General features: G+C 39.8%; 1 protein-coding gene across 4 annotated transcripts; it reads right to left on the bottom strand.

Moving 5' to 3' along the window:
* Positions 1-3,818: 3,818 nt before the first annotated feature.
* Positions 3,819-114,965, bottom strand: LOC126213024 (uncharacterized). Of its 4 annotated transcripts, none has more exons than XM_049940591.1 (8): positions 114,953-114,965; positions 105,418-105,479; positions 86,995-88,679; positions 85,197-85,325; positions 69,797-69,940; positions 20,816-21,064; positions 15,170-15,251; positions 3,819-4,065 (listed from the first exon to the last, which is right to left on the bottom strand). In XM_049940591.1, the coding sequence occupies exons 2-8, from the start codon at positions 105,469-105,471 to the stop codon at positions 3,949-3,951; spliced, it is 2,460 nt and encodes an 819-aa protein (XP_049796548.1). In that variant the 5' UTR covers positions 105,472-105,479; positions 114,953-114,965; the 3' UTR covers positions 3,819-3,948. The 4 variants fall into 4 exon arrangements, with proteins under 4 accessions (XP_049796548.1, XP_049796545.1, XP_049796547.1 ...); XM_049940588.1 differs by lacking the exon at positions 114,953-114,965 and adding an exon at positions 114,409-114,529; XM_049940590.1 differs by lacking the exon at positions 114,953-114,965 and adding an exon at positions 114,386-114,410.
* Positions 114,966-125,499: the final 10,534 nt, after the last annotated feature.

The raw sequence follows: 125,499 nt of genomic DNA, 5'->3' as shown, positions 1-125,499 counted from the left end.
GTGGTGTTAACCAGACTTTTGCAAGGAGTAGCTGGTAGTGTGTGGGATGTACAAGGAGTAATAACGAATCTGCAAGAAGTGCTGCATCATGCATTGCAAGGCCAGATAAGTACCGATTTGTTACCGTCGGACCAATATTTACGCAGGTTGCGCAAGGTGCAAAAGGAACTACTGTCGGGGTTATATATAATAATGGAGCCCAGTGAGCAAAATTTGCCATTTTTCTACCATTTCACAACAGTAAGGGAACAACTGGTCAGCATGAGCGTATATTTTGGTCCAATTCCAGGTTATGGGGAAGAATGCAAGGTTTCAGTGTTACATGGTCCACCCATATCCAGTAAAGTGGGGAGCGTTGAGCAAGTTTGTGAAAGTGAAAACTAAAGAGTTATTGCTGATCTCGGCAACTAGAAACCGGTATGCCAAGATGGCAAGGGAGGAATTACGAAGCTGCCATAGAGGGAACGTAACAGTACGTCCAGTCAGAGTGGTAAGTACCAATCCGGACACATGCATGGTGCAGTTATTTTTAGCTAGGGGAAAGGAATAGACTGTCCAAGGGACATCGTGGAGCCAAAATTGAGCTTGCAACGGGTTGGGATGCATTGGATCTTCTCCACCTATGAGAATTTGGTAGTAGTAGCAAGTTGTTTTGAGCGGGGAGTATTTGCAGAAGAGAAACGTATAGAGCTCGAGGGGAGCGGAATTTTAATCACTGGAACTAAGTGTAGCACAACAGGACCAACCATCCACCTGCCAGCGTCAATTTGAAGAGTCATGCAATTGAATGTTACGCAGCCACAGTTGTACTGGCCAGAAGCCTCTTTAGAGTTTTGCCAACGCAGAATTTGACCTTGTTAAATCAAACTCTGGAGCCACGTCTGTTGAGATACATAAACCAGTTCATTTTAGAGCAAGAGGGGTGCATATCAGCTGAACAGCTTGTGCAACATGTCGCTCAGTATAGGGAAAGGCAATGACAAATAACAATCATTTTGAGCACCTCTGTGCCAAGTGTCATCGCAGCCTTAACTTTGTATTGTGTTTTTTCTTTCTGATCTGGAGGATAATGAATTCCAATAGGGAACCAAAGGTAGTCCAAGCCCCAGTGGATTGGATACCGCGGGCGTGAGATGAGTAGGTAAGGGGTTGATCAAGCAGTGGTTGTCCAGTAAGGAATTTTTATGTTTTGTTTCATGCCATAGTTTTAAGGGGTACTAGATCACATTTAAGGTTTCTAATAGTAAGGAAATATGCCATAGGTGCCAACCCAAACAAGTTAACGAGCTAGTTAAAGGTCGAACCGGGGACCGGGTCTTTCCGAAGAGGGGAATAATGTAGCAGAACCACCGTTTAGGATAGGGAAAGTTAGTTTTGTGCAATATTCTGAGCACAAGTTACAGTCAGGTGAGGGCCGGATTGCAGTGAGTTACGCATACCAACCATTGTGAAGTAGAATAGAGGCCACAGGGCCGTCAAATTGCTGAAAGAGTATACATAGCGGTTTTGCATGTCGCAAATCACAGGCAGAAGGGGCCCACTGGCCAACCTAGCGTGTTATGAGTACGTGTCGAGAAGCGACGTGTATGGCAAAATACAGGCACACAACCGTGTATAAATAGGTGCGGGTTTCTAACGAGATTCATTCAAGTGTGGCAACTCTCCTGGACAGCGGGGCATGTCACACCAGCACAGCACCTCATAGCAACAGATGGAGTGCCAGCGTTCCAGTCCACAGCAGGTCACTGGTTCGACCCTCCGAGGCCGACGCAGGGTCCGTAGCCAGTCAGCGGCAGGCCACGCCACGGCTCACTACCACGGGCAGTCGTCCTGGCTTCCAACACACGCCGGAGTCATCCCGAGGCGAGGGTCGCAGATTCGGACGCCGGATTGCATGCGCTGCTTGTCACCACGATCTCAGCCACGCCAGCGAGAAGCGTGCAGCTGGCCGCCTGTGGCTCACACAGAATTGCGCTGAGTCGGCAGGGACGCCGACCGCTGAGTCAACTGCCGGCATCCTGACGACACCGTAACTCCACTGACATACAAGGCCGACACACAGTGCGTGTGCAGGTTGCTGAGGCAACCCTTCCGCGCCAATCCGTTTCGCAGACAGCGAAGTGGTGTCCTCAGCATTGCAGGACCCCGTGATACAGGGGAACACGGCACTGTAGTTGGAAACAATAAATCATTTGAAAAGCTCGGACGAGTCTTAATACGGTGCCTTCTACCTCTTCCCGCTACATTTCGTCAACCTGATACATTCGGTGGCAGAATTCCCACTACACACTCCTAGGCATATCTTCCACACTCTTTTTCCACATTTCAAGTCGGACACCCAGTTTTTCACTGTTGCATAAGACAGAGCACTGTTCTAAAGTGTATTCAACATGTCCTCCGCAATTTCCTTCTGCGTCATTCCCTTCAAATTAAGATATTCAATCACAGTACAGTTCTTGTTTCTTTAATAGTCACCATTTTGCTTAAACTATGGTATAAAATGCATCCTAGTGCCAAAACTAACGAAGCTGGAGCTGCTAAATTTAACTTGCATACCCACAATAAAAGCAGGTGGTGTTTGTGTGAGACATTACGGTAACTATCTCAGGCTAGAAACTTTTTGACCACCCCTTGTATATATATTTCACATTTCAATAATTGTACTTTAGTGACATTATCATCCTTACATGTACCTTAATGAAATCTGTGCTTTACATATATCACTGCAAACATCAGGAACTATTTAAGGCACAAGGTTTTTGTAAATTTCTCCATTTGCAGTGTGTAAATGCTATCTATTCTTTAGACTATGTCACTTGTCAGTAATTAACATTCAAAAAATGGAAACTCCAGGCAGGAATATCATCTATGTAAGAAAAGACAGATTGCTACTTACCACAAACAAGACACATCAAGTTGCAGACAGGCACAATCAAAAGACACTAATATAAAGCTTCAGCCCACATCCTTAATCAGTAAAAGAGAAACATACAACACACAAACACACACAAGCAAACACACCTCATGCACACGACTGCAAACTTCAGCATCTCGGACTGAAATTCAGTCCGGCGTGAGATGCTGGGGTTGGCAGTCGTGTGTGCATGACGTGTGCCTGCTTGTGTGTGAAAATGGTGCATGTCTCTTTTACTGATGAAGACTGTGGCCAAAAGCTTTATGTAAGTGTCTTAATTGTGCATGTCAGTAATTAATGTTCTACTTTTAAATTTTCTCCTCAGCTCTAACAAGAAGCCAGCTTGAAGTGTCAACTAAAGTACTTGCAAGATAATGGAATAATTCTAAGGAAGGACGGAGCTGCAGTTCAGTGAAGCGCTGCACACCTGCATAGAAATTTGGACATCTATTAATACATTTTTCTATTCTTATTACATTTTGCTTGCTGAATCAAGAACAACACACCCACCATGCAAAATAGTCCTATGTGAATCTCAGAGTTTTATACCAGAACTGTAACCAGAATTCTATTGAGTCACACCTGTATGGCACTCAGTGAAAAAACATATAAGCTTACTTTACTGTGTTCTCTCCTGGTCCCTTCAGTGTATACAACTAGTCACAGATACAAGCAAACAACGGTGAATTGTCAGCACATGCTCATACATCCATATTTGCTTTCATACAATCTGGGATAAATGACACTTAAGAAGATCCATCTGACAGAGTCGACAGAGAGCAATGTTGTAATTAACAACAGATGCAGTGGGCATCAGAATGACTCGATGGCTCCATTCTGGAATTGACTGGAATGGATGGGATGACTAATGGGAACGTAATGAGTACCCCCGACACACTGGTACACAGTTAATAGCACTCTATTATTATGTTCTATTATTTACATTTTTAATACCATCAAACATTTTACCTTTTAAGTCAGATAACCTAACTCTGTCTACATCCATCTTTAGCATCACCATATGGAAATTAATGCTATCTGTTCTTCGTTCTTCCATTTTCTGCTTCAGATGTTGAGGGTTTCTTCCCAGAACTGTCTCTCCTGCCCTCTGAAGCTGTTTTACTATGGTCCAATATCTCCTGCACTTTGCTCTGAAAACAATAAAACCATAAAAAAGTAGAGGCTTTCTGGCAGCAATCAGTCATTTATTATTATGCTTTAGTACCAAAATGATGTGAAGGGGTGCCTTTCAAGTTTTTTCAAAAACAACTGAAGAAAAACACAGTTTTGTAAAAATCATTTTACTGTCTCTCAAAACAGTTGCCTTTAAATTTATTCACTTCTGCAAGTATTTGAACCAATTCTGGAAAAAAAAAAAAAATCCACTCCAGTATTGGCACAAAATTGCTGTCCAAGTATTTTTTGTTTCACACAAGGGAACAAAATGGAATTATTTGGCAATAAATCAGGTGAATGTGGACAATGAGCCATTAATTTGATGGATTTTGCTCCAGTAAATAACTTATGTGATGTGCAAGAACTGACATTGAGTGATGAAGAATGATGTGATGTTTTCAGTTGTTTTTTACCCGATTCCATCAATGATTTGTGCCAAAGAAATTGTTGTGTACCATTCGGCATTAGCTGTTCTTCAATCCTTTTATAGCAAAGGTTACAATGTGCTGAGTGTAACCAAAATTGAAAGCAAAATGCTTCCAGGACCCTCTTTTGGTTTTGGTTCACCTGAGGACACCCAAACAGATGACCACTTCTTTGTTTCAGATTCTTACAAATACAACCAGTTTTCGTCTCCTGCTATAATGTTATAAACAGATTTTGTTTTCCTCAGTTGAATTTCCTAAAGCATTTCTCACACAAAGTGACACAAGCTTGTTTTCAGACTTTGGCCAAATTGTGTGAAAGCCAGTGGGAACAGATCTTATTCACAGCTACTAAATGTTGACGCAAAATCAAATGTGCTACAGTCTCTAATATGCCTAAGGATGGCTCTACCTCATGGAAAGCCAATGCAGACTGCCTTCAATCGTGTTGTATACAGCACACATGTTTTTTGAAACAACTGATTTTGGTCAGCCACATCCAGATTCTGCAAAGCAGTTGTGAGTAGTCTTTTCTGGAAGTGTCTCATTAGCAAAGGTGAACAAATCTATTTAAGGTACTGTTATCGAGTTAGCCTTTCACAAAAATCTTAAGTCATTCGACGAAACCACTCAGATATAATCCATTTCCTGAGCACTGTTTCTTTAAGCACTCCCTGTAGACAATATAGTTGGCCAGTTTCTGAACTGCAAATGTTTTAACTACACCAAAATGTTAATTTTCGAACAGTAGTAATGTTAAATCTCAATAGCACCATTCAGTGGCCATTTGCAGAAACTTAAACGGGTACGGAGACCCGGCAGGGTGCCATTGGATTCTTGACATTTTCGACCTATGAGAGACCTTACAGTTCCTGTTGTCCAGAGACCAGACAGCCTGGATGTATTTAGCATCTAATGAGAACAAAGAAGAGCTGACCTCTCTGAGGACATCCACACTTAAGCAGGTATCAGTGACAATGAGGCAGTTGTAGAGGCAATACTTACAGAAGTAGAAAGGGCAACTCAAACAGATAGAAACATTTACATGCTCAGAAAAATTGTATTAAAAAAAGAAGACATTGTATTAGTACCTCTCTCTCTCTCTCTCTCTCTCTCTCTCTCTCTCTCTCTCACACACACACACACACACACACACTGTTCTAACACTTAGGCAACAAAACACATTTTCAAACATTAAAACAAATGAAGAAAATAGGATATTGGTCTCCCAATAAAATCGAGCCTATTTTGCATTTGGCTGGATAACCAAACATCTCACAGAACCTTCAAGGGCCTAGAGATTTTTACACTTCCACGCCAACACATATATTCTTTAATTATATCTCTCACTATTAACAAGACTGAATTTAGGATGAACTGTGCTATTCACCACCTTAATGACAGGCTACAACAATGCTTTCATGGCACTATACAGCATAATTATATCTACATACACACACTAATTACCAGTGCCCCTGCAGAATATGAACTAAATGCTTAGTGAGAGGAAGTCTTCCTCAAAAGCAATCCTTTTGAGATGGAGTGCTGCGGAGACACATTAGACATTTGAAATGCTGGCAATGACAATACAGACAACACACTCTTGTCAGTATATGCAAGGAAGTGTGCACACCGTAACTGTCCATCCCATCTTGCTGATATTTCAGTGAACATTAACATTCACAAATTTAATTGAAAGCAACTGGAAAATGTTTAGTTGGGAGTGCAGAACCTGCATACAGGTAAATGATGGCAGGTTAAGCACTTCAGTCGTGTGCCTAGCAGTAATCCCATCTCCCATTTCCAATCTACCACTTAGCAGATAAATGAAAGTGAGCGTCTTAAATTCTATAATTAAGGACGACTACAATTTCAACCCTATCGAGCTTCAGCCCAGACTTGCACTTACCGTTACCTTATGAAACTAATCCACACAGGTTAGTGCAACTCACACTCGAATGTTTGAAAAAGAACTATTACGTGAAACTTCTTGGGAGATTCAAACTGTGTTTTAAAAACCAACATAAGCAGTTTCAACTGGGAAAAAAAAAAAACAACGTTTATTTTGTGCAGCTGACATTTGTGGAGTTACAATGCCCACTCCAGTCAAAAAGTGAATGAAACCCGTTACCACAAACCTTTTTTTTTTTTTGCAGTTGATATGTTTCTGTACATTTTTAAAGTACCTTTTGCCAGACTAATGTTCTCCGTGGGACACATTCTCAAAAATTATTAAAGCTATGTGCCGAACTAGGACTCAAACCACGGACCTTTGCTTTTTGTGGACAAGTGCTCTACCGACTGAGTTATCAGAGAATGACACACAACCAGTCACCAGAGACTTATTTTCGCCAGTACATCTTCTACCTTTAAAACTTCACAGACATCCTCCTGTGAAACTTGTAGCACTAGCACTCCTGAAAAAACTGATATTGCGGAGACACAGCTCGGTCAAGGACAGAGGGATCATTCCGAAAACAAATTTGAGGTGTGTGCTGCTAGTTTGAAAAGCAGGATGCAAGCTACTGGCCAAAGTAAGGCAGTGAGGATAGGTCACAAGTCATGGTCGGGTAGCTCAGTTTGTAGAGCACTTGCCTGCGACAGACAATGGTCCCGAATTTGCGTCACAGCTTGCACATAGTTTTAATCTGACACAAATTTACATATCAGTGCACACTCCACTGCTTCATGAAAACTTCATTCTAAGAACTACAAGCAACAGAATCCATTACACAGTAACTTGTCACAGACTAGCTGATCAGGCCAGGAGAGCCACTCAGTGTAAACATGTCTGCTCTCTGACTGTTATAACTGAAGACTACAGTTCACAATGTGATACTAAAAATTGTAAATATAAGAAAAAATAATTGGAAAACAAAACTGATTGAATTATGTGCCCTTCCCAAAACAAAAATGAGTAAAATAGTGGTGTAACTTCTCAGCATGCTGCACAGTGCACATATGTGTGGGTTTAATAATGCCCAACTAGAAATGTGATCCACAAGTGGCAAACTGGTAGCCAGTGGCTGCAATGTACACCACAGAACTCATCAATCTAGCTACAATTAGACATGTGCGAGCTGGCGGAAGTCAGTAAAATAACAATTTGCATATTTTCACTCACTGACATCCTATGGGATAATTTCTGGGGCAACTTCTCACTTAATCAAAAAGTATTCATCGCATTAAGAAAGTAATTAGAATTATGTTCGCCCATGTACATCTTGCAGGCATCTCATTAAGAAGCTGGGAATATTAATCAGTGCCTCATATTACATCTGTTCCCCTGTAAAAAATTTTGTCAACAATACAGCTGTGTTTGAGAGTAACACAGAGATTCACAAGTACAATGGTGGAAGGGAAAATGATCTGCATTACCCTTTAATGAAAAGGATTTTGGCACAGAAAGGAGTAGAAATCTGTGGAAATTGTACATGCCCCACAGACAATAGCAGTATTTTTCAAATGCAGATTGAAGATATTCCTCCTTAATAACTCCGCCTACACCACGGGCAAATTCTTGAATATAAATCATGTCAATTTCACAGAAAAACCTGCTGATGGCCAGAATACAGCCATTTATTTTTTTGTGTCCTTTGTTTGTCCTGTTAATACATTCCACATCTCTATGTTTATTGTTGAGAGGGTACCGAATGCAGCTGCATTAATTCCAGGAAGTGTCTCATAGGCATTAGACAAGCAAAATTTTCTGTACCCTCATTGTCTATACATGAGCAAGCATATGTACACCAAATTTTATTATAATTTTAATAATAATTAAATGAGAGGTGAGTAATCAAGAAAAGTATTTTTTATAGGTAGATAATAACCTGTATAAGTTAAGATATTTGTTTTGTATTTTTATTATTTTCTGAGATATTTTTCAGGTGACATGTGTTGCACAGAGCTACCGACATCACAGTGTGTCAAGCAGGATCTCAAGAGTACTCCATTCCTACATAATTCCATGTATGTGCTAGACAACAATGCTAATGAACAAAAAATAATAAACTTTTAATGTGAGCAACTGATTGAACACAATGTTTGTACTCACACATGTGTCACAAAAGTTCATCAACATTCAGAAACAGAAGAAATACTTCATTCCTTGGACTATTATACCCATGGATTTCACTACTGAAAATGTTGAAACGCACAAAGCTGCATCAACCAGAGGACTAAAATAAGAGGAGTTGTCGTTCAACTTTGGTAGACATTACCAAGTTGCTGGTTTTGAAAATTATGAAACAAGAACAGGAATATTGAAAATCAAATACTCATCGTTCTTCTTTTGACTCTTATGTTCAGAACTGCCTCCATTGTGAGTATAATCTAACCAACCAACCAACTGTACTTTCATGAGTCTGCATGAAATGTATTCAAAGTGCATGTAGTTGGGTTAGAAGATACAGTGAAACCCCTGCTTTTACACTTTTCAAGGAACTTCAAAAAAATGGTGTAAACCACTGGAAAAAGTAAAATGTGGGAAATAACATTTTAAGCTGTAAAAGTTATGTATAGGATACCCACTTGCATTTTATGTATGATATATGTACATAACAGGCATCAAAAGACTTGTCAGGGACTTTTTCACTATCTAATGAAAGTTTATTACCTAATAAAAACCACTGATGTAACTGAAACTGATAACTGTCTGGGAAGTAAGAACATTTGACTCAATTTCATGTCATAATCAATGTTTTCGAAGGCCTGTACATGTCATTCTTTATTTAAATAATGAAATACTGCACTAGTTACATATTTTTTCATGCTTAGCATGACGCGTTTCGAGAATTATTTCTCGTTGTCAAGTGCAAATATGCATTTTTTATGGTGTTTGAATGTGTGTTATTCTGTGTCTCTTGCACTGCAGTTGTCGTTTTGAGGTTATGAGGTACTGTGCCTCATCAGTTATGTAGGAAACCAAACACACGAAAAACTACCACTCTCATTGTTTGTTTGTGTAACATCACAAAAAAAAATACGTACATAAATACTGCTCTTGACAACGAGAATAAATTCTCAATACACGTTTTGCTCAGCATGAATACAATACATAACCGTCGCTGTGTATACATTAAAAACATTTGAGCAACGCCAAGTGAATGACTGCGTCAACTAGCGCTCCAAGTGGCCATAAGCCAAAACACGCTAAATATGGTTCGAAAAAGCTGTCCCAATGATCACAACAATCGCAAAGCTGCATTTGCGCAGTAGAAACAGTTTGAGAATGGTTGCGATTGGTCACGATATCTTCATTCGAATAAACCCAGTTACTCCATCAGCCACCACAATATTAGAGCTTGGCAACGGCGGGAGATACGGCACGAATTGAGACAACTTTTACGCATTTACCAGTTCAAATCCGCTAAGTAGAAGAGTGCCCTGGTGTCAAGAAACTTAACCACTTAATATTTGTAAACACTACTGGACAGCCAACATCATGCCAGCATCATATTTTGTCCACAAACATGTTTTCATATGGCGTAAATCGCTGGAAAGTTAAAAATATGTTGACGCAAAATCAGGTGCAAATTAACATTGTGGGCATAGGAAATTTGATGGGACCAATAAGAAACGTCGTAAACGGCGGTAAAACGTTAATTCCGGAAACGTAAAAGCAGGGTTATACTGTATTAAGATTATAATTTAGTTTGCTGGTATAGAACTACCACCATTTTCTTTCCTTTTAAATGGACAACCTGATGACTTGCTGGAAATCAGAATCAGAAACGACACCTCAAAGTGTGACCAGAGGACGAAAGGTACAACAAGAGAACTCTATAATCATGTGTGTACTGAAGACGCCAAAACCTGGGGGGGGGGGCATGTTTAATACAACCACTTAACGTGCTCCAGGACTATCACAAATACAGAATCATGACTACCCCACAAGTGTACACAAATTTACCAACTTTCACATTTGGTGAAGTATCTCTCATTCTTATTATTATCACATAAATATTCTATCTAATTAGACTGTGGTCTAATTGTTTCCACTTTTCTTTTAATCATCAGTCTTCTGATTAATTCAATGGCGGGCTGCATTCCTCTCCTACATACTCAATTATGTGCTGGACGTATTCCAAATTCAGTCTTCCTCTACAGTTCTTTTCAGCTCCCTCTAGTACCGAATTCCTCTCCTACATACTCAATTATGCGCTGGATGTATTCCAAATTCAGTCTTCCTCTACAGTTTTTATCCTTTACAGCTCCCTCTAGTACAGAAGTGATTCCCTAACGTCTTAACAGATGTCCTATCATCCTGTCCTTTCTCCTTGTCAGTGTTTTCCATATTTCCCTTTCCTCTCCAATTCTGCACAGAATATCCTCATTCTTCACCTTATCAACATTCATCTGTAGCATGACATCTCAAATGCTTCAATTCTCTTCTTTTCTGGTTTTACAGCAGTCCGTGTTTCATTACCATACAGCACTGCACTCCAAATGTACAATCTCAGAAATTTCATCCTCAAATTAAGGCCTATGTTTGATACTAGTAGACTTTTCTTGGCCAGGAACACCCTTATACCAGTGCTACTCTGCTTTTGATCTCCTCCTTGCTCCATCCATCATTGGTTATTTTGCTGCCTAAGTAGCAGAATTCCTTAACTTCATCTACTTCATGACCGTCAATCCTGATATTCTCATATCTGCTACTTCTCATTACTTTCATTTTTCTTCGATTTACTCTCAATCCACATTCTGCATTCATTAAACTGTTCATTCCATTCAGCAGATCATGTAATTCTTCTTGAAACTTCTTGACTTTCGCTCAGGGTAGCAATGTCATCAGTGAATTGTTTCCTCTCACCTTGAATTTTAATCCACCCCTGAACCTTTCTTTTATCTCATCATTGCTTCTTCAATGTACAGATTGAACAGTAAGGGAAGACTACATCCCTGTCTTACACCCTTTTCCATCTGAGCACTTCGTTCTTGATCTTCCACTCTTATTGTTCCCTTTTGTGTGTATTGTGTATTACAGTCTTTCCTTACAAGTTCCGCCTATTTTTCTCAGAATTTCGAACAGCTTATACCATTTTACATTGTCAAACACTTTTTCCAGGCTGAAAAATCCTATGAATGTGTCTTGATTTTCCTTTAGTCTTGCTTCCATTATCAAGCACAATGCCAGAATTGCCCCTCTAGTGCCTTTACCTTTCTTAAAGCCAACCTGGTCATCTCAACACGTCCTCAATTTTCTTTTCCATTCTTCGTACATTATTATTGTCAGTTGCTTGAACACATGAGCTGTTAGGCTGCTTGTGCAATAATTCTCCCACTTTTCAGCACTTGCAGTCTTTGGAATAGGTGAATGATATTTTTCCAAAAGTCCCATGGTATGTTGCCGGACTCATACATTCTACACAACATGAATAGTCATTTTGTTGAAACTTCCCCCAATGATTTTAGAAATTTTGATGAAATGTTGTCTATCCCTTCTGCCTTATTTGGTCTTAAGTCCTACAAAACTCTACTAAATTTTGAGTCTAATCCTGGATGCCTATCTCTTATAAATCTTCTTCTTCTAACATATCAGACAAATCTTCCCCCTCATATAGGTTTCAGTGTACTCTTTCCACCTCTCTGTTCTCTCCTCTGCATTTTACAGTGGAACTCCCATTGCACCCTCAATGTTACCACCCTTGCATTTAATTTCACTGAAGGTTGTTTTGACTTTCCTATATGCTGAGTCAGTCCTTCCAACAATAATTTCTCTTTCAATTTCTTCACATTTTTCATGCAGCCATTTCTACTTAGCTTTCCTGCATTTCCTATTTATTTCATTCCTCAGCTACTTTTATTTCTGTATTCCTGAATTTCCCTGAAGATTTTTGTACTTTCCTCCTTCATCGAACAACTGAACTATACCTTCTGTTGCCCACAGTTTCTTCACAGTTAACTTCTTTGTACCTATGTTTTTCCTTCCAACTTCTGTGACTGCCCCTTTTAGCATTGTCCATTCCTTTTCAACAGTATTGCCTACTGTGCTATTGCTTATTGCTATGTCTATTGCCTTAGTGAACTTCAAACTCATCTCATCATTCCTTAGTACTTCTGTATCTCATCTTTTTGCATATTGATTCTTTATGACTAATCATTCAAACTTCAGCCTACTCTTCATCCCTACTACATTGTGATCTGAATCTGTATCTACTCCTTGGTACGCATTACAAACCAGTATCTGATTTCGGAAAGTCTGTCTGACCATGATGTAATCTAACTGAATTCTTTCTGTATCACCTGGCCTTTTCCAAGTATACTTCCTTGTGATGATGATTGTTCCGTGGGGTTGAGCACACCACAAAACAATCATCGTCATCCTGCGTGATCATCAGCACTTGTACAAAGTCCCAATTTCTACACAGTCCATTCTTTCCCACAATCCAATCTAGTCACTCTCACAAATGATGATGATGATGACAACACAAACACCCAGTCCCGAGGCAGAGAAAATCCCGAACCCGGCCAGGAATTAAACCCGGGACTCCATGATCCAGAGGCAGCAACGCTAGCCCCTAGGCCACAAGCTGTGCACTATACTTCCTCTTCTAGTGATTCTTGAACAGAGTATTCGCTATTACTAGCCGAAATTTATTACAGAACTCAATCAGCCTTTCTCCTCTCTCATTCCTTGTCCCAAGCCCAACTCCCCAATAATCGTTTCTTCTACTCTTTCCCCTAGCATTCCAGTCCCCCAATGACTATTAGATTTTCATCTCCCTTTACATACTGTATTACCCTTCCAATATTCTCATATACTTTCCCTTATCTCTTCAGCTTGTGACGTCGGCTTGTATACCTGAACTATTGTTGTCGGTGTTGGTTTGCTGTCAATTCTGACAAGAACAATCCTATCACTGAACTGTTCAGAGTAAAACACTCTCTGCCCCACTTTCCTATTCATAACAAATTCTACCGCAGTTATACAATTTTCTGCTACTGCTGATATTGCACTATACTCATCTGACTATCCTTGTCTCCATTCCATTTTACTTCACTGCCCCCTACTCTATCTAGATTGAGCCTTTTCATTTCTCTTTTCAGGTTTTCTAGCTTCCCTAACACATTCAAGCTTCTAACATTCCACACTCCGACTTGTAGAACGTCATCCTTTCATTGGTTATTCAATGTTTTTCTCATGGTCACCCCCTAGGCAGTCTCTTCTGGGAGGCTATTTCGGAATCTTTTGTCAATGGAGAGATCATCATGACACTTTTTTCAATTACAGGCCACATGTCCTGTGGATACATGTTGTGTGTTTCTAATGAAGTGGTTTCCATTGCCTTCTGCATCCCCATACCATTGATCATTGCTGTTTCTTCCACCTTTAGAGGCAGTTTCCCACTCCAAGGACAAGAGAGTGCCCTGAACCTCTGCCTGCCCCTCTGCCCTCCTTGTCAAGGCTTGGCAGAATGAGGGTGACTTCTGTCTGAAATCTCCGGCCACCAATGCCGATTATTAATCAAAATTTAAATGGTGACAGGTTTCAAACCTGTGACAAAAGATGTTTTGATTACAAGTAAGACGTTTTGATTACAAGTCACAGACACTATCCCTAGACCACTTAAAATTTGTTAATTCGGGAGACAACAGGATCTGAAGACATTATAAAGACGGTACCATACAAAAATGTGCACTTCAAAATTGAAACCTAAAGACAAAAAAAAAAAAAAAAAAGTTAACACTGTAGACCCATTTTTCACAATCTCAAAAAGTGATTAGTTTAGCTTAAATGCCTGTAATTGAAAATCTATTAGTTAATTACAATACAATTTCAAGCAAATGACCACTGTTGCGCCTTGTAATATTTCAAAATTCTGTTGTGATAATACTGAAGTCCAAACCTTACCAAAGACAGTGATGTTCTTAGACTTCCCATACTTCGATTTTTAAAGGAAGTATCCAAAGCTTAAACTTTTGTTAAATAAACTATAAATGGCAACTCTCTTAGAAGATGGAGAATTTTATTGAATATGAAGGCTGGATAGTATGATGACATCAAAAAGTAGTGCCTTTTATCAATGGGTAAGTGAAGTAAATGATCCTCAACATCAGGGCTGGTTACTTCTTTACTATATTTATTTTGTATCCTTAATTATTACAGCATTCTGTGCATGAATGTGTAACAGAACACTGAATTACTATTACAGTTCACGTATTTCGAAACTGTGTTAGTGTTAAGTATATAAGATTTATAAAGCCATGTGTCCATGTCTCTCTCTCTCTCTCTCTCTCTCTCTCTCTCTCTCTCCTCTCTCTCTCTCTCTCCCTCCAATTAACACTCTCTACAATTTCAAACCCAAATGCACTTTCACTTGTGGTGTCTGGAATTTCCACACAGGAAATCTCCAGTTAGTTTTTGTAAAACTCTCCTGTGTTCCAGCACTGCCACAATACATAATGTACCCTGATGAATGCCACTTGGAGAGGTTGCCAAAATGTTGGTTCAACATTTTCCAACATTTTGTAGTCTACAGATCGACACAATTTTATGGAAAGTGATTACAGCCAGAAAATATTATAAATATAAAGCCCCTAATAATGCCAAATACTTGCAGAATAAGTGGAGCACAACACTTAACATTGGTCCCTTCTACAAAAGAAAAGATGCTTGAAACAGTCACTTACATAAAATATAGGTACTTACAAAAATATTTCTGTACAGGTATACGGCCGTTGTGCCAGTGTTTTCGGAACGGCCTTCTTTCATTGTAGAAGAGTGGGCTGACCTGCACATAGAACAAGAAAGCCAAATGACTAAGTTTCACTGAAACTGAAGTTCTATTTCTTCTTAAATTAAGGTGTAATGTATGCTGTGGACAGAGATGTAAAGAAATGTAACTAGTCGTTATTCTGGTATTTTGGTAGATTGGTTCACAAGAAGTATACGAAAACAACAATAAAGTTGGCCCAGATGGATCACTACGTTGGTTCACTATATAAATGATACACTAGTAACGGCTGGCAAATTATGTACATATCAATTCAATAAGCTATAATAATCTAAGGATATGGAAGGGGAGCAGTAGTTAAGAAGGGAATGAGATAGGGTACAGCCCTGCCTCTGATGCTATTCCACCTCTACACTGAAGGAGGTCTGAAGGAAAGCAAGAAGAATTTAGTAAAAAGATTTATAGTTCAGACAAATTGTTATATTAAGAAATGAGACAAACTCATAGATAAATTTTGTATTTCGTTAACATTGAAGATAAATATGTTAGGAAATCTTTTCCGCGGGTATTTGTCTGGAATGCAACCTTGTACAGAAGTGAAAAGTCGACAATAAACAGTTCTGACAAGTGACTACAAGTTTTTGAAATGGAGTGCTGCAGAAGAATGCGCAAGATCAGATGTGTAGATCGAGTAACCAATGAGGTGGTACTGGATCAAATTCAGGAAAAAAGGAATTTACGGCACAACTTTATTAAAAGAAGGGATTGGTTGATATTACACATCCGGGCGTGTAAAGGAGGAAACCGTGGAGGGAGGGGGGTAAAAATTGTAGGGGGAGAGACGATTACACCACCACCACCACCACCACCGACAAACTACATACTACTCAATCATATCATTGCAATTCACCATTATTTTGGAACTACATGGTGATATTACAGTAAACAAATACAATGCTGACTAAGGAAAACACATCGCACTGTCAATGCTTTAAAGTCAATTGTACACATACTACCAATGCCAATTACGCACTGACTCAAGATAAGCTCCCGCTCCCAGGTGCAATAATATTGTGGACAATTAATAACAAAAATATTGAAAAATCTTGGGTAGTGTACAAACAATACTATAGCAAAGATTTAGTACTTTGTGTAACAGGATGTGTGCTTTTTGCAGCAGTGGCATAGTTTCTGAAAAATAAACACAACTTTTGGATATTGCGGAGATTGTACTGCAGGCAAATGAGTCAAATGCAGTTAAAGTTTAAACAAACGTTCTTCAAAGGACAAGATAGTGATTATGACTTGTCACTAGTTTTTCTTCTACCACAGTGACGTTTGCCAAAACTCAAACAATGCCACAGCGTAGAATTTATACCAGATATGTTTTATTTTCTCAGAAAACTAAAGATTTGTGTTTTTCAAATCTGTTTGGATTTACACAAATAATGAGTAGCAAACAGCACTTTTAAGTGAATAATAATAATAATAATAATAATAAAAAATCAAACATTGTAGTTTGCAAGAGTAGAACTTACACTACGCGATCAAAAGTATCCAGACACCTAGCTGAAAATGACTTACAAGTTCATGGCGGCCTCCATCAGTAATGCTGGAATTCAATATGGTGTTGGCCCACCGTTAGCCTTGATGACAGCTTCCGTTCTCAGAGGCATATGTTCAATCAGGTGCTGGATGGTTTCTTGGGCAATGGCAGCCCATTCTTCATGGAGTGCTGCACTGAGGAGAGGCCTGGTACGAAGTCGGCATTCCAAAACATCCCAAAGGTGTTCTACAGGATTCACGTCAGGACTCTGTCCAGGCCAGTCCATTACAGGGATGTTATTGATGCATAACCACTACACCACAGGCTGTGTATTATGAACATGTGCTCGATCACGTTGAAAGATGCAATCGCCATCCTTGAATTGCTCTTCAGCAGTGGGAAGCGAGAAGGTGCTTAAAACATCAATGTAGGCCTGTGCTGTGATAGTGCCAAGCAAAACAACAAAGGGTGCAAGCTCCCTCATGAAAAACATGACCACACCATAACATCATCGCCTCCGACTTTTACTGTTGGCACTACACACGCTGGCAGATGACGTTCACGTTCACCGGGCATTCGCCATACCCACATCCTGCCATCACATCGCCACATTGTGTACCATGATTCGTCACTCCACACCAAGATCTCCACTGTTCAACTGTCAAATGTTTATGCTCCTCAGACCAAGCGAGGCGTCGTTTGGCATGTACTGGTGTGATGTGTGGCTTATGAGCAGCCACTCGACCGTGAAATCCAAGTTTTCTCACCTCCCGCCTAACTGTCATAGTACTTGCAGTGGATCCTGATGCAGTTTGTAATTTCTGTGTGATGGTCTGACAGATGTCTGGCTATTTCACATTACGACCGACTTCAACTGTCGGCAGTCTCTGTCAGTCAACAGACGAGATCGGCCTGTATGTTTCTGTGCTGTACGTGTCCCTTCACGTTTCCACTTCACTATCACATCGGAAACAATGGACATAGGGATGTTTAGGAGTGTGGAAATTTTGCATACAGATGTGTGACACAAGTGACACCCTATCACCTGACCACGTTTGAAGTCTGTGAGTTCTGCAGAGTGCCCCATTCTGCTCTCTCACGACTACCAAGGTCACTGATATGCAGTACCTGGCAGTAGGCGGCAGCACAATTCACCTAATATGAAAAACGTATGTTTTTGGTGGTGCCCGAATACTTTTGATCAAATGGTGTAGATTCTGAGTGCTACACACTCAATCGTTTTCTTTTAGAAGTTTTTCTGATTTTGCCCTACAATGATTAAACTTATATGTATGGGGTGTTCAAAAAGTCTCTCTGCAGTGCCATATGATTGTTAGCCGCAGTGAATATACCGAAATGAAACTCAGTGAAATACAAATTATTAATTTATTGAATATTCATTTTTACTTACAAATTTTCACATTAAATGTTGAAAGTGTCCCCCTGTTGTTGAATACAAAACTCTATTCGTCTAATCATGTTCTCAAACACAAGCTTTAACAATTCTTCTGTAACAGAAGCAGTGAAAGTGGATATTGCAGTTTTAAATTCATCGATGGATTTTGACGGTTTTTATAGTCGGTTGCTTTCGCTGACGAAAAAGTCGGGTGGTGTTAGGTCAGGCGATCGTGGAGGCAGAAATCCCTGTGAAATTATGTGATCACCAGAAACATCAGTAAGCAGTGACATTGAAACACAAGCAGTATGTGTGGTTGCAACAAAAACAAAACAAACGAACAAAGGAACAAAACTTAAACGTTCACGTCAACACTAACAACACACACCAACGACACTACTGATGCCGGCTGAGATAAATGGAACAGTGGAATGTTGGGGGAGTCCACTTGAAGGGAAGTAACCCAGGCGCACGAACAATCATATGGTACTGCGGAGAGACTTTTTGAACACCCTGTACAAAGCTTTACATATCGTTTTTATTTAAACAGCAAAATACAATCTGAGGAAAAAAGGGCACTATGAAGAAATTATCCAAATGGGACAGAAATCGATAGATGTGATTTACATGTACATACAAACACACGATTATGATTTCAGAAAATTTTATGATTTATTCAAGAGAAAGAGCTTCAAAAACTGAGAAAGTCAATACTGCACTGGCACATCTTTGGCCCTTATGAAAGCAGCTATTCTGCTTGGCAATGATTGATAGACTTGCTGTATGTCGTTCCTGAGGGATATTGTGCCAAATTCTGTCCAAGTGGCATGTTAGATAGTCAAAATCCTGTGCCAGTTGGAGGGACCTGTCCATATTGCTCCAAATGATCTCAATTGGGGAGAGCGACCTTGTTGGTCAAGGTATGGTTTGGCAGTTTCTAGAATAAGTTAAAGATACAGATTACTTCGACCAACACATTTCTTATTCTTCATACTAGGCATTTTGTAGAATTACACCCCTTTCCCCTCAGGTGGATTTATGTCATTTAATAAGGCCTGTAGGATTTGTATGTAAGATTGATTGTACTGAATTTGTGGCACTATCTTTCAGTGTTGTATCTCACATAAACAGGACTGGGAAAAAAGAATCCCGAGACCACAGATTTCTCAGAAGTCATCTTATTAATTGACATAAATTCAGTTGATGAGAGGGTATAGTTATCCGAAACAAATGTGTAGTGGGCAAAACAAGAAATGCGACTGCTTACAGTAATTTGTACTTTCAATTTCTAATCATATGGAGGCCACAGCATACCGTATTTACTCGAATCTAAGCCACACTTTTTTTCCGATTTTTGTATTCCAAAAACCGCCTGCGGCTTAGAATCGAGTGCAAAGTAAGCGGAAGTTCTGAAAAATGTTGGTAGGTGCCGCCACAATTAACTTCTGCCGTCGAATATATGTAGCGCTACACAGGCACGCTTTGCAGGCACAAAGATAAATACTGGCGTCAAAACCTCTGCATCAGTAAATAAATTTTAAAAAAAGTGTAAGAAGAGCTTTTTTCTCCGCCCCGAGTTTCGACCATTGCATTTTCATACATTATCCAACGAAGTAAATACAAATTCCGTGTTGTTCATCTTCGAATGTAGCAGCATTTCAATGTACTACGAAAATCCGACTGGCAAGACTATTTGGGATGTTTGTCAATATGGCCAACTCTACGTTCTGAATTTTTTCCTACCTGTGAGAAGAGATGGTTGCTAATAGGAACTTTTATGAATTGCAAATCACATGCAGTATTCTCTTCAACATAAGAATAATACGAATATAAACATTCTGCCATGTATTCTTTCGTGTTTGCTGCTATCTCATTTAAATCCTGTCTGCCTAATAACCTACAAAACTAGTGTGAGACAGCAGCAAATGCGGAAGAATATACATATCATGTCATGTTTATATTCGTATTATTCTTATGCCTACTTGTGATACAATCAGAAATGAAGCACGGCAATTGACTAGATTTTTAAATCTAAGATGACTCTAATTTCTGTGCAGAGTGTAATGTACAAAAGAGGCGTGTGCAAAGATTTTCAAAAGCAAGCGCGCACAAAAGCAAGCCATGCCGCGAGCGGCGACAGGTCGTAAACACTTATTATTAGAATGCGACAAACAAAGCATGACACAGTACAATAATGCATTTTCAGCCAAGAGTGACCTAAACACCTATAACAAAGAGAACGGCACTTATCAGATCAAAGAAAAATAAGCGACCGATTCAAACCAGACGAAGCACACCTGACGCATAGCAATGGCTACCTGGTAAAGCTTAACTGCTAAGCTTACGACTCGAACCAAACTACTGTAGCTGTATCGTCATATATTCTGCCTAAATTGTGTCTCATATTACAATAGACCAACTTTGTTTCGATTTGGAGGTGCGGCCTAAAACTTTTCTCCCCCCTTGAATTTCGAGTCTCAAATTTCAGGTGTGGTTTAGATTCGGGAACATTTTTTTCCTTGATTTCGAGTCTCATTTTTCAGGTGCGGCTTAGATTCGAGTGCGGTTTAGAGTCGAGTAAATACGGTAGCCTTATCATATTTGCTTTCTAGAATCAAAAAGAAAAGAAATGTAAAAAAAAAAAACAAGGAATCAGAATACAGTTTGTTACACACTCACACTTCGGTCTCACTATCATCACTCCCAGTAGCGAGTGCATCCGAAGAGATTTCCAAGCCCCCCGGGTCAATCCGGAGCGACGGGTCTGGCGACAGCGACACGTTCTGAGGGACGAGGCTAAGGTCGCCAATTGTCAATGACTCATCGCCCACCTCAGATGCCTCACCGTCTTCCGAGTCTGAAGAGTTCTCCGATACTTCGGCTACATCCTCCAACTTGGGCGCTTTTATGAACTCATTGTTCTCATACCTGTGGACAACAGTGGCATCACACAACAAAGGCATGCAGTACACGCCAAAAATTTGGCAATTAGATGACAAATATGAAACATAATCTGGTAAACATAGAACTAATTCATACAGGGTGAGCTATAGAGGAAATGTGAACAGTAGCATGTCAATCTACGTGGTCACTCTCAAAAAAATTATGTTATCCTAGTGGTATCCATTTTCTTGCATTTTCAACACTGCTGGAAGTTAGTCATATCTAGGGCAAACAGGTATTGGTCAATCAAACCCACCTCTTCTTTAACATCAACTTTTTACTCTGTTAAGCTTTGGGGTTTGTTGTATAGGAACACTCTTAGCAAATACCCAAGCAGTGCACAAGTTTGGTGACATTTGTGGCCACAGCATATGACTGAAATAAGAAATGAGGTGACCAGCAACTGAACAGGACACATTCACTGTGATGAGATGTCACACCGTCATGCTGAAAATACAAACTCCTTGCGTTTCTCTGTCCTCTACACAATTCTGACAAGGAGAATGTATTCAGCATGCATGCAAAATGTTTGGACTCGAGAAAATAAGGCCCAAGTACACTGACAGCAGCTAGGGCACACCACACCTGGCACACCTGGGGAGTGGTGATGTGTTTCAAGTACTCCACAAAGCTGTTCAGGGGCCTAAAAACAGTAGTTCTGTCTGTTAAATAACCCAAACATGCATCTGATTGGTTATCTACACTATTAAACAGCTAACTCACTTCATGGTGTATGGCCCCAGTTTCAGGTTGCTTATCTAATGGATTCCAGGGTCAGCAAAAATTTGATTTCCCGTATTGTACGTAATTATAACCCAAATTTAGAACTTTAAATGGTGTTACATTCCACTCATTAAGAGCTATATTCTTATATTAAAAAAGTTTAAGAGGAAGACACATATTACAGTAAGAAACTGTGTGTGTGTGTGTGTGTGTGTGTGTGTTGAGGTACTGTGACTCAAGGTGCGAAAACTATCCACTATATTCATTCAGTATTTGAGAATAACTTCCAACGAAGTTTAACATGTTTTCAAACCTTTATGAAACTTTTTTTGGCTGACACCCCCACCCATCTCAAAAAAAAAAAAAAAAAAAGAAATTGACTATAGGATAAAATTTCAACATTTATTACATTTTCAATTTTGCGACTGTTAAACTTCTGCATGAGGCATAACATTGTAATTTATTACGAACTCTATTCATACCACACTTTGTAGACAGTATGCACAATACCACTGAAAGTGCCTGCAAAATTACATCACTGTATGACTCTTAGTTCACAAGATATGACCTTACAATTATTGAGATGTGTATTGCTTCTGTCCACAGAATTCAAAAAAAAAATTTTTCCTTTCAAGCAACATACACAATACCCATTGCAAAACAAACAAAACAAAATGCATTGCACATGAGAACCAATACAATTAAAGGAAACATTAGCTTCTAAGGACACTTTTCTTTTCTGAAAAAGTATATAATGAAAGTGTCAGCAATTTTTTTTTTCACACTCTATTCAAATGGCAAGAGGAACAAGAGGAACTAATTTGCAGAATGCCTGTGATAGGGAAAGCAAAATGATATTTGTTACTGTTGTATAAGAACAGTCTTTACAGAAGACTACCACTCAAATAAACATACAAGTCACTAATGGTTGGTTGGTTGTTTTGGGGAAGGAGACCAGACAGCGAGGTCATCGGTCTCATCGGATTAGGGAAGGACGGGGAAGGAAGTTGGCCGTGCCCTTTGATAGGAACCATCCCGGCATTTGCCTGGAGTGATTTAGGCAGATTGGCCGGACGCGGGATTGAACCGTCGTCCTCCCGAATGTGAGTCCAGCGTCTAACCACTGCGCCACCTCATTAATGATTAAGGAACACAGGCTCAAAGATTACAAAAATCATAACAGTATCAGCTCGTACATGTCTCACAATTCATTTTCCAATACTACTGCAATTTCAGTTACAAATCATCGAGTGGCATACTGGAATATCAAAGGTGCACATCATATGAACTGTATTAACTACGAAATAGATTTTCAAAACTGAGTGCACGAGACACTGTTTTTGCATTCTACATCCACATCTGCTGTAGTCTGCACACCACTGTGAGATGCATGGCAGAGGATATTTCAGATTGTAGCAGATATTATGGTTTTATCCCATTCCACTCACTTGTGGAGTGCAGGAGGAATGACTCCATAAATGCCTCTGTCCGTGTATTGTGTTTAGTCTCGTCTTGTCTTATTGCACCTGTAGCATTAACTGTATGGGGCTGTAGTATATTCCGAGATTCACCACTTAGTACTGTTTGCAAGCAGGCTTCACAGGATAGTTTGTCTGTCTTCAGGCATCGGCCAGTTCTTGTTTTTCACTAGTCCTGTGAGACATTTCAACTGGTCAAACAAAACTATGATGATAATGTTTGGTTTTTGGAGCGCTCAACTGCACAGTTATCAGTGCCCGTACAAATTCCCAATCTTGACTCAATCCAATCTAGTCACTTTCATGAATGATGATGAAATGATGAGGATAACACAAACACTCAGTCCCCGGATGGAGAAAATCCCCAAACCTGCCTGGAATCGAACCAGGGACCTGTGATCCAGAGGCGGCAATGCTAGCCACTAGACCACAAGCTGCGGACTCAAACAAACCTGTGCCCGTTAGCATTGCCCTTCTTTGTAAACTGCAACACTCCCTGTCAGAGCTATTTGCTCTGCGTCCTGCACACTTTAGCAATATTCCAGGAACGGTCACACAAGTGTTTTGTAAACTGTTCCTTTGCAGACTGACTGCATTTCCCTTGTATTCTACCAATGAATCACTATCTGCCACCTGATTTACTTACGAATGTGCCTATTTTATCATTCCATTTCATACCCCTACAAATTACACCTAATATAGTTGCAAAGGTGACCACTTCCAACTGTGACTCACTGATATTGCAGTCATGGGTTATTACATTTTATGAAGTGCACAAATTTACATTTCTACTTATCAAAGGAAACTGCCATTCTTTGCACCACTTTAAAGTCTTATTTAGATATGACTGAATACTCGTGAAGATTTTTTCACACAGTACTGCATTACACGTAACTACTCGCTTTCGTAGTGTGAGCAGCTCATTAGCTTGCGAAGGCAGGGAATGGACCAGATCCAGGCCAAATTCACACGGTGGACTGGTTCACTGGCTGGCCTGCATATGGTCTTTAAGGAGGTTCCCATAATTACTTAGGCAAATTCTGGGCTGGTCCAAAACTACCATCCCAAAGAGTACAATACAAAAATGGCTGAATATGATAACACACAGAACAAAGATTACACAATTCATGCTCAGATGGCACATAAGACTTCTCTTGCTCAGGTTACCTGGAGGACTGTGGCATCAGAAGGGCATCTGGCTATAGGATTAAATATTGTAATAAAAACTCACCAAATCCCATGATAGATGGGACAAACACTAGAAGGAGGAGGAGGAGGAGGAGGAGGAGGAGGAAGAAGAAGAAGAAGAAGAAGAAGAATGCGGTGTAGCTAACTGCACTGTCTGCAAAAAGTCTTTGGTGGCCAGTAACATAGTTTGTCAGGTTGTTATTACACAACAGTCCCAACACACATGCCTGGGGTGCACCTGAAGTTACTTCTATTTCTGCCGCTGATGCTCCATCTCGGATAACTTGCTGTGTCCTCCCGGCCACAAAATCCTCAATCCAGTCATAAAGTTTGTTTTATACCCATATGATCCTACTGTTGTTTATAAATGCTGGCTTGGTACCACATCAAATGATTTTGGGAAGACAATAATTATTGCACAACCCACCTGTCTAATATTAGTGGCTTTCAGGATGTCATAAGAGAAAAACACAAGTTGGATTTGGACAATCAACATTTTTGGACTAAATATCAGTTGGCTTGGAGGGGTCTTTCTGTTCAAAACACCTCACTATCATTGAGCAATTGATTGTGATTTATACTTTTGTTTTCACAGTATTACATTTCATAATAATTACTGCTGAAATTGCAATAGTGGTGGAAAATAAACTGTAATACAAATCTACATGTCATCAATTATAAAATTCTGTGACATTCCAAAATCCAACTGCACACATATAACAACAAAATGGGAGAGAAGTTTAACTATTTCACAGAAATTGTTCAGATAGCTCAGATGGAAAGCACTGACATCATAGCCTGAACCCTTAACACTATGTCGGGAAGTCTAAACTAAACTATAGTGTCTGTGCGTCTGTAATATTGTATCACCGGGTACATCAAACACAAGTAGCAGCAACTAAGTTACATTATTTGTGTTTCTTTCTGGTGCATGTATTTTTGCATGTAACACGTGTTATGTTAATACAGCTGAGCAGGTGCAATATTTGAGGGGGAATTTTTTAAAATTTGATTACCAACAAATAGAAGGGCTGCAAAGGGTGTGGTAAAATACTACAGGAACTACCAACAAAAAATATGCTATAAACTAGCCACCTGGAACCACGCGACCGCTATGGTCGCAGGTTCGAATCCTGCCTCGGGAATGGATGTGTTTGCTGTCCTTAGGTTAGTTAGGTTTAAGTAGTTCCAAGTTCTAGGGAACTGATGACCTCAGATGTTAAGTCCCATAGTGTTCAGAGTCATTTGAACCATATAAACTAGCCGTACCTGTTACTAATTCGACAATTTATTTTCCGATAACTAGTTTTCGTCCTAGCTCCATCTTCGCATGATTGAATAACTTTCTTCTGAAAATTGTTTGTTTCTATCTTAAAGAGAAAGTGGTTCCCATACAAAACTGCACAGAGCACAAATTGCGAGATGTCTGCCATTTTGAAGTATAAGGCAGGCACATAGTTTCTACTTTGTGCTGTTTTACACAGAGATTCCTTCTGTCTTCAAGAGAGAATTGTAAAATTGGCATAAGTATTCGGCAGTCTGAAGGTAAACTTGTACACGAAACTGTGGGCTTTACAGGCCACCTTGGATAAAATAAATTATGATTTTCCTTCGTGTCATATACAGGGTCTAGTAACAACCAGTAGCCCCACTCTTTCAGGAATTAAACTCTCACTTATAAAACAGCTTCAAACATCCCATTACTTTACAAATAGTTAATGTGTTAAACATCTGACGTTAAGCATATAAGTGGGGAAACATTTAGCAAATGTTTCAAATTATACTTACAGTTTTTTGGAAGTCGCTAGGTGCTCTCACATAAAATACAGTTTCTAACTGTAATATAGTCAATACTGTTTACAGTGTTTAATGCCCCTCACGTTGTCACCAGTGGAGAGTGAAATGAGATGTCACGAAGACAATAGATTTGATAAATTGATTACTTTATTCCAGCCCTCGGCCATAATACATCAGGAAAAACTTAGTGAGGCATCCAGCCACCTCTCATGCTGACGCCCAACATTGCTCAAAGTGCAAGGAGTGGGGCCGAGTGTGGCGCCACTCGAATGCCACTGTCAACAAAATCTTTGGCCACGACCGCGATGACAGTGCGGCAGCACAGCTGACAATGGCCGTGAACTTCCTCCGGCGAGCGGTCAGCTCCCTCGTTACAGGTTGCCCTGTCTCATGCTCAAACAGCAGACCTGAACTGCATTCTGGGATGTCTCCCCGGGTGTCGCAGGATTGTAGTGTAGGCTGTGATACTGAGACGATAATCATTTAGTACAAGAACTGCTGAGTCTTATATGCTCGAGACTATGTTCATTTAGGGCTTAAGGCACGTACTCTAAACACTTCCGTGGTGGCAAATGAGGAAATAAACACTTCCGTGGTGGCAAATGAGGAAATAAACACTTCCGTGGTGGCAAATGAGGAAATAAACACTTCCGTGGTGGCAAATGAGGAAATAAACACTTCCGTGGTGGCAAATGAGGAAATAAACACTTCCGTGGTGGCAAATGAGGAAATAAACACTTCCGTGGTGGCAAATGAGGAAATAAACACTTCCGTGGTGGCAAATGAGGAAATAAACACTTCCGTGGTGGCAAATGAGGAAATAAACACTTCCTTGGTGGCAAATGAGGAAACGCTTCCGTTAGCATATTGCAGTGTTGGCTGTCCTTATACCATGCCAAACTGGATCTGCTTCGCAGCACCAGTCGGCCATGTTTTGCTTTGCAATGCATAACACTCCCGCACATCTGTGGCTGGCTCTGTTGCAACTCACTTCCGCTCTGGCATATTATTTGACCAAATATGGTCAATATGCTACAACGGCAACATCACTTTTAATGACCTATTGGTTATAACAGCTGAATCTACTAGTCTTGTCTAAATCCTATGAAAATGATACACTGTAAGCTCTCAATCTGCTTTGCAGATTATCTGCTTTGGTGATTAAGTTGCTGAAAATTTTCCTTTTACCTGGAAGTGGACGTCGGTGGAACGCCGGTGTCATATTACGACATGACTGTAGTACACAATGTGTTGCTCAAGCACGTCAAGTGCCAAATTATATTGTTGCGATCGATACTGTAGTCATTCCCCCCCCCCCCCCCCCCCCCCTTCTTTTAGGGCTGAACATGGTCTGATGAGCAAAAACGTTTTGCGCTGACAATACAGCTGAAACTGGAAATAATACACAAACTCTAAGAATGCAGTATTGATTCGCGGAATCTGGCACTGATTTACTACACGTATGAACCAATAATCCGTGATATTTGGAAAAATAAAGACAAAATAATTCAATTTTCTAACAGATCTGACTCATCTATAGGTTTGCCAAAGTGGAAGACTATGAAAGCGTCAATGTATGCAGAACTGGATAAAGCTGTGTTGGAATGGTTTCAGCAGAAAAGAGCAGAGGGCACACAAGAATCTGGATCAATATGTGCCAAATAGGCTCAGTTTTTCTTCGAAACCTTGGGGATTGAAGGAGATTTTAATGCATCTTCCGGCTGGCTAACAAGATTTCAACAGCATTACAGTATACGTGAAAGTGTCTTCCAAGGAGAAAGGTTAAGAGCAGATAATAAAGCTCCTTCTGAATTTTGTAGATTTCCAGGAATTTATTGCACCAGAAAATTTAGAGCTAGAGCCAATAAACAACACAGACGAAACTGGGCCATTTTGGAAATGTCTACCGACAAAGACTTTAGCTCGAGACAGAGTGTAGTCCACACGGTTATAAACTGAGTACTGTAAGGGCAAGATAACTGGGTTGTGTTGTGCTAAGGTTACAGGATCATACTCGTATAAAGTTGTGTGTGTTGAAATAGTTAAAGCTAAAAAATGACATTGTTTCAGAGCAAAAGAAATGCACAATTTACCTGCCCATTATTTTCACCAGAAAGGAGCCTGGATGGACCACACAATATTTCAGACATGGCTCCATAACTGCTTTGTGCCATGGAGCATTTAACACTGGAGGGTCTACCTGCAAGGACACTGCGCTACTGGACAGTGCAGCAGTGCATCTGAATGAAGAGGAAATCTGCTACGAAAGCTTACTGATGAGATCAACAATCTTCAAACATTCTGGAAACAATTGACTGTGCTAGATGCAATTTATGAAGTGTCTCAGACAAAGCAATCAACCAGGATTGAACAATCAACCACGAACAAGTCATAGAAAAACACTAATCTCAAACTTGATAGAATAAGTTATTCTGGCGACAAATAAGACAGCTCATTAGCAACATTAGCTGTTGTTTTGGAAAGTATTCCAGGGTGCTCAACTTTTAATAAAGAGAATATTTCTGAATGGTTTGATATGGCATGCACTGAGCCGGGTCATCGGAGCTCAAGTGTTGGCGCCATTGCTCAGAGAATACAAGGGAAATCCAAGAAGGTGAATGAGAGTGGAAGATAACAACATTCCTTTAATTCCAAAAATAATAATCGGTCATGCATCAGCATTTCAATGGGCCAAAGAGTTTCTGGACTACTTGGAACAGCAAGAAGATGCTTCCCTTTCTGACAAGTTGGTGTTGTGTAAAATTCCTAGTGCAATAAGTAAAAGACAAGCTACCTCTCTTGCACAGAAATCAATGTGAAATTGACTTGCACTTTATTCTTTGTAAGTAATGTTTAATGTCTAATGTTCTTAGTGTTCTCTCTCATGCATGTGCATTTACTCCATAATATTGTGTTAAGCGATTTAAAAATCTTGCAAGTGACTCACCTTGAGAATGGCTGAAATGTTGGCAGGCAAAATTTTGGAACAAGAACCCAAAATTTTGAAACAAGAACTACTATTATCCCAGATGCTAATCAAAAAATTGCAGAACATGTAGGAATGTCTGAAAGTGGCGAAATTGTATTTATGGGATTCTGAAGGGAAACTTTGTCAGTTGGATACCAACTGCCAATGTAATGTGGGCACAGAACAGAGAACATACAGAAAGGAAAGCTGAGGGCAGCCCCTTTGATTTGTATGAAGACAAGCAATGCATATCAAGTCATACTGAAACCAAGTAAATGCAAAACAATAGCTGCTTACTACTATGGCTCGAAACGGACGTCCTTAAGAAAAGAACTAATCCAACAGACTAAATGAAAACTTTTATGGAAGGAAACACTAAAGAGACAAGGTGTGACACACCTTTAGTTAAATATTTATCACATGAATTTTTAAATTAATTTATGTTCACATATAAAAGCTGTGGACTGCCACTGCTTTTAGCTTCAGATAGCAATGTAGCTACATTTTTTGCAAATATCGGTTCTCACCTTACAGCAATTTTATTTTACTCCATAACTTTTCATTTCTGGGACTGTGAACTAATAAATCAAATTCACTTCCAACAGAAACAGCTGTTATTGAACACTCTGCAGGAGTTTCAGGGTATGCATCAGTCCTGGAATTTTCATTCATGTTTTCAATCAGAAACTGATGCATGGGCATTACTTTAAATGAAGGTGACTGAAATTTAATTTACACAAATGTTTTGAATTAGGCCCAGATCATTAAGTTCACTAACATTTTACATAATATGAAGCATATTCGTTTAATAAATGATGACAGATAAAGGTCATAAAGAAACTTATGTCCAACTTTGTCCTAAATATGAGATGTGTTCAGCTTTTCTATTATGTAAGTGTTGGTGTAGAACGTCGTCGTCTTCATCGTTTTCTTCCAGCAATAAGTAGTACAATAAATCATTATCACCAGTTTGAGAAACATGCTTCTACTTCCAGGAACTGGTCCATGACTTCCAGTAAATATGACCCAAGTAAGTGCAAGTCGTCAACTGTAAAATAATGAAAGCATATAATTTTATATGAGATGTTCTTGTGGACAGCATACAATCGCTTCTTGGAAAGAAACTTCCTGGCAGCTTAAAACTGTGTGCCGGACCGAGATTCAAACTCGGGACCCGAGTTCAAGTCTCGGTCCGGCACACAGTTTTAACCTACCAGGAAGTTTCGTATCAGCGCACACTCCGCTGCAGAGTGAAAATCTCATTCTGGCTTCCTGGAAAGTTATATGCAAACGCAAATTTTTGTTTGCCTTTCCTTTTCATACCCGTTATTAACATATTAATGAATAGAATGCATTAAACATTATTTCTATTTATTCTGTAGTGTAAGGTAAGTAAAAACTGAAAATAGGAAAGATAAAATAGTGTTCACCATTGGACTCAAAGCCAAAACCCAAACCCTCGATTTATTATACCACACTCTTCCCATATGCCACACAAAGGTTACAAGTTGTACTACCATACATGCCTCATCCGTTACCTCAGCTGTGTCAGAAATGCTATTTTCTTTTAAGTGCCCAGCCATATGGAGTTCCCATTTCTTTCCCTTTTATTTCTTGCCAAGCCTTGCATATAACATAAATTTGAACAAAATCAATGATGACGAGTAAGTGTGGTTCCCCTGTGTGCTAAAGGCTACTTGTGTGTGGTGCACTCAGGCAGCCCACTCAAATAAAATACTTTTAACTTCTCTTTTCTCCACAATGACTCAGGTTGGCTTTCCTTCCAGCTATAAAAACAGTTACAATATGTTACCTACATTTAGTATACAGCAATGTGCAGCTAAAATGAACCAAACATAAAGCAGCCAGCAACTGCAGTTTTCACTGCAAACCCTTCAAATTTCGTGCTACAGAGTACTTGGATATTAAGTATTACAGTAACTATGATCCATAATGAAAGAATAGACACTTCTCATCAAGTTATGACATGAAACTACAAGACATAAAAGAAAGCAGTTTTATGTGCCAATTATTTTCTTCAAGATCAAATGACAGGTATATACAGTAGTCAAGAAGACAAGCAAATGTGAATGACATAGTTTTTATTTTTTTAAAAGCAAAGGAGAACCTCTACAGGAGTTTATGTAGCTTCGTTTACACAGTGTTTTCTACAGTTTAATGAGGTTCTACTATTCACAGCAAGAAATCGGAGAACTCATTTTTCTCACGTACTGCTATCAGCCACTTTGGGGAATCGCTCATTACTCTCCTGTCTAGTCCTTTCTCTTACTACCACTCATTACAAGTTTTTAACTATTACAGTACGTCAAACAAATGTTCACATGTCAATACGCTAACAGCTAACATATCAATTAAGAAAACAAACAAAATGTATCAATTTGCTTTTGGCTTTAAACACGGCTGTTTACACAGTTTCGATGTGGCAGACTTCATGGATGCACACTAAATTTTGTTGCATGAATTTCACTCGAGTTTCTATTCTGTATACTCTATTCTGTGATCTAGGTCTGTCACTAGAAACCACAGCAGCAATGCACTGTCTGAAAAGAGCTAGAAAAGGCTGAGAGTGTTGGTCAGAGACAAGGGCATCATCAGGAGTGTCCTACACATACAAATGATTTGAAAGGTGCGGTGAGCAGCAATCTGTGGCTGTTTCCTGATGCTGTAATGCACGGGAAGGTATCATTGTTGAGGGACTGCAGGGGGGATACAAGATGACTTACACTCCACTCACCAAAACAAGAGATGGCCCGTATACACACAAAGGTGTGAGACTATAGTGGGGAGGTGAACAACACAACAGGTGTTCGTCATTGTGACCACGCCTGTTGCAGGTGTAAGCTCATTAGTGTATGTTGACACAAAATGGTGATTTTAGAATCTGATTGTAATATTCATCTTTTAAGATGTTCGAAAAACCAGTTGTTGATTATTAACATAAGTATCAGTGTGATCACACACAGCATTCACTGTTTCTGTGCCCATCCAATAGCAGCACATACAGGTAAGCCATTACGTCATCCACAGGAGAGTGAGCGAGGTCAACATGTCAGCTTTGAGTCCACTCAGGAAGTGATCAGAAAAGAAATAATTAAGTTATTCAGAGAAACACGTCGTTCTTAGCTTGTATAAACTGGAGCTATTGCACGCAAAGTAGTCAATGACTGATATACACTCCTGGAAATTGAAATAAGAACACCGTGAATTCATTGTCCCAGGAAGGGGAAACTTTATTGACACATTCCTGGGGTCAGATACATCACATGATCACACTGACAGAACCACAGGCACATAGACACAGGCAACAGAGCATGCACAATGTCGGCATTAGTACAGTGTATACCCACCATTCGCAGCAATGCAGGCTGCTATTCTCCCATGGAGACGATCGTAGAGATGCTGGATGTAGTCCTGTGGAACGGCTTGCCATGCCATTTCCACCTGGCGCCTCAGTTGGACCAGCGTTCGTGCTGGACGTGCAGACCGCGTGAGACAACGCTTCATCCAGTCCCAAACATGCTCAATGGGGGACAGATCCGGAGATCTTGCTGGCCAGGGTAGTTGACTTACACCTTCTAGAGCACGTTGGGTGGCACGGGATACATGCGGACGTGCATTGTCCTGTTGGAACAGCAAGTTCCCTTGCCGGTCTAGGAATGGTAGAACGATGGGTTCGAGGACGGTTTGGATGTACCGTGCACTATTCAGTGTCCCCTCGACGATCACCAGTGGTGTACGGCCAGTGTAGGAGATCGCTCCCCACACCATGATGCCGGGTGTTGGCCCTGTGTGCCTCGGTCGTATGCAGTCCTGATTGTGGCGCTCACCTGCACGGCGCCAAACACGCATACGACCATCATTGGCACCAAGGCAGAAGCGACTCTCATCGCTGAAGACGACACGTCTCCATTCGTCCCTCCATTCACGCCTGTCGCGACACCACTGGAGGCGGGCTGCACGATGTTGGGGCGTGAGCGGAAGACGGCCTAACGGTGTGCGGGACCGTAGCCCAGCTTCATGGAGACGGTTGCGAATGGTCCTCGCCGATACCCCAGGAGCAACAGTGTCCCTAATTTGCTGGGAAGTGGCGGTGGGTGCGGTCCCCTACGGCACTGCGTAGGATCCTACGGTCTTGGCGTGCATCCGTGCGTCGCTGCGGTCCGGTCCCAGGTCGACGGGCACGTGCACCTTCCGCCGACCACTGGCGACAACATTGATGTACTGTGGAGACCTCACGCCCCACGTGTTGAGCAATTCAGCGGTACGTCCACCCGGCCTCCCGCATGCCCACTATACGCCCTCGCTCAAAGTCCGTCAACTGCACATACGGTTCACGTCCACGCTGTCGCGGCATGCTACCAGTGTTAAAGACTGCGATGGAGCTCCGTATGCCACGGCAAACTGGCTGACACTGACGGCGGCGGTGCACAAATGCTGCGCAGCTAGCGCCATTCGACGGCCAACACCGCGGTTCCTGGTGTGTCCGCTGTGCCGTGCGGGTGATCATTGCTTGTACAGCCCTCTCGCAGTGTCCGGAGCAAGTATGGTGGGTCTGACACACCGGTGTCAATGTGTTCTTTTTTCCATTTCCAGGAGTGTAGTTCTGAGAACAGCTGCATCTACAGGTGTTGGTCGTTCTTCGCTGTATCGTGTGGTGAGTGAGTTCTAGGCTATGCACTCTCTGAACTCTCCTAAGAAAGAAAAACCGTGACAGAAGCTTTCAGAAAGCGTTGATAACTTTCAACAGAAATACGCTCATTCAATGAATTTATTTCACATCTAAAAATATTACTTCTGAAGATGGTATGTTGTTGAAAGAACTATTACATATCATTAAAAAGCACAGAGTAGTGATCAATGAACATGTAATGGGTAAAAAGGCTAAGAATGAAGCGAAAGCTGTTCTTCAAATTCCTCCACACCACTGCGAATCGAATGCTAACGAAGTAGTTAGGCCCATAATCAAAGGCTATGTTGCAGAAAAAAAGAGAGAAAAAAAACATACAAAATATAATACAGGCTTTCTCACAAGCTACACACATTTCACTGTGATGTCAGTCTGGTGGCCAAGTGCATAGCGTGCAAGGATGCAAGGATTTCCGACACAGCTAGGTACCATGTGAAAACTGAATGCTTTCACTGGAACAGGTACTGGTCAGTCACATGAAAGTGTTTTTGCTTCATCCCAGCTCTCAGATAATCGGCTGTAGAGCAAATTTCTAGTAGTTACGATGAATGACAGCTTGACCTAAATGTATTAGTAGTGTGCTGCTAGATGCAGTCACGTCACTTAAATACGAGGGTTGGAGCTTTAGTAGTGGCAATTATTTATTTACAGCTCGTACAAAATAGATACGTGATTCAAAGTTTTGCTGACCTTCAAAGTTGTCACCAGCATTGTGTATAACCCGTTGCCAGCGATGTGGAAGTCATAGGATACTCTTAGCAGTGCCAGGTGTGTTGACAGTTCGAGTGGTGCGGTCTAAAGCCCGACAAATTTGTAGCAGTTCTGAAGCGAATGCTGTGAAATGTTTCCTTCAGTTTAGAAATAGAGTTGAACTCACAAGGGCTTAAGTCAAGGGAGTGCAGTAGGTGGTATAGCACTTAGCAGCCCCATCAGCCAAACAAATTAGTAAAAGCTTGCACTGTACGTACCTAAGCACTGTCATGCAAAATTATGGTCACGTCCTGCAGAAAGTGTCATCACTTCTGTCTATAAGCTGGTCATAGGTTGTGTTTCAGAAATGAACAGCATAGAGACAAAAAGATAACACTCTCTGCAGGACGTGACCATAATTTTGCAGGACAATGCTCAAGCACATACAGTGCAAGCTGTTACTGATTTGTTTGACTGATGGGGCTGCTGAGTGCTATACCACCTACTGCACTCCCCTGACTTAAGCCCTCGTGAGTTCAATTTGATTTCTAAACTGAAGCAAACACTTCACGGCATTCGCTTCAGAATTGCTACAAACTCGTTGGGCATTAGACCGCACCGCTAGAACTGTCAACACAACTGGCACTGCTAAGAGCATCCTACGACTTCCACATTGCTGGCAACGGGTTATACACAATGCTGGTGACTACTTTGAAGGTCAGTAAAACTTTGAAACACATATCTATTTTGTATGAGCTGTAAATAAATAGTTGCCACTATTAGAGTTCCAACCCTCGTATCTAGGTGTAATGTTGCAAAGCAGTATGAAATGGAACAAACTCGTAAGGACAGCAGTAGGGAAGGTAACTGGCAGATTTCGGTTTACTGGGCGAATTTTAAGAAAGTGTAGCTAATCTATAAAGGAGACCACATATAGGACATTAGCACAACCCAATCTTGAGTACTGCTTAAGTATTTGGGATCCCCTCCAGGTTGAATTAAAGGAAGACATCAAAGCAATTCGCAGGTGGGTTGATAAACTTGTTCCTGGTATGTCAATCCAGGAGTGAGTATTATGGACATACTTCCCGAATTCAAATGAGAATCCCTGAAGGGATTTTCACGAAACACTATCGAGAAAATTCAGAGAATCGACATTTGAGGCTGACTGCAGAATGATTTTACTGCCACCAATATATATTTGGCATAAAGACCATGAAGGTAGAAGAAATTAGGGCTCATGCAGAGGCATATAGACAGTTGTTTGTCCCTTGCTCTCTAAGCAACTGGAACAAGAAAGGAAATGGCTAGTAATGGTACATGGTACACTACCCCGTGCACCTCAAGTGGATTGTGGAGTACGAGTGTAGACGTGGAAGCAGCCAAGAGCCAAGCTCCTGCAGGAAATTTGATTACTGTTTTGTGATATAAAAGTACCACTGCTGATTCATTCCACTCCTTAAGGTCAAACAGAACATAGTGACAGATACTATGAAATCTGAAACCTAAAATCAAAATGAAGAGCAGAGGCAAATTTTTCAAATATGTCATTTTGCTTTATGATAATGACCACCCTCATACTGCTGAGAAAGGAACAAACTACACCTTCTGGAGCGCCCAGCATACAGCCCCGGCCTAGCTCCAAGTGAGTGTCACCATTCCAGTCTGACAAAGGAGCAACTGCATGAATCCGAGCTTCAGTCAGATGACGAGATTGTGGTGCAAAGTTTCTGCTGGGTCAGCATTCAGAAGCTCGTCAGATGGAATGAGACGTAATGGAACAGACCGAGATTTGCCACTCTAACACCACCACACACATAACCAATACACTTCAGGATACACAATTTCTTTACATAAACATATATGCACGATCATGATGTAGTCACCACTATTTAAGGCAAGTAACATATTACTTGTTTTTTTTATAACGAAATCTTACATACTGTAGTATTAACTGTTAAAAATATTCATCTTACAAAATTTGACATAAGGAAGTTCTGCCTTAATGAAACAATTTGTTTAAAAGATGTCTTTGTTCTCTGCTAAACTGAATGTTACATGTGAAATTATTTATATTCATCAACAATGAATATGTGTGTGTGTGCGCGAGTGTATACCCGTCCTTTTTTCCCCCTAAGGTAAGTCTTTCCGCTCCCGGGATTGGAATGACTCCTTACCCTTTCCCTTAAAACCCACATCCTTTTGTCTTTCCCTCTCCTTCCCTCTTTCCTGATGAGGCAACAGTTTGTTGCGAAAGCTTGAATTTTGTGTGTATGTTTGTGTTTGTTTGTGTGTTTGTCGACCTGCCAGCTCTTTCATTTGGTAAGTCACATCATCTTTATATTTAGATATATTTATATTCATCTGTTTTTATGTGAATTTACATATATTATTAATTGTAATAACACCTAAAATTTACTGCACTGTCAAGATGATATATAAATGACTGTGGCTGTGACCACACAGGCAGACTCAGTTTAATTGGAACAGTACTGCACAAATGCTGAAAGGGCACTTAGAAAAACATCATCAAATTGTTAATGAATGACTTTTCATATTGTGCGTTTCGGGATACCCCTTCATCAGTATCAGATACACCAAGTTGTACAGATGACCAGAACTTTTATGTTACATACATAGCTGCCAGAGGCATTTGTGCAGTACTGTTCCAATTATATAATCTGATCACACTTTTCCTGTACAGCTTCTAGTCACATCACCTGTCTCACTTTTGTTGTGTCTCAGTTTTTGTCTCTCTCAATTGTCATATTTTGTATTGCATTGTGATGTCAAAGACTGTATGTAGATTTATCAGCAAAATGGAACCCACGACTGTAAAAAATTCTGAATTCATCAGTTACACTGGGAAGGAATAAATTAGAGGGTATATACCACCACTGGGCCTGCTTATTCAGCATGGAAGATAAGTATTTTTGTTTTGATGGTATCCAATTAATTTGGGGTGTATAGTGATGTGTATTGGGTTCATGTACAGTGAAATCACCTGCCAAATGGCACTAAAATTTATATTTTTGCAAAAGTCTGTTAATTATAAGATAAAAAAAAATGGGTATTTATGTTAGAGTGCTCACAGAGTACAAGGGAGATTAAGTAGAGAAATTATGTTACTGGCAAGGTTGTTTTTCGAAATAACTAATACTTTCTAGAGAATAGTGTTCATTAATTTTGACTTGCCCTCTTATACGCGCAAGGATCGAGAGAAGTTCTGTTTCCAAGTTACAGACGTTTAATGTACAATACACAAGTTACAGAAGCTGTTCAAAACAAGTCACTTGCTGCATTTAACGAACGATTTACACACAACCCCTGACACAAAGTGCTCACCGTTTTCCCAAAGCACAAACTTCAGATTTTTTTGAGACACAATTCTGAGACATTAATAACAAACCAGCAAATGAAAGATGAAAAGAGCTAAGCATTCCAAACAGCTCGGGGCTCAGTAGATGGACTACCATGAGTGGAGTCCGCATTTACTACCGTTCCAAAATAAGATAACTCCAGTGGCCCAGGATCACACATCAACCTGCCTCTGCCAGTGAGGGAAGGAACCATCATAAACATGGGGAAAGAATTCAGAGTTTTCACGAAACCAACACCATTAAAGCTGTACAGTTGTCAGACCCAATGGCATCTTATCCGACACGCAGCATCTGACTGACACAGACGTCTTTTGTGCAGTGAAGCTTCCTCCACCATATCCAGGTGCCACTTTCTTGCAAACTGCAATTCCCATTGTGACACCTCGTATTCTCAACATTGTTCTTGTTACAGATGATGTACAATTCAGTGTCTAGAGTATATGTTCAATTAAACTTTCACAAACGTTCAATTATTTATGCTCTATGACCTATATAAACTACCATCTATGTTCAGTGAGGCAAGATCTATAAAACTTATCAATAACAAATAATCTGTGCTGTACGACTGATAATTGTCATCTATGAGCTCCATAATATGAATTTGTTGTTTGTTGTGGTCTTCAGTCCAAAGACTGATTTGATGCAGCTCTCCATGCCACTCTATCCTGTGCAAGCCTCTTCATCTGCAAATAACTGCAGCAACCTCCATTCTTCTGAATCTGCTTACTGTATTCATCTCCTGATCTCCCTCTACAATTTTCACCCCACACACTTCCCTCCAATACCAAATTGGTGATCCCTCGATGGCTCAGAATGTGTTCCATCAACCGATCCCTTCTTTTGGTCAAGTTGTGCCACAAATTTCTTGTTTCCCCAATTCTATTCAGTACATCCTCATTAGTTACATAATCGGCCCATCTAATCTTCAGCGTGTTTCTGTAGTACCACACTTCAAAAGCTTCTATTCTCTATTTATCTAAACTGTTTATTGCCCACGTTTCAGTCCCATACATGGCTACCTTCTAGACAGACACCATCAGGAAAGACTTCCTAACACTCAAATCTATACTCGCTGTTAACACATTCCTCTTCTTAAGAAATGCTTTTCTTGTTATTACCATTTATATCTTCCCTACTTCCCCCCATGAACCATGGACCTTGCCGTTGGAGGGGAAGCTTGCGTGCCTCAGCGATACAGATAGCCGTACCGTAGGTGCAACCACAACGGAGGGGTATCTGTTGAGAGGCCAGACAAACATGTGGTTCCTGAAGAGGGGCAGCAGCCTTTCCAGTAGTTGCAGGGGCAACAGTCTGGATGATTGACTGATCTGGCCTTGTTACACTAACCAAAACGGCCTTGCTGTGCTGGTACTCCGAACGGCTGCAAGGGGAAACTACAGCCGTAATTTTTCCCGAGGGTATGCAGCATTACTGTATGGTGAAATGATGATGGCTTCCTCTTGGGTAAAATATTCCGGAGGTAAAATAGTCCCCCATTCGGATCTCCGGGCGGAGACCAATCAAGAGGACTTCGTTACCAGGAGAAAGAAAACTAGCGTTCTACGGATTGGAGCGTGGAATGTCAGATCCCTTAATCGGGCAGGTAGGTTAGAAAATTTAAAAAGGGAAATGGATAGGTTAAAGTTAGATATAGTGGGAATTAGTGAAGTTGGGTGGCAGGAGGAACAAGACTTTTGGTCAGGTGAATACAGGGTTATAAATACAAAATCAAAAGGGGGTAATGCAGGAGTAGGTTTAATAATGAATAAAAAAAATTAGAATGCGGGTAAGCTACTACAAACAGCATAGTGAACGCATTATTATGGCCAAGATAGACACGAAGCCCATGCCTGCTACAGTAGTACAATTTTATATGCCAACTAGCTCTGCAGATGATGCAAGAAATTGATGAAATGTATGATGAGATAAAAGAAATTATTCAAGTAGTGAAGGGAGACGAAAATTTAATAGTCATGGGTGACTGGAATTCAAGAGTAGGAAATGGGAGAGAAGGAAACATAGTAGGTGAATAGGGATTGGGGGTAAGAAATGAAAGAGGAAGCCGTCTGGTAGAATTTTGTACAGGGCATAACTTAATCATAGCTAACACTTGGTTCAAGAATCATGAGAGAAGGTTGTATACATGGAAGAACCCTGGAGATACTAGAAGGTATCAGATAGATTATATAATGGTAAGAATGAGATCTAGGAACCAGGTTTTAAATTATAAGACATTTCCAGGGGCAGATGTGAACTCTGACCACAATCTATTGGTTATGAACTATAGATTAAAACTGAAGAAACTGCAAAAAGGTGGAATGGGACCTGGATAAACTGACTAAACCAGAGGTTGTACAGAGTTTCAGGGAGAGCATAAGAGAACAATTGACAGGAATGGGGGAAAGAAATACAGTAGAAGAAGAATGGGTAGCTCTGAGGGATGAAGTAGTGAAGGCAGCAGAGGATCAAGTAGGTAAAAAGACAAGGGCTAGTAGAAATCCTTGGGTAACAGAAGAAATATTGAATTTAATTGATGAAAGGAGAAAATATAAAAATGCAGTAAATGAAGCAGGCAAAAAGGAATACAAACGTCTCAAAAATGAGATCGACAGGTAGTGCAAAATGGATGAGCAAGGATGGCTAGAGAACAAATGTAAGGATGTAGAGGCTTATCTCACAAGGGCAAGATAGATACTGCTTACAGGAAAATTAAAGAGACCTTTGGAGAAAAGAGAGCCACTTGCATGAATATCAAGAGCTCAGATGGAAACCCAGTTCTAAACAAAGAAGGGCAAGCAGAAAGGTGGAAGGAGTATATAGAGAGTCTATATAAGGGTGATGTACTTGAGGACAATATTATGGAAATGGAAGAGGATGTAGATGAAGATGAAATGTGAGATACGATACTGTGTGAAGAGTTTTACAGAGCACTGAAAGACCTGAGTCGAAACAAGGCCCCGGGAGTAGACAACATTCCATTAGAACTACTGACGGCCTTGGGAGAGCCACTCCTGACGAAACTCTTCCTTCTGGTGAGCAAGAGATATGAGACAGGTTACATACCCTCAGACTTAAAGAAGAATATAATAATTCCAATCATAAAGAAAGCAGGTGTTGACAGATGTGAAAATTACCGAACTATCAGTTTAATAATCACAGCTGCAAAATACTAACGCGAATTCTTTACAGACAAATGGAAAAACTGGTAAAAGCTGACCTCAGGGAAGATCAGTTTGGATTCCGAAGAAATGTTGAAACACGTGAGGCAATACTGACCTTACGACTTATCTTAGAAGAAAGATTAAGGAAAGGCAAACCTACATTTCTAGCGTTTGTAGACTTTGAGAAAGCTTCTGACAATGTTGACTGGAATACTCTCTTTCAAATTCTGAAGGTGGCAGGGGTAAAATACAGGGAGCGAAAGGCTATTTACATTTGACCAGAAAGCAGATGGCAGTTATAAGAGTCGAGGGACACGAAAGGGAAGCAGTGGTTGGGAAGGGAGTGAGACGGGGTTGTAGGCTCTCCCCGATGCTATTCAATCTGTATATTGAGCAAGCAGTAAAGAAAACAAAAGAAAAATTTGGAGTAGGTATTAAAATCCATGGAGAAGAAATAAAAACGTTGAGGTTCGCCGATGACATTGTAATTCTGTCAGAGACAGCAAAGGACTTGGAAGAGCAGTTGACCGGAATGGACAGTGTCTTGAAAGGAGGGTATAAGATGAACATCAACAAAAGCAAAATGAGGATAATGGAATATAGTCGAATTAAGTCGGGTGATGCTGCGGGAATTAGATTAGGAAATGAGACACTTAAAGTAGTAAAGGAGTTTTGCTATTTGGGGAGCAAAATAACTGATGAGGGTCGAAGTAGAGAGGATATAAAATGTAGACTGGCAATGGCAAGTAAAGCATTTCTGAAGAAGAGAAATTTGTTAACGTCGAGTATAGATTAAAGTGTCAGGAAGTCGTTTCTGAAAGTATTTGTATGGAGTGTAGATGTATGGAAGTGAAACATGGACGATAAATAGTTTGGACAAGAAGAGAATAGAAGCTTTCGAAATGTGGTGCTACAGAAGAATGCTGAAGATTAGATGGGTAGATCACGTAACTAATGAGGAGGTATTGAATAGGATTGGGGAGAAGAGAAGTTTGTGGCACAACTTGACAAGAAGAAGGGACCGGTTGGTAGGACATGTTCTGAGGCATCAAGGGATCACAAATTTAGCATTGGAGGGCAGCGTGGAGGGTAAAAATCGTAGAGGAAGAGCAAGAGATGAATACACAAAGCAGATTCAGAAGGATGTAGGCTGCAGTAGGTACTGGGAGATGAAGAAGCTTGCACAGCATAGAGTAGCATGGAGAGCTGCATCAAACCAGTCTCAGGACTGAAGACCACAACAACAACAACAACAACAACAACTTCAAACATCATCAGTTATTTTGCTGCTCAAATAGCAAAGCTCATGTACTACATGAAGAATCTCATATCCTAATCTGAGTACCTTAGCACCACTTTATTTAATTTAACGACATTCTATTATCCTTGTTTTGTGTTTGTGTTCACCTTACATCCCCCTTTCAAGAAACTGTCCATTCCAATCAACTGCTCTTCCAAATCCTTTGCTGTCTCTGGCAGAATTACAATGCCATCAACAAACCTCCGAGTTTTTACTTCATCTCCATGAACTTCAATTCGTGTTCCAAATTTTTATTTGGTTTCCTTACTGCTCGTTCAACGTACATATTGAACAACATTGAAGATCGGCTACAACCCTGTCTCACTCTTCTCAACCACTACTTCTCTTTCATGGCCCTCAACTCTTGTAAGTACAAGTTATAAATAATCTTTCGCTTCCTGTATTTTACCCCTGCTGCCTTCCGAATTTCAAAGAGAATATTCCAGTCAACACTGTCGAAAGCTTTCTCTAAGTCTACAAATGCTATATATGTATGTTTGCCTTTCCTTAATATATCTTCTTAGATAAGTCATTGGGGTCAGTAGTGCCTCGCATGTTCCGACATTTCTCTGGAATCTGAACTGATCTTCCCTGAGGTCTGCTTCTATCAGTTTTTCCAATCCTCTTTAAAGAATTCGTGTTAGTATTTTGCAACCATGACTAATTAAACTGATAATTTAGTAATTTTCACTCCTGTCAGCAACTGCTTTCTTTGGAATTGGAATTACTACATTCTTATTGAAGTCTGCTGATATTTCCCTCGTCTCATATGTCTTGCACACCACATGGAAGAGTTTTGTCATTGCTGGCTCTCCCAAGGCTATCAGTAGTTCTGACGGAATACTGTCTGCTCCTGGGGCCTTGTTTTGACTTACATCTTTTAGAGCTTTTTCAAATTCTTCTCGTGGCATCATATCTCCCCTCTCATCTTCTCAACATCCACTTCCCTTTTTATAATACTGCTTTCAAGGTAATCTCCCTTTACAGACCTCTATACAATCCATCCACTTTTCAGCTTTTCCTTCTTTGCTTAGGACTGGTTTACCATCTAAACTCTTGATATTGCTACAGCTGCTTCTCTTTTTCCCAAAGGCCTCCTAATTTTCCTGTAGGCTGTATTTGTCTTTCCCCTACTGAAATATGCTTCTAAATCCTTAAATTTCTCCTCTAACCATTCCTACTTAGCAGTTTTGCTCTTCCTGTAAACTTAATCTTTTAAACGTTTGTATTCCCTTTTGCCTGCTTCATTTGCTGCACTTTTAAATTTTCCCCTTTCAACAATTAAATTCAATATCTTTTGTTATCCCAGGGTTTCTGCTGGGTCTTGTCATTTTATCTACATGACCCTCTGGTGGCTATACTACTCCATCTCTTAAAGCTTCACTTTCATCTTCTGTTCTAGTCAACTTTTGCCCAATGCTCCCTATGAATCTCTCAACAACCTCTGGTTGTTTCAACTTTTCCAGGTCCCATAATCAATAAATTTTGGTTGAGTCCACCTCTGCCCTGGAAATGTATTAGAATTTAACACTTGGTTCCTAAATCTCTGTCTAACCATTATATAACCAATCTGAAACCTTCCAGTGTCTCCAGGTCTCTTCCATGTATACAACCTCCTTTTATGATTATTAAACAAAGTGTTAAGAGATGATTACACTGTGCTCTGTGCAAAATTCTACCTGGCAGCTTCCTCTTTCATTCCTTCCTCCCACCCCCCATTCACCTATTTCTCCTACTTTTCCTTTTCCAACGATTAGATTACAGTCCCCCCCCCAATAAAAATTTTCATCTGCTTTAACTATCTGAATAAGTTCTTTTATCTCATCATTCATTTCTGCAATCTCTCCATCATCTGCGGAGCTAGTTGGCATGTAAACTTTTACTATTGTGGTAGAGTTGCCTTCATGTCTATCTTGGCTACGATAATGTGCCCATGCTCACTATGCTGTTCACAGTAGCTTACCCACCACATTCCTATTTTCATATTTATTATCAAACCCACTTCTCCATTACCCATATACCCATATTTGATTTATTATTTACAAACCTGTATTCACATGACCAGAAGTCCTGTTCTTCCTGTCTCCAAACTTCACTAGTTCTCTTCTCACCATACCTAATTTCAACCTTCCAGTTTCCTTTTCAAATTTTCTAACCTACCTACCCGATTAAGGGAGCTAACATTCCAAGCTCTGATCCAAAGAACGCCAGTTTTGTTTTCCTGATGAAGGCATCCTCCTGAGTAGTCCCTGCTCACCCGGAGATCCAAATGGAGGACTCTTTTACCTCTGGAATATTTCACCCAAGACAATGCCATCATCATATAACCATATGGTAGAGCTGCATGTCCTTGGGAAAAATTACGGCTGTAGTTTACTCTTGCTTTCAGTCATTCACAGTATCAGCACAGCAAGGCCATTTTGGCTGATGCTACAAGGCCAGATCAATCATCCAGACTCTTGATCCTGAAACTACTGAAAAGGCTTCTGCTCCTCAGCAGGAACCACGTTTTTCTGGTATTTCAACAGATACCCCTCCATTATGGTTGTACCTATAGTGTGGCTGTCTGTATCACTGAGGAACACAAGCCACCCCACCAAGGGTTCATGGGGTGGGTACAATCATTACAATACAAGATCTATCATCTATATTGTGCTATTATATATCATTCCAGTAGAATCAAGTGTAACTCCAGCTGACAAATGGTGACTGATCATTCAAGTGTACAGCAATTTAATATCAAGCTTTATGGACGGTTTATTGTTTTACAAAGACATACTCTCCTGAGGGGCGGGGGCAGCAAGAGGGGGGGGGGTCTCTGTGTAGCTTTCTACAGTCGTAATCTCATTTGAGAGTATTGTGGCATGCCAGCGAATAAATACACACTACTAAGAGAGTTCTTCAACAAGAGAAACCCAATATTTGAAAGCTAAAAGCTATCTACACTTCACAATAGCTGGACAAAGGAGTATACACTGAGCATCAATAAGAAATGAATAGATAAGAAATGTTTTTTTAACCATTCAGTGGTAGTGCCATTCAAAGTTTCACGAGCACGTGCCTTGCGGCTTTTACACAGCAATTAGTAATACATTTTTAACCTTAGGAAAAATAAACTTTTTATAATCACTAGTTGCATTTGAATGGAGAAAACATAACTTCACATGGCTCTATAAAAACAATATTTTATTTATTTCTTGCCTTCATAATTGTCTATTGCTGTCACAGTAATTAATAAGGTGCTAATATTCTTTGTTCCCTTCACTTTTTTAAAGTTGTATCACTTGACTGCACTGATTGGTGTGAAAAGAAAGTAACACGAGAACACATTATGAAATGGAGCACTCGTCAACTCCCACTCCTCTTTGTGACTGAATAAGTTAGTCAACTTCCATCTGCAGCTCCTTTCACAATGCACACACTTGGTGCCTGTGGCACTATGTTTCTTGCATACATTTTTCTTACATTTAACACATTCTGTTTTTGTTCTGTTGTTTTTATGCCTGCCACATATGTAACAAATTCCAGATTTTGCTGGTTCCTTGGTCTGCTTTTCTTCATGGCTGTACTTGGCCAAGAAGATGTGCACATCCTTGGAAAGTGTTTGATGGTTCAAATGGCTCTGAGCACTACGGGACTTAACATCTGAGGTCATCAGTCCCCTAGAACTTAGAACTACTTAAACCTAACTAACCTAAGGACATCACACACATCCATGCCCAAGGCAGGATTCGAACCTGCGACCGTAGCGGTCTCGCGGTTCCAGACTGTAGCGCCCAGAACCGCACGGCCACTCCGGCCGGCGGGAAGTGTTTGATGTAACATTTCTTGATTTGAATGTTCTTCCATCAGGCTAACAGCAAGATGTAAAAAAAAAAAAAATCCATATTCTCTTATTATCAGGACTGTTGAATTTGAAAATAATGTCTTCATTTATCCCAGCAGTATCTAGATGTCCGTAGAAGAGAGTGCCATTGGCCATTGTCGCATAATTCTGGAAATGCTGTAGGATGAGAACATCTGATCTACAGCACCTACTACTCCTTTGGTAGCATTGTACTCCACTCTCGATTTCGTAGTCTCTTGATCTATTATATTTGTGCTGTGCATTGCCGATAAAAAAAAATCACAGCTTTGTTCTTTTTAGAAATAATCCAGGCAAAAAAAAAAAAAAAAAAAAAAAAACTCTGGAGGAATTTCCTTCTCCCCCCCCCCCCTCTCTCCATGGTTTCCAAGAAAGTCAATTCTTTGCGGAGGAGATTTTCAGCCAGAGGGTAGCTATTGCAGTAATTGCCAGTCGAAAGATATCTGTTTGTTTTCTCAACTAGTGTCACTAATCTTCGTACAATGTTATCAGACTTGTTAGAGTCCTGGCATCTGCTTGCCACAGCAAATTTCAAAGTTCATGGTAAAAAATGTTTTGGCATCATACCAGGCACGAACCTTGATCCCATATTTTGCAGCCTTGTTATGGATATACTATACGAATCTGCAGCATCCTCTGAAATGATGCAACATCTTGTCAACAGTTACAAACTCGCTAACATTGTACTGAACAAGACAATTTACAAATTCTTGATGGAAGTCCCAAATAGGTGCTAGTTTCTCTCTTTGTTTTCTCTCATTCCAGGTACCCAAGTCGTCAAGCCTATGAGCTCAAAGCAGAAACCTAAAGTGTTTATAGCTGAAGAGAGCTTGTAAAATACTTGTTCTTGTGGCATCTGAATCCCACAGTTTACAGCAATTTGTGTCTCCTGTCTTTATACCTATTAGATATAATGCACCTAAAAGAGCCTGTATCTCTGGTTTTGTGGTGTCTGTAGTCTCGTTCTCTTGAATATTGAACCTCAGCTCTTTTACTATACTGGATGCATTATTTTGTATTTTCCACAATGTTGACAATCATCCCATAGTAATAAATAAATAAAACGTGTCAATTTCTTTTTCCATAATTATACCACTTGTTTTGACCTGGCAAAACCTTTAGTATGTTCTTGGCCTTGGCTTTAGAAGAAGAAGAAGGAACTGGTTCACTTATCCAAATAGTTTCTTCATCTTTTCTTATTTAAAAAATGGTCATCATATGTTTATTGTCTCCCCTCTTCAATTATGTGGTCATATTTTGTGTGTGTGTGTGTGTGTGTGTGTGTGTGTGTGTGTGTGTGTGTGTGTGTGTGTGGCTTGCAGGTCCCCTTACACACATTAGAAGAAACAAATATGCAAAAAATTATGGAAATGTGATCATACATGCTAAGACAACAGGAAAGAATGAAAGATGCTATAAAGAAGACTAAAACACAAGTAAAATGACAAAGGAGGAAGGCACAGGAAAATGTCACAGGCTGACCACTTACATAAAATATGGGCAAGCCAGTCACTCTGAACATACTAAAACCATCTCCCCCAAATCTTGGTAAAAACATTAGACAATTCACAAAACTTTAAACCTCTAACCACATTCATTTGTTCATTACCTAAAATAGACTGCATATCTGTCGGCAAATCAGCTGCACTCCGCTGATTGGAAAATAAAACACAGTCCAATAAAATGTGGTGCACAGTGACCTGCATGCCACAAGCACCACACATTTGAGGGTCCTCTCGCCGGAGCAGAAAGCCACGCTTCATACGGCTGTGGCCTATGCGAAGACAAGTGAGGAGGACCTCATCTCATCGACGTGTCTGGAAGGAGGTACGCCACAGCTGAGTTGTGGGTTTTACTGCACGGAGATTATTGCCAGTCACTTCCAGCCATCCATCCTCCCACTGACACAAGACTCGGGACTTCAACAGCAAGGTCATAGCATGGAGGGGGCTGGCACACTGAAATACCTTAGGATCAACTCACACCACCTTGGCTGCTAGAACCGTCCTTCTGTTCCCCACAATTTCCATATGTCCTCGTACCCAGCAGAAAAACATCTCTGTCCCCAGTCATTGTGTTTGGAGGAGGGCACCCTGGATAGTCTGGACTATGTTATCTGCTGGGTACAAACATTGGAGAGAGTGAAGGGCACTCAAAGAATCAGAACAACAAGAAATTTAGCACTGGAAGAACATCTTGTTTTTCCGAAGCCCCAAAGATCAAATATAATTCTGCCAGGAGGACATTAAAGGCTTCAGGCATTCGGAACTTGAGAACAGGACCTGGGGAAACAACAGAGCTACTAACAGAATCTCCCAGTTTCGACCCATCTGTAAAAACAGCTACATAGTTGTGGTACTTTTTCAAGTAAGACAGTTTCATTCTGTGTAAAGGTAATTATTTAAAATACTTTTTTAAAATACGTAACTGCTTTTCTTGAAAGTACTTTGAGAATATTTTTCAGCAGGAAACAGACAAAAAAAGTTTACTAAGCTTCTTTTCGAGCTTATGAAATATGCCTTGTTTACAAATTTTCTAAATGTTTGTTAATCTGTAATTAAAAATTGTCAACGTTAAAATTATAATTAATATGGAAGACATTTGTGAGCTCTTAATATAGATAATTTGCCTTTTCATTAAGACCACCTTTTTAGCATATCTATCTATATCCGAATCCCGCTCCAGCTACTGCCGGGTCTGGGTGCTGACGAGTCCTCTCCATTTGGCTCGGTCCTCCCACCACTTTTCTTCCTCCACTTGCTGCCAGGTCACACCTCTCCTTTCAACAGATATTCTCACTCCCATTTTCCACCGTGTTCTTGGGCGCCCTCTAGGTCATTTCCCATCCATCTTTAGTTCTTCCATAACTTTGGGGAGTCTCTGCCCATGCATCCTCTTAAACATGCCCATACCATCTTAATCTCTTTCTTTCAATTTCTTCTCTCATACTTTCTTGTTTGAGGTCCTTTAGCATATAGCTTTTTAATATGAGCAGAAATGGCATTTTTAACTACAGGTTTGAAAAACTTTGGGTCTTTCTTACAATTCGCGAAATTAATATAGGCTTTCATATAATTAGGGAACAGGCCACTTTTTTCACATTGCTTATTAAAGTGAACAGCCATACTTGTACGTAGCAGTTTCATCTTTATATCCTAATTTTTAGAGGCTGCCTTGGATGCTTGGGCAGGCAGAAATCTTAAAGCTTTAAACATGGCTGTGAGGTCAGCCACCATTTACAAAGTAAAATTAAGTCTTTTGATCTGGTTTTGGCACAACTATAAGTGCCTTCATCAGAAGTGAAACATTCAAACTGGTCTATAAGGTAAGTACTAAAATTATGGGAAACATTTTTTATATAAGAGTAGTACTAACTAACAGTATAAGAAAGAAACAGTACTTACAGGTGACACATAAAGTAAATATCAAGCGATAAAGCTTCAGTCACAAAATTTGTTAAAAAAGAATACATGGGAGGTAAGCCACTATGGGCTGCTCACGCGTCAAGCCACAGGTAGCAACAGACTGACGCGCCCGCGTTAGCAACTCTCTTGACGTGTGTGAGCAGCCCTTGGTGGCCTGCCTCCCATGCATTCTTTTTTAAAAAATTTTGAGACAGAGATTTATCGCTTGGTATTTATTTTATAAGTGAGAGGTAAGTACTGTTTCTTTCTTGTACTGTTAGTTAGTACTTAAAATTATATTAAAAAAAATTCCCATAATTTTTTTACTTTTCTTATACGCCTGATTGAATGTTTCACTTCTGTTGAAGGCACTCATAGTAGTGCCAAAACCATGTCAAAAGACTTTGTTTGCAACCAACGGCTGTTATTGCTTTAATTTTACTTTGTAAACAGTTGCTGACCAAGCAGCCATATTTAAAGCTTTAAGATTTCTGCCTGCCCAGGCATCCAAGGTTGCCTCTAAATATAAGGATATTAAGAAGAAACTGCTAAGTACAAGCATGGCCATTCAATTTAATAAGCAACGTGAAAAAACTGGCCTATTCCCTAATTATATGAAAACCTATTTAATTTCGCAAATTGTAAGAAAGACCCCAAGGTTTTCAAACCTGCAGTTAAAAATGTCATTTCTGCTCATATTAAAAAGCTATATGCTAAAAAGGATGTTCTTAATGAAGAGGCATATTATCTATAATTAGAACTCACATATATCTTCTGTACTAACTATAATATTATCATTGATGATTTTTGGGTACATATTAACAAACATTTAGAAATTTTGTAAACAAGGCATACTGCGTGAAAAAAATGCTAAGTAAACTTTGTTTGTCTGTTTTCTGCTGAAAAATATTCTCAAATCACTTTCAAGAAAAGCTGTTACGTATTTTATAAAAGAATTTTACACAGAATGAAACAGTCTTACTTGAAAAAGGCATAAAGTACAATGTTATGTCCAACTTACCAGACAAAAATGTAATAGAAAAGACGCTTGTCGACCTAAAAATTGGTCTTGACCGTAAAAACATGGATAATTAATGTCAAAATACAATTGCCTTTGATATAGCTAACATTATTAGTAAAAACATAGCCTGTGTTCAAAATGTTACGCATATCTTAAATCTATTAATAATAAACTTAAAGAAGCTGATGCTTAAATAACTAAGTCTGACAGAGGTTGCTCTTTGGTTATTGCCCACAATTCTGAACATATTTCTAAAACCTCAGATTTTTTTAATGAAAATAATATTTCAGTACTGTCAGGTATCCAACTCCTGAATTACAAAAAGAAGTCAGGTCAGCTATCAACAATGCAAAATTTTTACTCAAACCTTTTCCAAAGGACATGTTTATCAACATGAACCCTCAGCTCCCAAAACTTCATTCACAATTCAAAATTCACAAACCTAACCATCCAAAACACCCAATTTCTAATAGTATGAATAACGTGTACCATGATTTAGCCAAATCTCTGCATAAAACTCTGAAAAAACTATTCATCTTTGAGAACAATTATTGCACCCCCAATAGTCATGCCTTAGTCCATAAAATGAAAGTTTTAGAATCCAATCCAGATACCAAGTTGTTTTCCCTAGAGATCAAAAATCTTCATACATACATTAATAATAAACTTAAAGAAGCTGATGCTTAAATAACTAAGTCTGACAAAGTGTTTGTTTGTGTGTCTATTGACCTGCCAGCACTTTCGTTCGGTAAGTCACATCATCTTTGTTTTTAGATATATTTTTCCCACGTGGAATGTTTCCCTCTATTATATTCATACATACATTCCCGTACAAGGAACACTTAGGATCGCAGAAAAGAAATTTACATCATTTCAAAAAGAACTCTCGGACAAACAAATCACTGACTTTAAGAATCTGATCATACTCATAGTCAAATACAACTATTTTGCATTTAATGAACAATTGTATCAGCAATCCGACAGTCTCATTATGGGAAATCCGTTAGCTGGTATCCTTGCAGACATTTTCATTAACTCTCCAGAAGAAAAGTTTTTCAACTGGTTGTCAGCTACAGCACTAGGCGTCTCCACTATTTCAGATATCCTGATGATATTTTAGTTCTCTACAAAGGACCTGCTGATGGCACTGACCATATTTTCAATCTCTTTAGTGAAACTTCCTGGCAGATTAAAACTGTGTGCCCGACCGAGACTCGAACTCGGGACCTTTGCCTTTCGCGGGCAAGTGCTCTACCATCTGAGCTACCGAAGCACGACTCACGCCCGGTACTCACAGCTTTACTTCTGCCAGTACCTCGTCTCCTACCTTCTGCAAGGTTCGCAGGAGAGCTTCTGTAAAGTTTGGAAGGTAGGAGACGAGGTACTGGCAGAAGTAAAGGTGTGAGTACCGGGCGTGAGTCGTGCTTCGGTAGCTCAGATGGTAGAGCACTTGCCCGCAAAAGGCAAAGGTCCCGAGTTCGAGTCTCGGTCGGGCACACAGTTTTAATCTGCCAGGAAGTTTCATATCAGCGCACACTCTGCTGCACAGTGAAAATCATATTCTCTTTAATGAACTTCACGAGAAAACATTCTTTACATGTTGTTGTTGTTGTTGTGGTCTTCAGTCCTGAGACTGGTTTGATGCAGCTCTCCATGCTACTCTATCCTGTGCAAGCTTCTTCATCTCCCAGTACCTACTGCAACCTACATCCTTCTGAATTTGCTTAGTGTATTGATCTCTTGGTCTCCCTCTACGATTTTTACCCTCCACACTGCCCTCCAATGCTAAATTTGTGATCCCTTGATGCCTCAAAACATGTCCCACCAACCGATCCCTTCTTCTTGTCAAGTTGTGCCACAAACTTCTCTTCTCCCAAATCCTATTCAATACCTCCTCATTCGTTACGTGATCTACCCACCTTATCTTCAGCATTCTTCTGTAGCACCACATTTCGAAAGCTTCTATTCTCTTCTTGTCCACACTAGTTATCGTCCATGTCTCACTTCCATACATGGCTACACTCCATACAAATACTTTCAGAAACGACTTCCTGACACCTAAATCTATATTCGATGTTAACAAATTTCTCTTCTTGAGAAACGCTTTCCTTGCCATTGCCAGTCTACATTTTATATCCTCTCTACTTCGACCATCATCGGTTATTTTACTCCCTAAATAGCAAAACTCCTTTACTACTTTAAGTGTCTCATTTCCTAATCTAATTCCCTCAGCATCACCCGACTTAATTTGACTACATTCCATTATCCTCGTTTTGCTTTTGTTGATGTTCATCTTATACCCTCCTTTCAAGACACTGTCCATTCCGTTCAACAGCTCTTCCAAGTCCTTTGCTGTCTCTGACAGAATTACAATGTCATCGGCGAACCTCAAAGTTTTTACTTCTTCTCCATGAATTTTAATACCTACTCCAAATTTTTCTTTTGTTTCCTTTCTTTACATGTAAACTCTAAAACGAGGCCTGTCAATTAAACTTTCTTAACTTGACCCTTACTGCCTACAGGAAAATTAAAGAACCCTTGGAGAAAAGAGAACAACTTGTATGAATATCAAGAGCTCAGATGGAAACCCAGTTCTAAGCAAAGAAGGGAAAGCAGAAAGGTGGAAGGTGTATCTAGAGGGTCTATACAAGGGCGATGTACTTGAGGACAATATTATGGAAATGGAAGAGGATGTAGATGAAGATGAAATGGGAGATACGATACTGCGTGAAGAGTTTGACAGAACAATGAAAGACACGAGTCGAAACAACACCTCGGGAGTAGACAACATTCCATTACAACTACTGACGGCCTTGGGAGAGCCAGTCCTGACAAAACTCTACCATCTGGTTAGCAAGATGTATGAGACAGGTTACATACCCTCAGACTTCAAGAAGAATATAATAATTCCAATCATAAAGAAAGCAGGTGTTGACAGATGTGAAAATCACCGAACTATCAGTTTAATAATCACAGCTGCAAAATACTAACGCGAATTCATTAAAGACAAATGGAAAAACTGGTAAAACCTGACCTCGGGGAAGATCAGTTTGGATTCCGAAGAAATGTTGAAACACGTGAGGCAATACTGACCTTACGACTTATCTTAGAAGAGAGATTAAGGAAAGGCAAACCTACATTTCTAGCATTTGTAGACTTAGAGAAAGCTTTTGGCAATGTTGACTGGAATACTCTCTTTCAAATTCTGAAGGTGGCAGGGGTAAAATACAGGGAGCGAAAGGCTATTTACAATTTGTACGGAAACCAGATGGCAGTTATAAGAGTCGAGGAGCATGAAAGGGAAGCAGTGGTTGGGAAGGGAGTGAGACAGGGTTGTAGCCTATCCCCGATGTTATTCAATCTGTATATTGAGCAAGTAGTGAAGGAAACAAAAGAAAAATTCAGAGTAGGTATTAAAATCCGTGGAGAAGGAATAAAAACTTTGAGGTTCACCGATGACATTGTAATTCTGTCAGAGACAGCAAAGGACTTGGAAGAGCAGTTGAACGGAATGGACAGTGTCATGAAAGGAGGGTATAAGATGAACATCAACAAAAGCAAAACGAGGATAATGGAATGTAGTCGAATTAAGTCAGATGATGCTGAGGGAATTAGATTAGGAAATGAGACACTTAAAGTAGTAAAGGAGTTTTGCTATTTGGGGAGCAAAATAACTGATGATGGCCGAAGTAGAGAGGATATAAAATGTAGACTGGCAATGGCAAGGAAGGCAAGAGAAATTTGTTAACATCGAGTATAGATTTAAGTGTCAGGAAGTTGTTTCTGAAAGTATTTGTATGGAGTGTAGCCATGAATGGAAGTGAAATGTGGACGATAAATAGTTTGGACAAGAAGAGAATAGAAGCTTTCAAAATGTGGTGCTACAGAAGAATGCTGAAGATTAGATGGGTAGATCACATAACTAATGAGGAGGTATTGAATAGGATTGGGGAGAAGAGAAGTTTGTGGCACAACTTGACTAGAAGAAGGGATCGGTTGGTATGACATGTTCTGAGGCATCAAGGGATCACAAATTTAGTATTGGAGGGCAGCGTGGAGGGTAAAAATCGTAAAGGGAGACCAAGAGATGAATACAGTAAACAGATTCAGAAGGATGTAGGATGCAGTAGGTACTGGGAGATGAAGAAGCTTGCACAGGATAGAGTAGCATGGAGAGCTGCATCAAACCAGTCTCAGGACTGAAGACCACCACAACAACAACAACAACTTGACCCTTACAGACAAGAAAATAAAATCTCATTCAATATTTTTTGTACAGAAAAATACAGCAATCAGATCGTACTTGGATGTTCCATGCATCCACACTCTCATAAAAATGCTTTCTTTCACTCTGCTATTCATAGAGCTACTTCTATTCCACTCTCAAGAGAAAAATTCAATGAAGAAATTAATTTAATCAAAACAATAGCAGTTAATAATGAATATGAACCTGGCACAGTAGATGACATCCTTAGAACGAAAACTGTTAAAATAGTTACTACTCTCAGCACTTCCATCACTGAATCCAACCTAAAAAAGTTTTTTTCTATTCCTTTCTTGAGGCCCATCTCCTATCAGATTCAACGCCTTCTTCGTAATAAAAACAATTGTAATGCCGTCTTTTCAACCAATAATAGTTGGAAAAAAAATTTATTCATAATTTAAAATTGACTCGTTCCCCTTTGGAAAACTGGCTTTCGTTAGATTTTCTGCGACATCTGCTCTTCTTACTGCATAGGACAAACAGGACTTGTCTTTACAATCAGATACAAAGAACATCTTTTAAGAAAAAATGGCACTACTGCCCAAAATTCGTCTTTTGCCAACCACCTTTTGATTACAGGTTACATGCCTAAAGGTGTTCACGACATCAACATTTTGCACACTGAGGAAGAATGGGCATAGATTAAATATTCTTGAAGAATTAGAAATTTTTGAACATCTTTCTCAAAACGATGGCTTCATTCCTAAGAAGCGGCGATAATTACGTAATAAAAACGTCTTCAACGGTATAAAGTCATTACCTGATATTTGATTTTGTGTTTCTTCACGCAGTTACCGAAATGTTTTTTTTCTATCTAAGTGGAGTCATACTTTTTGTCTATTAAATGGTTTATATTGGTTGCTTTTCATGTCATATTGATTTTATACATGCTCTTATTCAGCCCCTTTGTAATTTTATAATGGCATTTTCAATCTTTAAACTGTATTTCTAAGCTCTAATGTATAACAAAATGTTAACCTGTCTGCTGCTGTCAAACAAAATATTGCCATTTACTTCATGTACATCATAATATTTGTCTGTCTATATATTGGATGTTAAGTATCCAGTTTGTATTTGTGGCTACTAGATGGCTATCTTGGTGTAATGTTCTCCTGCACACAGTTGTTAACGCAGGCACCTCAGTCTTTTGCTACCTATGGCATGACGTGTGAGTAGCCCATAGTAGTTTGCCTCCCATGTGTTATTTCGTAAAAAATTTTGTGACTAAGGCTTTAGCGCTTGATATTTAGTTTATACGTGACATGTAACTACTATTTCTTTCCTGCACTGTTAGTTTTCCGCCTTTAAACAGCACTTCTAAACTCTTACATAGACAAAAAGTTACTATGTATGCTGCTGTCAAATAAAACATTGCGTTTTACTTCATGTACTAAATAATGTTCATCATGAAACTTCCTGGCAGTTTAAAACTGTGTGCCTGACCGAGACTCGAACTCGGGACCTTTGCCTTTCGCGGGCAAGTGCTCTACCAACTGAGCTACCGAAGCTGCCAGGAAGTTTCATATCAGCGCACACTCCGCTGCAGAGTGAAAATCTCATTCTGGAAACATCCCCCAGGCTGTGGCTAAGCCATGTCTCCGCAATATCCTTTCTTTCAGGAGTGCTAGTTCTGCAAGGTTCGCAGGAGAGCTTCTGTAAAGTTTGGAAGGTAGGAGACGAGGTACTGGCAGAAGTAAAGCTGTGAGTACCAGGCGTGAGTCGTGCTTCGGTAGCTCAGTTGGTAGAGCACTTGCCCGCGAAAGGCAAAGGTCCCGAGTTCGAGTCTCAGTCGGGCACACAGTTTTAATCTGCCAGGAAGTTTCATATCAGCGCACACTCCGCTGCAGAGTGAAAATCTCATTCTGGAATGTTCATCATAATATTCATCTGTCTACATTTTGAATGTTAAGTAGCCTATTTGTATTTGCAGTGATTTTTGTACATATGTTATAAGCCAGTTTCAATGTCTTACTGCTGATGAAGGCACTCATAGTAGTGCCGAAATCAGGTTAAAAGATGTAATTTTTGTGACCGAGGGCTGTTATTGCTTTAATTGCACTTTAAGATATTGAGTCCCTACAGGGTTCTCGCTCTAAGGTATCTCAGTCTACTTGAAGTCATAAATGAGGCCCAGAAACCCATCCGAGTCTCTAAAATGTAGGATGGTGTTCCTCATATGCACGGCAGCTAAAATTAAAAATGTAACAAGACTGATTAAAATGAAAACACACACACTTCTTATCTGCAGAAAACTGTACACCCATCTTGGCAGCTCCCTGTAACCTCTGCACTTTAAGTTGCAACACTGTAGGAGTAACAGAAAACAGCAAAAAAGTCCACAAATAAGGAACACTGTACAGGACTCCTTACTGTATACGTGCTACTGTTTATGGCTATGGCAAAGAGGGTAACATTTGAAACACTGCCCTGAGGGACACCATTCTCCTGTTCACAACGAGCTGCAGAGTCACCAACTAGGGTCCTAAAAAACCATTTAAACAGGGAAGATCCTATGAAGATTGGGAGGTGACCATGAAATCCCCAAGGATGCAGTTGTGCAATAATACAGTTTCTCAAAGTAGTATCAAAGCCTTTCTGATATCGAAGAATATACCCACTGTAATGGAACTGACAAATAGACGTCATTTTATTTTATTATACACTGACAAATAGACTTCATTTTATTTTATTATACACTAAAGTCGTGTTATAAAAGCTTTTGCTTAAGATAATATTAAGTTAGGTGTTGCGATCAATAATCGATATTGGAATTGTATGTTCTTTGTAACTTATGACCGTGATCTTTGGTCGACCACGGGTTTTCGGCCACTTGTGTGTTGGCCGCGGTTGAGTGTAGTTGTGCATATAGTTTTTGCAATAAATGTGTTTTGATACAAAGAAACCGTGGAATACTGCGTCATTTTTCGATAGTCCAGTAATAATTACAAAACCCACACCTTTTTCTTGGAACCAAAGCAGCACAGGAATCATCGCCTAGACAACAAGAAGCCACATGGACAACGCAGACACAGCAGCATCAACAAAGGAGACATCACGGCCAGCTCTACTAAAGTACTATACAGCCATTAGCCACACCGTAACGGTGTCCTTATGGTGTTAACATTTTCCAGTAAAGTAGAGAGGGTTCGTGACAACTGGGGGCTCGTTGCCGGGATCAAGACATTTATATGTACTGGATTGACGAAATCTGTTGTGCAGAAATCTAATGACCACGTGGTACGAAGAAGTGAAGACTGAAAAGATAAGTGCTGTTTTTTCCTTTTATTATTTTGTGTGTGAAATTTCGCGAAGATGACCATTGTGGAAGAGAAAAGTGGTGCTGTATCTGAACAGGAGTGTGAAAATTGGTTAGTCTTTGGGGGCGTAGACATACCGATAAAAACGGAAGATGAGTCAGTCAAAGAAGCGGATCAGAGTCTTAATTCCTCAGAACGTGAGACATCTGACATTAAATCATTGTTACAAATGATGAAACAATCGTTAGCTTTGAATCAGACTATTGCAGCTTCAAATCAGACTATTGTAGCTTCAAATCAGACTATTGCAGCCCGCTTACAAGCTAATGAAGAACAATTGCAAAGCATGAATCAGACTTTTGCAGCCCGCTTACAAGCTAATGAAAAACAATTGCAAAGCATGAATCAGAAAGTGTCGCGTCTAGGGAGAACTATGAACAAAAAATTTGATAATGTCTTACTTTGGGGTAATAAACTTCACAACGATATTTTAAAGATAGACAAGAAACTTAGCAAGGCAGAAACAAAGATTTTGATGGTAGAATCTAAAGTGGGAGATGTAAAATCTAGTCTGAGTAACAAAATTCAGTCTGTAAAAAACGAACTGGTCACAGACAGAGAGAAAAATGCAAAGTGTTTTGTGAATGTTAATAGTCAAATAGATACAGTTTGTGTAAATGTAAAAGCTATGGCAGTAGATCTTGAAAGTAGAGTAGACTCTAAACTTAATGTTGTGAATGATAAAGTGGAAACAGTCAGTAACACAGTAAAACTCCACGAGATTGAAACTAAGACAGATGTTAGTGAATTAAAAAGTACAGTATCAGAGTTAAACCAAAAGTTTGAAACATTTAGCAATGATGTAGCTAACAAAAATTTTTCTATGAACACATGTACCTTATTATCCAATATTCCAGTTAAAAACTTTTCTAATGAGCGTAGTTTGCATCCTGTTGACTTTCTACAGAGCTGTAGAGACAACTTTTTGCCCAATATGAGTGAAAATTTCAAAATTAAGTTTGTTAAAAAATTTTTGGAGGGAGAATCTTTGTCATGTGCCAATCAAAACTTTTCTATGGACATGTCTTATGCAGAATTTGAAATTGAGGAGAAAATAATTGATTTAGGTGAATTTTATGAATGGGCAGAAGCTTGTAGTTTATCAGAGGACCTGCAGATTAACGATTTAAATAACGTAGGAATTGATGCACTGATGAGGGAACCAAGTGAGCAAATTGTTGACACTGATTTAACGAGCAAAGAATTAAAAACACTTGGGTGTGAAAGCAACGCTTTAAGTTTTCGGGAGAGAGAGGTGGATGATTGTAGTATGTGGGGAAATGAAGATTTAATGATACATGATGATGGTGAAAAATATTTTGTTTGCTTGAAAGAGGAAATGGAGGCATTAGGTGTTGTGGGAGATACTGATATGCATGTTGTAGATGTACCCAAAGATATTATTAACAGTTTAAGTGGTGTTAATGCCAGTGTCACATCCAATAGGCTCTGTAATCCAACATCTTATGAAGGAACCTGGGCAGTTGATAAAGATTCCCTGAACAGTGAAACTGACTGTGCAAGTAGGCTACCATTTGCAATGAACAAAGGTGAATTATTTCTTTATAATATGTGGATAAATAGTGATGCAATTAAAAATGATAGCAATTTTAGAAAAATGATTCTTAATATGTCTCAAATTTTATATCCTGATTGGTGGCAAAACACTAAACATATTATTGCTGAACAACTGAAGGATAAATACCTGAGTGGTGAACAATGTTATATGGGTGAAAATATTTGGATTAAGGAAATTATCGATGCAAGTGACAGTGCTAATGATGTGTGTGTTAATGTAATGACCGTAGATAATAAAGGTGACAGTAATATAGGTACTTGTAAGTCAGAACGTCATTGTTTCAGTGAAATTCAAAATGATTTATTGTATGAATATGTTCAGCCTGAAAAAGGTGGTGACATAGGTAGTCCGTTCATTAGAGCAAAAGTTGGTACCTGGGAAGGCAAGTGCCTTATAGACACAGGGAGTCAGGTGTCAGGAATATCTGAAATTCTAAGCAAAAAGCTGAAGTGCGAGAAAGATTACATTGAAATGCCGGTCATTGGGGTGAAAATAAGAGGGGCTACAGGAAAACATAGTAAAACTGTGAAAAGACAAACTTTGTTATATTTTACAATTGAGGGAGTCACATTTACACTTGGATGCCTAATTATACCAGGCCTCAGTGAGGACTGTATTCTCGGGATGTCATGGATTCGGAGTGTAGATGCAAGATTTGACTGGGGAGGACAAAAACTTATCATAACACCACCAAATGGGGGGTGTATCTCCACCAAGTTTGTCAGATCAAATACAGTTTTGTGTAATGATAAATTTAACACTATAAATCTTGTAAAGGAGAAAAGATATGTTGACAAACAAATAACAGAGCTAGATTTAAGTGAAGTAGATTTCAACACTCTGGTAAACACTAAGATTTCAGAAGCGAGCGGTCTAAATGATGAGCAAATACAGGAACTAAAGTCTTTGTTATGGGAATACAGTGATGTCTTTAGCAATATTCCAGGGAAAGTTAGGGGTTACGAATGTACTTTGCTAGTAAGACCACATGACCCATTTTTCATAAAACCATATGGTGTGCCCATAGCAAAACGTACAGCAGTTGAGAAAGAATTACATAAGATGGAAGTGTGTGGCATTATTGAAAGGAGTATCAGTGCTTATAATAACCCACTGGTAGTTGTATCAAAGAGGGATGGGGGAGTGAGAATAGTTCTTGACTCCAGGCCTTTAAACAAGATCTTATACAGGGAAACAGACCACCCTGAAAACATTGATGAGCTGTTGCACAAGTTCAAGGACATAAAATTAATGTCAAGTCTAGACTTAACCTCAGGCTTTCACCAAGTACCCCTGGCACCCAAATCTAGGAAATACACTGCTTTTCTTTACAATGGCCGTTGCTATCAGTATTGTGTAGTCCCGTTTGGCTTGAACTCATCGGTAGCAGAATTCATTAGAGCTTTAGACCATGTTCTTGGGCAGGAACTTGTATCCAAATTAGTGATTTATGTAGATGACATTTTAGTAACTGGACAAGATTGGAATGAGCATGTTGGGCTTTTAAGACAGGCATGTGAGAAACTTAGAAGAGGGGGAATGACACTAAAACTAGAAAAGTGCAAATTTGCAGTACCTGAGTTAAAATTTTTGGGACATGTCATATCAGAAAAGGGAATTTTGGCTGATCCAGACAAAATCAAAGCTATTGCAGAGTTTCCTATACCCCGTAACAGAAAACAACTGAAATCATTTTATGGGCTATGTGGTTTCTACAGAAAATTTGTAAGTAAACAAAGCCTAAACACGCCCTGTCTCAGTAACTTGTTAAAGAAGGACACTGTTTGGATATGGAGTAAAAATTGTCAAGAGGCTTTTGACATAATAAAAAAGGAACTGAATAACCAGAACCTGTTACATAGACCAGATTTTAATTTCCCTTTCTGTTTACATACTGACAGCAGTGATTATGGGTTAGGTGCTGAATTATTTCAAGTAAAAGAAGTCAATGGGGAGACAGTTCATGCTACAATTGCATTTGCAAGTAGAATGTTACTGAGGCATGAAAAGAACTATACAGTAACAGAAAAAGAGCTATTAGCCATACAGTGGTCATTTTCAAAATTCAGGACCTATTTACTTGGACATAAGGTAATAGTGTACTCTGATCATAAAGCCTTAAGCTATATACAGGAATGCAAGCTCTATCATGATAGGCTTACAAGATGGGCATTGTATTTACAACAATTCAACTTTGAAATTAAGGATATCAAAGGCAGTGACAACATAGTTGCGGATGCTCTATCAAGGCTACCAGTAGGAGGGGAAACAGAAATTTTTTATCAGAATGAAGAAAAACAGTTTAAAATGAGGTATATTAAAGGGGTCACAGATGAAAAAGTTGTTAGATCATTGTGTGATAAAATCAGGAGGAACCAGAACCGTGATGCAAATTGGAAACTAGTAAAGAGCTGTTTAGGGAAAAAGAACTATGAAAAATTAGATAAGTACTATAAGGTGTTTAAAGGTACCCTGTTTAGGAGAACTGACGAAGACTCTGATAATTGGAAACTATGCTGGCCTGAGGAGGAAGCTGAGAGGTTAATTAGATATACTCATGAGAGCTATGGTCATTGTGGCATACAGAAGTGTATGCAGAAATTACAAGAAAACATATACTTCTACAATATGGCCAAGAAAGTCAGAAAAGAATTGTCAACTTGTGATAAGTGCCAACGAGTCAAAGTAAGTAACAGAAAATGTCAAGGTGAAATGCATAACATTATTCCTGCACAACCTCTAGACTTAGTCGCTGTTGATTTCTATGGTCCACTTCCAAGGAGTAGGAGTGGCCACTGCTACATTTTTGTCATGGTGGATGTATTTTCTAAACTAATCAAGTTGTATCCTGTCAGAAAAGCCACAGGTAAAGAGATAGTTACAAAGGTTGAAAAACACTATTTCTTAAATGTTGGGAAACCAAAAGCAATCTTGTCACATAATGGTTCTCAGTTTTTGTCAAAAGTTTGGAAAGCCTTTGTTGATAAATCGGGAATCAAACATGTTCAAATATCTGTATATAATCCATCGTCAAACCCAGCTGAGAGGTATATGCGCGAGATTGGTCGTTTATGTCGTACATATTGCAGTCATAAACATCCTACATGGTACGACCATGTACGAGACTTTGAAGATGTTATGAATAGCTTGCAGCACACTTCCACAGGGTTTTCACCTTATGAAATTATGTTTCATCTAAAACCAGACAACATTATCACTGAACTCGTAGAATTTCCACCATGCACAATGATGACTATGCATGAACGTGAAGCCATAGTCAAAGAAACAATGATAAAACAGGGGGAAATTAGAAAAAGACGACATGATGGAAAGATCAAAGCATCCAAGTTTAAAGTAGGAGATTATGTTTTAGTAAAATCACATGAGAAATCAAAAATTCTAACCTCTGAAATAAAGAAATTCTTTGATATATACATGGGTCCATTCGAGATTGTAGAACATCCACACCCAAATGCATACCGGTTGGTGTATCCTAAATCCAGGAAAGTTCTCGGGCTGAGGAATATTGTTTCATTGAAATTGTATAAACAAAAGGGATAAGACTAGTCTGAGAAAGTTAAAAGGTGACGCAAGCAAAAGTTTTTCACTGGAAATTTTGTATATAAAAAATTGTCTGATTTTGATACAGTTTTGTGCCCTCGAAAATGTTTATTATTTGTTTAATATGTATTCACTGTATGAAGTGTTTGCAATGAATTTTCTGTGTAATATGCTAGCCATGTTAGTTTTTGATATTTCTGTATGTTTATGCAATTTGATTGATGTTTAATAATTTGTGTAATTTTAGTTTGTGTAACTCTCACATCACACTTGTTGAGATGTCATTTAAAATGCAAGCCACTAATCAGCACTAAATCTGTCTAGCAACAATTAAGTTTTTTAAATTTGTTTACTCTTAAAGGCAGAGTCCTAATTACTACACACTTAAGTGCTTGAAATGTCCAACTCTACAAGGAGACAATCATTTTCAGTAAACCACATGAATTACTGTATATTTCTCTCTCAACCACTGCAAATGCAAAGGCAGTAATATTTTTAATTTTGATAAATACATACCATTCCAAAACTTTCATCCATGAGTCTACCTTTGCACTTTTACTGTATATATGAACCCTCGTAACAAACTGCCTGTAACTTTACTTTTGAAAACAATTGAATTTTTTTATCCTTGGAGTGATGTCTCTGTGATAAGATATTTTACACCCAATATGTTAATGCATTTGTATTACATGTTTATAGAATTTATTAGTATTTAAAGAATCTTTTTTGACCAGTGCATATCTGTGTAGTATTACTCAGACAGATACTGTAAACTTCTCCCACTAGATAAACATTACCAGAAGGTTAACTATGTATCCTAACCATGTACTTACATATAAACATTATGTAACCAAAAGGTGATCTCTGTATGTGATTTTTAGAAAACATGGCATTATAGTCAACAAAGCAATACAAACAGCTAAGCTTTGGAAACAGACGCACTGCAGGTCAAGCAGGAATCAGACCTTTTAACGGTCGTCACCTATGTGCAGATGGTCAATGTGGGACAGACTGTGAGTAGTGTGAAAAGTGGACAACTAAGAAACTAAAACAAGCCTGCTGTTAAAAGTTACAGTCTTTCAATGGTTTCATGTGAAGTGCTAAAACATTATGGACTCTTCTAAGTGAAAATTGTGAACTTTCTTTCGTATTTCATTTATTCTAAGATTAAAAAATTGTATGTGTTCCTTTACTGAGTGTAACAATTGCAGTGTTAGGATAACTCAAAGGAAACAGTCCTATTAAAAATTTTAATTTATTTAAAAACATATTCTTGGCAGTTCCATTATTCTGTTGTCAGAATTTTGTTCGCATTTTCATACTTACAAAATTCTTGGGGGGCTATTGTAATGGAACTGACAAATAGACGTCATTTTATTTTATTATACACTGACAAATAGACTTCATTTTATTTTATTATACACTAAAGTCGTGTTATAAAAGCTTTTGCTTAAGATAATATTAAGTTAAGTGTTGCGATCAATAATCGATATTGGAATTGTATGTTCTTTGTAACTTATGACCGTGATCTTTGGTCGACCACGGGTTTTCGGCCACTTGTGTATTGGCCGCGTTTGAGAGTAGTTGTTTTCGGCCACTTGTGTGTTGGCCGCGGTTGAGTGTAGTTGTGCATATAGTTTTTGCAATAAATGTGTTTTGATACAAAGAAACCGTGGAATACTGTGTCATTTTTCGATAGTCCAGTAATAATTACAAAACCCACACCTTTTTCTTGGAACCAAAGCAGCACAGGAATCATCGCCTAGACAACAAGAAGCCACATGGACAACGCAGACACAGCAGCATCAACAAAGGAGACATCACGGCCAGCTCTACTAAAGTACTATACAGCCATCAGCCACACCGTACCGGTGTCCTTATGGTGTTAACATTTCCTGCAAGGTAGAGCAGGGTTCGTGACACCACACAGTGATGGTTATGTAGGAAAGACTGCTGAACAGCCGCCTCTAGCACGGTCAGGTTGTCGATGGAGGGCCGAAGTCTCCCCAATCCACAATTAGAGTGGCTAAGGCGTTGCCTGGTCTCTAACAGCCAGGCTAGACGACAGTTAACCATTCACTCCGGTCTTTCCTACACAGCTCGTTAATGCGACATTCCTGTAACTACCGGGAGATGTGTACTCCTTTCCTGGTTTTAGAAGAAGTATCAGAATTGTCTCCCTCCATGAATTGCCCGTCTGCCAGATAAGATTAAAACATTTTAGGAGGATTTCCTTTCACAATATTGGCAAATGTCGAAGCATGGGGAACCAGAGTTGGTCGTGACCATATGTAGAGTCACGAGTATCAGACAGAGATGTTTCGAGCTCCCACATGGAGAGTTATAGGCCTCAAAACTGTTGGATCTGAAGTCCAACTTGCCCCTCTCTACAGCTGCACGGTAGCGAAAAAATGCTGGATCCTGACTTGCATCGGCTGTAGTTTTTGCAAAATGGTCAGCCAGCATCTGAACGATGGCTCTGGGTGCCATTTGGAGACACCCCTTTTTCAGTACCGCTGCTATCAATAATCGACTATGTTTATTGGAAATCCTCCAGATGACTTCCCGCACTTTTGTAGAACAAGTGGAATGGTTGATGGAGTCCAGGAACATTTGCCACAACCTTTTTTCGCTCTCCATAATAACGAGTCAAGCCTCGGCTCTCAACTCGAAAGGCTGTCCGCTGTCGGGAGGCATTTAAACTGTTGAAGGGCCGCATGCCTCTCCCAGGCGGCTGAACGGCACCTGTTCATCAAGGTGCAAGTCACCCCCTAAGATGACCTAAAGACTGTGGTATGGATAGGTCAGTGGCATGACGGATCACACGCATGATGTGGTCCACCTATACCAGGACGCTGTCACGGTGTTCAAACACAGCCAACTGGCTGAACAGCACCCCATTAGTCCTGCTGATCATCCATTTTGGTGGCTTCTGTTCCAGCAATCTTCCATCCGGTACGTGGATCCACAGTGGGAAGTGGTCACTGGAATGAAAGTAATCAGTTGCTTCCCACTGTGCTTAGTGTGCACGGCCTGGAGAGCAAGAAAGTTCGATGGCTGAAGGTGACCCAGGAGCAGCTGAGAAACGCATGGGACATGTTGACGGTGCACAGCTCCTGAGACATCATGAAGTTCTCCAACACTTGACCCCTGGGGCAACTCAAGTGTGAGCCCCATAATACATTGCAGGCATTGAAATCAACTAGTAGGCGAAATGGGTGGGAAAGTTGTTCAATTAGGCTTGCAAGAGCCTCAGAGTCCACTGTTTCCTGTGAAGGCAAGTGCAGAGAGCAGATAGTGATCATCGGACTTACATGAACTGCAATGGCCACTGCTTCTAGATCAGTAACTAAGAGGAGAGCAGAGGAGTGGTGTGTGTTATTGACAAACACAACAACATCTCCCTCAGCTCATTCCCAGTCAGGTCATTCTCACAGTGGAGGGTATAGCACGATAGCACAGGGGAATCATTAGCTTTGAAATGTGTTTCCTGTAAACACAAGCACAGGGGCTGTGCTTGCACCAAGAGTTTCAGTTCCTCCACAAGAGTCCTGAACTCATTCATGTTCCGCTGTAGTATGGGAGCTATTTATCATGGTGGTTGGACTTTCACCCTGTCTTTCCACTGGGGTGGGGAGCCGACAATGACTGGAGTTTCAGCTTTGGGATAAGATGGTTGCCCCGGGCAGACTTCACAGTCCGAAGGCTCTGAAGCAGAAGCAGCAGAGCCATCAAGTCGAATTACATTGTCTCGGTCTGGCAGTCTATCACCTGTTTTTGACTGCGGTTCGAGTTTACCGTTTGCTTTCTTGACCTGGAAGGGCTTTCTAGAGACTACCACAACAGTGGCAGAGGCAGAGCTGGATTTTTACAAGATTCTGCCTCTTGAGGTACCATAAGCTCCACAATGGTGGCTTTCACTTGCATTCTCGGAGGGGCTATGGGCTCTGAAACTACTTGACAAGTACAGTGACACATGCAGGTACTAGTGCTGACACTAGCAACCTCCATTTGTGAAGAAGTGTTGGCTGTCAAACTATGCTTTTTAAAGGGAATGCAAAAGATGTAGTGAATGTGGAAGACTGCTCGGCCTTATAGATGTTCTTGGCTTCTCCATATGGAATGCATCTCAAAATCTTAATCTCCTGTATCTTTCGCTCTTCAAGGAAGACACTGCAATCCCTACTCCAGACAGGGTGATCCCCAGAGCAATTTACACACTCTGGAGGGGAGGAGCAGCCAATGCCATCAAGGCATTGGCTACATTTGCCACAGGTGTGTGACCGAAATACTGACATTTAAAACAGAGCACTGAGTTACGGACATATGGCCATACACTTAGATGAAGAAAACCTGCCTTGATATGCTCTGGGAGTTTCATGTTATTGAAGGAGTCAGATTTCACGAGATTCCCATCCACCTTTTTCAGCATATTCAGCAAATTGCTGATCATTCTTGAGCCCACTCATCTTTCAATTTCTCCTTATGTATGTCTACCAGATCTCTACACAACACAACACATTTGGTATAGCTCAAGGTATTGTGGAGCTCCATTTCGACGACATTTTCTACAAGGCATTTAGCTTTCTGGAGACATATTGATTGTTGGGAGCTAGCAGTTTCAACCAACAGCATACCATTACACAATCACTTGACGGATTTCAGTGAACCTGTAATGCGCTCCAAACCTCCTTGAGCATAAAAAGGCGAAACTTTTTCCAAACTGCCCTCTTTCTGTTTCACAATTATAAATACATTCTGACCTGCAGCATGCATTCCGTTACTATTCGTGCACAAATTCTGTCGCCCCCATGTCTGGAAGAGTGGCTACATGAGCCCTCTTATTTGATTGGGTGTTAGTACCTACCAGCAGCCCACTCTTGCCACTGGGACAATAAGGAGAAATTTCCAAGGGTTCCATTTTTATCCCATGAGTAGTGGGGGAAATAAGGGTCCACTCAGACAGAGACCCACATGGCTGAGTAAGCATTATAGAACTAAGGTGCAGCAGGGTCCCCCCAGGTTGTCCGTTAACGACTGTGACAACTCAACTGCTATGCATCTCATCTGTGCGCAGCACACCTTGAGATCGACAGTTTTTTTTTAATATAGAAGTTTATTCCGTTATCATGACCTGGGTGTTCATGCCACGATTCCCATTCCCTGTCACACACAATGTTCCACTGCCACGGTGATCGGTGAAGCATGCATACAGTTTATGGTGACCAAACAGCGGTGCTTTCCAGTCCCGATCTCAGAAATCCCGGGAGCAAATGAATGATCAGCTCCTACAGACTGTTTCCTCTGTCGATTGTTCGGAGTTACTGCTGTGGTTTTCTTTTTCAATAACTTCCTCTTCTAACTGTGATTCACATGATCTGACAATTCTTCTGACAATTTCTGTAATATTGTCTCATAGTCTTTAGGACATAAAATTTGAGAGTGCCTGTGAAATGTCTTCTTTTTCCCCCATTTCCATACTTTTATGAGACCAAATGATACAAATGTTTAGAACAGTAAGATATTGTTGCAAGACAATATCCAATATTTTAAAAGGTAACACAAGTTGCATATGGGTACTTTGATTCAATTCAAATAATCATTACATACTAAAATAAAAGAAATATTGCCTTGGGAAGTGAGAAAAACATAAGTATAGAAAGTATTTACATTACAAGGTGCATAGCAGCAAACACACTGCAAACACAATATCCACTTTCCAAACAATAGCGACCAAATTGCTTTTAGTGTGAATTGCGCAAATGTAGTAAGTGGTGACAGCTGTAATGAATGACATATGTATTTGGACATGCCTCCAACTATAACTCTATCTGTGACACTAACAGAAAACTAAATCTTGGGGCTAACTGATGCAGGTGCACCCAAAGGGTTAGTGAAAATTATTTCAACAGTGAAAACGGCTATATCTGATACTCTGAAAGAAACTGAGACAGCAAGGATAAAGTAGAAATGCTCTGAGTACTGCCTTCTAAATACAGTTTGATATGTTTGAAGACATTTATTTACATGAGCAAATAAACAATTACATTTCAAAATGTTTGTACGACATGTTTCCTATTCTCTGTCATCAGTAGAGTCGAGAAATTATCGTACACTTCTGTCAAAAACAGAGACTGTGAATTTTGCTTCAATCATTACTGAAGTCTGCACTCATTGCTCCACAGAACCTCACTGTCACAGCTCATGCGATCCCATGGCTGGTGTGTAAATAAAAGTGCCCACTCGTGACAGCCGAGAGTCAACGCAGGCAGAATACAGTGGCAGTAGCCACGGCTGCCTCGCCCCCACTCACCTCAACACAGCACTCCGCATGGCTGCGACGAGGCCAGCCACCTCCACCTGCCTCGAGCGGTCACCACATTCCTCCTCTGCCTCGTGATTGCCGGTGCCCGCCTCCCCGGAGGGATGTCTCGTTTTCGATCCAGACTCCTCAACCCTGAAAACAAATTGCCCTAGCAGATTGTACAAATTTTCAGATACTGAGGAGAAAATATTCTGCATAGTGTACTACAATTTCATAGCCGACCATCGATTATTAGAGCAAAGTTAATCGACCGCTAGTGACACTCGCTGACCCTAGCCTAAACTGATATAACAAAATTCCATTTCTTCACACATAAGATATGTTTACAAAATAGCACTACTTTGATGATTCCAAAGGCGCTATATAATCCTGAATTGTACAGAGGGGTCCAGAAAAATGTAGACACTCTCTGATAGTTAATATCTTTGGAACAAAATGACATAGTGTTGCTATTTTGCATGGTGGCAAAGTATATTATTTTCTCAACAGATTTTGGCAAGTGTTTTCCAGCAGATGATAGTGCAGCACCGAATGAAGTTAAGATTGTCATTCGAGCAATGCAAGGCCATACTGAAGTGGTGCTGGAAGTATGAAAACATGTTGGAGGTACAACAGCACTGGCAGAATGTGTACAGAACCCAGCCACAACATGTGCAACAATTTATCATATTCGGGTTAAATGTGAAGCTGATGGTACCGTGCAGGATGTGGGTAAGAAAAGGTCTGGCCGACCAAAATCATCATCAAGTTAAGCTTCCAGCACTGCTGTTTTGCAACATTTTAATAGGCCACCTCAAAAATCTGTGAAGCAGGGTGCACATGAAAGCGGGGTAAGCCATTCAAGCGTACAACCATTTCCGACGGCCGCCAAACTGGGAAGTGTACATTCCGAGATCGCTGCTTATGAATGACGACGACAGGGATTGAAGGACGGAGTACTGCGAGTGGTTTGAAGGCACGCTTCGTGAGGATGAAAGTTTGCAGGGATGCTTATCTGATCTGATCAGGCGCAATTAAAACTGAACAGTAATGTAAACTGCCACAACTGCGTATACTGGGCTCCTGAAAATCCTCACATTCACGTGGACAAACATGTTAATCTACCGGGAGTTAATGTGAGGTGTGGTCTGTCGTTGAATGGCCCATGCTTCTTTGATGGTACTGTAACAAATGAGGTGTGTCTTCATATGCTGCAAACATTGACTTTACCTGCCATCAGAGAGGTGTTTGGAAATGAGAGATTTTACCTACAACAAAATGGCGCTCTGCCTCACCACCACAGATATGTCAGAGCCTACCTGGACGATGGAGCGGTCAAAAAGGAGCTGTCGAGTATTCACTACCGTCTCCAGATATTACACCTTTTGACTTCTACCTATGACAGACCTCGAAAAATGAAGTTTATCAACAGAAGTCAGCTACACCAAATGAGCTTCAAGAAACCATTGGGTGTACTGTGCAGCTATCACGCCAGCAACACTTACAGCCGTAGTTCGGCAACACTTCAATGGCATTGATATTGTGTGGCTGCTAATTTGGGGTCAGTTTGAACACACGAAATAACCTTTCTCCCATGCAAGAATTGTAATGATATGTAATTCTGTTTCATGAATACTGGCTATCAAAGAGTGTCTACATTTTCCTGGCCCCTCTGTATTTTATGATTCATATACGAAGCCCAAAATTTGAATGCTGAAATCATTTAAATGCAGCACTTCATTTTTGCTACCACAAATGGAAGATCTATAATAATTAAAGATTGTAATATGACATCGGGTTTCATAGCAACATATTCATTTGGCTAATTCCAAAATTGCATCAAAATTCCTATAGACGCTGAAACCTATTACAATTTATAGTTGACTGGGTTGTCTGTCTGCTGCTTATTCCAGTGACATAATTAGTTTTCATAAAATATTTTTAAGATAAATCTGTGATTGAACTTGTCCCAATGCCACTTGTTAGTAAAAATTGTGAAAGCTACAATTTATTCAAAAAGCACCCAGTTCATTAGATAGGCCCAAATTCACTCCTTTTAATAATCAGTTTAGTTTCTGTGAAAATTCATTAACTAATAAATTATTTGTGACTAAAGTTTCTACCCATCTGAAAACACTCCCTTTGTCAGAAAAGTTCCAAGTCAAGTTTCTTAAAAAATAGAAAACCAGGTAATGATCCTAGCTCCAATCAAAGTAGTCCCCTTGGCTATGTACACACAGTTGCCAGTGTTTCTGGAGGTCTTGGAAGCAAACAGGGAAATTTTCAAATCTGATGCTTGTAAACCCATTTATCACAGCCCGTTGCATGTCTGCGATATCTTGATGTAGCTTTCCTTGTAGTCACCACTTCACTCATGGAAAAAAGAGACAAAATTACAAGGAGAGAGGTCAGGAGAATACAACAGATATGGGATGGCAACAACAGAATGTCTGGCCAACTACTTGGTAACAGATAAAGTAGCTACTCGAACTGGTGACACTAATGTGCATTTGTGCAACTTTTTCAGCATCATGATTGGGCTCATCTTAATGTGGCTGTGAGACACGTTATCATGAGGCTGGAGGAGGCATTGATGGCAGAGGACATGGGTCACAGCGCCAGTTGAGTCCATCATCAGTAGATCGGATTTCACTAGGCATGGCCTGCAGCTCAATAGGTATGGGAAAGGGAGGCTGGCAAAGCTTATAGGTGACAGTGTAGTGGGCAGGGGGAGGAGGGGGGGAGATCACTCATGGAAAAATTCCTGTAGTAGTTGTTGTTATAGCTGCGCCTTTTTTAGATTGAAGTCAGCTGATAGGTAAACCTGCTTAAAGGAAGTCCCTCTAAGGGCTCACCTTCAGAGGACGTCATGTTCCTAAGTGGAGAAGGAATTTGTATGTTTCATCAAAATATAAGAGGTATTAGAGATAAAGTTAGTAAACTGCTTATAGACGTTGACTCTGCAATTGCCGGTAAATCGGAGCACCACTTAAATAATTTGATAATTCAGAGGCTTCCTTTACCAGGATACAGATTAGCTGGCTGTTTTTCAAGGAGTTCCTTGCGGGGTGGAGGAGTGGCTATGTACATAAAAAAACAGTATTCCATTTGAGTCCACAGACATTCCATGACACTGCACTGAAAAGATATTGGAATGTTGCTGCAGCAGCAGTTGAATTAAGTGAAACCAAACTTCTAATTGTTGTTGTTTATAGGTCCCCTAACTCTGACTTCAGAGCATTTCTGCTCAAGCTAGACAGGGTTCTTGGTTCACTTGGTAGGAAGTACCAGAAATTAGTTATATGTGGTGACTTCAATATAAATTTTGTATATGACAGTGCAAGGAAAAGGATGTCAGTAGAACTCCTTAATTCATATGAGCTGATGCAGACTGTGTTGTTTTCCAACTAGGGTGCAGGGGAACAGTAGCATAGCCATAGCCAATATTTTTATTCATTCTTTATGACTAAATGGGCATTCTGTTAGTAAAAGGGTGAATGGCCGTTCAGACCATGATACACAAATTTTAACACTAAAATGCTTTTGTACTCAAACAAATGTCACATATAATTACAAACTATGTAGGAAAGTTAATCCAGCAGCAACAGAGAGTTTTTTTTAAACCTTGTCAAGGAACAAGAGTGGCAGGATGTTTATAGTGCCGATAATATAGATGACAAATATTAATTATTTCCTTAACACATTTCTCATGTCCTTTGAGAGTTGCTTTCCATTAGAACATTCTAAATGAGATATTAGCAGTAAAATGTAGCCTGGGAGGCTGTCTAGGGGGATAAGGATATCCTGTAGAAGAAAGCGGGAATTATATCAAAATGTTAGAAGTAGTTACAATCAAGCCTATTACAAACAGTATTTTAAAGTGCTTAAAAATATTATTTGGACAGCAAAGAGTATTTGGTGTGCAAATAGAATACCTAATTCATAGGATAAAATTAAAACCACAGGGTCAGTTGTGAAGGAAGTGTGATCAACAGCATAAGGTCGACGATATACAATCAGTTCGTAGTAAAAATATTTCCGTTACTGACGAATCAGATATATATTTACAGTATTTAACAATCATTTTCTGAGCATTGCTAGTGAATTGAATAAAGATTTAGTTTCTACAGGGACTCATGTAACTCTCTTCAAAAATGCCTTTCCGAGACTGATGTCCGAAATATTCCTCTGTGATACAGACAAGGAGGAGACTGACTCAAAAATTAAATCACTGGAGACTAAGGACTCTCATGGATATGATGGAGTGCCTGGCAGAATATTAAAGTACTGTGCTGCACATGTCAGCCCTGTACTTAGCCATATTTTTAATTTTTCCTTTAGGAAAGATCAGTTTCCTGAACAATTAAAGTATCAGTAGTAAAGCCACTTTATAAAAAGGGAGAAAGGGATAATGTAGACAATTTTAGACCTATTTCTATGACATTAGTATTGGCTAACGTTATTGAAAAGGCTGTGTATGTAAGGTTAATTGATCATTTTATATCACATAATTTGCTATCAAATGTGTAGTTCCGCTGAGACGCCCTGCTAAACTCACAGGACAGGACAGGTAGTTGGAATTGTGCAAAGGGGCCAAAATGAGTGGCTGTCAATTACACTTCAACACATAGAACTTTATTTATTTGACCAAACATTACAGTACAAATTCTTGAACTTAGTTATCGGCTGAATACACCACACTATCTTATACCTTAAGGGCACAACCACTTTAATTTTTTTTAAATCAGGCTAAAAGCCATTAACTTAAAATTCAGACACAAAAAAGAATATTTAGAAGGCAGAAGGCCTCACATTAAGTAAGTTCTATAATTTGGCTGAAGGCCCAAAAATCTAACACTTGAAAAGCAAGGAACTTTAATTTTAAAGCGGCTGAAGGCCCATGACTTAAAAAACCACTAAAACTATTCAACTTTAATTGGAAACCATCAGCTATGAGCCATACAAATACACACAACAGAAAATAAGAAAAGGCAGTGCAGCTAATGGTGCTCAGAAGTTTCAGGCATCGGCCAGCACTTGAAATACTAATTAGGTGAGACAGACAGTCGGCCCAACCATTCTCGATCCGACGACAACGCAACCAACAGACAGTCAACGGACCCACCGACAAGGTAACTTGCGCCCCACTCGACCAGCACACAACCAGGAGTTCAATGCAAACGTAAAAGGCACGGACGCCCACAACCAAGCACACATTAAGCTGTCGAGCTACACACCGTGCCGGACAGTGACAACACGGTTAGGAAAGGACATTGCCTAAATTTGCATTAACGGCCAGGGCAGGTAACCGGAACGTTAACAGTCACAAGGCAGAAAATTCCCCTGGTGCACTTCAATTGCAAATAACCAAATACAGTTAGACTCCACCGGACGGTGGCTAAACCTTCGCAAACTCTAACACACACGTTGTTGCTCACGGGAATATCCCAACAGCCAACAACGAGAACCAAATGGCACAATGTGAACAGTCTTGACTTGCTGGTAAATTAAATCCAAATTCAACTTTCGTGTCCAGGGTCGGTGAGCCACGGACCTCGCAGCAATGGGAACGGCCCCACACACTCTGACATTGCGTAGAGACCGCCAGTGGGCCCGGCCAAATAACACCCCACAGAGATTTCCTCACTGCTCCATGCCAACCGACCAACTGTCACACATCAGCACGGGGACAGCACTAAAATAACTGAGTAGTCGACATCACAAGCTACACACAGTTTCATGAACACTTGCACAAAGGACTAGACAATACTGATGGCAGCGACTGTGCAATAACAAGGACAAATCACGAGTCGGCACACGCAGACAACCCATAAGCATCGCCAGCCAACATACACGTCGTCCGACAAGACGACCGACCGACGACCAATCGAGGTGTCCACACTCAAGTGACACGTATCGGCAACTGTCGGGCGAGTCGTGGCTATCCGGATCTCACTGCAGCCGCATCCTGACTGAATTTCTCCCACGTCCTAAGTCAAACATTGCCAGGTCAGAACGCACTGCTAGTACCTCCCAACTCACTGGCAGATCTAAACTAACTCCAAACACACGACAACTGGGAAGTAATAGCAGTCAGCAAAGATAATACGCCAGGGCTTATATCGATAAGTGCCACTTCTGCCGCTCACGGGCAGGCAACTCAGTGACACCAGTAATTGAAATTAACAGAACGAGGTGGTAGTACAGTAAGAACAGGATGATAAATGAGATATGGCACGAACACGAGCCACGCACGGCTCATCCGCTTTAGAAGTCATTTAACAACTGAAAATGCTATAGTCTCTTTCCCCTGTCAGGTACTGGATGGGTTAAACAAAAGGTTTCGAACGCTAGGTATATTTTTTGATTTAACTCTGGCGTTTGGTTGTGTTAACCACAAAAAATTGCTCCAGAAGTTGGACCATTACGGAATACGGGGAGTAGCTCACAATTGGTTCACCTCTTACTTTAACAACGGACAGCAAAAGGTCATTATTCACAGTGTTGAGAATGGCCCTGATGTGGGGTCTGAGTGGGATACGACCAAATGGGGGGTGCCTCAGACCAGTGTTGGGGGCCACTTCTGTTTCTTATTTATATAAATGATATGCCCTCTAGTATTACAGGTAATTGTAAAATATTTCTGTTTGCTGATGACATTAGCTTGGTAGTAAAGAATGTCGTGTGCAACATTGGCTCCGTTTCAAACAGTGCAGTTCACGACCAAAGTTACTGGCTTGTAGAACATAAAGTAACGCTAAATCACAGTAAGACTCAGTTTTTACAGTTTCTAACAAGCAATTCAACAAAACCCAACATATTAATTTCACAGAATGGGCATATGATTAGTGAAACTGAACAGTTCAATTTTCTGGGTGTTCAGATAAATAGTAAACTGTCATGGAAAGACCACGTTCAGGATCTTGTTCAAAGACATAGTGCTGCCATTTTTACTATTCTAACGGTATCTGGAGTGATCAATTGACATGAAAATTAGTCTACTTCACTTATTTTCATTTGCTTAAGCCGTATGGTATTACATTTGGGGTAACTCTTCCCATTCTAATTGGATATTTTTGGCTCAGAAACGGGCAATAAGTGGTGTAAGTTCATGAACCCCTTGTCAACCCCTGTTCACTAGCCTGGGTATGTTGACACTGGCCTCTTAATATAGACATTCTTTACTGTCATTTCTTGTTACCAATATTAGCTTATTCCCAAGAATAAGTAGCTTTCACCCAGTTAATACTCAGCAGAAATCCAACATTGGGATCGGACTTCCTTAATCCTTTAAATGCTCTGGATGTGTAAACACGTGTGCCTTTGTACCTGTCCCTGTGCGCTCTGAACGTGTTCCCGCACGCCACCAGTCCTTCTACCTGGTGCTCGTTCATCTCTGCCTTCAAGAAGCCTTTTGTGCCTCTTGAAAACACGACATCTTGAAAGTGCCTCACCTGCATATGCTCACTTAATCATTGCCCATGTTTCACTACGGATTTTCCCGAGCTTAACGCAGAACTTAATGTTCACTCTTTGCTCACCATAAGCACCCATCATGTCACTGTAATTGATGTGTCAAGAAACCAAACAGTGAGTTGCTAAGCACAGCCTTGCAACCTAGTGAGTTTGCATGGCCAAGGTCATTTCAAGGCTACAGGTAATATAACATTTGTTCCTTTATAGCATTGGGGAAAAAAAAACCAACAACAACAACAACCTGTCCTGAAATTTTGCTGACATAAGGAGTACTTTCGTTATTTGATCCTTCAAGTTCATTTAATTTCATCTGATGCTACACTTTTGCTGTCCTAATTTTTCTGAACAAGATACCTTTCATTCTCTGAATAAGCCACTAATAATGAAATTGAGTAAATTAGAGAAATTACAAACATGAGAATTTAAAATGCAACCCAGGAATCCACCACATAAGAACACATAAATAGAAAAGCTTTAAAGTTAAACACACTGACTTCTACCTTTAATACTTTTCTAATAGTCTAAAATAAATTAAAACTACCATTGGGCTCAATTGGTTGACCCCATAAGTAAATTTGAATCTTACATAATTATGAAGTGAAATGTAACTACTGATGTTGTTACTTATTCATATGACTGTTTTTTATACACCCCTTACTGAGTAGTATTTGGCTGTTGAGAGTTCAATCTGTTAATACCTGTGTGTCAGTGTCCACTCTTAGGTGTAAAAAATTCATGCTTAGCTATCACCCGGGTAGTATCACCACAATGGAACTTAGATTAGGATCTAAGTATAAAAGCTGGCATCTAGCTAGCAGCCAGCATTAAGAAAGAATGGCTATGAGTCACATGATATAAAGTCAGCATTCTCCAAGAAAAGGAAATGTGAAAATATTGAACAATCATATGATTATCAACTGGTTGCATTCCTTCCCTTCTGCAGTGCTACATTCATTCAGCAAAACAGGCAGAGTCCTGGGAAGATGATGTATCAGATCTATTGTTTGACCTCCTAAGAAGTCTCAGACTCAAGATACCTGGGATTTATAACATCACTTGTAAGTGTGGATACAATTACATCAGTCAGTCCACTTGCACCATTTCCGACTGCCGTGCAGAACTGGAGAAATCTGCTGTTACTGAACAGAGCCCCACAAACAAACATAAAATATTGTTCAGGCTCCCACATAATTCGATTCTGTAATTAAAGAGGCCATGGAAATAAGAAAGTGTGAGACAACCTCGAATCTTGACAACAGGTGTAATCTTAGTGGTGCACAAAAGCAAGCTCTCGATGCAGAGAAGAGCCAGCAACATTCGTCGCAATTTTTACGCTACGGCAGGAGCGATGGCACCACCAGTCTGGACAGTGACATCATCCGCGAGAGCACGATGTAATTATCAACCAATCCGAAGCTGTCTCTGTGCTACGTGCTATGTGCCACCACAGAAGTAGTTTTGACAGTCAGTTACTCCTGACTAAGGCAATGGAGGTAATCCTCAAACGGGCAAGGTTCTATCCTGAATTTATGAGTTTTCATTGACATGGCAGGTTGAGTATACTTTAGATAATCTGTAGTGTTATATCAAAACAATGTAACCAAAACAAATATTGTGATACTTGTCAGTCAGAGCTAGTTCGTGAAAGTGCCCTGAAAAGCTGCTGTCACTGCCAAAAATTGTGAAGTGTGTATGTGCTAGTTTGTACTTTGTAAAATATAAACTAGCTTAATAACATTATAAGTATAGATGGAGAAGTAGAAACCTCTCTCATTGTGCTGACCTGCAGACAGTACTGTTGGGATATTCCGCATACTTTCGGTCACTTCTGTCCTATGGCATTGCGGCTAACACCGAACAACTATTTACTTTACATAAGTGTGCAGTAAGAATATTCTGCGTATAAGGAAACCAAACACCTTGCCAAAGCCTCTTCAGGGGCCTAAGAACTCCTGCACTTACATGATAATACATTTTTGTGATTAATAATAAGAGACAATTTGGAACCAACTCAGCAATTCACAACCACAACACTACAAGTACGAACAATTTTTGTACAGGCCATACCTCGTTCTCTAATATTAAGAGTGGAGTTTTATATTCTGGTGCAAAAGTCTGTAACACTCTGTCAGTGGACCCCTAAACACTTAAAAACAAAATAAAAGAATAATGTAGTCATAATATTTGGAATCGAAAATTCAAATTTCTCCAAATTCCATGTTCTATATAAAACAAAACTAAGATCTGCCAGTATAAGGGCAGCTGTTAGTGACTGGTTAGCTATTTGGAATGCACATCACATCATAGTCATAACCTCTTGCTACAATCTGGAATGAGGGAGTTTTACAATTATAGTACAATTCCTCAGGGAAAAACACAACACGATGACCAGTTACTAGATTCTTACTAGATTTTAAACGATACATATATTTTTTTGGAAGGGCTGGCTTTTTTCCACAATATTTTTTTTAAATACCAAACGAAAGTGTTGGTATGTTGATAGAGACACTAGCAAACTCAAACACACACATAAAATTCACGTGTCTGCCTGTGTCAGTATATGTGCGGATGGATATGTGTGTGTGTGTGTGTGTGTGTGTGTGTGTGTGTGTGTGTGTGTGTGTGTGTGCGCGCGCGTGCGAGCACAAGTGTATACCTGTCCCTTTTTCCCCCTAAGGCAAGTCTTTTCGCTCCCGGGATTGGAATGACTCCTTACCCTCTCCCTTAAAACCCACATCCTTTCGTCTTTCCCTCTCCTTCACTCTTTCCAGATGAAGCAACCGTTGGTTGCGAACGCTAGAATTTTGTGTGTATGATTGTGTTTGTTTGTGTGTCTATCGACCTGCCAGCGCTTTCTTTTGGTAAGTCACATCACCTTTGTGGGCTGGAATCATTTCAAGACCTCCTGGGCAACAGTAACGGAGCTTGCAATTTAGACAACTATTTTCACTGTTGTGGAAAGGTCCACAGTTTTCATGCCAGAAACAAAAGTATTCACAGTACGGGATCCAAGGATGGTTTTCTGCCAACTAGCAGGCTGAATGAGGGGTGAAGAAGTATGGATCCATTCTTACAAAACACATCACCTTGACAATCATCAGCCCTCATAAAGAACAAACATGAGAAACAAATTTTTTGTTGCTAAATGCATCAATTGGTCACAAAAAGATATTAATTGCTCTATTGGTGTATATAATCCAGTATAAACTTTACTACCTACTCCTTTCCAAATTTTATTTAAATATGGCATGTCTTTCCATACACCTTTGATTCTTATTTTTCCTTACTGCAGGGTTTATGTATACGAGACTGAGTACATGCACATTACTTGCCATACAGTTAGTATAAATACACACTGGCTTTGCACTCACACGCACAACAAACACAAACTTAAATAATCTGACTAGTGTTACTGTATGCCACATGTGCGTCTGACATATTCTCAGACTTTTGAAGGCTACGGAATGACTGTATCACTTGCACATAAATAATTACTTTCAGTTCTGACATTTGCCTTTAGCCTGTTATTTATTGATTTCTTTTTCTGTAGTCAGATACCTCATTCAAGACATAAATTCAGATGTCCCTGGACCAAAAGTTGCTCAATTGTATGAACAGAAAGAACATGGATACTGCACAACTGACTTCATTTGTTGTAATACCTTATATTACTATTCACCAACATCACCATTATTACTATTATTATCATCATCATCATCATTATTATTAAATGATGTGGTATTCGTGTACTGAGCTTATTGGTGTCTGCAACTTCAACAGCCTTGGGCAATATTCAGCCAGCTGGCTCCAATAACGTCAACAGGTCTTTGTACCATCAGTCTGGCGGTCCTCCTTGTGGTCTGTCTCTCGGATTCCATTCCAGCACAGTCTTCATCTATCAGTCATTATTCTTCCGGCAACATGCCAACCCACTGCCATTTCACGGTACCGTATTTACTCGAATCTAAGCCGCACTCGAATCTAAGCCGCACCTGAAAAATGAGACTCTAAATCAAGGGAAAAAAAATTTCTCGTATCTAAGCCGCACCTGAAATTTGAGACTCGAAATTCAAGGGAAGAGAAAAGTTTTAGGCCGCACCTCCACATCGAAACAAAGTTGGTCCACAGTAATATGAGAAATAATTTAGGTCGAATGAATGACGATACAGCTACAGTAGTTTGGTTCGAGTCGTAAGCTTAGCAGTTAAGCTTTACCAGATAGTCATTATGCGTCACTTGCTCCGTCCGTATTCATACGGGTACCCTTTCTTTTTCATGTGCTTCGTCTTGTTTGAATTGATTGCTTATTTTTCTTTGATCTGATAAGTGCCGTTCTCTTTGTTATAGATGTTTACGTCACTCCAAGCTGAAAATGCATTCCTGTACTGTGTCATCCATTGTTTGTCGTATTCTGATATTGAGTGTTTACGACCTGTCGCCGCTCGCGGCATGGCTTGCTTTTGTGCACGCTACCGCCGTTTACAATTAAAAAAAAGAGAGAGGAATTCTCTCATTAGCGAAACAATGGCAAGAGAACGCTATTTGTTGTTACTTACACTGCTGATTTCTTTGATAATGATCAACAAGAACCAAATAATAGACTGCATATGATAGAAGATGTTCTGAACAAGAGTTTAGTGAAAATTTTTCTTCGTTTGAAAATCTTTGCAGGCGCCTCTTTAGTACATTACATTCTGCACAGAAATTAGTCATCTTAGATTTAAAAATCTAGTCAATTGCCATGCTTCATTTCTGACTATATCACTATTAGGCATAAGAATAACACGAATATAAACGTGTCATAATATGTATATTCATCCGCGTTTGCTGTTGTCTCACTCTAGTATCTTAGTTTATTAGGCAGACAGGATTTAAATGAGATAGCAGCAAACACAAAGGAATACATGGAAAAATGTTTATATTCGGATTATTCTTATGGTAAAGAGAGTACTGCATGTGATTCACAATTCATAAAAGTTCCTATTAGCAACCATCTCTTCTCACAGGTGGGAAAAAATTCAGAACATAGAATTGGCCATATTGACAAACATCCCAAACAGTCTTGCCAGTCGGATTTTCGTAGTACACTGAAATGCTGCTACATTCGAAGATGAACAATACGGAATTTGCATTTACTTCGTTGGATAACGTATGAAAATGCAGTGGTCGAAACTCGGGGCGGAGAAAAATAGCTCGTCTTCCTCCTTTTTTAAAATTTATTTACTGAGGCTGAGTTTTTGGTGCCAGTATCTATTTTTGTGCCTGTAAAGTGTGCCTGTGCAGTGCTACATATATTTGACGGCAGAAGTTAGTTGTGGCGGCACCTACCAACATTTTTCAGAACTTCCGCTTACTTTGCACTCGATTCTAAGCCGCAGGCGGTTTTTTGGATTACAAAAACTGGAAAAAAAGTGTGGCTTAGATTCGAGTAAATACGGTACCTATTATATACAGGATGTATTTGATGTCAGTAATGTATCTGATGCCTTCTGTCCTCCTTTTTGTCCTTTCTTGTGATCTCAACCTTTCCGTGCTTCATGGTGTATTTGTGAAGTCTCCAGACCTAGCAGCTGAAAGTCAACATGGGGAGGACATTCTGGACACAAACGATTTTTTCAGTTTTACTACCAAGTTTCACTTGAAGATACTTGAATGTCTTCCAACTGCTTGCCAGCATAGATCAATGTGTCGAAACATTTCAGATATTATGTCTCCAGTCGTATTTACGAGCTGGCCGGCATAGATGTAGTCACTGGAAGTGTACAGTAGTGTATTTCTAAACTTTACATTTCTTACCATTCTCCACTTCTTAGACATAGCTTCTGTCTAGGAAAGTTCTAATTCAGTCCAGCTGCCTCACATTCCGAGGCGAGATGCAATACCGACATCTGTAGTTCTTCAAAACTGTTTGCCAAGTGCCCAATGTCTACTGTTAAATCACAGGTTGTTAATTATCTTCCTACTGAATAAAATTAATTTTTCTTTCCAGTTTAATTTCATCACAGCCATTTCCAGTATGACAGAACAGATTAGGAAAGATGAACTCACCTTATTTTACTCCTCTTTGATTGGAAAGTCCCAAGTAGGTTCTCTGACATTAATGAAAGATGTAGGTTTTGTATATGTGCTACAGGGCTTTAACATAAGCCACCTCTAACCCCTCACTCAGCTATGGCTTACACAACAACTCGATAGCTAATTCAGTCCAAGGCCTTTACAAAATTCACTAAATCTACCATAGAGGCATCCAGTATTTAATTTCTGCAGAAAAAACTATGTTGAAGTTTGCCAAATCTGCTATGGAAACTAGCTTGCTCAAGTATTATACGTCTATTATTGAATTAAAGCCCCCCCCCCCCTTCCCCAATCATATTTTTCTGTCTGTCTGTGAAGATAACTCTCAGGAACTACTGTTGGGTTTTTTATACAATTTTCATTAGCACAGATTAAATCATGACGAAGGTTTGTGTATATCATTTATTCTCATTATGCCAGGCAAGTTGTCTGGCTGTAGATACTACACTTGCAAAGCTGCCGGCATTGGTAGTAGTTATTATTATTATTAGGTTGAGGCATAAGTTCATAGCATTTTTGTTTCGCATGTTTATATTCCAGTTGCTATGGTTTTATTTATTGACTGAAATTTTTTTTTTTTTTTTTCATTTATAGTTTAATGTTGGTATCTGAGTTTACATACATTTTGTCATTTCAACCAAATAAGTGAAGCTGTGGACGCTATTTTATAGAGTGCCAAATGAAGAAATCAGAATATTTCACACATATTCTTTTGTTTGAGTTCAACAAGGGATGATAGCAGTGGAAACAGCCAGAAACATTTGCACTGTGTATGGGGATAATGACATTGGATAAAGCATGGGAAGAAAATGCTATTCTCATTTTAAGAAGGATCATTTTGACATTAGTAACTCTCCACATTCCGGAAGACCTTCAAGGTTTGACAAAGACTGTTTAAACGCATTCATTCACAATGATCCACACCAGTGTACTTGATAAATGGCAAATGTGATGAACTGTGATCATTGCAGCATCATGTGACATTTGGATGCAATGGGGAATGTTCAAAAATTGGGTGTACGGGTACCGAATGCTCAAAGTCAAAATCATAAAAATCTGTGGGTGGCCGTATGTTCATCTCTGCTTTCTCGTCATCATTTGGCTTGTGAACAACACCAACCATTCCTATCCCATATTGTCACTGGTGGTGAGAAATGGTTGAGCCCAAACAAAGTAGCAACTCCCCGTACGAAGACCTGCACGCTTCCAGAAAAGATAACGTTATGCTTCTGGTGGAACAGTGATGGTGTTTCACTACAAACTGCTTCCCTGAGATGTGACCATCACTGCTCACATTTATTGTCAACAACTGAGACATCTTGCACATGCAGTCTGAGAACGATGACCAAGAACACTGTGAAAAGTGATGCTATGCCACAGTAATGCCCGTCCACATTCCTCTCGACTGACGAAAAACGCTATACAGGAGTTGGGTTGGGAAGTCATTCCGTAGCCACCTTATGCACCTGATGTCGCACCCTCAGATTTTCACCTTTTCTGCTCTCCATCGAACAAGCTTCAAAGATCATCTTTTCTGGATGGGAATGCACTCTGAACGTGACTTAACGAGTTCTTTGCCTCAAAAACACATGAATCAAAAGCTGCAGAATCAGACAGTTAACCCAGTGTTAGCAAACTGTTGCAAGTAGTCAAAGAGAATATTTTATAAGACTAAAGTCTTTGTATAAACACAGCAGATACACAAAGACCCATGGAAAAGCACTACAAACTTATGCACCAACTCTATATATTACATGGCCGTGCACAAATAATTCAGTTCAAGCTCATATTCTGTTTATACGGTTTGTGTAGTAATGCTACCAACTAACGACACCCTCCACACCAACGCTCGTTGTACCTGGCAGCGATGCTCCGCACGGCTCCTATAAGCCTCCACACATCACCAGGATTTGCTGCCTTGGCAGAGTCCTTGCCTCCCCGGGTGGCACCTGAGCCTACCCTCGCTCTGACCTCTGTTGTCTCCAACCTGCAAGAGACATCTCTCATCAGCTGTATACTGTCTTTATAATTTTTTATTTTACACAAACTATCACACAACCATTTCTCAGTCTCGTGGCCATGTTCCACAGACTTTCGGTAAGTAAAAAAAAAACAAGGAGACAAAAGGATTATTGCAGAACATATAAACCTAGTCAAGTAACTATCTACTTCTTGATAAATAAGAATATAGTTATACCTAAAGACACATGGTGCAACTGATGATTTAATATTCACCACACATTGTCAATAATACTAATTGCTACGGCAAAAATCACCTGAGAATGATAAACATTAATCACAAATAAGAAGTAAACTACCAAAGAAAGACAGCATGAATGACAACTGTACATGGTTACTTGGCAGCAATTACAGGTTCTGTGATGATTTTTGTCTCCACTTTTTATCTATCACAGTCTGAAGACAGACACTGTCTCGTCCCAATTCCTTACAAAACCGTGAAAAATTCATGTGATTCTTTTGAAAATAATTTAAAAAATTAAACAACAAAATCGATCAATCACCCGGCACAGTACATAATTTTTACTATACATGTGACTCTCTAATAAATATCAAGAAACACGCACAGCTAAAGCAACCTAATCCACTTGAATCTGCTACTGTATTCAAACCTTGGTCACTCGCTACTTTGCACTTGTACTCCACCCATTACCAAACTGATGATTCCTAGATGCCTGAGGATGTGTCCTATTAATTTCTCCGTTCCTTTAGTCAACTTCAGCCATAAATTTCTTTTCTCACTAATTCCCTTTGGCACATCTTCATTCGTCGTCCGATCTACCCATATTATCGTCAGCACCACGCTTCAGAAGCTTTTGTTCTCCCTAGTCTGACGTGCTTACTGTCGGTGTCAAACTTCTGTACGAGCCTACACTGCAGACAGACACCTGCAGAACAAACTTTCTGATGAAAATTTATATTCCATGTTAGCAAATTTAATTATTTCAGAGTATCTGTGTCTGCATTTAATATCCTCTCTACACTGGCCATCTTCAGTCATTCTACTGGCCACATAGCAAAAGTCATTGACTACTTTTACTATGTCATTTCACAATCTCATTGCCTCGGCAATGTCTCATTTAATTTGACTGCATTCCATTATCTTAAATTTCACACTTCTGTGTATCATCAAATTGGACTGTACACCATTGCTTCAAAAATCATTTAAATGGGCTTATTTCACATAGTTTTATGCTGGTATAATTTTGATTAATAACATGATTAATCAAAACATATTTCCTTGTACCTCCCAGTAATTCAAACACTTTTTAAAACACTAATTACACAGGACCTGCTTTATTGGTGTGAAATTAAAGTAGTGTTCTTTGTTACATTGTTAAATAACAAATTAAATCTTTAAATTCAAATAGCACAAGAATTATTACATAAATTAGACAAAATAAAACACATTTCTATCCAGGGAACATTGTATTTTAAACCACCGCTTCAGTGAGAGTGTGCTCCAAACATTAAAGCAAATGAAGTATTGACTGACATTGAGCAAAATGGTGTACGTATTCAACTGAATGGAGACTTCACAACAAATGACAAAGTGTGTACGGGAGTCTCTACCACAAAATGCAAAGATGACTACATTTAAAATTCATGCGATACCCAGTGACAACAGGAAAACATACCTATCACCGAAGCAGGTTCCACTCTCGGCCAGATGTCCTGTCCCTTCACTCACAGCACACACTGCTCCACCGAGACCTTCACGTGTTTTGTGCGAGCCTCCGCTCTCAGTCTCAGTCACAGCCACGACCCCACTTTCCAGACGACCTGCCCTGTAACTGCTACCCTCCGTGTCTCCCGTTCTGCCCGACTGCGTCCAGGCATCCGTCGCAGCCACCGGTACCCGGTCGCCACCGTCACAGCTCGTCTGTGTGCACTTGTCGCAGTGCCTCCTCTGGACCCCGCCACTCCCCACGGGAACCTCGGCAGCAGTCCGGGTGCCACTGCCACAGAAGGCACTCTGCAGTTTCTGGAAGACGTCAAACATTCTCCTCTGCTTGTGAGCCACCTCACCCACATCTGCCGCCAGCTTTAGCAGCAGCTCTGTGTGGCGGTTCTGCAGGTGGAACAGTGCCCTTATAAGAGGGTCCGACACTGGGACCCGCGACCCTCCGAGCCCCTCCGCAGTGCGTGCGTTTCCGAAGTCCGTGAGGGGCGATCTCGCGGAGCTCCCCCTCTTTACACGCGTGGGACTGTCGCGTGTTTCAGAATTGCCGACTGTGAGGAGCTCTCTCTCCGTCACATTTATTCCAAGATTTTTGCACGGAACTGATCCCGGGTCACTTTCTTTCACCAGTTTGTTTTTCCACTTCCGTCTGCGCCTTCCCAAACTGAGAGGAGAACCGTCACTTAGGCTGCAGTCTGACGAAATAAAACCTTTGTGTGGCCCTGTAGATTTTTCTCTTTCCTTCTGAAAGTCGAAAGCCTGGGGTACCCGCAGGCCACTTACATCCGAGGCGACGTACCCCGCCCCTCCGAGTGCACCCCGATCGGACGAATCGACGTAGCGAGCGACTCCTCCCTGTCGGTCTGAGTGACCCGGTGGAAAGCTGCCACGCTCCTCCTCCACACCCTGTATCTCTCCTCCAGGTGCAGTGACTGTCGCCGAAACGGTACTGTCACACTGGACGCCCGTAATGTCGGGCAAATCCTGTGTGGGACGTCCTGTACACTCCACAACATCCCCGTTACGCTGATGTGACACTGCAGCGGTGCCTCCCTGCAGCTCACCATAGTGCCGGTCCGAAATCTCAACACGAGTCTGAGAACTTGTCACTTTGCTCCTTTTGAGACCATATTGGTATTTTTTTGCAAACGGATCTGTGTCAGAATCGAGGAAATTATCGGTGGTACTTTTTCCAAATGACTCACCTCTTTCCCTCATGTCCTGCACTGCAACCGAGTTCTTATACCCGAGTCGATCGGCTTTACGAGTTCCGTCCCCCGTCTTCTGTCCCACACACATATTCCCTGCCCCGACGGGCCCTGAACTGGTCCTTCCTGAAAAATTCTCAGCACTTCGCTCTTCAAACTCCTCGAAATCTGGTCTCCTCTCACTGAAATCAGCTGATATGCGCTGGTGATCACTCTGCTCAAAGTTGCAGGGATCGACAACTGTCTTTGTCTCCACTTTGTATGCCTTTATCCATGAAGGGACAGCTTTCTCTTGTATGCCGTAGTGTAAAATATCTTCAGTGTTTGAAGTTTCATGTGGAGTTTTCACCACTTTGGCAGATGCCTTTGGTGCTTCGAACAGCCCACATCCGAAAACCAGAGATGCGTCTGGCACACATGGCTCGAAGAGGATCTAAAAGAAACAAATGTTTGTAAGTGAACAAGGTACAGTTTATGCTCAACATGACTGAGTTTTTGTATGCTGAGTTGCAAAGACTGTCATAGATAGCAAGGTCACAACGAGGTTACATCACCACCTCTTCTCAATTCTTGTCAGAAAAATCACATTAAAATCTAAACAGAAAAAGGAGTGTAGGTCAAGTGAACAGAAAAGACAAGACAGCTTACATTGCTAGTAAACAAGACAGCTTACATTGCTAGTAACACTCATAGAATTAATGGTGTACTTCTGGAAACTCAGCCCCGTCGTAGTTTCCACTTTATGCAAAATATTTTGACAGTCAAAGTAGTATCCCTCTTCACAATAGTCCCACTTTGTAAATCCTTGGAAGTAATCAATTGTTTCACATAACTTTTTAGGCATATTCTGACATCAACTCCTTTCCTTTATGCCACAAATTATTATTAACATACTGTTGGTGTTGCAGCAGTTAGCCCTTATGCCTGTAGTCACAAATCCATACGTGGAACATTTTGATACATGCATGACATGTTTGTCATGTGACCGCATGAAAAGGAAAGCCTTTATGAGTGTTTGGAATATCTTAACTCTATCCATCCTTATACACAATTTATGACAGAGCTTAGAAAAAAGAGGCTGGCTACCTTTCCTTGATTTGTTGGTTAAGACAAAACTGGGCAAAATCCTTGGGTCACAGTGTACAAAGGAAACATGTACACACTTTTTTATATCTCTACACCTCAAGCCGTCACCACTCCTCACAGACAAAATTGATACTGAAGACTCTGGTCTATGAAGTTCTTTACACTAGCAGACAAGGAGTGGCTTATGAAAGTATTACACACCCTCGAACAGTATCCCTAAGGGATGCAGACTCATTTAACAGGATTTGCAGTCAACATCAAGATTGCAAAAGAAAGAGGTTGAGACACACAGAAAAAGAGAACTAAGAATCACTTATCTACCTCGCACTGGCCCAGTATCTGGAGTGACTGGGGACTCCTACGGAAATATGGATTTCAGTGTCTTTCACTATCGTCAACAAAGATAAAAAGTCTTCTTTGTAATGTTAAAGACGCTCTAGGTCTCTGAGAGCCAAGTGTGTACTGCATTCCACGCAAATGTCTTGCACGGTGCAAGCTATTAGAACAGTTGATGAGAGGTTCGAGGAACGTCACGGATACACCAGACTAAAACAACCGTACAAATCGATGGTTGCCAAGCACTGTCTCAAATACACTCATCACCAGACGAGTATCGTGGTGCAAACACCAAGCTTCTGAGGCAATGTAATTAAGGAGACTACTGAAACAAAGACGTCAGACAAACTAATAAATGGGTATGGATACCTTAATTTTAACAAGGTTTGGGGCTAGACACTCAATTCAGTGAGATCTTGCTGGCTATCATCTATCATTTCGACGAAAAGCTGCAAGAATGTGAACTTAACCTAACAGCACACAGCTTGAAAAACTCGGGAAAGTCAAAAGACACAGTGGGCATCAAGAGTCGACTCACAATCGGGTACGAATAGCGGCATGAGACCAAATACAGTTCATAGTGTGGTTGGAGCTCAGGCAGCAGCTACACAAGGCGGCACAATTCGCAGCACCTGAAGAAGACAAGTGGGTCAGTCGTCCAAATATTGGGTATAAAATGGACAGAATTCAGCTGAGCCACCCAGAAGTACACTGCTATTCAGGCAAGCTGAGGAAACCTGTGAGGTCACAAAACACATCAAAAATAACTGGGATGGAACACACACACACACACACACACACACACACACACACACACACACACACACACACAGAGAGAGAGAGAGAGAGAGAGAGAGAGAGAGAGAGAGACAATAATGACTACAAATTGGAAAAAAAGTAGTGTCCTATAAACTTATACCTATGAACTAATACTCGTTGAGATACAGGCCATACTACTTGCGTGGTGAGCAGTCAGCAATCGGTGGTGTAAGCTATGTTGGCTGGGTTCAACTCTGTTTCTGGCCCTCCGACTATGATATTCTTGTCAGACTTGGCACTTGCAACTGTCTCCAACAAGAGTCATTCCATATGCATCATTTCAAGTTGTGCAGGCCTGAGCAGAAGACCAATGTTGCTGCAGTTAGTGAAAAATGTAGATAGTAATATGGAGTCCTACTGTTCCACACAATGATGGAAAACAATACAGCTTTGGATGAAGAGCACAATCCTGCATTGAGATAGTCATGGTGAACATCGCAGCCATGAAAAGAGGACAAGCTGTGTATCCAGTGTGTGTATACCAACTTCAACAGGTCATGCGCATGACAGGTGTTTTCATTTACGTATCCTGACACGTACAGCGCCATCTATTATCAATTTTCACAATATTTTTTTTCTTCTTCCATATGTTTTCCCCCTTCTCCGATAATATTCCACTGCAATCCGACGTCATTCTGACCAGTGGTCTTATTTCTAGTGTTTCGAAAGTTTAACTTTAATTATAATCACCCTGTATTATACTTCTCTATGTGAATGGTACCTTGTTGTTGTTGTTGTGGTCTTCAGTCCTGAGACTGGTTTGATGCAGCTCTCCATGCTACTCTATCCTGTACAAGCTTCTTCATTTCCCTGTACCTACTGCAACCTACATCCTTCTGAATCTGCTTAGTGTATTCATCTCTTGGTCTCCCTCTACGATTTTTACCCTCCACGCTGCCCTCCAATACTAAATTGGTGATCCCTTGATGCCTCAGAACATGTCCTACTAACCAATCCCTTCTTCTAGTCAAGTTGTGCCACAAACTTCTCTTCTCCCCAATCCTATTCAATACCTCCTCATTAGTTATGTGATCTACCCATCTAATCTTCAGCATTCTTCTGTAGCACCACATTTCGAAAGCTTCTATTCTCTTATTGTCTAAACTATTTATCGTCCATGTTTCACTTCCACACATGGCTACTCTCCATACAAATACTTTCAGAAACGACTTCCTGACACTTAAATCTATACTCGATGTTAACAAATTTCTCTTCTTCAGAAACGCTGTCCTTGCCATTGCCAGTCTACATTTTATATCCTCTCTACTTCGACCATCTTCAGTTATTTTGCTCCCCAAATAGCAAAACTCCTTTACTACTTTTAGTGTCTCATTTCCTAATCTAATTCCCTCAGCATCATCCGACTTAATTCGACTACATTCCATTATCCTCGTTTTGCTTTTGTTGATGTTCATCTTGTACCCTCCTTTCATGACACTGTCCATTCCGTTCAGCTGCTCTTTCAGGTCCTTTGCTGTCTCTGACAGAATTACAATGTCATCGGCGAACCTCGAAGTTTTCATTTCTTCTCCATGGGTTTTAATACCTAATCCAAATTTTTCTTCTGTTTCCTTTACTGCTTGCTCAATATACAGATTGAATAACATCGGGGAGAGGCTACAACCCTGTCTCACTTCCTTCCCAACCACTGCTTCCCTTTCACACCCCTCGACTCTTTTAACTGCCATCTGGTTTCTATAAAAATTGTAAATTGCCTTTTGCTCCCTGTATTTTACCCCTGACACCTTCAGATTTTGAAAGAGAGTATTCCAGTCAACATTGTCAAAAGCTTTCTCTAAGTCTACAAATGTTAGAAATATAGGTATGCCTTTCCTTAATCTTTATTCTAAGATAAGTCGTAAGGTAATTATTGCCTCACGTGTTCCAACATTTCTACAGAATCCAAATTGATCTTCCCCGAGGTCGGCTTCTACCAGTTTATCCATTCATCTGTAAAGAATACGAGTTAGCATTTTGCAGCTTTGACTTATTGAACTGATAGTTCGGTAATTTTCACATCTGTCAGCACCTGCTTTCTTTGGGATTGGAATTATTATATTCTTCTTGAAGTCTGAGGGTATTTCGCCTGTCTCATACATCTTGCTCAACAGATGGTAGAGTTTTGTCAGGAGTGGCTCTCCCAAGGCTGTCAGTAGTTACAATGGAATGTTGTCTACTCCCGGGGCCTTGTTTCGACTCAGGTCTTTCAGTGTTCTGTCAAACTCTTCACGCAGTATCGTATCTCCCATTTCATCTTCATCTACATTCTCTTCCATTTCCATAATATTGTCCTCAAGAACATCGCCCTTGTATAGACCCTCTATATACTCCTTCCACCTTTCTGCTTTCCCTTCTTTGTTTAGAACTGGGTTTCCATCTGAGCTCTTGATATTCATACAAGTGGTTCTCTTTTCTCCAAAGGTCTCTTTAATTTTCCTGTAGGCAGTATCTATCTTACCCCTAGTGAGATAAGCCTCTACATCCTTACATTTCTCCTCTAGCCATCCCTGCTTAGCCATTTTGCACTTCCTGTCGATCTCATTTTTGAGACGTTAGTATTCCTTTTTGCCTGCTTCATTTACTGCATTTTTATATTTTCTCCTTTCATCAATTAAATTCAATATTTCTTCTGTTACCCAAGGATTTCTACTAGCTCTCGTCTTTTTACCTACTTGATCCTCTGCTGCCTTCACTACTTCATCCCTCAGAGCTACCCATTCTTCTACTACCGTATTTCTTTCACCCATTCCTGTCAATTGTTCCCTTATGCTCTCCCTGAAACTCTCTACAACCTCTGGTTCTTTCAGTTTATCCAGGTCCCATCTCCTTAAATTCCCACCTTTTTGCAGTTTCTTCAGTTTTAATCTACAGTTCATAACTAATAGATTGTGGTCAGAGTCCACATCTGCCTCTGGAAATGTCTTACAATTTAAAACCTGGTTTCTAAATCTCTGTCTTACCATTATATAATCTATCTGAAACCTGTCAGTATCTCCAGGCTTCTTCCATGTATACAACCTTCTTTCATGATTCTTGAACCAAGTGTTAGCTATGATTAAGTTGTGCTCTGTGCAAAATTCTACCAGGCGGCTTCCTCTTTCATTTCTTACCCCCCATCCATAGTCACCTACTATGTTTCCTTCTCTCCCTTTTCCTACTACCGAATTCCAGTCACCCATGACTATTAAACTTTTGTCACCCTTCACTATCTGAATAAGTTCTTTCATTTCATCACACATTTCATCAATTTCTTCATCATCTGCAGAGCTAGTTGGCATATAAACTTGTACTACTGTAGTAGGCATGGGCTTCGTGTCTATCTTGGCCACAATAATGGGTTCACTATGGCATTTGTAGTAGCTTACCCGCATTCCTATTTTTTTATTCATTATTAAACCTACTCCTGCATTACCCCTATTTGATTTTGTATTTATAACCCTGTATTCACCTGACCAAAAGTCTTGTTCCTCCCACCACCGAACTTCACTAATTCCCACTATATCTAACTTTAACCTATCCATTTCCCTTTTTAAATTTTCTAACCTACCTGCCCGATTAAGGGATCTGACATTCCATGCTCCAATCCGTAGAACGCTAGTTTTCTTTCTCCTGATAACGAAGTCCTCTTGATTAGTCTCCGCCCGGAGATCCAAATGGGGGACTATTTTACCTCCGAAATATTTTACCCAAGAGGACGCCATCATCATTTCACCATACAGTAATGCTGCATGCCCTCGGGAAAAATTACGGCTGTAGTTTCCCCTTGCTTTCAGCCGCTCGCAGTACCAGCACAGCAAGGCTGTTTTGGTTAATGTTACAAGGCCAGATCAGTCAATCACCAAGACTGTTGCCCCTGCAACTACTGAAAAGGCTGCTGCCCCTCTTCAGGAACCATACGTTTGTCTGGCCTCTCAACAGATACCCCTCCATTGTGGTTCCTCTTACGGTACGGCTATCTGTATCACTGAGGCACGCAAGCCTCACCACCAACGGCAATGTCCATGGTACCTTATCTGTAAATAAAATACGAGCTTTGAAGTGTAGATCTTCTTAGGTGGCATGACGGCATTTTAGCCCGAGAGCTCATGCACGCTGCAAGTGATATGGAGAGAGTGATTGCTCATGCAAGTGTGATCCCAGAAGACCATTGTCAATGCCTTTGGCAGCTTGAGTTCCATGCACATTTGTTTTGAGATGTAAAATGCTCTTCCAATAACTTACATCGATAATGAGATATCCACTATGTGGATGTTAGTCATCTTTTGATGAATTAAAATTTTTTCTACTTAGCTTATTCTTTTACTGGTGTCATTCCCTTTTCTCTGGGGTATTAGTTTTTCAATTAGTTTCATCAGTACAAAGAAATTGTACATCTTTCTCTGGGGGACTGTATGTTCAAGTTATGAACAACACCTCACTTTAACTCATGTGTCTTTTGAAACCACTCTTTAACAATGAAGCATAACAAATCTCTTCATTACAATACAATTTCCAAGACTTTCTGCCTTTGTTTTACAACAATTAAAATATAATGTCTTCTTACACTAAGACACAACTTGTCCTTAAGACAACTAAAATGTGGCTGCTCTCTCTCCTCCCACATCACGCAAGCAGGCTAAACAGAGATACCGTAATAATGTACATGTAGACCAAAGAGTTTAATCATTTGCAAAGATATTCAACAAAAGTGTTTATATCGTTCTTACATAAACATGTATGCAGTCCACTTTACTCAAATAGGCATATTTATATCTTCGTTAATGTAACTGCACAGATGTTAAATTTGTGCCCTGTGTAACAGTAGTTAATAAGCTATAAAGATTGATTTTTTTACAAAGTTTGTATTTTTTTTTTAATTTTTAATCCCCCCCCCCCCCACATACACAAAGTTACTGATACACACCAGTATCAGAGATTTCATACTAAGTATTAGGCTCAATTACATGACAGGATTCAGTCTTCTATTTGTCACAGTATCCCCTCCCGCATATCTGGTGTATTAACTGTGTGACGTCTGTCATGATCCTTAGTCCTCGTGGCATACTGTTCCATGTCTGGGAGTTGCCGAAATAACTTGCAGAAAACTTTTTTTCACCCAGAATGTGATGCTAAGGATCTTGTTCAGTGTACGTAATACCCGCCTGGTGAATACACCATCAGCTAAACTGTAGCAGCACAAGATCCTCAGCATCACATTCTTACTGAAAAAAGTTTTCTGCAAGTTATTTCAGCAACTCCCAAACATGGAACGATATACCACGAGGACTAAGGATCGTGACAGACATCACACAGTTCATACACCAGATACGCAGGAGGGGATACTGTGACGAACAGAAGATTGAAACCTGTCTTGTAATCGAGCCTAATATGTAGTATGAAATCTCTGATACTGGTGCGTACCAGTAACTTTGTGTGTGAAAAAAATAAAAAAATTTAGAAAAAGAAAACATAAACTTTGATTTTTATACAATCTTTATGGCTTGTGAACTACCATTTCACTAGACACAAATTTAACATCTGTGCAGTTACATTAACAAAGATACAAATATGCCCATTTTAGTAAAGTCAACTGCATACATGTTGATGCTATCTTTTGTAATGTTTACGTGTCAATTTATGTAAGAACAATTTAAACACCTTTGTTGAATATCTTTGCAAATGACTAAACTCTTCAGTCTACATGTACATTATTACGGTATCTCTGTCTGGCCTGCTCATGCAATGTGGGAAGAGACAGAACAGTGACATTTTAGTTGTCTTAAGATAAGTTGTGTCTTAGTGTGTGAGAAGACATTATATTTTAATTGTTGTAAAACAAAGGCAGAAAGTCTTGGAAACTGAATTGTAATGAAGAGACATGTTATACTTCACTGTTAAAGAGTTGTTTCAAAAGACACACGAGTTAAAGTGAAACGATCTTTATAACTTGTACATAGAGTCTCCCAGATGAAGTAGTACAATTTCTTTGTACTGATGAAACTCATTGAAAAATTGATATCCTGGAGAAAAGTGAATGAGATTAGTAAAAGAATAAGCTAAGTAGCAAAATTCTAAACTCAAAGTGGGTACGCCTTTCAACTTCACTCGAAAATGACGAACACCCACATAGTGGATATGTCATTATCGATGTAAGTTATTGGAAGAGCATTTTACATCTCGAAACAAATGTCAAATGTGCAGGGAACTGTAACAGTGGTCTTGTGGGGTCACACTTGCATGAGCAATCACTCTTTCCGTACCACTTGCAGCGTGCACGAGTTCTCGGGCTACAATACCCTCATGCTACATTAGAAGAGCTACACTTCAACACTCTCATTTTATTTACAGATAAGGTACCACTCACATAGAGAAGTATAATACAGAGTGATTGTAATTAAAGTTAAACTTTCAAAACACTGCACACATAACACCGTTGGTCAGAATGACGTCAAATTGCAACACAATATTATTGGAGAAGGGGGAAAATGTATGGCAGAAGAAAATAAATAATGTGAAAATTGATCAATAGATGGCACTGTATGTGTCAGAATATGTAAATGAAAACACCTGTCATGCGCACGACCCACTGAAGTTGGTATAAACACACCAGGTACATGGCTTTTCCTCCTTTCGCGCCTGCAATGTTCGCCATGACTGTCTCAATGCAGGATTGTACTCTGCTTGTAAAGCTGTATTACACAAATGATGACTGTGCACACCTTGTTCTGCAGAAGTTCCAGACACTGAAGGATTTGAAGAAAGGCGTTGGTCCGATGACTACCATGGGTCTGGAGAAAATTATTCGGAAATTCAAAAAGACAGGTTCTTTTGGTGTGAAACCTGGTAGATGGAGAAAACGAATTAGTCTGACGTCAGTGGAAGCAGTGGCCACAGCAATGCAGGAGGAGACAAGTAGTGATGTGCAAACGTGTAGTGCACGGAGAATTGCCTGAACATTGGACATACCTGTGAGCACGGTGCGTAAAATCCTACAAAACATCCTTCTTTGCGATCCATTAAAAATTACCCATGTGCACAAGTTGCTTCCTATTGACCTGTCAGCAAGACAGACCTCTGCTTTAGAATTTCTTGCTCGCATGGGGGTAGACAATGATTGGCCGTGAAAGATTTTGTGGGCAGACGAAGCCCACTTTCATCTAATAGGATATGACAATACACAGAATTGTCGAATATGGGCAACAGAAAATCCATAGGCAAATCAACCAGTACCACTTCATCCTGAAAAGGTCACTGTGTGGTGCGGGTTTACGGCATCATTTATCATAGGGCCATATTATTTCGAAGAGATGTGTTTCCGGTCCTGTTACCTGTACCGTCACTGGTAAATGCTACGAGTGTCTTTCGCACAACCACGTCATTCCAGCTCTCCAACAGCATGGATGTGTGGATGGGTTCATTTTAAGCAAGATGGTTCACCTCCGCACATTGCAAATCCAGTTAAGCTGCTGCTCAAGCGCCATTTCAGAAATGCTAGAATTATCAGCCATCATTTCCCTACAGCCTGGCCATCCCAATCACTTTATCTTAATCCGTGTGACTTCTGGCTGTGTGTGTTCGATGTTCTGATTGAAGACTTAGTTGCATTGAAGGCACTGCGCAACACATTCTGAACGTGACCCTGGAAACACTTCGATCAGTTATGGAACATGCTGTTTTTCGATTTCAACTTGTTACAGAAAACAGTGGACAGCATATTGAACACGTTTTGTGAAAGTCACATGGAAATTAATAATCCGATTTGATTTTTATTGCGGTTTTAGCCTCAGGACGGTTAAAAACTGATCTGAGTGATGCTTTTTATGAGGTTTTTGGCCTCAGGAAAATTAAAAACCAATTTTTACCATCCAATATGATATGACCTTGCCGTGGTGGCTGGGCTTATGTAACTAGCAGTATCACATCTGTACATCCATGCACACTGAGTAGTGCAGTTTGTTTAACGTCAAACGCACACCTTCGGCATTGTTGTACAATTCATTTATCATACTTTGCCAGACATATTAACAGCTGCCCTTTATCGCCAAACTGCAATAATAAATTACCCACAGCATTCTCACCAAAAGACGACGGACAGGATTTAAGCACTACAGGGCACCACTGCACATTCTATGCCATGTGCAAAAGTACCTATCGTCGACATTTGGTAAGCAACAGATTGGCAGAGGTTCAACTGCCTTCAATCCTTTGAATTTCCAGCTGTGCGGACATTTAACATTTTGAGGACTGGGCACCTTTGGCGTCATTCAACAAACTCATACTGTGCTTTTTCAAAGCCTTTTTAGAATTTTCTTTTGTAGATTCTACTGCGAAAAAATTATGTCAGGTTATTGCATTTGAAAGAAGATCTTTTCTCTGAGATACTGCAAAGAAACATAAGACCTACACACTGACGATTTTTTATACTGAAATAAAAATAATGTGTTGTTTTAATAAAACAAAACATTTTTTTCATCTTTTCTTTCCTTATTGCAGACAGAATTAGAAACTGGTGGTACTAAAAATAAATCTTTTTGAAAATATAGTTTTTATTGAAAACTGCTTAGCATGAAAACTTTTGAAGGATTTTGGAAAGCAAAGTCCTACCTCACGTACTTCTCAATAGAACCTGGTACATTTTCTTGTCTCTTTTCCAGATCATGCCTCGATTCACTCTGCACAAACGTAACATCTTCTCTGGGGCCTCTGTGACATTTCTGTAACCAGCTTCAGTATAGGAAAATATCTTCCATTGAGTCTGTTTACAAGTGAACTACCTTGTGGGGAAAGCCTCCTTTGTGTATCAAAGCCACTTCAATTTAGTAATGAATTCAAGATGATGTCTACTAATAGGCAAATGAAGTTACAATTGTTATCATGAAAATGTGAAAAAAGCTTTATTCCACCACTTTATTTACTTCATCTCAAAAGGGTAGCAGCCCATTAGCTGGTCACTGCATTGTTTATATTACAATGCAAAATACAGATTTTCTGTTATTCCTAATGTTGCTACCAGCTTTTGGACAACTGGACTGTTAGCTAGCCCTTTTCCGTTTTCCAGTAGTGTACTATAAGATCATTTTGAAAATAAATACAAAGCTTTTAGCAGACTACAATTGATGCATTTTTTAATACATGTAATATCATGAGACACGGCGCGTTGCAACAGGATGAACGTAAAAGCTGCAAAGCAAGTGATACACAATGTCTGGATTCCTCTCCAGCCGATACAAGTGACAGGTGCTGCCATCTATGTTTTTTCATTATAGTACAGGCATCATAAGGTACCTTTATACACCCGACAGATGCAACACAAATTTTGGAATATATTAACAGAGCTGAGAAACAGCCAGCGGAAATCCTATGTTGCTCGTCTTTTTCAAGCAAAATCTGTGCGATGTACAAGCTACGTTGCTCTTCTTCAAAGTGTTAAAGATATTGGTGTATTCTGCAGCCATCAACAATGTGCACATGTGTAACACCAAATCTGAGCATGTGTCTACACAAATTTGTGACTCTGTGAGGAGGAGAACTGAAGGGTGTGTGACAACAAATGGAAACCACAAGGAATGTTGGAAGTACAGGTGCCTGTCGTACGACAGCCTGGCGTGTAACTCGATTAATCTACATATACAACTATACTCTGCAAACCACTGCGAAGCGCATGGCAGAGGGTATGTTCCATAATAACAGTAATCAGGGTTTCTTTCTGTTCCACTTACGTATGAAGCACAGGAATAATTATAATTTGAATGTCTCTGTGCAGACTGTAATTGTTCTAATCTTATCCTCACAAGCCCTGTGTGAGCAATACATACGGGGTTGTAGCACATTGCTAAGATCATTGTTTAAAACCAGTTCTTGAAACTTCGTTAGTAGACTTTCTTGGGTATTTTACGTCTATCTTCAAGGGTCTGCCAGTTCAGTTCCTTCAGTAGCTCTGTGACTCTATCCCACGTGTCAAACAAACCTGTGACCATTCGTGCTGCCCTTCTGCGTATATATTCAACATTCCCATTTAGTCCTATTGGTAAGGGTTTCACACACATCAGCAATATTCCAGAACTGGTTGTACGAGTGATTTGTAAGCAGTCTCCTTTGTAGACTGACTGCACTTCCCCAGTATTCTACCAATAAACCGAAATCTACTTCCTGTTTCACCCACGACTGATCCTATGTGATTATTTCATTTCATATCCCTACAGAGTGTCACACCCAGGTATTTGTACGAGTTGGCCGATTCCAATAGTGACTCACTGACATAATAGTCGTAGGATATTACATTTTTTTCACTATACGAAGTGTGTAACTTTACATTTTTGAACATTTAAAGCAAGTCTCTATTGGTCCCTCATGGACAGGGGACATCAGCTGGTTAAGCACTTGTCAATATCAATGAAATACTCCAACAGCTGTGTAACTAAGATGATGATTTTTTTTTATTTTTTTATTTTGACAACAACCAGTTTCAGCATTCCACTATGCCATCTTCAAAGCCATCATCTTTAAAGCAAGTTGCCAACCTTCGCAGTACTTTGACATCTTATCAAGATCTGACTGATGTTTATTCAGTATCTTTCATGTAGCACTCCATTATAGAGAACTGCAAATATGCAACATGAACAGCAACGGTCCCCACACACCACCCTGGAGCACACCCAAAGTTATTTCTACATCTGACGATGACTCTACAACCAAGATAATAACCTGCATCCTATGTACCAAAAGTCTTCAATCCAGTCACACATTTCACTTGATATCCTATATAATCGTACTTTTGACAATAAAAGTAGATGTGGTACTGAGTCAAATGCTTTTCAGAAATTAAGAGATACTGCATTACCTGCCTGCATTGATCCAAAGCTTTCAGAATGTCATGTAACAGAAGTGTGACATGGGTTTCATGTGATCTGTGTGTGTTGCAGTCATGTTGATGGCAAAATTTTTGCTGTTTTGACTAGCAGTGTCCCCTGTAAAAATATGAGACGCTTTCTCCAATCAACCTGTACACAAATCAGAACAGATGAGATGGGCCGGTGCAGGACGACAGATGCTGAGAGGCGACCTTGGAGACTGCACTGGGTGAAGAAACCGGAAGGTGGTACTCACGATGGGCTGACCCCTCCACATAGTATGAGATTGGCTGGGCTACTGGTTACCCATATTTCAGGATCCTTATTGTTCTCTGGGTCCACAACCAGTTACACAATATCCAGAAGCTTTGTCCATCAGCAGTCTTTTTAAGCTGATCACTGCGCCATTTTAAGTGGAGTTCCATTTGATATGCCTACAAACTGTTACATCTAGGTATTCGAACAAGTTTACTGACTGAAATCGTGACATGCTGGTATTTTAGTTACAGTATACTATGTTTTTGCAAGTTATGAACTGCACAGTTTTACATTTCTGAACATTTAAAGCAAGATGCAAATCTTAGCTCCAATTTGAAACCTTATCGAGATATGACTGAATATGTCTGCGCCTATTTTTCAGATAGATAACTACATTGCCTGCAACAAGTGCGAGGTTATTAATTTTGTCTGCAAGGTCATTTATACACAATATGGATAGTAAGGATCCTTAAACATTTTGATGGGGCATACCTCAAGTTACATCTATATCTGTGGACAAATCTATATCCACAACCATGTGCTCAATCCTCTCTACCGAAAAATCCTCAATACAGTTGATTAGTGACTACACAGAACATTATTTACAGATTTAATCTATTAGGTTATCTTTAATACTGTCCACCAGAGACTCTGCTGTCACACACCTCTGCTTGTAAGTTTTTGGACAGACATCTCATTAACTTGATGCCCAATCTTCTTTTGCCAGGTTCATTAGTCTGTACGGTAAATTAAGTAACTGGTGGCCACATGAGTGATATCATTTTCAAGTGATAGGCATTTTAAATTGCAAGCATTGTGAATCCATGCTGTATTTATTTTATATCTTTGCGAATAAATTTGTATCACTAGCAGAGGTTTCAAAACTGCCTGTTTCCCTGCCACGTCTGTTACACGAGATGCAAGGATGTCATAACAGACAACTAGGTCTATTAGCTGAAAACATGATGATGATGTACATCTGTTTGACCCTCAACAAAAAATAAAGTAATGTACTGTATCTAAACAGACAGATAGATCCATTATTGTATGACTGCATGATTACAGAGCAATTACACCCATTAAATACCTAAGAGAATGCGGATGGAGGAATTTCAAGTGAAATGACCACACAAAACTAACTGCAGGTAAGGCAGATGTCAGAATGACATTCACTGGATGAATCCTCAGGATGTATGGGCCACCCAGAAGTGAAGTGCCTTACAAAACCTTCCTTCCACCAATATTCCACCAAATCTGTCTGTGATCCTTACACCTAAAATTGATAGTAAACAGAGAAGATGCAAAGAAGTGCATTTTTAGATTACACATATGCTCAACAAACTCCAGTAGTGGGTGCTGCAAGAGTGGTGCTGAGTTTCATGGTGAGGTTTACAGATAAAGTTCTGAGGTTTGTATTGCTCATTCTGTAAATACATACTATACAAGACCATGTTGTCCACATTGCACAATTTAAGAATATTTATTTGCTTTTGGATGGAGTAGACTATCTTTTACATAATTCTAAGTTCTGTGAGAATGAAAAATTATTTAAAGGAAAATTCATTTCCCAACATAAGTAACCCTGTCCTTTTTCAGATTCAAAGCCACCTTCCTCGACGAGGGTGTGTGGCATTACGATAATGCTGCCTCTCTCCACTCGAAGAAGTTACAAAATGTTTATTTCAATTTCTGACGGCTTGAGTTAGTCAATTAAGATGAGTTCGATTAAGAACAGTGATTGTTAGCAAATCATCAATAGCATGGTTTATTACCACAATTATTAATAATTTCAAACATTTTTTAAGATACTTGGCTTTAGTGCTATTGTGCATGTCACCGTACAACACTGATCATTTTACAATTCTCAAAGCAAACAAAATGCGGTACAAATAACAAAAGAAAATCAGCAAATACATCCGAGCAATGTCAGTAAGCACATTGTCTGAACTCAACTCAACTTATTCCCACTCACTATCACATAAATAATGCAGTGTGAATAATTACAGTGAATTCTTTCTTACGAAAGGGCATGTCTCACGTGAACACAGTTAGCAAGCACGTGCGACCCATGCTGACAAGAGCATCATCTCAATCCAACTGCTATGCTCGGACTAACTGTTGCACCATGCCAAGCACTCGTGCCCAGCAACAAAAATCACACTCATAGTCAGCAGGAAGTGATTATTGTGGAATTCTTACCTCAGCTAAACAAGAGGTAGCTGGAACACACACTCTGCGATGAAGTAGATCGATACATTTATGAACAAACATTACAAACAATGGCAAATGCCTTGATGTGTGAGAATCTAAAATCGTCAAACCCCCGTTGCACTGAAGCCCTCATTCAAACCTTGTCCCCCAAAACCAAATGACAAGTAGCAACACCTACACTTTAAAAGTTATCACCATATCCACATCAAATGCGCCCCCCCCCCCCCCGACAGACTGGCAAGCTGTCCCACAACTACCCCTACAGGCATTATTCACAAACTAATGCCCTCCTGTCAGAAGCACCCTCATCACCTAGGATCTGATATGCCTCCACTGAACATACCCCACACTCTCGGATTGAGCCCTGAAATTGGATACCCTCCCTTTTGTCTCCCACCTACTCCACCCAGTGTTGGCATCCATCGCTCTGGTCGCCTCTGTAACTTAACAGTCAGACTCTACAACAATTTCACATGATTATCCACACCTTGATGTTGCTATCCTGCAATATTGTCCTGTCCCAAACACCTGTTGTTAACTGTATGATTAGTTATGATAAAATGACTGGAAACATCACACTGGTGGTTAAAAAATTATTGTAGCTTGAATATTATTAAAGTATGCCAAGGCAATGGCACACTGAGAATCCACAATGTTCTTGGTACAATTTGTTACAATTGTCAGTTAATAACACACCTATGTTTAACACTTTCAGGAGATGCTAAGAGGCATATTAAGATCATATAACACTCACGGCTGGTATAGCACAATGGGTAGTGTCACAGAATTCTAAGGTGTATGTCAATGTGTCACTGGTCTGCGCCTCCCTGGAACCAATTTTTTTTTACCGACAGTGGCGTTTCTTAGCTGGTTCTGATACTTTCTTGTTAAATTAATAAAAGTATGTTCTCCAATATCCCATGTCATGCACTTTCTGGGAAGTCAGTTTGTTTGCTTGATTAGTTTTAGCTACAAAACAGCATGCACTACTTACACGTTCTTGTTTTAAGTGTATTCCACATGTGATTCTTGCTGAAGAAACAGTGATCAAGTACGAATGGCCTTAGGATTTTACTAAACAGTAAGAATAACAAAATCATTTTTATCTTACATGGAGAATTATTGTAAATTTCTATCACACTACTTGTAATGGAACTTTTGTATGCCACTGTTCTTACTGACTGAACATGGTACATTCCTTTTTGCCTTACAACATTTTCATGGATAATAAAGTTTTTATTTATGTATACTACAGACAAAACAAGACTAGCCTATGGACAAGGGAGTAACTGTCCATTTTAACAGAGCTAACATAGCAAATCTAGGCTCATCCCTTTAATAATCAATATGATGTGCGAGCGAGACGCAGCCAACAACAGCCACTGGAGCGCACTGCAATCGCATATACCGCATCGAGGAACACATGCCAAACGCACAAGTTACATTGTTTCTGAGTTTTCAGCAGCAAGCTGAACTTGGAACACTCAATGTTGACATTCGAAACCACAGTCTGTGTGTGACAGTTTTAAACGCTACTCCACTGGTAAGTATGGGACAATAATGATCCAAACTAATATCTCCATAAAGAGATATAAAAAATTAATAATTAAAAAAATATTATGACTTACTTACACTTGGAAACCTTGTCGGCTCTGGCACTTCTCTCGGAAGCAGTTTGTCATCCATATTAGTGCCTGTAAGGAAAGGGACACATTAGAGACAAAGGCCAGTAATTTTAATTACAATTCTAGAAACTGAATCAGTGCCAGGTAGGACATACAATTCTCCTGCACTTGTGTATGCATGCACCTCTCCCTACCTCTCCCCCACAAATAAACAGTTCAATAACCGAGCGAGTTGCCGCATTTAGCACTATCAGTATATGCAGTAAAAACATACTGATACTTACTTAGAATATTGTAAAAAGTAAATTAAGTACTACAAAAAATGAAAATCATGACTAAAATAACTTCAATGATCCTGGTCTCACCTTGAAATAAAACAACAATCTTATTCCACCAGTTTCAAGATATTAATGTGCAATGCAGAGATTAACAATTCCAGAACTGGCCTATGATGAATACTGACTTATTTAACTGCCTCTCAGTATGGCTATCATAAACAGCTTTCCACAGAAAAATCAATACGAGGCCTCAAAAGTGAAGAGCTGGCAGAGCTAAGCAAGAAAAATTAGGCTGTTGGTGCATACTGTGGCTCTCACAAAGCCTTGCAACTGGGGGAGGGAGGGGTGGGGGGTGGGGACAGAACGGGAGGAGGGGGAGTGGTGGTGCAATACAGCTGAACAAAAGGATTTATTCCAAAAGCTAGCATGTTTTCCTTCATTTTCGGTTTGTCTGTCAATGACTCAAGGCTGTTGTTCTTCAGTGAGTTGTCTCCCTTACCCCTACAGAGATAAAATATTCTTAATATCTGCAGCCATTTTTTCTCAGTTGCTACTTCAGTTATGCTTAATTATACAGGCTGTTACAAAAAGGTACGGCCAAACTTTCAGGAAACATTCCTCACACACAAAGAAAGAAAATATGTTATGTGAACATGTGTCCGGAAATGCTTACTTTCCATGTTACAGCTCATTTTATTACTTCTCTTCAAAGCACACAGCAACAGAACGTACCAGCGCGACTTCAAACACTTTGTTACAGGAAATGTTCAAAATGTCCTCCGTTAGCGAGGATACGTGCATCCACCCTCCGTCGCACGGAATATCTGATCTGCTGATGCAGCCCTCAAGAATGGCGTATTGTATCACAGCCGTCCACAATACGAGCACGAAGAGTCTCTACATTTGGTACCGGGGTTGCGTAGACAAGAGCTTTCAAATGCCCCCATAAATGAAAGTCAAGAGGGTTGAGGTCAGGAGAGCGTGGAGGCCACGGAATTGGTCCGCCTCTACCAATCCGTCGGTCACCGAATCTGTTGTTCAAAAGGGTACGAACACTTCGACTGAAATGTGCAGGAGCTCCATCGTGCACGAACCACGTGTTGTGTCATACTTGTAAAGGCACATGTTCTAGCAGCACAGGTAGAGTATCCCGTATGAAATCATGATAACGTGCTCCATTGAGCGTGGGTGGGAGAACAATCTAAAATAACCTCTAACATGGAAACTAAGCATTTCCGGACACAAGTCCACATAACATCTTTTCTTTATTTGTGTGTGAGGAATGTTTCCTGAAAGTCTGGCCGTACCTTTTTGTAACACCCTGTATACATATGAAAAATCAGTCTTTTGCACCTGAATGTTTTATTTGTGTGTACTAAATAAGTAAGAGCACTTTCAGTGTGCCAAAGTATATATTATCGGCAGTGCAGTGCTTAAATGCAGCCTAAAAAAAAAGGAAGAAATCTCTACTATGTGCACCTAGCACATGCAAAAGAATGTATGGATATGTGACAAGGACATAAAAATGAATACCACTGAGGACGCCCAGCATGAATAGGCAAAATATGTTTGGTACATCTAAATAAGAATGATTTTTTTCTTGTCTACAAGATAAAGCACATGGAAATAAAATTTGTCAAAGTAAAATTTGCCAAACCCTGAAAAAGTGGACCCCATACTAGGCAGGCTAAATATTACAGAAAAGAAAAAAGAACACAGATAAACTAATTAAGCAGCTCAGTTCAAAGCGTTTCATCATTAGAAGCATCTCTCATCTCTCACTGTGTTGTTCTGAAGACAAGAGTGTTTTCTCATTTTCCCACTGTCACTACCTGTTGTCTTGTGACTTACTATATACACTGGGGGAGTGCACCTACAGTAATTAAGCAAAATGTTTGTACAACAGCAAGTAGTATAACTACTGAATAAATTAGATAACTGTACATCTTACACAAGGCTCGACACTCCATTCCCAATACGTTTACTTCCAAATGGTTGTTGTTGCTGACAATAAAAATCAGATTTAGCTGAAATGTTTCTTACACAGTCACAATAAAGACACGACAACAATTTCCATCTAGACTTTGCCTGGTTGTGTACTCTGATGGAAGATATTCAACAAATTCCAATCTAACATAAAGCAAGAAATTGGAAATCCCTGCCAATTCAAAAGAAAATTAAAAACATACCTCATTAACTACTCTTTCAACTATCTGAATATCTAGGTTCAGCGATATGTTAGCCATATAGTAAATATTAGTGTTTGTGATAAAGCTGTATGACAAGTAATAATGTACTATAAATAACACTCAGTATTTATGGATGTAAAAATATTTTCTTTGAAAAATGCTTTGTAATAAAATGAATAGTAAGCTGCCGAAAGCCAAAGCTACATATTAAAAATTAGGAAGTACCAGCTTCTTCCAAAATAGCAGCTTTCTTTCCAGTGCCTTGGGTTAAAGTCAGGTGGTATTAATATGAACAGTGTTTAGTATAGGGATAGTTTATTGTTAGCAAAGTATACACATTAAGTTTCTTTGACTCACCTCCATTTTGGTAAAATTTACCGGTATGCCTCGACATGTTTCTGTCCTGAAGATTCTCTTTCTCGACAAGATCTGCAGAATGTGACCAACCAATGCAAACTTTTCATTTCGGATGCACCAGAAGCTTAGTTTCGAAAACCATATTTAGTTCAGTGAAAGCACAACAGAATATGTTCACTATTCCATTTACTTCTTTCACTGTCCAACTTTCATTAACTACAAAACATCACAGACAGAAAGTGTGACTTCATTTTGAATTTGTACCATTAACTTCTCAAATGTGTGGATTACACATTATTCCTGTCCCATTATTATTGACACTCTGCCTCTTACGTAGATGGGACCAGTGTGATAAGCGTGGCGTGGTATTTATAAACCCAAAGAAATTTGTAAGTAACAAATGTCTGGGTGTAGATTGTGTACATCTAAATAGGCTATTCTCAGTGACTGAGTAAAATGTTTTTCGACATTTGCAAAATCATCAATTATCAGGGAAACTGACAGTGTGTGGAATGGATGTTAAAAACAAAAGAATCAACTGCAAATAAAAAATGTAGATATATTCGAACATATGATTTACTTAAAAGCATTCAAAACAGTGATAAACATTTTCTAATGCATTCAAATATAAATGGTATAGCCTCAGATTTGTTGTAACCCAAGTTATTCTAAAACTGATGAACTTCCAAGTTTTACTTTCAGAATGTTCAAATTTAAAAATTTTATGTTTAAACAAACATTGGCTGACAAAGGCAGTATAGAAATTCTAAACAAAATTGAACATTTTACACTTGTCAGTAGTTTTTGTGGAGGTAAAAGGTCTCATGGGGGCTGCTGCATGCTTCTAAATGACTCAATAAATTTTAAAGACAGCGAGTTCAATTGTTTGAATGAGGAAGGTAATTTTGAAAGTTGTGCTGTGGAACAAATTGATTTAAATACTGTATCTCTTTACAGAATTCCTGGAAATGCTGTAACAAAATTCTTTTTATCTAAATTTCAATGTCTATTAGAAAGACTTCCGAAAACCAGAAAGAAAGAAAAAAATAGTAATTGCAGCCAACTTTAATATAAATGTATTAAATCATAATAATGATATTGTAAATCTTTGTCACTTAATTCAGAAACATGCTTTTAATTTAAATTTCACTTAAAGTACTAGAAGAAATAGCCACTCTGAACACATATTATCAGTTTCCAAAAATAGGAAAACCAAACCGTGTGAAAACATGTTTTGAAAGGAAAGATAATGTAAATATATTTCCTAAAAAACTATAAACAGGCTTCTAGATAATAGTGTGCCAAGTGAAAAAAATTTCAAAACATTCCTAAATGGTTTCCTAGATTTTTCAACTAAACTTTCCCCCTCAAGCCTGGCAACAAAGAGTGGCCGACAAAATAAACTGGATTACACAAGGAATAAAAGTTTCTAGTGCCAGGAAAAGACAACTTCACAATGAGTTAAAACATGACAAAAATTATGACTAAAGAGATATACATTCAAAAAAGTTGTACAGGCAGCAAGAAAATTGGATAACAACCTGTTTATTAGTAAACATGAAAATAAATCAAGGGCTATTTCAGATGTTGTCAAATCTGTTAAAACATTCAAAAGAATTATCCCAAAAGATGTAGAAGATGCTGCAGTGCCTTTAAAAAACAAGAAATCAGCTGGGTGGGATGAAATTCCAACCACTGTAGTCAAGGCTGTTTATAACATCATTTCTTATCCATTGGCTGAAATTATTAATCAGACATTTGAGGCAGGATATTTCCCAGATGTGTTAAAATATGCTGAAATAAGACCATTGTTCAAGAAAGGCTCAACAGATGGCATGGGAAACTGCTGCACTATTTCCCTGATGCCAGTTTCTGCTAAGGTGATAGAAAGGATTATTGCAAAACATCTTGAAAACTTTCTTATATAAAATGACGTTATACTTAAAAATCAATTTGGATTTCCAAAAGGGAAAAATAAAATAAACACTATCAGGGAATTCACTGAAAAGACAAGCTCTGCTTTAGACAAGGGTAAAAAGGTCACAGGTATTTTTTGTGATTTGACCAAAGGTTTTGACTCTGTCAGTTACTTGCTACTTCTACACAAGTTAGAGAGAGATGGGACCGTGGACAGGGCATTACAGTGGTTCAAATATTATTGGTAAAAAAAAAAAAAAAAAAAAAAAAAAAAAAAAAAAAAAAAAAACATGGACTTATATTAAATTCAAACAGGAAAATATCATTCTCGGACTGGGTTAGGTTAGGTTAGTGTTGTTTAACGTCCCGTCGACAACGAGGTCATTAGAGACGGAGCGCTAGCTCGGGTTAGGGAAGGATGGGGAAGGAAATCGGCCATGCCCTTTGAAAGGAACCATCCCGGCATTTGCCTGAAACAATTTAGTGAAATCACGGAAAACCTAAATCAGGATGGCTGGAGACGGGATTGAACCGTCGTCCTCCCGAATGCGAGTCCAGTGTGCTAACCACTGCGCCACCTCGCTCGGTCTCGGACTGGAAAAAGATTTGTACAGTGGTCTCAAAGGCCTTAATTTTTGAGCCTTATCTTTTTCTGCTGTACATAAATGATTTACCTTTAAGTATTGATGTTCACTCCGGTTTATTCACAGATGATACCTCAGTTTTAATTGAAAATAACAATTTTGAACAAATTCACGATACCGGGGATAAAATAATGGGAAACCTAGACCGATGGTTTCAATAAAATGGATTAAAACTTAAGTCACAAAAACACAATCAGTGCAGTTCAGTGCTAAAACATCATCAGCATCTCCCATGAAAATAGTGCATGGCAAACAGGAAATGACTGAAGCAAGTTATGTAAAATTTATAGGTCCAAATCTTGACAAAAATTTAAACTGGACAGCACATGCAGACTTCTTAGCAAACAAACTAAACAGCCTACCTAATGTGATGAACATTTTATCTGGTTCCACCCTTATGGATACCAGGAACATAGTCTACCACAGCTACTTTAAGAGTACGGGTATAATTCGATATGGAATAATTTTCTGAGGAACTCTGCGAACAGCCCAAGATTAATTACACTTCATAAGAGAATTATAAGAAACATGGGTTTAGTTCAAAAAAGAACATTGTATCGCCCATTATTTAAAAAATTAAAAATATTCAACATTCCTTCTCTGTACATATACGAAATTTTTATTTTCATACATAAAAATCAAAACTCACTTGACAATTTTCATTTTAACCACAATTACAGTACTCGTCACAGACACAGTATCACCCTTCCCTCTCATAATTTACAACTTTACACTCAAAGACCACTGTACGTGGGCTTAAAAATTTACAATAAACTAAATAACACAAATCTGTTAAATATGGAGTTGGACCCACTAAAAACATTGTTATTTAATACACTAATGGAAAAATGTTGTTATTCAATCGAAGAATTAATGCAGGACACTTTGGCAATTTGAAAATAAAAGAAACAATAAAGATTACGTATTGTATAATAAATTGTTAATATATCATATTTAATGTATTGCAAGCTGCAAAATGACCATAAGTGTTATATATGTTCTTGTTAAAATGTTCATGTCTGAAAATTCAGAAATGTCTGCTTAAATATGTTAATTATTATTATCTTTTTTTTTAAAGTAATTTGATGCGCCTCCAGTACAAAAATCTTTGATTTGTCACTACGTTCTACACGTTTTCACATTTACAACAGAGGCAGAGAGTAGAATGTCACAGCTGGCTAAGAAATGGAAGCGCCTACCAGCTGTCATGTAAGCAACAAATGGTACGAGGTGTCACCTATGGCAGTGACAGATTTAAACAAATTTAATGCAAACCCTTGACACTGCATACAAATAGCGTGCGCGCCCACACACACACACACACACACACACACACACACACACACACACACACACACACAGAGGTTTTCAAGTATTAAAAAACCTACCAAGGCACATTAAATGTCGGGTCGATAAGGTGATTGAGTTTAAACTGATTTAAAGAAGTTTCTGTTGGGCAACTCCTTATACTCCACTGAAGATATTTGTCACAGAAAATACCGAATACAATATTTTTGATCATTCGAGAATTGGCATTGCAAAACTACAGTCATTTCTAACATAATGTCTTAACAATATTTTGCATTTAACTTAGATAATACATGCACCTTTGACTTCTTTCCACAGCTCTGAGACACCTCTCCACAGGATCTGTGGTCTATGAGTAACATAAAGGATTACTCCGAAAGAGAATATAAGTGTGTTCTACTCCAGCAACCCACCCGAGATCAAAGTGCCTGAGATCTCTTGTCCCAACTCTGCTGAGTACAACTCTCACTCAGGCAGCCACTACAGGGATCAAAGGCTTCACAGCCAACATATTCCACTTAGGGCCTACAGCAGTAGCAGAAGTGCTGTCCAATCCTGAGCAGATCCGTGTATCCTCATACCAGCAATTCTAAGACAGTCAGCACATGTTTTTAGACACATCTGGACACCTTAAAAGTGCAACTAGCCTATATTGTAAAATCATTTACAAACATTGCACAAAAAAATGCATAATGGCTTGAGTATGATAGTGCTCTGCCTCAAAACCTTGGCTCTGATGACTGACAGGTCTGTCATATGGCCTGGGGTTTACGTTAGTTGGAAAATAAGTCAGGTGGAAATATAAATAAATGCAGGCTGCCACTAGACAGGGTCCCCAACTTTCTTCTTTCTGGACTAATTCCTACTGATAGTTACACAGATGAGAGAACCATGAAATTCTTTAGCCCAATACAATTTAAAAAAGGGCAATGGCCATGGCACCAATATATTTTAATTCTCGATAACAAACCGTTTCTCCTTGACAACTCCTGCTACTGTGTAAAACTCTCTCTGCCAACATAATTTGTAAAGGGTGGTGGCTAGGAGTTAATAACTCAATCTCAATATATTAAAAAAAGAGAAAAACATCTCCACAAATTTTCAGCATATAGCTATCTTTAAAAATTAAGTTATGGTGCGCTTGTAAAATTAATCGTTCCACATCATTATGATTTATGGTACAAAGGAACCATGGAGCAGGAACCCAGCAAGCAAGCAAATAACATGCATACATATTATAAAATCAACTTAAAATGCACATACACTTCTTGGCAGTATGGGTAGTTTTGGAGCAAACACCTATTTATGACTCCTAAGCAACAAATATCTCCTTGGTGTCATTTGGGAGGAGTGCTGGGAGTAAGATTCAAATAACGGCAAAATTACACAGACCATTTTCGTCCCATCTAACGTCGTTTTAACTGAGAACAACAACACTGCAACATGCACCGAAAAACTTGTCAAATACTCAACAAGAAGAGTTCCCGAAATTTTCATTAATGGTTGTATAATATTATATACACGTAAACACAATTATCGAGCGCTGGGATAACTTTCCTGTCCGCAGAGCTTAAAACAAAAGGAAAGAATATTTGCATCATTAAACTGTTAGCAAATAACCCCCTGCACTCGAAGAACTCGTGTGTATAACAAAGTAGTTACCAAAATTAATTTGGCAATATCACTACTTATTCTCTCAACATAAAAAATATGCAGCAATTTGAAATTATTACTGTCTTCCAACAGCTTCAAACAGTTATGGATATGCGAAATTTCATAGTTCCTCATTCTTACCTTGGGCTTCTTATAAATTTAAATAAAATTCTAACACAGATTTATATATCTTCGGCGCACTTCTGAAACGATAGACGGATGTCGAACAACTGCACGTTACGTAACAATATTTGTTCTTGCAGCACACCGATTACTTTTTTATGATAACCAAAAACTTGTTCTATTACTGTTATTAAAGAGAGCTACAGTATTATTTGTTTTAATAGCCAAATCCAATTCAAACACTAAAATTAACGCGCCAAACATGTTAACACTCCACAGTACACCACCATTCCATCGCCAACAAAGAAGCGTTTGAAAATGAAAAGTCAGTAAAATATTTTCAGTGTACACAATCACGTAATGATTATTATACAAAATAGTAGCTAGAGAAACTTATATCGGAGAAATTTATTTCATATGGAGAAAGGCATTCACACACATGTCCCACCTAATTAAAAATAATAATAACTTATCGTCATTATATTATAACATCAATTGATATTAACCGGATATAAAACGAGTTTATCACCTCAAACATCCAGAGTCCTAATTATTGGATGCCAATGTGGAAAATTCCATTTTTATAGCGTCTCTGAAACTTTTTGATGTTTCGGTGTTGGCAGTTTACTATCATGCCAAACTGCCACTAGTTCAGTACTCATTTGTTTTTTGGCCGCAGCTGGAGTTGTCCACACTACTTTTATGATAACCAAAAACTTGTTCTATTACTGTTATTAAAGAGAGCTACAGTATTATTTGTTTTAATAGCCAAATCCAATTCAAACACTAAAATTAACGCGCCAAACATGTTAACACTCCACAGTACACCACCATTCCATCGCCAACAAAGAAGCGTTTGAAAATGAAAAGTCAGTAAAATATTTTCAGTGTACACAATCACGTAATGATTATTATACAAAATAGTAGCTAGAGAAACTTATATCGGAGAAATTTATTTCATATGGAGAAAGGCATTCACACACATGTCCCACCTAATTAAAAATAATAATAACTTATCGTCATTATATTATAACATCAATTGATATTAACCGGATATAAAACGAGTTTATCACCTCAAACATCCAGAGTCCTAGTTATTAGATGCCAATGTGGAAAATTCCATTTTTATAGCGTCTCTGAAACTTTTTGATGTTTCGGTGTTGGCAGTTTACTATCATGCCAAACTGCCACTAGTTCAGTACTCATTTGTTTTTTGGCCGCAGCTGGAGTTGTCCACACTACTTTTAGGAACTAAATAAAGCTTTCGATTTAAACTTCTACTCTCGCCTATCTGTTGAAAAACGTTGGAGACATTAGTTTGCAATTTATTATTACTATTAATGTTTATGATACACGATGTAAATAACATAATATTTTCCGAGAGTTTTGTTTTAGCTTTTCTTTGCTTAATGCTGTTAATTTTCTGCATTAATGTTTTTTATGGCTGTTTTATAAAGTACTTCGCTTCTGGCACCCATCAACTTTATTGTTTCAATTTTATCCCTGCTGAATGCTGATACTATCGTGAAGGTTAGACTGCCTAGTTAACATGGTTCGCTCCATTCTTTTAAAGAGTGTGTGAAACGACGATCTACAATGAACGAGAGAGGTTAGAGAGCTTGCACGTCTGTAAATCGGAAGCAATATATGCAGGACAAAGGTAGTTTATTGTAAGCGTCCGAGAAGTGTTATAAAATTTTTGTAATAATGGCTATGTTCTTCCACCAATTGGCCCCTACACTGGAAAGTTGTGAAGAGTTGAATCGGTTTCAGTATTAAATAAATAATATTGGTTACTAATAAAGTCTCAAGTGTATTTCCTAAGCAGCCATAACGTACGATTCTAATTAATGGACAGATATGCAAGATTTAGTCTGAAAATGTATAGTTTGGAATTACAGAAAAATGTTGGATAATGTAAAATGCGGCCTGTTGATGGCGAAGAAAACATCTGAGAATGCTTTATTCAAGGAAAATTAGATAAATCTTTAGCAAAAATATATGTTTTTTACGTACATTATTCAGCATAAATTCTTCGTTGAACTTCATGTAATAAGTCTGTAGTGTGTTATTTATTATACAACATGGGAAAAATACATCAATTATATGTAAATTACAGTCGCACGACTTAAATGTAGCTACCGATCTCTCCATAATTTCTACCAGTGACAAACGACATACAAGGAGGCATGACAACACAATGTAGCAAGTATTGCCAGTTATTAACAATAAAGTGTACTTTGTACACTGATGATTGTTTCAAGACACTTAGGAAACAAAGTACACGTGCCCTTTTGGAACCACTTTCCAGTGTGGAGATTCTTTATGACGATCTATAACATCCAAAGAGTGAAATATTATCTACATCAATACTCAGCAAACCACTGTGAGATTCATGTGAGAGGGTATGTCCCATTATACCAATTACAAGGGTTTCTTCCAGTTCCATTCACATCTGAAGCACGGGAAGAATGATTGACTGAATGCCTCTATGCATGCAGTAATTATTCTAACTTTATCTTCATGACATCTGTGTGAGCAATATGTAGGGGGTATAGGATATTCCTAGAGCAGTCATTTAAAACTAGTTATTGAAAATTGTTAATAGACTTGGAATAGTTTACTTCAATCTTCAAGAGTCTTCCAGTTCAGTTCCTTCAGTATCTCTGTGACACTCACCCATGGATTAAACAAATGCATGATCATTCATGCTGCCTTCTCTGTATACTTTCAATAAACCCCCGTTAGGCCTATGTGGTATGGGTCCCACACATTTTAGCATATTCTGGAACTGACTGCATGAGTGATTTGTGAGCAATCTCCTTTGTAGATAGACTGCACTTCCCCAGTATTCTTCCAATAAACTCTAGTATACCACCTGCTTTGCCCATGACTGAACCGATGTGATCATGCCATTTTATAATCTAAATATGCTAAAGAGTAGACTGAAGCAATTATTAATAGAGAAGTGTTGTTACTCTATAGAGGACTTTTAAGTTGTAGTGCCATCTTGGAAAACAATGTATATAGACAATGTCTCCAATCTATCAGTGGTATGAAAGAATGTAATTATACACTGTATAATGTGCACTGTACTATCATAAATATAAGCTAAATTGTGTTACACTATAGAGGAATCTACTTGTAGTGCCCTTTTGAAAAATAATGTGTACAGACATGTGTCTGATCCATATGTTGTTATGAAAGAATGTAAATATTTTACTGTATATGTGTAATGTAGTCTAAATTTCCCTGACAATGTCCGAAAACTTTTTGTTGTATGGACAGAAGATAGATAAATAAATATCCCTACAAAGTGTATTTGTACCGAGTGAGGTGGCGCAGTGATTAGCACACTGGACTCGCATTTGGGAGGGTGGTAGTTCAAATTAGCATACAGCTATCCTGCTATAGATTTTACCTCATTTCCTTAAGTCACTTTAAACAAATGCCGGTATGGTTCCTTTGAAGGGGTGCAGGCGACTTCCTTCTCTAATCCTATAGGACCAAAGGCCTTGCTGTTTGGTCCACTCCCCCAAATCAACCAATCAACCACGTATTTGTATGAGTTGGCTGCTTCCAACAGTGACTCATGGATATTATAGTCATAGGATATTAATTTTTTGAAGTGCAATGTCTTACATTGCTGAACATTTAAAGCAAGTTGCCAATCTCTGCACCACTTTGAAATCTTATCAAGATCTGACTGAATATTTATGCAGCTTCTTTCAGATAGTTCTTCATTATAGATAGGTGCATCATCTGTAAAAAGTCTGCTGTCAGTATTAATGTCGTCTGCAAGGTCATTGATGTACAACATGAACAGCAATGGACCCAACACACTTTCCTGAGGTATACCTGAAGTTACTGCTACATCTGACCATGACTCTCCAACGAAGATAACATGTTGTGTTATCCCTACCAAAAAGTCATCAAACCAGTCACAAATTTCACTTGATACCTTTATGATCATAATGTTGACAATAAGCGTGTGCATGGTACTGAGTCAAATGTTTTTTGGAAATCAACTAATACAGGCTTTCAATATTTCGTGAGAAAAGTGCAAGTTGGGTTTCACATGATTGATGTTTCCAAAATTCATACTGGTTGGCATTTAGGGGTCATTATGTTTGAGCTCAAAATATGTGCTAGGATTCTGCAACAAATTGATGTCAAGGATATTGGATGGAAGTTTCGTGGATCATTTCTTCTACCCTTGTTGTAAATGAGTGTGATTTGTGTCTTTTTTCCAAGAATTGGGCACTGTTTTTTGTTCAAGGGGTCTATGATAGGTGATAGTAAGGGGTCTAACACAGTCACAAATTCAGTATAGAATCTGACAGAAATACTTTCAGGCCCTAGAGCTTTGTTCAGCTTTAATGATTTCAACTGTTTCTCAGTACCATTGATACTGATACTTATTTCATTCATCTTTTGAGTGGTACAAGGATTAAATTGGGGCAGTTCTGGGTTTTCTGTTGTAAAGCAACATTTGAAAACAGAGTTACACATTTCAGCTTTTGCTTTCTACCCTCAGCTTCAGTTCCTGTCTCATTCGCTAGGTACTGGACACTAGTCTTGGTGCCACTAACAGCATTTACATACGACCAGAATTCCTTTCAGTTCTGTGAAAGATCACCTGACAATATACTGCTATGGTACTCATTGAAAGAAACAGACATTGCTCTCTCGACAGCCAGCACTGAGTGTTTAAGAGTGTCAAGAAGAATGTTCGATATGAGTCATCAGCTCTGGCCAGTGATGTACTGTTAATGGCTGCTGTCATGCCACCTTTTGGTGTATGAATTCACACTTTCGCTGCTTGTTGGCAAAGCCAACTAATTTGGAAAAAAAGAAAAAGAACTGGTATTGGTGACACACTGATCTGTAGCTTGTGAGCAGGTGCAGTTAATGAATTTGATAATAAAAATATGTGGCTGCAGTAACAGATTAATCTATAGCTGTGTCCAATGTGTCAGTTGAGTTGGAAGGTGAAAATTTGGTTGTGCATTGGCAAAGACAGTGATTGTGACACTAAAAAATCCTGATTGTAGTTTTTGAAAAAATTGCCAATAACATCATGTTGTAGTCACCACATTGTTTATGGTGTTCATCGCATGCTTCTTATGTCACAGGTCAAAGGCGACAACTCATCAAACATTCCTCTACATCTGTTTAAGAAACAGTTACTGCAACGATTTCACTACCTCTAACACAGTAAATCATGTGGACAGGTTTGTTAGGTATCTGACATGTCAAGATGTATATCTTAACATAGAGACATTCGGTCTCATGCTTGTGCCACATTCACAGTGTTTAGAGAGTGAAGGTATTAAGAGCATCTTCATTTATGGTACACTCTGCTTGGTGACTTGCTGGTGCAAACTTAAATGATAAAGTAAGATGAAGCATTTATGGCAACAAAAGAGGCTTACACAACCTTGTAGTACAGTATGAGAGCAACTGAACAAGGACTCCCTACTGACTGGTTCTCTCAGGTAATCTCCATACTTACAGGGTCTAGAGTTGAGTTCCTGAACACACAATTCCTAAAGCAGTCAACAACCCCTCCCCTGTCCCATCCCAAAAAAGACAATTTTGCAGATTTCTGAGTGCTGTTAAGTACAAAAAAAAACCTACTCACATGTATTAGTACTGGGTGGTCCAAAAAGGATGGTCGGATTTGAACTGCGTAGTACCATTGAAAGGTGAGGAGGGGGGACCACTACCGGCCGTCTGCAAGTCGGCCATTACACCCAGTTTGCCACGAGATGGCGCAGTGGACGGTCGAGCATCGTGTTTTTGCTGTGGAACATTTTTTCAGAAATGATGAATCGTTTATTACTGTGCAACGATTGTTTCGACAACGTTTTGGTGTAGCGCGTGATGGACCCATTCCAGATCGCAGATCCATATCACGTTGGGTGACTGCATTCCGGACAACAGGGACTGTCAAAAGTGGTAAATCTACAGGGCGTACACGTACGGCAGTTACTCCACAGAACATTGATGATGTTAGAGCGTCAGTGCTGCAAAGCCCGCGTCGTTCCACTAGGCGTCGTGCTCAAACTTTAGGCCTCAGCCGTAGTTCGTTGCAGCGTATTTTAAGCCGTGAGTTACAGTTTCACCCATACAAAATTATGATCACGCAAAAGCTGTATGATCGTGATTTTGAGCAGCGAAGACGATTTTGTGAATCAATGCTTGACATTTTGTACTCTAATAATGATGTTGTGCTTCTTATGTCAGATGAAGCCCATTTCCATTTAGACGGCTATGTCAATAAACAAAACTGCAGGTATTGGGCAGCAGATAATCCCAGAGAATTGCACCAAAAGCCTCTTCATAGTGCTAAGGTAACAGTCTGGTGTGGAATTTCAAGATTGGGGATTGTTGGTCCTTATTTTTTTGAGGAGAACAACGCTACAGTCACAGTGAACTCGAAACGTTATGTTAACATGCTACGTAGCTTTTTGGTGCCGAAACTGCGAGAGTTACATGTAAATCGAGATCGAATTTGGTTTCAACAGGACGGGGCCACGGCCCACACAGCCAATGACTCCATGTGTGTTTTAAGGCGGATGTTCCCCCACCACATCATCTCGCGTTTTGGAGATGTCCACTGGCCCGCGAGATCACCTGACCTCTCAGCCTGTGATTTTTTTCTTTGGGGATACCTAAAGTCAAAAGTCTATGTACAGAAGCCCCGAAACTTAATTGATCTGAAGGAGGCAATCAGTGCGGAAATTATGGCAATTCAAGAAGAAACAGTAGTGAAAGTGATGGAAAATTTCGAGGAAAGACTTGTGGAATGCATCACCGAGGAAGGACACCATCTTCCGGAAGTCATTTTCCGTACATGATTTTTTGTGGTTAGTTCTTGTAATTGGGTGCCTGGGAGCATTTAGTTACGTAATTGAATAAAATTAATTTGTAAAACTGATGGAGTTATAGTTATTTAAAATGTGACCATCCTTTTTGGGCCACCCTGTATCACAGTTTTTAATGCACACAAATAAACAATGAGAATAATTTGTAGAGTTGGCAGATGACTGCCACGCAGAGGCATCTGGCCCAGGAAAAGTGTCTGATCATGCGGGCTGAGGTTTCCCACAGTTTCCTCAAGTGAGTTGGAAATACAAGGGATCTTTGGTATTGCCCTCCTTATATGCTGTATGTACTGATGATTTTTGTTTTTTATTGTTGCTCCTCTAGTATGGGTATTGCTGAGCACCATTTATAGGTCAACTGCCAAGACTTGTGTCATGCTCTCCTGTCACTGTCCACCCACACCCAGATCCGTGCCTGGTTCTGAGAAACATTAGATTGGTGGCCCACACCACTAGTCGACTAGTTGCACTCCCGCCAGTAGGCGCCCCTTTCTCCACGCCAGGAGCCACCACCTCACTCCACAGATGAGTGCGGCAATGTGGCAATGTCCGTGCGTTGAGCGTTTCATTGCATGAAGGATGTTTTGGTCAACTGGTTTCCCCCCACCCGCTCAGACAAGAGTGTCAACACAGTAAAATTCGTGCCCCTAGTGAAAGTATTGATTTTTTTCCTTTATTTAAGAGACTAAAAACTGGAAATACATGGTCAGCTACATGTATATTGGTTAGTTTTACAGCTTCCAGTCTACTTTTTTTATGTATACATGTCCATGTTCAAGATATCCTGGTCCCCTATCATTCTGTCATATTAGAACAAGTTCTTTTGTGATGCACACTACATTACTTAATTTTTGATCAAACAGGTATACTTACAAAATTTCTGCCTTTTTTTTTGTACACTATATCTCTCTGTCTCACTTGCATTGATGCCTGTCAGGTGTGCAAATTTCATGTGTATGTGCCAGTAGTTACAAAATGCCACAGTTACACGAGAACATTTTTGTTTGTTTTGTGTGTGTGTGAGCGGGATATCTGCAGTTACAATTCTGGTTAGTGGTGAATGGACCATCAACAGTCAGTCAATCACTGTGCAAAATTATCATCCTTTCTGTTCAGGGAAACAGTGTAAGTGAGGTTAAATGTTTCAGCCATGAAGGATAGAAATATTGTTTGTCTTTTTGGCCTCATGCAGAAGTGTGTTTAAGTTAGGCACCAGTAGCTAATTCCTAAATATTTCCTTAATGAGGAGCTTGCAGATCCAGTAGGTCAACATTTTACTGCAGCTACAAACTTGGCCTTTTGCCATGTGTTCAACATTTGTATGACTGTGTGAGTATGTCTATGAATGACAATGGGTTCCCTGAGGGTGAATCTGTGTTGGGTGTGACTTATTCGTCAATGTGAGTAAGATGTTGGTAAAGTCATAAGAAAAATTCCACCTCTAATTTTTTCATCAATTTCCAGTTTCACTGCCAATTTGTTGTGACATTTTGGAAACTGTTTGGGCAGATTCTTTTTGAGTGATCAACTCACTACCTCTGTCAAATGAGTCAACCACTACTAAAAACAATGTACAGTGACCAGAGGGTAATGAGAGGTTCCATGCCCTTTTTGCATGTCGACTCTCATTTTCATCAATTTTATTAATATTTTAGGTCATTGCATGGAGGTAACAGGTGGAATAATGTTATTCTAATGAGAGTATTTGTACTGAGAGCTCAAAGTTTTTTTCACTTGATTGCTATGCATGTTGGGAACTGTATATGGTCTTGCTTTTAGTTTCCTCTGTTACTTCCCTGGATGGCCCGTTGCGAGGCGAGCAGTGGAGGACGTGGCACACTGCATTTCCAGTGAGAGGCTGCACTTCCACAAATACTGCGAGGGTCATACATCAATGGGCTTGACCACCTGGTGGGACGATTGACCTCGGTCGACTTTCACCTGTTGTATGCAGGGCAGAATGACATGAGTGCCTTCTTAGTGTTGCCACAGTTTATGGGTTTACCATTCCAGGACATTTGGAATGAAGACTGCTGGCGCTGACTGACTGCATTGTCCTCATGATTCTGAGAATACTTGTGGACTGTGCCCTGCTGGGGGCAACTGTCTGGCATCGGATCGCTGGTGGTCTACGCATGTTGTTTTCATAGCCGGTCAAAGGGCAAGTTCAGTGCCCCGAGCTAAATAGCAGGGGCATGATTGTTCAACTTAAACTGAGGCCAGGTGATGTCATAAAGCCCTGCTCGAAATTGGACGGAATGGTTGCTATTGGTGTGAATGATATTCTGAGATAGTGAGCAGTGAATGCTGATTTGCAGTTCTTCGAGGGTAGTGGGGAGTTGAGTAACATTGGCTTCGCTCTTGCATTGTGTGGGCACAGGGCTTTTAGGATCTGATCTTCATTGGAGTCAGACGGCCTTGCGACATAGTCACACTTTTTCGGCAGAACTTAGATTTCTCGGACAGCGTTTGAGGCCAGGATTTGAAACAGAGTTGCTGCACAGCAGAAGTCAGTGCCTACATCATCAGAACACTTCATACCAATGACATGCTGCAGATTTCAGGACTGGTAAAGTATTTTGCAGCTCTGGCATTGTAGGACCTATCAATTTTATACTGAAGTCCTCAACAGCACGTGCGCCTGATTTGCTACAAGTCCACCTTGCTTGTTTCCCCATGTGATCCCATTTGAGCTCTCACTACTAATCACGATACTGCAACATAGTCGGGGAAGTAATATTTGATTCATTAGGACCTCTAGTCATTACTGTCAATCTAATACATCACAGAGAGTAGGGGCCCTTTCTTCTCGAGCCAACTCTTATTCTCATAATAGTTCAGTATGACCTAACCTTTAGTTTGTATTGACAATCAAGTATCTTTGTGTTCTGATTTATAATAAATCACATTGTAATATTTAATCCACATACAATTTCATAGATAGGTGTAGAATCCCATTTCCTGTCATCCGTTATGATAAAATTCCCATTTTCTTTACTAAGTAGATAATGATTTTTATTAAATTATTGTGAGTGTACACTTCTTACTTTACCAACTAGCAGGGTCCACTATCAGTTCCTTTCTTTACTGTTGTGCACATAATCGATTAGGTGGTAGGTAAGGAGGGGGTTGAGTGTGTGTGCAGTTCTGATGCAAAATTCGCCAGAATTAAAGAGGTACAAACTCTTCTTCACCCCGGCATGTCACAGAGGGAGAGGGAGATGTGATGAGGACAGAGTCTCTGCAGGGGATAAGCTGGGTGATGGCGGCACTGGGGATGTATTTACGGATTTCGAGGGTTTTGGAGGGGTCGATACGAAGGAAACACTGGTTGCACTAAGTGGTGAAATTGTCAAGGTGCGCTTGGAGGGTGCGTTGGGACTGTTAAAGGTTAAGATAGAGAGCCAGGAAGGTGATGTCATCAGCATATTGGAGGAGGTGGACAAGTTGGGCTGGCTTGGGCATATCTGTAGTGTAAGTTAGGAGTTTAAAGAGTATACTGGAATGCCATATGCAGTTTTTAAAATTTTTTCTTTATTGTAATTTCAGTCCCTTGCAGGAGAGGGCTGGCAGTGGTACAGTCCACTGCTCTTCAGACAAATGGATTTACAATAAATTCAGAAATGAAGACTCTTGCATAAGAAGGGGGAGAAGAAGGGGGACATAAAAAACACAATAAATGGAGATGATGGGAGGTAAAATATACACTAATACAGGGACATGTACTGGGGGACAGTTAAAAAGTTAACATAAATTTAAAATAACATAGGTGGAAATTGAAAGTGCACTTAAAAAACACTGGAGGCAAACACAAGTTGAAAGTCGGCCACATGATTAAAATCACTTAGTGTAGAACACATAAAAAAACCACTGGAAACGGTGGAGCACTTATGAAGAATAAAAACCGCTGGTAGGGACTGCCGAGGGACTAGAAGCTGGAGAGGAGGGAAAAAGAGGGGAGGAAGGTGTTGTGGGGGTGGGGGGCTGGGGGGCAGGAGAAAGAGGAAGAAAAGGGTGGGCAGGAGGTGCACCAAGAGGCAGGAGATGGGTGGTGTGGCAAATGAAGAGGGAAGATAATGCAGGAGGGAGCACAGAGACACAGAAGGGGGGGAGGGCATGGGAGAGGGAGGTGGTGGGGGAGGTGGAAAACTGCTCAGGGGAAGGGAGGGGAGAGGGAGCCCTGAGGAATAGGGGAGGAAGGTTGGGCTAGAGTTGGTAGGTGGGGTAAATGTCAGTTCAAAGCTCATCATCTGGGAGGGGTAGGTGCTTGAAGTTGCATTGGGGTAGGAGATGGAGGGTGTGAAGATGAAGAGAGGGCGGGGCACAATAGTAAAGGTGCAGCAACAGGCTGGGGATGGAGAGGAAGGGGGACACCAGGGGGTGGGGGGTATCGAGTTGGCAAACGATATACAGGATGCGGATGTGTTCAAGGAAAAGGAGAAGGTGTGGGAAGGTGGTGAGGTCATAGAGTATGTGTGTGGGTGACAGAAGGTGGATGTGGAAGGCGAGGAGGAGGAGACAGTGGAAGGCGAGGAGGAGGAGACAGAGGAGAGGCGAAAGGATGGAGCCTTGGGGCACGCCAGCAGAGGGATAGACAGTATGGGAGTTAGAATTGTGGATAGTGACATAAGTGGGATGACGGGAGGAGAAGGAAGCAATGAAATGGACGAAATTGATGGGGAGATCATAGGTCTGGAGTTTGAAGGAGAGCCTAAGATGCCAGACATGGT

This window comes from Schistocerca nitens, chromosome 11 (assembly GCF_023898315.1).
Source record: "Schistocerca nitens isolate TAMUIC-IGC-003100 chromosome 11, iqSchNite1.1, whole genome shotgun sequence".
In the NCBI taxonomy this organism is placed as follows: Eukaryota; Metazoa; Arthropoda; class Insecta; order Orthoptera; family Acrididae; genus Schistocerca; species Schistocerca nitens.
This window is presented reverse-complemented; position numbering and strand designations above follow the sequence as displayed.

Bases quoted from the DNA above. Each gene is read 5' to 3' on its own strand.
- LOC126213024 (XM_049940591.1), bottom strand. From the start codon at position 105,471: ATGGATGACAAACTGCTTCCGAGAGAAGTGCCAGAGCCGACAAGGTTT. The intron at 21,065-69,796 runs GTGAGTGGGGGC...TGTTGTCCACAG, and splicing joins ATGCGGAGTGCTGTGTTGAG to GTATGAGAACAATGAGTTCA. The intron at 15,252-20,815 runs GTGAGTGTGTAA...TTCTATGTGCAG, and splicing joins GATGATAGTGAGACCGAAGT to GTCAGCCCACTCTTCTACAA.